General features: G+C 41.7%; 1 protein-coding gene and 1 long non-coding RNA gene across 6 annotated transcripts; both read right to left on the minus strand.

Moving 5' to 3' along the window:
• Positions 1–8,190: 8,190 nt before the first annotated feature.
• LOC120096573 (uncharacterized) lies at positions 8,191–38,001 on the minus strand. The gene is made up of 3 exons (XR_005493166.2): positions 26,413–38,001; positions 25,935–25,976; positions 8,191–9,116 (listed from the first exon to the last, which is right to left on the minus strand). It is a non-coding gene; the product is annotated as an uncharacterized LOC120096573 (long non-coding RNA).
• Positions 38,002–47,913: 9,912 nt separating this feature from the next.
• On the minus strand, positions 47,914–107,049 carry Mrpl1 (mitochondrial ribosomal protein L1). Of its 5 annotated transcripts, NM_001105997.2 has the most exon segments (9): positions 47,915–48,114; positions 50,077–50,158; positions 71,776–71,882; positions 79,000–79,111; positions 83,016–83,087; positions 84,202–84,285; positions 86,251–86,512; positions 98,633–98,747; positions 106,890–106,937. In NM_001105997.2, coding segments are annotated over 9 exon segments (972 nt in total). In that variant the 5' UTR covers positions 106,921–106,937; the 3' UTR covers positions 47,915–48,007.
• Between the last annotated feature and the right edge of the window lie 37,130 nt (positions 107,050–144,179).

Genomic DNA, 144,179 nt, shown 5'->3' on the forward strand with positions numbered 1-144,179 from the left:
GTGCATTAACAGAGAAATTAATCTTTGAAGTCCTAATGGTTCAACGTTTTCAATTATTCATTCAGCCGAGGAATTTTTTTTTTTTTTAAAGAAAAGCTCAGTGTTCTCAGTTACGATAAGCCTACGGGCAGACACCAATACCCACCCCGCGCTACCACTCCCGAGAAGCATCTTTTGCACAGAGAAATTTTCCGAGGATTTTAAAAAGAAAATCTCTTTTACTGCTTATTTCCTGTCTTAGAGTCCGAATTCATAAGCAGCCTAAAGCATAAAAATGCTTAATAAGCATCCTTAGCATTTTTCCCCCTAAAGACATTTTCAGAAGGGAAAGGGTAGGCACAAGGAGAAAGTGTGAAAAGGTAATGCCACAGTCATCACTCTGAGCGAGGCTGGTGCCCGCAAAGCCTCAGACATCAAATCCAAAGACCTCTGCCATCCAGTGTAGCATTTGATCACAGCCTGTACCTGTCCTCCTAGACTTTTCAAAATATATTTTTATTTATATTTTAAATTTATATTTTAAAATTATTTTAAAATTTTTCACTTAATTTGTTTACGAGGCCCCCATATAGCACCTCAATGCATGCATATATGTCATGATTAGATCAAGGTAATTGGCATATTTGTTACAGCAAACAGTTGCCATTTCTTTGTCCTGCATAGACTGGGAGTCCTCCCTACTAACTGGTCTAAGAAGTGCAGCTGACTTCTGTCAACTGGAGTTACTCTACTATGCTATAGAGTGCGTAATGCTAAAAACGACTCCGCCTATCCAGCTCCATCCCCACCCAGAAATCCTCCTGCCTCCGTTCCTTTCTCATGCTATATACTTTTCACTCACCTGTTCACTACTTGTAATACACGATGCAAGGTATATGCAATGCAAATGGTGATCATACTGCACTGTCCAGGAAATAACCAGACGAAAGTCTATACATGTTCTGTATAATAAAAGCAACTGCTTTTTAAGGATATTCAACCTGTTGGTTGAACATGTGTATGTGGGAGACACAGACACAGAACTCCTACTGATGGGCTCCATATCTTCTTAGGACTAGTGCCACTAGCCCTGTGACCCCACATATGCCATACTGACACACTGCCCCAAATTTTGACTGGTTACACCTTAGGGATGCATTAGGTGCTTCCAGCTGGAGAGCAAGGCTCAGGAAATCCTCGCTCCTACCAGCTCCTTCCCTGGACCGGTCTGAGCCTTCTTTGTTGTATTGAATAACTCCTGCTAATTATCATCCTACTTTGATGAGAGGATAAGGTCCTGTTATCCCATTAGCCCTTATTGGCGTCCTTTAACAAAAGGACTGTCGATGTGTAAATAAAGTTGTGGTGGTGGCATCCCTGATCCAACCCCGGAAGGCATCGATAGCGTTCTGCTGACTTTGGCAAGGCCGGGATGCCCTTTGGCTTCACTACACTGTATTGGCAGTTTTCGTGTTTTAAAAGATAAAGATTCGTTTACTTTTATTTTATGCATACGGATGTTTTGCCCGTGCGCGTGTCGGTGCTCCATATGCACACGTGGTTAGCCATGGAGAAAAGGACGTAAGATCCCCTGGAACTAGAAACGGTTGCAGAGTATCTTTGGGTATTCGTCGTTGTGAGCCCCTGTGTGGGTGCTGGGGATGAAACCTGGGTCCTCCGCAAGATCAGCAAGTGCGCTAGCCATTGAGCCATCTCCCCACTGGACTCCTTTAAGAGCGATTACTCAGGGAACGTTCCCTTCTGCTGTTTATTAATTCGAGACATATGTGGCTTCTAAAAGGCATGTCACTACTGCAAGACCCTTCAGAAACAACCAGCAATAAGTTTTTAAACACCTCTATGGTGATGGTTATATATGGAAGGTGTAAAACCTTCAGAATATATTAAGGAAAAGGATCCGCTAACCAGTTTGAGAGATTTCTCATTTAAAAGTCCCGTTTCTGCAATCCTGGCCAGCTTCTCACAGGCTGCAGTAATGCTAGCATAATCTTCTAGTTATAATTCATTTGAGTAGTGCACACAGTGGCAAGGACTTAAATCTCGAGGGACCTGTCTTAATTCCAGGTTGGGGGAGACTGTGAGGTGCTGGGAAGACTTTCCCTGTGGTCCAGCTTAATGCTTGCAGTAGTAAGGCCATTTCTCCTCCGGGTCCACATGAAACGACAACAATCCACACAGGCTTTCCCTACCTCTCCTCTCTAGCACCGTGTCACATTACTTTCTATTCGCCCCCCTCCCCCATCCCTTAGCGCAGAGCATTCGTCAAGACGTGTAGTTACCGCAAGGTGTTTATTGATGGTCCTAACCCATTAGACTGCAAGCTCCTGAGAGGAAGTCAATGGTCGCCTTCTCCAGTTCATTGTCCCAAGGGCCGTTTGTATGAGGATCAAATGAGTTCGTATTTGCATGTTATTGAAATGAATGAGAGAGGAAAGCATGAAAATGCCCTGCCTCCTGCTCACTTCCTTTGATCCGGATCTCTGTCGGAAACCCCGTCTTCTATCCCACAATGTCCTTCTTCTGAGATACACTGAGCACGCTTCCTTCTCCCAGAAGTTTGTCTGTTGTTTGAGGGGTTTTGCTTTCAATGTGTATTCACGTGGGGGAGTGTACCCGTTTGTGTGTGGGTGCATGTACATCTAGAAACCAGCAGTTGGCAGAGGGGGGCCTTCTTTAGTTGCTCTTCGCTCTAGATTTTTAAACAGGGTCTCCCACCGACCCTGGAGTCCCCTGGTTTGGTTAGGCTCCTCTCTGTTTTCCCAGCACCAGAATTACAGGTCTAAGCTGCTGCTGTTCCCAGCTTCTTTTTCCCCACCAACCTCCCCATCGTAATGTCAGTTCTGGGGATCCAACTCAGGCATTCATGGTCGGCAGGCATCACAAATGGAACTATCTCCCCATTATATTTTAGGTACGCAAGTTGTTCCCCTCGATTAACAGTTAGTACATGCTCATTTGGAGGAGAAGCTAGGCTATACAAAAATAAACTTGGAGCCTGGCGATACAGCTCAGTGGCAGAATGCTTGTAGACTGTATATGATACCCTAGTTCCAATCCCCAGCATTTGTACGCACACACACTCAGGTAAGGCTAGGGGCAGAGCATGTGTGACCTGCTCTGACATATGTGAGGATCTAGATTTGATACCTATTGCTTAAGAACAAGAAAAGAAAAAATGGCTTGGTGTGATCAACCACTCCAGTTTACCCAATATGGGGGAGGATTCAGGAAAAGGCCAGATGAGCTGTCTCCTGTACATTTCACCTTTGACACAATAGTTAACGTTCCAATTTAATCTACTTTCTTCCAGTATTTTATGTATATCATGCAGAGTTCAGAGTTCTGTCACACAGGTGATTTACTTTTAATTGTTGAGGTTTCCATTTATTTGAATTATTTTTTCATGTGATTATTTTATGTATGTGTTTATGTGTGCCTTGGTTGTATGTGTGCCCACAAAGGCCAGAGGAGAGCACCAAGTCCCCTGAAATGGAGTTACTGCCCGACGTGGGTACTAGGAAACAAACCCTACAAAGGCAACAAGTGCTCTTAACCACAGAGCCAGAAGATATCCCTCTTAGGAACTGGAGTTAATGATAGTTGTAAACTAACATGTGGCTGCTAGGAATCAAACCTGGGTCCTCCGAAACGTGCCCAGTGATTTAACTACTGAGCCAAGTCTCAAGCCCCAACTTGTCCCAACAAATAGATAATATTAAATTCAGTCTTTCCTCATTTTATATCATGACCATTTCCCAATAATGATAGAGAGACTGCTTCCGACCACTTTCAAACTTGCTTCACATTTTACATTATACTTCAGAAGTATTGTAATACAATATTTAAGGCCCTATGCCCTCGAGTCAGACCTCAGGGCTCAAGTTCCACTTTCCTGTGGATAGACACTTGGTCCTTTCTGTGCCTTGGTTTCCATTTCTCCAGTATAGGAGTGAAGAAGGTATGAACGTAAGTTTGATTTTTAAAATATACGTTATACAGGGCTATTGTGACAGTTAACTGGGGACTCAGCTGAACGTTATTAACACCGTCGATTGATTTTTCTTGCCAGATGGCCATGTTGTATGACAGAGAGCATCTGCAAACTATCTCCATTCTTGACAGACAGTGTTTCTTCCCTCCTTTATCTTTCGAGGCCACTGCTACGAAAAATCTTCCTACCTTTCAGGAAGAGCCAACCAATACAAAGGTTTTGCTGATTTGACATGGCAGGAGCCATTACATCATTTTAAATATAGTGATTTGCTTACAGTCGAGCATTTATTTCATGCTTTCTCTAGTGTCTGAAACAGCCTCCCTGTGAACTCTTCTTCTTTGAACGTTTTCCTACAGGGGTCTTAATCTTTTCCTTATCTATTTTTATCAGCTCTCTATAGAGAGACGCTATTAGTCCATTGGGCTTAGCTGGGTTTTCATACTCAGAAGGTTTGTCCTGTTGCATAAGCAGATAATGAACAGTTTATAATTTTCATCTCTGCTCTGGTGCCAAGGGGACACACTCTCTTCCGGCGACCAGTCACTTTCAGTCTCTGTTAAAAATTTATACGTAGTCCTTTGGAATAAATATTCACATATCATAAGCTGGAAATCTAAATTGATTTTTTTTCCTCTTACCACATCTCCCAGACCATTTAGTGGACAATCTTGACCTCTCGGATTGATTTGTCATGTCTTCCAACATTGTCCATTAAAATTGTATAGATGCTTGGTTCCCTTCCTGTTCTGTGAAGTCTGTGTTTTTGCTGTACCTTGAGCTTGCTAAATGACTGTAGTTTTATTATCTGTTTTAATCTTTGCTGTGTTGAGTCTCCATCAATAAACTTTCCAGCCTTCTGTGCTTTTTCCAAAATGCAGTTATGGTACTTTAAATTGTGCCCATGCAGGGTCACTTTATCTTTCTCTTACTGTCCCAAGATTAGAAATATGTTCTTGCTGAGGCTAGTGGAGATGGTAATACAGGGGAACTCATAAAGTCTCTCCATAAATGGGGATGAGCTAATTTTGTGAAGCAGAGCTGCTCGAAACGCCATACAAATGTGATTAGAATGACCTCCTTCGCCTGGAAAGGAGCCCGCCAGCTTTATCTGTCTGTGCGGTGCAGAGCAACCTCACAGTCTCTGGTGGAGGGTATACTAGTAGCATTCCATAACCCCGGGGAAGTGTATTCCTCATGGCTATGTGAAGCAATATTTTATGGGGAATTGTGCAGCCAGAGGCTCTGCCTGCTCTCAGTGGAAGGCAATAGTCATATGGACAGAAAGGGGTATGGGAAGAATATGATGAACAAGACTTGTTTGGTGACCTCTGTTACCTCTGAGACCATCCTTTCAATAATTCTGGCCAACATGAGTCCTGGATGGGGGCAGGGACAGAAAGTAGAAATGACAGCATGAGCTATAGGCAGTAGAGTGCCAGCCAGCAACTCCTGCAGGATTCCTCCTTGGTCTCCCTCAGCATAAATACTGCTAAGGAAGACGAGGAGGTCTAAGAGCTTGAAAGAACTTTAGAACTCCTTTCCACCAATGTCCTCTTTAGCTATCTGTGATTGTGTTTTGGTCACAATGTCACTTAGGGTGTAATTACGGCTTTGCGCTGTAATCAGGATTTTCTGCAACTGAGATTTCCTTCACATCTGTGGCAGGAGGGAATGAGTCATTCTCCACTTCACCTTTTTTGATTTTATTTATTTTTTGTTACTACTTGTTCTGTGTCTTTGAAACGAACTTAAAATAAGTAGATACCTTTAATTCACTGAGGTGGACACATAGGAAAAGGAAAAATGGGCAAGAAACTCAACAAGAAGGGGAGAAACGTGTAGCTGAGGCTTGTGTGTGTGAAGTAGATTCTAAAGACTCGCTACATTAGGGTTCTCCAGGGAAACAGGAAAATAGAATATCATGGGTGCATGAGATGAAATTTAGCATGACAATTGACCCACCCAATTATGGAAGCCAAGAACGCCTACCACCAGCTGTCCACAAGCTGGAGAACCAGGGAAACTGTTGGTGTGCTGTTGTCCAAGTCTGAAGTCTGAGGAGAGAGCAGGATAACTCTGAAGCACCAAGGCCTAATGACCCAAAGCCCCAATGTCTGAGACGGGGGATAAAATAGATATTCCAGCTCAAAAGACAAACTAAATGTGCTATTGTGTAACCAGCCTGGCCAAAATGAACATAGTCTAGGGAGACACTTCGTGTCTCCGAATCTGACAATCAGGCTGTTGGCACAACACATCCCCACCATGAGGACTTCCCTCCCAGAGTCTTATGCTGGGAGAAGGAAAAGGGGCTATTCAAAGGGGACCTTGTCTCCCCCAAGAGATGTCACACAGTCCTAACAGTTTGTCAAAGCACCTTATAGAACGAGACTGTAAATAATGATGGGTTGAAGTTTTCTATGAACTGATATATATATATATATATATATATATATATATATATATATATCATATACATATCATATACATATACACCATGTACATATAGGTACATGTATATACACATATATCCTGAGTCCTTTATCTAAATTTTAGCATCACTTCAGAGCCCCAAGGCAGAATTAGGTAAATCCCCGGATCTTTTTGTCCTTCTCCTCAATGTGGCTACATTGATCAATCTCCATATTCTTTCTACTATTCTTTTGGCTATCACCTAGCTTTCTGATGGTCAGCAACTAAGCCTGGTCTGGGGAATAGTCTGCAACCCACTGCAAGTGCAGTAGCAGTCACTCCAATGCTGTTCTGTTCTGGCCCTCAGCAGATCGGATGGTGCTCACTCATGGGCAAGAGCGATCCTTTTTATCGTTTACCTTTCCAAGGCTACCTCTTCCTGCAACACCCAGAAATGATGTCCTTACAACTACACTATCTAGGTATCCGTTAGTACGATAAAGTCAACAGAGTAATTAACCACCACACTATGTGGTTTCCTTTGAATCATTAGTTTGGTCCAGCCATAGTTTGAGAAGACAACTATGAAGAAACTCCTTTTGAGAGGATAGATGCCTGCCTTTCTGGTTAGGGGCTCTTCTAGCCCCACAGATGTTGAGTATTGGCAGGCTACCTGTAAAGCTGAGCTTCAAAGCCACCTTTCAGAATAGTCCAGGAAGTGCTGTGCTAAACGCCAAGCTAGATCAAGAATGGCGAATTCTTGTTGGGGGATAGTGTGGTCCCAGCCACCATCAACCCATCATCGTCTGGGCTTCAGTCTCATTCTATAAGGTGGTCTGACAAGCTGTTAGAAATGAGTGAAATCTCTTTTAGAGAGAAAAGTTACCCCCTCTGAATGGTGCCCTTTCCTCCTCCCAGAGTGACATTTCCAGGGATTATTGTTATAATGACATATAAAACTAGTTCAGAGATAAGAGGACAGCCCAGTTGGTAACGTGCTGCTATGCAAGCATGAGGACTAGAGTCCAACTCCACAGAACCTTAGCTTTAGAAAGATGAGTCGATGGCAAACATTTGTAGCCTCATGCTGGGGAGGAGGAGAGAGGCCAATCTCTGAGGGTTACTGGACAGAAAGCCTAGTCCCAGGCCAGTGAGAGACTCTATCTCAAAAAACTAGGAGAATAATAACTACAGAAAAATGGTACCCAAGGCTATTGTCTGGCCTTCATGCACACACACACATTGTTTACATGAACACACACACACACACACACACACACACACACACACACACACCTCTTAAAAGTCATAAAACATCATCTCACATTCAGATTAGATAATAAAATCCAGGACCAAGATTATAAATATTGCTTAGAATGGAGAAGGCATAGAAGCCCCGGGTAAAGACACTATTTTTGAAAAATGAAGCCATGTCATTCCAGGAGGTATAAATTAGCACATTAATTCAACACATGGATCCTGTGGTCACACAGGCCCAGATCTGAATTTGCTGCCTTCAAGCTCTGAGAGAAGCGGTCTCTTCATCTGTGAAGTGGAAATGTTGGTATCACTTACCTCACCAGCCTGTCACAGAAGTTTCGTGACTCATGCCCAGAAGCGCATGCCCAGAAGATGGTCCACCGCAGGTGTTCTGTAAACAGCAGCTATTCTTTGTACTGTTCTTATTGCTCAACATACCAGAAACCAGAAGATGCTGGGAAGGAGTTGCTGCTAATTGGGTCACATTTAAATACTTGTAGAAAACAGAGTATGTTCCTTTCCTATTTTCTTTTGTCTAAGATTTATTTATTTGTTTGTTTGTTTATTTATTATGTATGCAGTGTTCTGCCTGCATGTATGCCTGCACACCAGAAGAGGGCACCAGATCTCTTTATCAATGGTTGTGAGCCACCATGCGGTTGCTAGGAATTGAACTCAGGACCTCTAGAAAAGCAGGCAGAGCTCTGAACTGCTGAGCCACCTTTCTCTTCCTCCTGTCCTATTTTCCATTAAACATTGGAAAAGGAGAGAGCATTATTGCCCATACCAAGTCTGTTTTGCTCAGAAGCGTTCTCTAGATTTTCTGGAAACCCCTCATATTCAACCCAAACCTTTATGCTTTCCTTAGGGACCTGCTCGGTATCACTCTTGGCAAAGTTACAGCTGGGCTCTCTGCTCCACTTCTGCTCACGCACCCAACCCAGGTCCAAAGCTAATTTCTCTACCTCTGTCAACTCTGGGAGGGAACAAGGGAAATGATATATTTATGATTTGGATTCCGGTTTGCTGTAAGAAAAGTCAGCCATCCTAAATCCCAGAGAGTGACACCCAGATCTGTTTCCTGTACATCAAAGAACGGCTGTGGACCAAGAACAGCAGCAAAGTCGAGCATCCAAACCACAGTAATGGATCACGCACCAGAAAAATCAGACACCAGAGGAAGCTAAGGTTGTGACAGAGTGGCCAGGGCTGAGCAGAAGAAAGGTTTTGATGAAGAGCTTGATTAACTTGAGAGTCAGTGTCTAGGCTGCCCAGATGGCTGTGAAGAAACATCCGAGGGTGGTAGTTTATCAGGCTCTTCCTCACAGTTCAAGAGGCTGAGAAGTCAAACATCCAGGGCCCAGAAGATTGGGTATCTGGTAAGAGTCTGCCCCGCTTCTTCAGTGATTGTGCCTTCTTGCTGTCTACTGATGAAGGGAGAAGCCTTAGCCTAGAGAGAGAAGAGAGGGGTTACATGCCTGTAAGAACTGGTGGCTCAATGGTTGAGAGCACTGACTGCTCTTCCTAGAGGTCCTGGGTTCAACTCCCAGCAACCACGTGGTGGCTCACAACCATCTGTAATGGGATCTGATGCCCTCTTCTGGTGTGTCTGAAGATGGCTACAGTGTATTCATACACATAAAATAAATAAGTAAATCTTTAAAAAAAAAAAAAAAAAAGAACTGGGGACCAGTGGCCAGCGGCGAACTAAGGAAACGAATGATCTGAGAAATGCAGGAGGGGCACAGGGAACAGATGAACAAGGAGAACGGGGACACTGAGCAAACAGGGGACTGAAGCATGGGTCTAGGAAAGCCCCATCTCCTAGCTCTGTGTGTGTGCGTGTGTATGTGTGTGTGTGCGTGCGTGCCTGCATGCATGCATGCGTATGTGAATATGTGTTGAGGTGCACAAGTATGTGTGGTGTGCACACTTGCACACCCACATATCCACTCGTGGAAGCCAGAGGTCAATGTCCTGTATCTTCTCTCCACCTTGTTTTTGACACAGGGTTTCCAGGAATCCTTAGGCTCCGCCTGTGTCCACCACCCTGGGATTACAGGCATAAGGCTGTTACGTGGATGCTGGGGGCTGGAACACGGGTCCTCCAGTTTGCACAGCAAGTGGGTCACTCATGAGTCATGTCCACAGCCCTCTGTTTTGTTTTGATAACCTAAACTAATTGTACATACTTATGAAGTATGATGTGACACCCGTACCTACTGTACAGTGATTAAACCAGGAGAGTTAGCATGTCTGTCACTTCATACTTGTCATTTCCTTGTAGCAAAAACATTTTTAAAATTGTTCAGCTATTTTTTTCTTAGATATGTTTGGGCTATTCAATCTTTTTTGTTTCTGTATTTTGAAATATTATATTGCTGCTAACTAGAGTCACCCTTCAGAGTTATAGAACATCAGAGCTCAGCCCTACCAGTTAATCGCAGGTTTTGTAACTTTGTACCTATTAGCCAATCTGTATCCCACCTGCCCCTCCCTCTCTTCTTCCCGTGGTCTCTGGCCACCATTTTATGCTCAGCTATTGTGGTGGTTTGAACTAGACATGACTCCAGCCTTTGAACCCGTGCCTCCCAGCTCAGTTTGCACACTCTGCTTTGTGCCTGCAGTATGTGTTTGCTGCCATCCATGTCCACCGTGATGGTCTCTGAACCGGTAAGTGGAAACAACCCCTTCCTTGTACAAGGTGCCATGGTCGTGGCATTTTATCACAGCAAGAGAAAAGTAACTAATGCGCCAATTCTTTGAAGTTCACTATGTTTAGCTTCTATGAATGAGAACATGGGTTATTTCTCTTTCTGCGCCTGGCTTAATTTATGTAACATAACATCTTAAAAGGCTCACGTTGTAAAGGACAGGAATTCGTGGGTGAATAGTGTGTTCTATGCACAATCTTTTCTTTCTCATTTACCCATTGATGGGCACTTAGGCAACATCTTGGCAGCTGCAAAAGTGATGTATAAACCTGGGGGTATCTGTCTCTTCCACAAAGTTCTCTCATTTCCTTTTGACGTACAGCTAATAGTGGTTGAGTCCAGGGCCTCATGAGATATATCCTTATCGTCGACCATTCTAGACCCTTGAGACTATTTTCTGCATTGCTATCTCAACTAACTTACATCTTTTATAAGACAGGGTTTTCTACTCATATAATAAAGTTAAAGCCTTATTACAAGTATTATAATTTGAATATGAAGTGTCTCCCACAGGGTCACATGTCTGAACATTTGGCCCTTGCCTTACAGAGCTCATTTAGAATATTTTTGGAGTTTTGTGGACACAGGCAGAACCAGCTTTAGGACTGTAAAGAGAGCCTCTGGCCAAGTTCTCTGCTTCTGAATTACCACCACAGTGTAACAAACCAAACCATGTTCTTACATTACAGCCATGAGCTGCACCTGACTCTGTGCCTTCCCCCTAAAATGGATGTTATCTCCTAAAACATGGTCCAGGATAAACCCTTCTTCCTCCCCAGTTTGCATCAGGCATTCTGTTGCAGCCAGAAGAAAAGTAACAAATACAGAAAACTAGTACTTAAACATAGGGTCACTGCTGTAAAAATAAAAACTGATCGTATCATTTACACATTGTTGGAACTGGATTGCTGAGGGAGTGTGGGAAAGTCTGGAACGATAGGCTAGAGAAGGCCCTGAATTCTGAAAGAGAGATTAATGGGTCCTTCTGGTGGGTGTGGGCAGTAATGGCCATAATATATTAAAGACCGACAGTTAAAATCATGCCTGATGAAGAAAAGATGAATTATATTCCTCTAAGATTTGGAACGAATGAAGGATGACCACTTTCAACATTTCTACTTACCGTAGTACTGGAAATTCTACCCAAAGCAACTAGACAAGAAAAGGAAAAGAGATCCAAAAAGGAAAGCAGAAAGTCAAACTATTGTTGTTTGAAGAACTGATCTTAATATAGAAAACTGAGCCAGTACACACCTTTCATCACAGCATTCATCAGACAGAAACAGACAGACAGGCAGACAGACAGTCAGTCAGAGACAGAAAAAACAGACACCAAAATATGTGGGCTCACTATGTTTTCAAGATATATAGTTAGTGTACAAAAATTGCCAACATTTTCTTTGCTAATAGTGAATTATCTCTAAAAAAGAAATCAAGAAAAATTCCATTTACAATAGCTACAGAAATACCTAGGAATAGTTTAAGGAGGTGAAAGATCTCTACACCAAACACTATAAAACATGGATGAGAGAAACTGAAGACAAAACGAACGAAACAGAAATACCAGAGAGATGTCTCTGCATTGTGGGTTGGTGGAGACAATCATTTTAATTATATGACGTTTAAATAATACCGGACCTTTGCTTTTCAAGTGTTAAGTGCAGTCTGTAGACAATACATGAAAGTATGTATTTTGATTATGGGATGGACAATGAATCTTATCGATCCTGACAGTTCGAATGTGCTGTGTTTGTAAATGGAAAGGAATGGAGATGGACCAAAGGTGAGAATAGAGGCATTGATGGCCTCACCTGTTAAGATGGGCCATCAAAGATAATGCCTCTGGTTAATGAAACTAAAACTGAAGGTGTGGTAACGAGTCTTAAAATACTAATATGGTAGAGTGTCAGGAAACATCTTACTTCTCCCTATAGGAGAGCTCTAGGTAATGCCCAAAGTGACAAGGGACACAATGACTGAAGTGGCTGCAATGCCAGGAACACATGACATGTGGTTGACCAGAAAGCCATACAAGGAGGAGATGGGCAGGGGGAGGAACATTACTCCCAGTCACAGGCCCACGTCACTGATATAACAATTATATATAGGTAAGAGGGATAAGTGATCAGGAGAAAAATGGAACTTTTTTAAAGTTAGGAAATTGGAAAGAGACAAAGTCAAAGAAACAAGGGATACTATTGCTTCCAGCAATCTGGCTCTCCTGTCAAATCACAGGTCTATTCCTACAAGGTCTCATGTTGTATTCGGTGACTTATAACTGTGGCTGTTTATTGCAAAGCACAACACAAATTTCCATAAAAATCATTCCAATCAAAATACTTAAAAAAAATCACAACCACGATGAAATACCACCCTACACTGACTAAAATGGCTATGGGGATAAAGTTTATTGCATAAAACACACAAAGATCTGGGTTTGACCAGGGGAAAAAAAGAGAAAGATTGACTAGGTTAAAAAAATATTGTCTTTGGGGAAGTAAGTTTGTTTTTTATCAAATAGCATCTTCTTTCATGCAAATTCCATTGTGCAGTATATAAAATTTCAAAAAATAGGAGATGGAAAAAAAAACAGAAAGAAAAGAAAGCCAAAAGATGCTTTTCTTTTCTTAAAAAAAGAGAGGCTGTTTTTAAAAGGGACCTGGAATGTGAAACATCTCAATTTGGCACATGACGCGCTTTCTCCTCCCAAGTTCATCTCATGCCTTGATCTGTCTCTATGCCAAGGGGCTGGAAGACAGGGCAGCTCTTGGACACTTCCCAGTTTGATCTGGATTTGCACCATGAGAATTCTTGATCTTCATCACCCTTAGCCTATGTGCAATTCTCAGCACTTACTGCTTATCATTGCAACGTTAGGATAACGAGACACCAGTTGCCATAAACGTCCATTTATTTTAATCATGTTGAATGATTTAGAATAAATAATTCCTGTTTTGAAAAGTTTTGGGGAGTAAAGTTTATGTATTTATGTGTTTGAATAAGTTTCCATCTTTTTAGAATAGATGTAAACGCTACTCACTTTTTAAAAATCACTTTGTCCGTTGGATTCCCTTCTCTTTTTTATTCAGAAAATTGTACTAGGGAAGGTTGAAGTCATAGGCGATGGACAGGTTAAATTTAAAATCCAGGGTTTTCCTCCAGGTTCAACATTTTTCTTAATACTGCCCAGTTACCTCAAAGGATTTCAGGTTCTTTCTTGGGAGTCCCTGAGGTTGCCCCATGTAACACTTGCCTTTCAAAAGAAGGGAGGGGAGAAAGGAAGGGAGGGAGGGAGGGAGGGAGTGAGGGAGGGAGGGAGGGAGGGAGGGAGGGAGGAAGAAAAGAATGAAGGAAGGAGAGAGAGAAATAAAGAAACAAACAAAGAGAAAAATGTTCTTCATTGGCTAAAAAGTAGAAGAGTGGCTCCTGCTAGGCAGGAAGAGAAATGCAGCCTGTGTTAGCTCCAATGAGGAATAGATAAGGAATGAATGAATGAATAAATAAATAAACAAACTAACAAATAAAATAACTGTGTAGCTGGGCTCCTGGACAGGGACTGATATGGGACTTTTGTGAGTGATTTATTTTGCTCTTTTATTTAAAGCATTCTTTATTTTTAAACCATTTGATTTAAAGCCAAATTACAAACTTGGCAAATTTCATACTGGGCAATTTTTATATCCCCAAAAATGTCCTTCCATTCTCATCACCAGCTTCAAAAATGAAATCAACCCTTCTTCAGGACACTGGCCAAATCGAGGGCATCCAGAAGCAACCTAAGACTTCCAAATATATCCAAACCAATCCCTTCATGCTCCAAAAAAAGCAAATCTTCTCTCCATACCACTGTCCCGAGGAACTCCTCCAGTGCTCCTGAGGTCACTTCTTTTCAAACTTTGTCAGTTTCTGGGCTGGCTACTTTACAGCAATTAAAATTAGTCAACCAGCTGCCTCAGAAAATTTCCCATAGAATATTTTTAATATTTCTGTTTTGCCTAGTCATAACATATACCCTAAGGCCAGTGAAATGGAAAAAAGGAGGAAGACTGAACAAAAAGGAGAAGGAGGATGGGGAAGAGGAGTGAAAGGAGGAGGGGGAAAGGGGAGAGAGGACAGGGAGCTGGAGAAGAATGAGGAAGAGGAAGAGGAAGAGGAGAAGAGGTGGGAAAGGAAGAGGAGGAGGAAGAGGAGGGGAGAAGGAAGAGGAGGGGAGAAGGAAGAGGAGAAGTGAGGGAAGAAAGAGGAGGGGCAGTTGGAGAAGAATGAGGAAATGGAGGGGGAATAGGAGGAAGAAGAAGAATAATCAGGGAATGAAGAGGAGGAAGAGGAAGAAGATGAGGAGGAGACAGTGGTTTAACAAGCTGACACCCATGAACTTTGACAGGAGTGCATTTACAAAAAGAATCTGTATAGGGATAGAGGAAGAGCAAACAAATCCTGCTAAAAGGCAAATTTGGCAACTGAGTGAGAAACTGAATATTAAAACCTAGTGCCTTTGAGGCATGTGGCGAGCGCCACACAGACTGAGTCCAGAGTCACGAGTGGAAGACGGCCTTTCTTTATGATGATAAGGATTATGCCATCTACCTACTGAGGACCATCTTTAACTCAGTCAGCACGGATACGTTCTTCTGAGCTGACTCTCCCACCAAGTGCAAGGATTGAGGAAACACCTTAGTCCAAGCCAACCTATCCATTCTGTCCCTTGTCACCATGGCTGTTTCTGGTTGATCAATATCAGTGGTCCTGTAATCTAGACTCCCTTTGGTTGAACTTGTGAGGAACACCATGGCCACCCATAGAACAGCTCCTAGATCCTCAGGATGGGGCCATCACCTCCCTGGAGCGTACCGAACACTGAGGGAACCTCAGTTTGGCTAGCGGTCCTTGGGCTACAAATCCAAATCCAAAGGAAACTTCTGGAGTTTTCATTCATGACCTAGGTATCCTCCATCTCTGATTTTTAAAAAGTAATTAAATAAATTTAGCTTTTGTATTCCGTCGCTGACAACAGAAGGGGTCCAAACCGATACACAACACCCACTTCATTTCCACGAAAGCCTTTGTGTCAGCTGTAAGATATGAGAGCAGAATTCCGGCCTCTTCGGTTGAGAGGTAACTCGCAGATTCTGTTGAACGAGGCCTTGCTGATATGTAGTCAGGACAAATGGAAGCAATAACGTTCTCTGTAAAATACGAGAGTCGGCAACATCACTGTACTGCTTGAGGACATTATTGCGATCCGAAGCCCTTCACACGGACGTCACTGACCACCAGTGGGACCAAGAGTGTTTCCAGCAATCCGAGGTCAGCAGTGCCCACCAAGTCACATGGAGAGAGAGCAGTTTATTTATGTAGACAATCAGGATTCAGTAATTAAACTTGAGTCACGGATGGCGTTTCACTTCATATGCAGTGCGAATCAGTATGGAGTAAGTTGCCAGCGATTCGGGACTGATAATAAAACAACATGGTTGTTTTTAAAAACTGGATGGAAAAGTAACGGGCTGCTCACTGTAGATGAAATGCACCGTATCCTGTTGGCTTCACGGATCAGCTTCGTGTTTTAACTCCACCCCCACCATGATAGGAATTGAGTAATGCAAGACTTCACATGTATGAGGCTGGTGCTCTGTCACCGAGCTGGTCGTTAATGCCCTGGATTAAGTCTTGATCACTTTAAGGACAGCATTGATGGAAGGAAAAGCAAACGAGTATTTTTTTTTTCTCGGCATCTGTTAATTTATCAGCTACGAGGCTTTCGGGAGCACCTACATGATTTAAACTGAGCTGACTCAGAGACTGAGGGCATTTGCTGATTCACATGCTAGGGAGACCAGAGGGAAAACTTCAGGGTAAACCGACTCAAAGGTTTGTAATAGAACCAGGGCCATTGCTTCTGCTTAGTCAGAATTGTTTTATGTGCATGGGTAATTTGCCTGCAGGAACGTCTGTGTACTATATACATGCCTGGTATCCAGAGAAGCCAGGAAAAGGTACCAGATCCCCTGAACTGGAGTGAGCAATGGTTAATAGATGCCCTGTGGGTGCTGGGAGTTGAACCTGAGTTCTCTGGAAGAGCAGTCAATGCTCTTAACAACGGAACCATCTCCCCAGTCCTCTTGTTTCCGTTTCGGTTGTTGCTGGTTTTGTTTTCTTCTGTTTTCTTGGTGTTTCTTAGAGTAGCAAAGTGGAAAAACTAAAAGCATTCTCATTTACATGGGGTGGAGGATGGCTTCTCTTCCTTTCAACTATAAAACCAAATTATGTTTCACACTGACTAGCCTTGCCCATTTCTTTAAAAAAAAAAATTAAAAACTTTCCGTGGACAAAGACATCACCATATGAATTTTCAGCTGGGATAAACTGTCGGTGCCTGATTCAATGGCATGGAGAAGTCTAGGCTAAAGACAATCCACTTCTGGAGCTGGGGGAAAAATTGACCCTTTCATCCATAGAGTTCCTACCTAAAGCCAGGATGAAGTAGCCTATAAGAGAGCAGCTATCAGACACTTTATGACCGGGTGCCTGGCTGGAGCTGAACCACAAGCTGGGCTGGCAGCTCTGCAGATTGCCCTGAAGCCAAAGTATAGAGATTTCAGTGAAAATGTACTTTTCTCTCTAAGTACATTTGGAGAAAGTTATGCAGAGTCACCTCCTGTGAGAGCCACAATCCCGAAGCCTGGCACAGCTCCACAGTGATTTCCCCACAGGAACTAATGGAAACAAGGGAGAGATGGATTCTCCTAGGACACGCATCTATTACCATTATTGCATGATTTTATTATAATGTTATATTTTCTCAAGATTGTTTCTTATTTCATAGTATGCCCTCTCCAGAACGACTAACACAATGTTAAGGTATCTGGTCTTATTTTTTGCGTGTCTAATTGCTATTCCAAACACACTGAATTTAGGCCTATTTTCTTAGCCCTATCATTTGGACCACCTTCAAATGGGTGTCCAGACAAGATGACTTTTGGATGCTAAGAACATTTCAGATCATAACAGTGAGTGTAAAAGCAAAACAGCCGTAAATATACAGTATCTATTAAAGACACCTTTAGTGCCTTAGAATACTTTAGTCACATTCCCTAAATTCATTTCTAATTACTATTGATGAACAAAAGAAAAATACACCTTTGGTCATTGTTGCTGGCTCCCAGCCCACTCCTAAAACCTGTATAACTCCCTTGGAAGCATGGACATTAGGGTATATTTTGTTGTGCTGTTTGGTCCTTGGCCCTCGTTCCCAACCAAACCAAACCAAAACAAAACACAAAAAAGGTTCTTAATCTTTTGGAATGACCCAGGGGACAGGAGTGTTTTGTTTCAGCGAGGTGGTTCTTGGTGACTCCTTAAGTAGAGACCAGTCGTCAGAAAGACCATGGCTAGAAGCATAGGACTTTAATCCTTACCTCTCATCCTTTGGAGGGAAGAGAGGAGCTGGAAATGGAATAATCCACTGCGCCTGTGCAATGGGTCCTCGTGAAACCTCAACCCTTTGAATCCGACAGCTCCAGGGGAAGTGGGCAGAGAAGACGTGAGAGCTCACTGCCCATCCTGAGCCCCTGTCGGATGCGACTCTTCAGCGTGGCTTCCTAAACGTTACTGCGTGCATTAAGCTGTCCAGCAAGTGAACTGTTCTGTGTTCTGAGAGGCACTCGAACAAACGACAGGCCTAAGGGGAGGGTTGGGGAAGCTCAATTACATATGGCCAGTTGCTCAGAATCGCGCAGATGGCAACATGGCCTTGTGGTCATATCCGGATGGGAGAATCTTCTGATAACCGCCCCTTACTGGGGATTGACTGTGGTTAGTTTCAGAACAGAACTGAATTGTAAGCCACCTGGTTGGTGCCGACAGAGAATCCAGCAACTCTGCAGCATGGTGCACCTGGATCTATGGAAAGAGAAGGGAGGCTGAGATAAAAAGCAATGCCTTCCTATTTCCTCTGTAGACCGACTTGGCTTTTTGTGTTTCTGTGTTTGGGTCTCCTTCAAACTGTTAAGCTTACCTGAACTACTAAATTGCTCAACAAATACTTGTTGGATGAATGTATCATTGTTACACAGTAAGTGGCAAATTTGTCTGGAACCAGGATGGAGGCCCCATCACGACAATCTGAATTTCTTAGGACCTGAAAATACTGTCCAGATTTAATATGATTGCTGTGTAATCTGATAGCTACGGCCCACAGGTAGTTATTGGACACTTGAAATGTAGCTGGTGTAAAGCCACTAAATGGAGCTGTATTTTTAGCTGATTTGCATTTAAATACAAAGAAGCAGATTTGCCGGGTAACTGCCAGAGAGGACAGAGGACTGGCAATTGCTTCCAGAGGTCCTCTTGTTCTTTGCCATGTTCTACTGAAGTATCTATTCAGTAACAGACTGTAGATGCAACTAATTATTAGTCTGTCTGGGAAGCCTGGGCTAAGCGCAATCCCAACGCCAGGCACTATACCAAGTTTTTGTTTTATTTATTTAATTTCTTTTATTTATCAGAGTTAAGGCTGAGAACAACAGGCAGGTGGAACCAAAAAGTTATTCCTGGTGTGGTTTCCTTGGGGCGTGTTTTTGATGAGCGCTAAGCACAGATTTTTTTTTTTTTTTTTTTCTTCACTGCTGGTTGGTTTAGGTGAGCTGCGGGGCCTGTGATTGAAAATGCATGTGACAGTTTCTAACCCAGGCCTTTCAGGTTCATTTACATGTAAATAAGGCGAAACCTACTACTCTGAGACAATCATTCGTGTCTATGAAAGCATCTTTAAATCTTTTATTATGTGACGATTCCGTTTATAAGTAGAAAAAGAAATACGCTCTTCCGCGCCTGTCGGTGTTCAGGTTGTAAAGATGAAGCCTCTGGTTTCACATCACTAAAATTAAACCTGCTTTGCCTGCATACACCTTGTTCCGGGTGGTTTAACACTTGCGTCACCGGTGAGCAGGTGCCAGGGGTTCTATTCTCAGCTCTCCCGCTGACTCAGACTCGGACCTCAGGAAGGTTCAGGTAGATTTAGATACAGGCTCCCGAATGTGCAATCAGAAGGAAGGGCTCGCTCCAGGCTTTGCGCCTCCTCTTGAGAGTCCCACGGCGTCCAAGGAACAAGCTGGAGTTCCGCCACACGCCATGTTGACAAATTCCTGGGGCTTCCCTGGAACCACTTCCTAGCATCACTACCCCAGAGAATCGTCCTTCATTTCTTCTCTCCCACGTGTGTTCCTCTTCTCTCTCTGCTCATGCGCAGTGGTTGTTTCTCTGACATAGACCAATTAATTAATGTCAAGCATGACGGCAGTATCCTTCCAGGTCTTCATGTAAGTAAAAGCAGGTGAGAAGCCTGCTATATCATTGCTTCAACCTGATGAACGCAGCTGAGCACACTGATCTTTTCTTCGTTTGCGCAGAACTGGCGTTAACCGGAGGACACACACATATACCTGATTTGCGAGAGACACTCCCCCCACCCAGTCCCGACTTCAATTTACTGCTTTCCACTCTGCTTCCAGTGAGATCCAACTTGCGTCTACTCCTTTTTCTTTTTGTTTTTTTCATCTTTATTAACTTGGGTATTTCTTATTTACATTTCGATTGTATTCCCTTTCCGGGTTTCCGGACCAACATCCCCCTAGCCCTTCCCCCCTCTCCTTCTCTATGGGTGTTCCCCTCCCCATCATCCCCCCATTACTGCCCTCCCTCCAAAATCACGTTCACTGGGGGTTCAGTCTTATCAGGACCCAGGGCTTCCCCTTCCACTGGTGCTCTTACTAGGATATTCATTGCTACCTATGAGGTTGGAGCTCAGGGTCAGTCCCTGTATAGTCTTTGGGTAGTGGCTTAGTCCCTGGAAGCTCTGGTTGCTTGGCATTGTTGTTCATATGGGGTCTCGAGCCCCTTCAAGCTCTTCCAGTCATTTCTCTGATTCCTTCAACGGCGGTCCCGTTCTCAGTTCAGTGGATTGCTGCTGGCATTCGCCTCTGTATTTGCTGTATTCTGGGTGTGTCTCTCAGAGATCTACATCTGGTTCCTGTCGGCCTGCACTTCTTTGCTTCATCCATCTTATCTAGTTTGGTGGCTGTATATGTATGGGCCACATGTGGGGCAGGCTCTGAATGGGTGTTCCTTCTGCCTCTGTTCTAATTGCATCTATTTCTAAAGTTGACGTGTGACTGAAGCCTTCTACCTGTTCCAAGACTCTGGGTTTGTGGTCAGAGCTCTTGCGAGTCCTAGGGAGCCAATATGTCCAGTAGCATTAGCAAAAGCGCCGTCCCTGTGGACTCCAAGGATCAGACGGAAGCCAAGAACAAACTGGTCCCCATAAGCCAATTTTCAAGGGCACGTCTTTAAAAGTTAAATTTCCCAACCACAGCGTTTATGCTGTGTGAAATGAGCTGCTGCTGGCGGCTTATGAACAGAAGAACAACAAATTAGACTTAGCTTTTAAAGTCCCTCTGGGGGCTGGAGAGATGGCTCAGTTGGTAAAGTGCTTACTACACAAGCGTGAGGACCTGCACAGCATCTCTAGCACCCATGTGAAAAAGATGGGCAAGCAGTATGAGGTCGTCTGTAATGCCCGGGCTGGGAGGCACATGTTATAAGGGCTCTGGGGCTCCCTGGATAGTGAGGAAAGCCAAATCAGCAAACTCCAGGCCAACGGAAGAGCTTGTCTCAAAAACAGGCTTTTGAGGTGTGACACTGTTCTTTAGTTTCACTCTCACGGGCGCACAAACACAGACAAAACAAACAAATAAAATTCTGGTTTCTGGGGTTTCTGGAGTCTTCAAGTATTAGTTATCCCTACACTTCCTATCACTGTGTGTGTTCCTAAGAGTAAGCTTTCATTCTTCCTCTATCTGCTGACTTCCTCTTCTTCCCCATTAGCGGCAGGAGCCATCCCAACTTCCGCATCCTCCCTCCCTTTATCTACTGGCTCCGCCTGCTGACCAAGCACCTCTCTTCTTGGCTTCTTTGCAACCAATGGTCAGAGTCAAGCACAAACGACTCCTTACAACATTAAAGACGTATTGATACCTTGTCCTCTTGACTCGGTATTGAGCTCTGAATTTGTTTGATTTGACAGGGACTAGTCATTCCTTTCTCCGGGCTGAGGCTGCTCAAATCTGTGAGCCCTCCGTTCTGCACACTGGTGCCCTGACCTCTGCTGAGCCCATCGCCCTTGCTCCTCACTTGCACGTTCACGTCCTCATAAGGACTTTTCCACCGGTTTTCTGTGTGAGTTTTGGCTGTGCTAGCCTATTGTGGTTGTTTAGCTCTTCCCATAATTATAGACAGCCTGGAAAATACACATAGGTTTAAAGAGGATAAGTATTCAAAAGCATCTATGATCCGCCAATCAAATATGAACATATTTTATAAAAGTTATGAGCATAAACATATAGTTTTGTAAAATTCAGGAAAGCATAAACATTATTATCCTGCCTTTTACCTTCACATTACACGATGTGTACCTCTCTAATCTCGTTAAGTTAGTGTGATTGCGAGATTCCCCTGTGGTTCCATCACTATCGAATCAGCCTCTGATGTAAGAATATTGACTGCTCCAGGTTTTATGATATTGCAATCATATTCTAACAAGTGATTCATACATAGATGACTGAATGTTATCTCTGGCGATTTCATTTTGTTAAACTCTTGGAAGTAGACTTACTGGCTCAAAGGATAAAAATATATTAAGGGTTAAGGGTAGGATAAGAATAAAAATATATTAAGGAATATATTATATCTACACACACACACACACACACACACACACACACAAAACGGGATAAGACTCTAAATGAAAAAGTTAACTATCACAAGAGGATTGTCAGAACCCTCATGATCTCCTGAGCAAGGGCACAAATCAAGTTGAGGCGGGTTCTAGAAACCTTTTGGTAAGGCATTCAGCCCTTTAAACTAATTTCTAAAGAGACCTGCCCCTGTCAGAGTATGTTAATTGGCGATGACTTTGGCTATGAGCACAGCAGATGGAGAAGTACACCTGGCTTCACACGGTTCCTGGCTTCAAGTTCTCCTTTAAAACTAGCAGCAGACGTGGCAAAAACTATAATCATTTCCAACCTGCCTCAGTCGGGGCAGTGAGGTAGCCGTTGACCCTTGCTCTGATTCCTAATTAAATTTGAAGGTTATACTAACTCTGAAGAGTGGCTATTGAATGGACATGAGAAATCTGTAAAACATTAGCGCCGTATAGATCCCAGAAAGGGGGCGGCACAGAAAGCCCAGGCACACGCACTGTCAGCAAAACAGGGCGATTTTATGCAGACACATCACAGAGAGAACCAGAGGGGTTTTTTTCCCTTTGAATTTTCTATGCTAATCGCTTCTGTATGATCATTCTCCTACCACTGCACATTGATCCTTGGAAGATACCCAGGATATAAGTCAAAATACCTGTTATTTTTCAGAGACGGCAACACAATTTCCTGTGTCTCGACTCATCTATTTATGTGCAATTCATTCCCTTTAACTTTTACTTGAAGGCTTCCTATGAAGTAGACATTGTGCTTTATTGATTTGCAAAGGGAATACAGACAGAATCTATGACCTGGAGGGAAGGCAAAACTCTCCTCACAGAAGCAAAGGCTACGTTGCTAATGTGTCTGAGCACGCTTAGGGGGCAATGAAATCGGTAATGTATTTGGGAGGAAGTGAGCTACACAAAGCCCTGAAGCCAGCACCTAGGAGGCCAACAGGAGAAATGCACTAGAATGTTTACAGGCCGTAAACCGTAATCTGGGAAAATGGTATGAGTCTACAGTCATGTAATCTAATTCAGAGTCCTCACACTCACACCCAAACCAAAGCTTGCAAAGATGAGGACTCTTAGACCCCTCTCTCATGAAATAATCGCTCTTTGTAAAAGCTCACGGTAAACAACGGTTTTTATGTAACTACAATCAGTGACTTCGTTTGCATAATAGAATGCCATATCATGCATGAAACTAACTGGTCCAAGAAAGACAGATTTAAATGAGCAGATCTGCAAGCAGTTGTGGCTGCCTTAGGGAAACATCCATCAACACTGGGTGATTAGGTGATAGGCTAGAGGGTTTGAGGGTGATGTAGACACTTTCCCTCGTGTCTCTTCTTCGTGTACTGTTTACTTCCACCTGGATGTAAAGTAGGGATGGAGAAGTCGTAGACATCTATTCCTCACCTCTGTACAGCACTGATGAAAGCCTTTCTTGGGAGATAATGCTGGCATATGCAAGGTATGATGCTTATATATGTTACTTCCAAGTCTTTTTTTTTCTTAACCTGAAGCATGCTAATTAGATATTACTGACATTAAATACTCATAAGCTTGAGTCTCCCTAAAATGTAAACATCTAATTGCCACTCACTTTTAAGCTGCTAGTCTTATGTCTTTGTGGGTGTCCAGACAGTCTGCGAACCATTGTAACTTCAAAGACGTGAATGGATGTCCCTGTAGCCAAACATGTTTGTGTTTTAACTTTCGCCCAGCTGCTATATCACAGCTGAAGCAATCTCTCCATGCAGCAGTTAGAGACACTGGCCCTTTAACCCTCCCAATTGCCCTGACTTTGATCTATCAGGAAGTGAGTCTTAAGAAATGAATCGAGTTCACAGAATAGATACTAGTGGGATCAATAGATAGTCAGCATCATTGTACTCCTATTGCCTGCCGCCGAGAGGCTGGCGTCTAAAGCAGAATGGTGACCAACGGCACTTCTGCCGTTGAAAGGCCTTCCTTTCTAGCCGTGTCATCTATTTTTTTCGGTAGATCAATTTTTGTTTATCTTCCTTCCTAATCCCTCCCACCTGTGGTTGAAGGAGTGTGGCTCAGCAAGTTGGGATCAGCTGGTCTCTTGAAGCAGCTGCTGCTGGGTTGGTATGGGCAGCCACGTGTACACAGACACTTGACCCCTTCAAGGAGATTGTTCTCACAGTGTTTGGTGGGAGCTACTGTGGCTTACTCACTGAATAGCAACTCAAAAGGGATCATTTCCCAACCCTTGGAGCCATTCACTGCATGGTGACAGGAGGTCCAGTCAAGAAGATCAGACTCTCACCTCAGCATAATCTTGTAAGTCAAGTCCCAAGTTGTGTGGACTCCCACTTCATTTGCTTTGCAAGAAAGGAAGGTAATGTGCTTCCTTTTCTCCCTCTGGCATTGCTCAACTTGGACCTTATAGTAAACCCGCATTGTCATACTGTTTAGAATGGGGAAAACCACACAAAGATAAAAACACTCTTCGAATTGGGAGGAGGGTTGCAGGGAGAAAGATTCAAAATAACTCTGAAGGAAACTTCGTTTTCCCTGACTGAATAACTGTCCATTTCTGGGCTCCTTTGATGACTTTGATACAGTTAAGATGTCTTTTTTGGTCTCCCTTGGAGCTGGGTGAGGCACTCCTAAACTAACTGCTACCTTACTCAACTTAATGCTTACTATGCAAACAGATAAGTGAGTGTGCATTAAGGTTTTATGACTAATCCCAAGAAACAGTGATTCTTGTAGAAGCTAGGGGTGTAGCCCAGGGACAGAGGCAGAACTATTATGGCACATGTTACATGAAAATCTGCTCCAGTCCCTGCTCGGGCTCCCCACATCCCCATCCTGCACAGAAGGAAACGGATACATCCCTGAGTCCATGACAGTATGGATTCTACTTGCTTGGGTAGTAACTCTCACTTCTCTCTTGCCCACCTCTACAGCTATATGGGATGTATTATGTCCTCAATTTTTATCTTTTTTGGCTGTGTAGCTCTCAACCAGATGTAGATCTCATCTGTCATTCCCTTTAAGAGACTGGAGGCCCTGGGAAGTTTAAAGGTCTGGTGAGGTGGGTGGAGTGGGGAGGGGACATCTTTGTGGAGACCAGGGAAGGGGAAGTGTTGATGTGGGGGGAGGAGGTATGAGATGTGGAACCCTTGGGGGGGGGGGTGGACCAGGAGGGGAATACAATCTGAAGTGTAAAATATATATATATATTGAAAATTTCCTTCTAATCCAACAAATATTCATCCAAGCTGAACCCTCTGTAAACCTTGCACTAATATCTCTATTATCAACCCATGATTATGTCCATGTAAAATCCATTTCTTTGAAGGCAAAGACTGGGTATGTCTTTCTCACTTGATGCTTAGGAGTACAGAACATGATTGTTGAATCAGAACTACCGAGTCAGAGACCTGTGGGTGCCTGGGGCTCACTAGCTCCTAGCTTAGCATTTTTGGTAAGCTCTAGCTAGACCCGTGAGAGAGTCTGTCTCAGAAAACAAAGTGAAGGGCTCCTGAGTGACAGCTCCAGTTACTGGCCTCTGGGCTCCACATACATATGCACATCCATGGTCATACACACATGTACCAATTAAACACTTGAGTAGACACACTTTTAGAAATGTTTGTCTGTGGCAATTCCGTCTGTATTAGCAGCCTTTCAATTCAGTGGTGGCTAATAGTACTGATCAATTTGATCAGACTTAGTATCACCTAGGAGCAAGCCTCTGGGCACACCTGGGAAGAAATGTCCTGATTAGCTTAATTAAGGTGGGAAGACTCACCTTGAATGTAGATGGCACCACTATCTGGACCAGGATTCTGGACTGCAGGGAAAAGAGATCACAAGCTGGAGACTCCATGCTCCTTGCTCTGCCTAACTACGGACAAAGCGTGCCCAGCTCCCTCAGTTGCCTTATGCTGTCACTTTTCCACCAGGATGAACTATCCCTCAAACTGTGAGTGCAAATAAATCCCTCCTCCCTCGAGTTGCCTTCATTGTTGTGTTTTACATGTTTGTCACTGCTGGGCATGATTAGAAGGAATGACACAGAGTCTGTGTGCTGGTTGGAGTGCATCAGAAGTCACATCTCTTCCCACCCTGTGAGTTCCAGGAGAAGAAGCTCAGGTGATCGCAGTCAGAGACAAGTGTCTTTCCTCACTGGGCCATCTTGCCAGTCATTGCTAGGTATGTTGTTTTTATTTATTTAAGCTTTAGATTTATTTCACTTCTATGTTCTGCATGTTTGTATGGCTACATACCTGGTGCCCACTGAGGTCAGAAGAGGACATTAAGTCCCCTGGAGCTGGAGTGATGGACAGTTGTGAGGTGCCATGTGGGTGCTGGGATTGAACCTAAGTCCTCATTGAGAACAACAGGTGCTCTTAACAACGGAACTGTCTCTCCAACCCAAAGTGAGGCATTTTGTTTGGCAACAATGGGAAGGTCACTAAGACAACCGCTCTGACAAAGTTTCTGAAATAGACACTTTTAAAAGAAGAGATTCTTTGGGCTCATGGTTTGAATTTTCAGTCCATGGTCACTCGGGGCTGTGGTACACTGGAGAGTCATGGCAGAGAAGACATCCTGGAATAGGCCCACTTAGCTCATCACCTCCAGGAAGAAGAAACAATAGGGAGGAAGGCCAGGGAGCAGGATGTAATGACCAGTGCTATAGCCCTAGTAATCTATGTCTGCCAGCTACATTCCACCTCCTGTCCAACCACTTGCAATTACGCCATCAAGTTACAAACATGTGAGTGGATTCTTCCCCTATTGAAGGCCCAACTGTAACTTTGATTTAAAAAAAAAAAAAACAAACTTTTTTTAATGATGGTTCTTAGATGCGTTGTAGCCCACAACCCACCAGAGGTAGTGGGAAAGAAAGGATACAGGGGTTGAGAGGGAAATGGAGCTGTTTAGAAAGGTTCTTTAGAGTAACTCCCAGCTGTGTTATCTGGAAATTGACAGTTTGGTTCACAGGTCAGCAGTGGCAGCTTGATTCACTCACAAACATATCATGGACTTCATGGATACACCAGCAGTCCAGTTCAGTAGAGTTGGGTCAACAGCAGTGGCATGACCTAGCAGAGACAGTCAGGCCTCAGACTCAACAGGAGGGACCAGTAGGAACACCAGGAGAAGTTCTCGGCTGTGCCTCTCTCAGGGAAGTGAAGATCAGTGAAGACATGAGACCCACAAGAGAGGCACAGCTAGCTGGTACCCCAAGCCAAGCTCTGTCTCCATCACTCTGTGGCGGAATCCTATTTATACCCAAATATAATTGTCCTACATATGTCTTGCCAAAGCACATGCATCCAGTCAGTCTGAGTTCTCGGAAGCGGCAAGAAACTGCAGCAGACCACCAGAAGGTTTTTGGTGCGTTTCTCTCTATAGAGTCCTGACAAATGCAGCTCAACTACACAATGTAAGGCGGACCAACATGTGCGTGTTGTTAGTAAAGAACCTTTCATCCCGTGTCCTTTCACATGCTTGCTTTAACAGAACATCCTCTCTCCTGTGTCTGCATCAGTGAAATGTTCCTTCATGAGTCTGCCTTGGTCTTTCACAACTGTGTCCACGTTAACAAAACTTTCCTTCACATGTTTGCCTCAGCAAAACACCATCCAACCGACTTCCCAAAGAACTCTTATGTTTCCACTTCACCCACCCCTCAAGATCCAATCACTGAACCCTTACTTCTAAACATTGTTGTGATAGGAACCAAACCTTCAATGCCTCACCCAAAGAACTCTTATGTTTCCACTTCACCCACCCCTCAAGATCCAATCACTGAACCCTTACTTCTAAACATTGTTGTGCTAGGAACCAAACCTTCAATGCCTCACCCTTGAGCAGACAATTCCCATGCAAATCGTAATATAATCCTGTAGTGGGACAAAAGGTCAAGTAGATGTCTATCAAATGTCTGACTGGCACAACACAGCTATAAAGAGATTGCTTGGTCATTTCTGCTAACTAGATATATTTTCCATATCTGGTTTATTCTATGTGAGCCTAAACATTTACTAGGTCATTTAAGTTCTTTCTAGAAGTTGGCATGCTTAGACTAATAATCATACCTGACTTATGTTTTGTAAGTGACTTATCAGCAATGGGAAAGCGCTGTAAGTTCATAAGGTGACAACATCTACATTTGAATGTTAGGAACCTTGAGATAATAAGAAATTATCTCGCAGCAACGAAGTTCAAAGGGAAACTTCATCTCCTAAGGCATCCACTGACATTAAAAGCAAAGGATGTTTTCTCCTCATAAGATGCTCATTGGGCTAAAAGATGTGCAGATCAACATAATGTACCCGTGGCTCCCTTGGTGTGTTGACTTAGAAAGGAGCTAGGTGATAACACACCTTCCGAGAGGCAGCCGATGGCATAAGAATTCCCCTTACTCAGCAGCTAATATGTTATCCGGGACAGGTACTGTCTGGGGTGATGTGTACAGTATTTGAACATTTAACCACAGGGAGCCCAGTTCCTACAGGTTTGCCGATAAGTCAGGTATTAAATGAATGGCAAGCCAGATCTGCACAAAGCAATTCTGACTTACATGGTTTTTATAAAGGTATCTTGAAGTGGCATGATTTCAAAATCAGAAACATGCCATCAGTTTGCATTTATGCTATTAGCCTTATAGCTATTAAATAAAACAGACCTTATATTTCTTCAAAAACTTCTGACCTAACAGAGAGGAGTTAGTGGAAGCAGGATAGTACGATGGGAACATGACACAGCAGCTTCTGAGACCTGCTGGCTAGTTTCTAAGAAACACCTAGCATCACACAGGCTCTATTAGCAAATAAATTAAATATTGTTCAGCTTCCCCCAGAGAGCTGTGAAGATCAAAACCAACAAAGCATTCATGAGTACAACATAATCTCCACGAATGCAGAGACTTACTTTAAAATTGTGTATTATTATTATTATTATTATTATTATTATTATTGAGACAGTGTTTCTCTGTGTAGTCCTGGCTGTCCTGGATCACACTCTGCAAACCAGACTGGCCTGGAACTCAGAGCTGCCTGCCTCTGCCTCTGCCTCTGCCCTGAGAGCTGGGATTAAAGGCGTGGACACCACTGCCTGGCCTAGTCATTTTTATTTAAACTGAAATCCTGGGAGTTGAGAATGAACATCTTTGCACATGAGCGTCCTGGAGACACCACGAGAAGTTCTAGTCTTGTGGTCCACCATGCTTTGCTCAGCTTCATCCAGGCCTCTTCGGAGAGTTGCTACTTCTGCTCTCAATGATGTTCCTGTCCTAGGTTTCTCAGGACAGAGCCCCCGGGTGTGATTCATGGGTAGCTTTCTGAGGATTTTGAGAATTGGGTTAGGCAGAACTACCTGCTTCCCACTGGTGTGTTTCTCCAGTTAGGACTCAGAATTCCAGAATTATGGCAGCTATACCAGCTTCTGTTTCCACAGTAACCCTGTCCAGCTCCCACACATCAGCCTCCAGTGAGGTGCTGGCCTTGGGCTTCTGCTGTTAAACCTGACACCTGATGAAGCAAAGGCTTGACCTTTGCAGCTTAGGAACTGGCTTACTGTACGAGAGAGACTCTTACGGTGGCCAAGGAGAAGGATCAGAAGTAGTGATCTTTATCCTTAGGGTTCAGAGAGTCGTCTTCAGTAACCAGAGGTGGAGATGGGATACAACCACCTTTCAATGAGTCCTTTAAAGTGCTTTGACTATCACAATGAAGTGATGTATTCTAAGTAAGATGTCATTAATACCTCAATCAAGGAAGCCAACCAAGACAGAGTCTAAGGGATTTGCATTTAAACCAGATTAGAGGCACATCTCTTGACATTTCTTTGTTCGTTTGAGGGCACATACTCTATGCCAGGGATGACACTGGGTGATAGATAATACAGTGCTAAAAATACACACGGTTGTCAGAACACAGTCCACGAATGGAGTCCTGTGAGAGTTCTGAGTGCTTGTGAGAAAACACCAAGAAAGCAAGAGTCTTGGGATGACCTCAGTGTCTTCAAAACACAGGATTGTTTTGGGAATGTGGGTTCCTGCTCCTCAAGTGTAGCAGATAGGTGTGAGCTTGCTTTAAATTATTCATTACAACTGGAAATTGCTAATTGTTTATCTGCCTCAACGGAGAAACATGTTTTTGCCAGGTGCAGCTTGTCCTTGCAATTGGACACTTTACTCAGGTGACATTTTACTCAGGTGACCCTCAGAGTATAAACGGGCTGATGCTCTGTAGTGGACCTCATTTTTAGACCCTGCTCTCCCAGGTTCTCCGATCAACTAGAGCAATAAGCACATAGTGGTTGAACCTATATGTAGTGTTAAATGAACACATGAAAAATACAAATAACAGTGATGAGAATACCAAATGAGAAAACAAACCAGGAGCTGGCAGTCCTCGATTGGGGACACCTATGCCACACTCTCCTCCCAAAGATCAGGGATCATAGTGAAGAGAGGTCAGAAAGATTGTAAGACCAAAGTGGTGGACAACTACAAGGAAACTGTTTTCTGGACCCAGCGGGGTAGCTGCATATATGAGTCCACAGCAGTGTTGACAGTGTATACAGACTAAGGCCAGACAAAAGTCCTGCATGAAGAGGGAAGGTGGGCATGAAGTCCCACTGCTAACAAGAGCTCCTGGCAGTCTCTGGCTTCTAGGAGAAGGGGTGTTAGTTGACCACCCCCTCCAAGGAAGGCCATGTATACAAGAGTACATGGACAGCAAACTGTACTGGGTTTTAAAAAGGGTGGGGGACACAAAGTTGAGAAGAATGAGAGCTGGATCTGGAAGGAGTGAGACAGGGGCTACTATGAATTAAATAAGTTGTATGAAATTCTCGAAGTACTATTAAAAACAGAGAAAGATTAATACACACGTACATGCATACCAAAAAGTGATAGTTCCTTAGTTTACATCTAATGTGCAAACTAACTTTTATTTTTATTTTTTTTATACAGTCTTTTTTTTTTTTTTTTGGTTCTTTTTTTTTTTTTTTTCTGAGCTGGGAACCGAACCCAGGGCCTTGCGCTTCCTAGGCAAGCGCTCTGCCACTGAGCCAAATCCCCAACCCCCTAACTTTTATTTTTTAAAAAATCCACTCACATGATGAGGTGGGTTGAATAGGTGCCCCTGTCATGGACTCATGTGTCTGAATGCTTGGCCCATGGGGGGGTGGCACTATTAGGAGGTGTGGCCTTGTTGGAGTAGGTGTGGCCTTGTTGGAGTGGGTGTGGCCTTGTTGGAAGAAGTGTGTCACTGTGGCAGTGGGCTTTGAGTCTCCTATGTTCAAGGTCCATCCAAGGCTGACTCCAGTCTCCATTTGCTGCCTTCGGATCAAGATGTAAGACTCTCTTGTCTCCTCCAGCACCATATCTGCCTGCACGCTGCCATGCTTCCCGTTATGAAGATAATGGACTGAACCTCTGAAAGTGTAAACCAGTGAACTGTTTTCTTATAGAATTGCCTTGGTCATGGTGTCTCTTCACAGTGATGAAGCCCAAACTAAGACACATGATATGTACTTTCAGAGAATGTTCACTTATTGCTATAAATCCCCATTTCCAGCTGTCACTGTTAAGAGAAACCGTAAGACTCGGCTTGAGTTAAGCATCTGTTCTAAGTGGAATTAGAGGAAACCAAAGCAGCACTTAGTACTCTTTATTGTTACAGTTCTCACAACTGGGAGCTCAGTGTCTGTAACCTCAGTACTGAGACAGAAGCCTCAGAACACACCTTCGAAATGACACAGGATGGCGCTAGGCAAGCTGATGCACAACTGTAACCCCAGCGCCAGGAGGCTGAAGCTTATACTCTAAGTCTGAGGCCAGCCTGGGCTAAGTCGAGAGAACCTGTCTAAAAAGTTATGTATGGTGTGTGTGTGTGTGTGTGTGTGTGTGTGTGTGTGTGTGTGTGTGTGTGTGTGAGAGAGAGAGAGAGAGAGAGAGAGAGAGAGAGAGAGAGAGAAAGAGAGGTAACTGGCTTTATTCACTGTTTAACTTTTATTAAGTAAAACTCAGTGGGTTTTACTGTAGTGAATTTCATTCTTTTAAAATTTGAAGGTTATGACTACGATATATGTAAACACTGTTTCCCCAAAGCAACACACATTTATTAAATGATTATCTTTCTCATTGAAAGTAAATTCTGTTTCGAAGCTACAGAAACATAGTAAAAGCTATGATTTATTAATTTTTTTCAGTTCTGAATGAAGTCACATGACAAGCTCATCTGCTTTCAACGGCTGAGTAAGGCGTCAAGTCTATGCAGAATTGCTTTCTACCTTGCAGGCAATATTGAAAACAAACAAACTGGGAGTTGAAACCAAATCCTCTCTTTTCAAATCAGCATAAAATAAGAGAACACTGTCTTTTAGGCTTTGAAACAATGTTGGTAAACATGGTCTTTTAGTCTGATGTAGCCAACGGGTCAGGTTTGTCTAATCAATAGCTCTTTAAAACTTAAAAAGCCAATGGTAGAAGAGTACCACTAAGGCATTAGCACTGGGAAGATTGCTCAATGGATAAATCACTTGCTATGCTAGCCTGAAGACCAGAGTTCAGATTTCCAGTACTCTTGCAAGAAGCCAGGTGGATGGCCCATCCATAACCCCAAAACTCAGGTGAATCTGGGATCCATGTGTAAGCTGACTAGCTGGACAAGTGGCATGAACAAGCTCCAGGCTCAGCTCCTGCCTCTGTGAATAAAGAGGAGAATGGCAAGGGAAGATGCTTGCCATCAACATCTGGCCTCTACATGCACTTGTGAGTATGTGCACACACAACCACATGCATATGAACATCCACATACGTGCAAACACACGTGCATGCATGCACAAACACAGAATTAACAATATTCACATAACAAGCAGAACTGAAATAGGAACATGAACTTATACATGTTAGAAAAACGTGATGTGAGGCTTCAGATGTGTTAGTTCATTATCTAATTTACTTCTTAACTTCCCCCAGAATCCTTTTCTACTTTATGTTTTTTTTAAAAATTTTATAGTGTATGTGTGTGTGTGTTTGTGTGTCTACATATGTATGTGCATGTGTGCAAAATCAGAGGGCAACCTGTAGGAGCTGAATCTTTTCTTCTAATATATAGGTTCCATGGATTAAACTCGAGTCATCAGCTTTAGCTCCTGCTGAGCCATCTTGCCAGTCCCCAAATCATTAATTTTATAAGGGAAAAAAACATTTGAGGCTGCATTTGTACTTCAGTGCACTGCACACACACACACACACACACACACACACACACACACACACACACACACACACAGAGAGAGAGAGAGAGAGAGAGAGAGAGAGAATAAGTGTCTACTCAAAGAAATTCAAAGAATACATGAATTTCTACAATTTGTATATGTATTTCTAAAAGCCACAGCACTTGTAAATCCTCTCAATAAAAAAATGTAAGAGAAATATGGGATAAGGGGAGTAATATTTATTTCATTGATACATTAAAAACCCTATTTCCTTGTATTATCTACTGAAAGATTGGCACACTAGGACATGTAGAATGGGCTTCTAGCACTCTGGCCACCAATAGCAGCACATAGGTTCTCCTCAAATGTACATGGGGCACTCTTTAGAACAGACCACACGGTTGACAAAGCTTGGGCACATAATTAGAAAGGACTAAATTCACACACAGTATGTTCTCCAGAAGTCACAGTTAAGTGACTTACAAGCCATTAGCTAGCATTTTGAATTTTAACACAAACGAAATGATGGGCAATTAAATAAATAATGGACCAAAGAAATTGGGGAACATTTTAAGATGAATGAGAAGAAAGATATTTCTATAGCAAAATACATGAGATTCTATCAAGTAGTGTTTAAAGGAAAATTTTTAGTCCTAAGTGCTCACATTATAAAGAAAATAGGAAATTAATAAGCTCTTCCCTTAGACACAGACTACTTAAGTTCAATAAAGAATTTAAAAATAGCCAGAAAAAAAGAGCATAGGCTACAATGATTTTTCTACAAAATTTTTACCAAAAATGTTAGACAGAATTAATAGTAATTCTTTGTTAGTTCTTCTAAAATAGGACTGAGTTTCATAACCCAGCCTATCTGTTCAGTATTGCCCAAATACCAAAATTACAGAAAAATATTTCAAGAATGTTTGTATATTCTCTACACACAATATTTTATCAATTATTTATATTCCAAATCATGCCCCCCTTCCTGGCTCCTCCTCCACGAGTTCTTCACCCTACCCCTTCCTCTTTGCTTCTGAAAGTTTGCTTCTCTATTTACCCACCCACTCCTACCACATTCCACTATCATACCCCTTCCCTGAAGCATTAAGTTTCTACAGGATTAAGCATTTCCTTTCCAACTGAGGCCAGACAAGGCAGTCCTTTGCTACATCTGTAGTCTGTGGGGGTGGGGGCATGAACCAGCCCATATATGCTCTTTGGTTGGTGGCTTAGCCTCTGGGAGCTCTGAGGGGTCCTGGTTAGTTGATAGTGTCTCAACATACAATATTAACAAAGTGAATTAACCCATGTGCAAAAAAAGGGGTTATGTAATGTAACTATGTGGAATTTGTCACAGAAATACAAGGTTGGTTTAACATACAAAAATTAATTAATGCATTTTATGTCAATAAAATAAACAACAAAGTCTATAGTACACAAGATGTGTAGAATAAGCATTCCTAAACAATTGAAAATTAGGTCACAATAAACACATGAACATACATACTTAGCAAACTAAGACTAATACAAAACACCCTCAACAGAGCAAAGAAAATCGTGCCTTATGGTAGAAAATGTGAGTTGCTTATTCCAAAGAGTAGAAATACAAGGTTGTCCACTCTGGCACTTTGTTCAACATTGTACTAGCAGTACCATGGAGAGCAATTAGGAAAGAAAATAGAATAAAAGACACAGATTTAGCAAAGTGGTGGTTTGTAGCTTCTCCCCCAAGATCCACAATAGACCTGGATAGTTGGCTAAGTTTCCAGTACCAGACATGGTCTCCTTGTTAAGTGGGTCTTAAATCCAATTAGAGAGCTACTGGTTACCACCAAGGTATGTGGGCCACTACTGCACCCTTGGGGTTGTCAAACTGTGCTGGTCGTTGCTATTGTTCACAGGTATCATAGTCGCGTAGGCGTACTGCTTGCTTTGCATCTTTGGAAGCTTGCATGCACACACTCCCATGTAGTAAACTATTAAAGTTCGAGCAACTACACTATCAATCTATACACTATCAATGAACAAAATTTTTAAAATTAAATTGAAAAACCACTCCATTTAAAACATCCCAAGAGCATCCCCGGGGAACTAAGTAGGTCCTCTCCTACAGCATTCCTTCCTTACTTCACCTCCCTTCATCTCACCTCCATCATCCAATGCAGTCTCTCCCTGACCAGGGAATCAGATCCTCCTAGAAGACCCACCTTTTCTTCTTCCTGTAGACCCTCTCAGACCCTGCCCTTCTAATCTATACCCAGTTCTGTGGCTCTGCTCCCAATACCTAGAAACAAGTTATACTTAGGATCCTCATTGGTCACACCTGACAGGGACTCAGAAGCATTCCCTACCATGAAATCTGCAGCCACCTCAAGCTTGTAAAGGACAGACAGGTAAGCAAAACCAAGGAGTGGAAAACCCATCCAAAAAGACTTTAATACAAGGAATTACAATCATCAAAAACATAGATACCCAGACAGCGGGATAAAAACACAATCAATAACAGCCAGAACGATGTGTCTTCACGAGAGTCAAGCAACCCTACAACAATAGGCCCTGAGAAATGCAATATAGCTGAAGCACAAGACAAGTACTTCAAAAAAGCTATTATGGATATGATCAAGAATATTATAAAAGATATACATAAATCCATTAATTAAATCAACAAAAACATAAACAGTAGAATGAAGAAAATTGCTCAAGACATGAAATGGAAATAGAATTAATAAAAAAAAACTCAAACTGAGGGAAAACTGGGAATTAAAAACTTAGGAACTTGAACAGGAATATCAGAGGGAAGCCTCGCCAACAGGATACAAGATATGTAAAAAAAGGCATTGAAGTCAGGAGAGAAGAAATGATGATATATTAGACAAATAAAATGTTAAATGTAAAAAAAAACAAACCAGGAAATCTGGGACTCTGAAAAAAAAACCAAATCTGCAAATGGTAGTAATAGAGGAAGGAGAAGGAACCCAGAGATCAAAGGCACAGAAAATATTTCCAACCAAATCATGGAAGACAATTTCCCTAACCTAAAGAAGTGTGTGTCTATCAAGGTACAAGAAGCGCTCTCTGCCCCCAGACCCTGTGAGAGAGAGACCCAACCGCCTGGTCAGGTGGGCACTCCTGAGGCTGCAGAGCGGAAGAGACCACCAACACTGCTCACCCCTGCCCACATCCCTGGCCCAAGAGGAAACTGTATAAGGCCTCTGGGCTCCCGTGGAGGAGGGCCCAGGAGCGGCAGGACCCCTGCCTGAGACACCGCCGGAACCTGAGGGAAACAGACCGGATAAACAGTTCTCTGCACCCAAATCCCGTGGGAGGGAGAGCTGAACCTTCAGAGAGGCAGACAAGCCTGGGAAACCAGAAGAGACTGCTCTCTGCACACACATCTCGGACGCCAGAGGAAAAAGCCAAAGACCATCTGGAACCCTGGTGCACTGAAGATCCCGGAAACGGCGGCACAGGTCTTCCTGGTTGCTGCCGCTGCAGAGAGCCCGTGGGTAGCACCCCACGAGCGAACTTGAGCCTTGGGACCACAGGTAAGACCAACTTTTCTGCTGCAAGAAAGCTGCCTAGTGAACTCAAGACACAGGCCCACAGGAACAGCTGAAGACCTGTAGAGAGGAAAAACCACACGCCGGAAAGCAGAACAATCTGTCCCCATAACTGACTGAAAGAGAGGAAAACAGGTCTACAGCACTCCTGACACACAGGCTTATAGGACAGTCTAGCCACTGTCAGAAATAGCAGAACAAAGTAACACTAGAGATAATCTGATGGCGAGAGGCAAGCGCAGGAACCCAAGCAACAGAAACCAAGACTACATGGCACCATCGGAGCCCAATTCTCCCATCAAAACAAACATGGAATATCCAAACACACCAGAAAAGCAAGATCTACTTCCAAAATCATTTTTGATCATGATGCTGGAGGACTTCAAGAAAGACGTGAAGAACTCCCTTAGAGAACAAGTAGAAGCCTACAGAGAGGAATCGCAAAAATGCCTGAAAGAATCGCAAAAATCCCTGAAAGAATTCCAGGAAAACATAAATAAACAAGTAGAAGCCCATAGAGAGGAGACACAAAAATCCCTGAAAGAATTCCAGGAAAACATAAATAAACAAGTAGAAACTCATAGAGAGGAGACACAAAAATCCCTGAAAGAATTCCAGGAAAACACAATCAAACAGTTGAAGGAATTAAAAATGGAAATAGAAGCAATCAAGAAAGAACACATGGAGACAACCCTGGATATAGAAAACCAAAAGAAGAGACAAGGAGCTGTAGATACAAGCTTCACCAACAGAATACAAGAGATGGAAGAGAGAATCTCAGGAGCAGAAGATTCCATAGAAATCATTGACTCAACTGTCAAAGATAATGTAAAGCGGAAAAAGCTACTGGTCCAAAACATACAGGAAATCCAGGACTCAATGAGAAGATCAAACCTAAGCATAATAGGTATAGAAGAGAGTGAAGACTCCCAGCTCAAAGGACCAGTAAATATCTTCAACAAAATCATACAAGAAAACTTCCCTAACCTAAAAAAAGAGATACCCATAGACATACAAGAAGCCTACAGAACTCCAAATAGATTGGACCAGAAAAGAAACACCTCCCGTCACATAATTGTCAAAACACCAAACGCACAAAATAAAGAAAGAATATTAAAAGCAGTAAGGGAAAAAGGTCAAGTAACATATAAAGGGAGACCTATCAGAATCACACCAGACTTCTCGCCAGAAACTATGAAGGCCAGAAGATCCTGGACTGATGTCATACAGACCCTAAGAGAACACAAATGCCAGCCCAGGTTACTGTATCCAGCAAAACTCTCAATTAACATTGATGGAGAAACCAAGATACTCCATGACAAAACCAAATTTACACAATATCTTTCCACAAATCCAGCACTACAAAGGATAATAAATGGTAAAGCCCAACATAAGGAGGCAAGCTATACCCTAGAAGAAGCAAGAAACTAATCGTCTTGGCAACAAAACAAAGAGAATGAAAGCACACAAACATAACCTCACATCCAAATATGAATATAACGGGAAGCAATAATCACTATTCCTTAATATCACTCAATATCAATGGCCTCAACTCCCCAATAAAAAGACATAGATTAACAAACTGGATACACAACGAGGACCCTGCATTCTGCTGCCTACAGGAAACACACCTCAGAGACAAAGACAGACACTACCTCAGAGTGAAAGGCTGGAAAACAACTTTCCAAGCAAATGGTCAGAAGAAGCAAGCTGGAGTAGCCATTCTAATATCAAATAAAATCAATTTCCAACTAAAAGTCATCAAAAAAGATAAGGAAGGACACTTCATATTCATCAAAGGAAAAATCCACCAAGATGAACTCTCAATCCTAAATATCTATGCCCCAAATACAAGGGCACCTACATACGTAAAAGAAACCTTACTAAAGCTCAAAGCACACATTGCACCTCACACAATAATAGTGGGAGATTTCAACACACCACTCTCATCAATGGACAGATCATGGAAACAGAAATTAAACAGTGATGTCAACAGACTAAGAGAAGTCATGAGCCAAATGGACTTAACGGATATTTATAGAACATTCTATCCTAAAGCAAAAGGATATACCTTCTTCTCAGCTCCTCATGGTACTTTCTCCAAAATTGACCATATAATTGGTCAAAAAACGGGCCTCAACAGGTACAGAAAGATAGAAATAATCCCATGCGTGCAATGGGGGGAGGGTTGGGAGGGGGACACCCATAAGGAAGGGGAGGGGGGAGGGGGATGTTTGCCCGGAAACCGGGAAAGGGAATAACACTTGAAATGTATATAAGAAATACTCAAGTTAATAAAAAAAAAAAAAGGTACAAGAAGCATATCAAATAGACTGTACCAGAAAAAATATTCTTCACAACATAATAACTAGCTAAATGTACAGAACAAAGAAAGACTATCAAAAGCCTCGAGGGAAAAGAGGAAGTAACATATAAAGACGACCTACGAAAAGCCAAAGGGGCCTGGGTAGATGCTCTACAAACTCTAAGAGAACATGGATACCAGCCAGCCCAGACTAGTATACCTTCAAAACTCTACATCATAATATATGGAGAAAGAAAGCCATTCCATGAAAAAGCAAATTTAATAAGTGCCTATCTACGAATACAGCCTCTACAGAAGATACCTGAAGGAGAACTTCAACCTGAGAGGTTAACCACACCCAAGTACAAAGAATAAAAACATACAAGACCAGAAAATCAAAAGGAGTGGAAACCCACACAACAACAACATAACAGAAACCACAAACAGTTCTCATTTAGAAATCTCAACATTAATTGTCTCCATAATTAATTTCTCCTCAATCAAAAGACACTGGTTAATTAGATAAAAAAAAAAAGGATCCATCCTTTTGCTGTATCCAATAAATATACCTAATATCACGGGTAGACATCATCTTAGGGTAAAAGAATGGAAAAAGATATTCCAAGCCAATAAACCCAAGAAAAGAAGCCAGTATAGCCATGTTAATATCTGACAATACAGACTTCAAACCAAAACTAACTGAATAGAGAAGAATACTATACACACATCAAAAAATGGCTAAGAGGACATTGTAATTCTAAACATCTATGTACTAAACACATGGTTAACAAAATCCCACTCCTATAGGTAAAATCACATACTGATACTGTGCGATAGTGGGTGACTTCAGCACACTACGCTCACCAATAGACAGGTCATCCATACAAAAACTAGACAGAGAGCTGCTGGAGCTAACTGATGTCACAAACCAAGTGGTCCTAACTGACACTACAGAACACTCTACTCAAAGGTACAACAATACACTTCCTTCTCAGTAGCTCATGGAAATTTCTCCAAAATTGTGCACAAAGCAAGTCTCGACAGGTACAAGAAAACTGAAATAACACCTTCTGTCCTATTTGATCACCAGGAATTAAATCTGGATATCATCATCATCAACAACAACAACAACAGCAGCAGTAGCAGCAACAACAACAAAACCCAGAAAGCTTGGAAGCTGAACAACTAAATGAAAAATGGGTGAAGACAGAAATTAAAAGCTTTCTAGAATTAAGTGAGAATGAAAGCACCATGTACCCAACGTTAGGAGACAAAGTGAAGGTGGTTTTAAGAGGCTTTAAGAGGTTTTAAGTTCATAGTGCTAAGTGTCTACATGAGAGCAAAAACAAAAGACTGAAGAGAGGTAGTAATTTAACAGCGCACCTGAAAGCAACAGAACAAAAGGAAGAAACAATGCCTCAAAGAGTAGATAGCAAGAAAGAGAAAAACAAAACAAAACACAACACAACACCCAAACTGAACAAACAAACAAACAAACAAACAAACAAACCAGAAAAACAAAACAAAGCAGAACTAAATCAAAAACCAACCCAGGGCTGAAAATAGATAGAATAGAAACAAACAGCAACAAAGCTGTTTTTCATTAGAAAAATCAATGAAACAAAGAGTTAGCTCTTTGAGTAAATGAGTAAGATTGGTAAACCCTTGAATTAAAGGAAAGGTAGATGGAGAAGATCAAAATTGAAGAGATCTTGGAGAGAGTCCTGGACTTCCTGTGACTTGCTTTGTTGGTTTCCATTCATAAAGATAACACAATGCCTCTTTTTCAAAATTAGAAAAGAGTTGGGAGACACATTTTGTCATCCCTAATCACTCAACAAGTAGAGGTCAAGTCCTCTGTATTATGGGCAGAAGTAGTTAGGATAATTTTGCTTTTACTCCAGTTTGAGTTTTTACACACCAAGGTTCACAATTACCTAGTATTTATGAAATTTATAAAATTCTTTCATTTTACATTACCCTATATCTTCAAAATACCCAGCCCTCAACCTGCCGGCACAAGGAGCAGGAGTTTAGTGTCAGCCTGGGGTTTTTTTTGAGACCTTGTCTCAAAAGTAAAATCAGGACGACATACAATAAATAACAAAATAAGCAGTACACCCCAATAAAAGGGGGATTTTGTATGACTTTCCCCCACAAGAACTAAAGTCTACAGAGGCAGGTGGATTCAAGGTACTCAACGTCCCCCACTCCCTTTATCCCTTTCAGGTTTTTATAACCTTTTAGGAGCTAATCATCAGCTTATTTTTAATATGAACCGACCTTTTAAATGAAATTTATTCTTGTTTTCACTTTGACAAACACCCTTTTTAATTACTCGTGGATTCTGTCAGTCTGAATTTTAACCGACAAGCTGTTATCCATCTGAAGCATGTCATAGCCAAGACACACTTCAGCGCATCAGAGCCCTCTGAAAGTTCCACCCTACCTAGCCTTGAACCTACCATATCATCTCTCCTCCTCTATCAAGTCACTTCCGCTAAGCTATTTTGAGCAAAGTTCTGAGCATTTGGCTGAATCTAAATTTTAAAAAGTGATTATGAATTAAAAATACAAAGAGGTTAAAAATAAGCTAAAACATAACCGAAAGGCAGCCAGCCAGCTCCTTGGTGTGAGTAAGCAATAGACTGAAATTACAGCATCCTAAGAATGAGTCATCTTCCGGTCAGTCTAATTTGGAAACCACCAACAAAGACAATTCTCGAGAACATTACAAGACTCGGCAGATTACCCTGCACTTTAAAGCACAGGATGAAGAAGTGTTTCAATCTCCCATCCTGCTTCTAATCAACGGCGTGACCGCTTGGAGCTGGCAGAAATAATGACCCTGCATAGCAACTGCCGAGTGATAAGCTGTCATGCTGTGCCTTATGAATTTGTGAGAATGAGTCACTTACAAACCAGCGCTAAAAGAGCCACGACGTCATGGAAATCCGTGGGAAGAGGTGTTAGTTAGTGTGCTGCGGGGTGAAGGGACATCTGGTGACAGGCAGCTGAAGGAAGCGTTTGTTTTGCGCCCCAGGTACATTCTGTGACGGCAGAGAAAGCCTGTGGTGGAGCAGCTCTAGTTGTGGGGAAACATGAGGCAGAGGGTAACTGGCTATCTATGACCCAACAGGTCTTCTCTTGGTGTATATTGAACAGTAAGGCATATATACTCACCAAAAGGGCTGGAGAGGAATGTTAATAAGTGTCATGGTTAGATTATGTGGCAATAACAGATATTTGTGACACATTCATATGAGATTCTTTACAAGAACAAACTGTAACCGCCCACAGCATGGATGAACTCCACGAAGATAAATATTCAATGAGTGAACGCCGTCAATCTCCAGTGGTATTTTTAGCAAGGTTCGGAAACAGGCAAGGCGGAAATCACAATGGTATTAATTGGGGAACAGACTCTACAGGATCAACAAAGGGGTTTCTGGGCACTGGCAAGACCCTCCTTTCGGACCTGTATGGTAGGCGTGTATTCATTCTGGGGAACTCATCGTGCTATCCACTTACCATTTGATCATACTTACAAATTTGTAACCTACATCAATAAAACAGTTCATTCCTGGGTAGCATTAAGAATGTACAGCTGAGGGGTTGAGGATTTAGCTCAGTGGTGGAGCGCTTGCCTAGCAAGCGCAAGGCCCTGGGTTCGGTCCTCAGCTCCGGAAAAAAAAAAAAAAAAAAAGAATGTATAGCTGCATACAGTTGGTCTACAGCATGTATGTTCACACCACCGCGTGCTCATGCTCTAGTAATCCACTGGAGAGAGGCAGCTACTCACAGAGCCGTAACAACGACGCTCAGCAAAACGACGTATGGGGAAAACCATAAACGTTTCCCGAAGGACTAGTAACATATATATGAGGCAACGCAGCCGGTGTTTTGAGTTAGGATTAATATAGGTATTAATTCCGTTTACTTACAGGAGACATTTCACTCACAGAATAGGTGGGTCTGCGTTTTGCTCTCTTTGGCTGATCTTCTGTTGGGAGTCACTGTAATATTATTCCTTTTGAGGAATTTCTTCTGCACGGTGTGTTTTGCGTGAGAATATCAATTCTGCCCTCTCCTAGCCTGCAAAGTAAACTGGACCAAATGGACGCTCTCTTCTTAGACTTGATCCTGGTGGATTGAGACAATCAACCTTGCCAGCTGCAATCTGAGGTGACACTCCACTCATTTGTGCAACTTAGATTTTAGTGGAGGTTTGTTCTGCGTTTTGGACGTTCCCAGTAGCAGTCTGTGTTTCTTCTCTCTCTGCGACTTAAAGACTCCCCTATCCTTATCACACACCCTTCCTCTGGTGAAGTCCCCCAATTTCTGTTGACTGGAGCTAAAGAGAAACCACAATGCAGCTCTGTTCACCCAGACAGACTCAGCCTCCCTAGACTCCAAATTAGTTTGGCCAAGCTCTGCTTCCAAAGCCTCAGAGTAGAAGTTCTCTCTCTTCTCCCACTGATACGTGCTGAGAAGTTTCTCAGTGAAATCACTTGTTTTCTCAAAACATATGACTACTGTACACGCCTACTAGCAGGGCTCAAAGGGAAAAGGCACGCAGAACCAAAGATGTGAAGAGAGTACAGCATTCACAGATGGGGCAGGAATGTAAATGCTAAACAAAGAAACAAACAAACATTCTGGAAGTTCAGTAGTTCACGTAATTTATATAGCAATACTTTAATTTTTAAAATAAGCATAATTACCTACTACAATGCCCATTTTAGGTAATAATAACAACAACCACTAAGTTGTCTTTCTGTTCTAGCCTTCCTGCAGGATATTACAGATGTGCCTATTTCTTTCTTATTTTGTTGCAGTAGAGATGGAAACAGAACCACAGTCATGCTAGGCAAGTACTCCACCAGTGTGTTGTTCTCCCGGCCCCATATTTACATAAAATATGATAAAATCATTTATCATTTTTTTATACCACCAAAGATTACTCTTTGGCAATTTGGCACCATCACTAGACTTTTCTTTTAACACATAAACCTCTTCTTGTTTATCAAAGTGACTGAAGCACTGCATATGTGGGCCAAGGTGTCTCCTGTCTTATGCCAGGTGATTTAGTGTAGGAATATTTAACCACACTAGAATTCGGAGAAAGGTTTCCAGGCAACAACCGTACCAATTCCAGGTGCGAATTAAGCTTAAGGTGTGACTACATAGAAACTCCTTTACAAACTACATGTGACCCTGAGGAGATGGTTCTGTAGTGTAAGGCCCTAGGATCTGGTGTGGTCTCTGACCAACAAAGAATAGAGGTCAGCAGGCTATGAAGTACACAGGACATCTCCCCTAAGGATGAATTCTAGGAGCTAAAGACAAAGGGCTGGGAAGGGAGAGTCTGAGATAAGCGTTCTGGGGAATTTGGGTGAGGTCCGCCTCCACAGATAGCAAAAGGTCACCAGGTTAATAACAATATCCATTCTGGCCCCTGGGCAGAAAGCAGATTATTTCATCCTCTGAGGAAACACCCCCAAGTGATTAACATTCCTGGTTTCCCCGGTGATCTGTGGACATAAGGACCTTTGTGCACCCAACAAGGGAAATGGGAAAAAAGAAAGTACAACCAATTTAAGTTGCCTTAGGATTTCCAGGACATTAAATCTTTCTTTGAACGTTTATGTCCCTTTATTATTTGACATAATCTGAAGCACTTCCATTTGTTACAATGTATTTTTCCTTCGTCAAGCCCTGTGTGTGTGTTTGTGTGTGCGTGTGCCTGCCCTGTTGAGAGGACAACTCAGTGGAGTTGATTCTCTCCTTCCACCTTTATGAGGGTTCCGAGGATTGAGCAATGGTTGCCAGGCGTGTTCCTCTATCCACTGAGCATCTTGCAACCCGCCACCCCCAAATTATTTTCTCTTCCTTTGCAAACGTTTAAAGATATTCAAACATATTTTCTATTCCTTATGAGAATAAATTACAACTTTATATCTAAGAAAAATTAAGTGGAAATACCAACTTCTTATTTAAGCGTGACTACTTACACTTTTCTTTTGTGTGGCCAATTATGTTTTTATACTCAGAATTCTCCAAGTACAGACTATTTTGTCCATTATTACATTTAAAAAAAAAAACCCTATAATTACTAAAGAAATAATAAGGATTCTCAATGTTAAATTAGAACATAAATATAATGGGTTTTGAAAAATAAACCTAACGCCTTGTTGTAACTATTCTCTGGCTACTTTTTAAACTCCTTAGGCTGTACGAAAAATGGGATTTGTCATGAGAGGTGAGTAGGAAGAAGGCAGAGACGATGGACACCTGCAGAATGTTTGAGCTGCTAAATCTGGCCAACGTGCCGAGTGTATTCATGGTTTTCTCATTTTCTTCATGCTTGAAATTGTCTATAATAACAAACACTCGCACTTCAAAATAGGGGCTGGACAGACAGACAGCTCTGTGGCTAAGGGGGCTTCTTGCTCTTCTAGAGGAGCCGAGTTCAGTTCCAAGGACCCATGATGGACAGCTCACAACCAGCTGTTAACTGGATGTACAAAGGTTCTGATGGAGTCTTCTGGCTCCTGGGTGCCTGTACACACAGTACACCAGCACATGCAAAACATACATGTCCAGACATACAAACATACACATAAACTTCTAAATATCCATTAGACATCCAAAGAAACCTCTATAGCATGATACAAATAGAATACAAACAGACCATTCTCTCTAAAACAAAGCTCCCCCTGGCGTGCTCAGGACTGTTGTTGCTATTTCACCTGCAGTCCGGTGAGAAATCTGATCACCAATCTACAACCATTTAAAAGCCATAGGAAAGGCTGTTGTCGCCACCTGCTGGACAGCGAGTTTGGGTGCTTTGATGTAAAAGGTAGTGTCTAGTTTTAGCACGTAAGGAAATCCGTCTCTCTTGTGTATTACATTAGTATGCTACTTAACATTATACTGCTCCACCCCCAACTACATGCTGCTTGCCGAGAGGCATGTGGCAAAAGGCTTTCCATGAGGTGGTCATCTTGTCATGTTCTAGTTTGTCTTACGGGACAACTTGCTTTCCACAGGGCTAGCACAGGTTTAAATTATTTATAGACAGGGATAGACCAGAAAGTAGAAACTTGTCCCATATCTAGGTTCAGGGACAAAATCTTGGATCTGGAGAGATGGACCAGGAATTAGGAGCACTTGTTCTTTCTAAGGACCTAGGTTCAATTCCCAGCACCCACAGGATGGCTCATAACTATTTGCAACCCCAATTCCAAGGGCTTCAGCACCTCTTCTGACAGGCCCGTATATGATATACACACAATATACTCATACACATACAATAAAGATAATTTTTAAAATATTTAAAAAATTTTAATATTTAAAAATATTTAATATTTGTAATTACACATAAATTAAAATTGCAAATTAATATTTGTAATTTGTTGTATTTAAAATATTACAAACTTTGAGATCTTTTGTAAATTGGGTAGTGAGATACACGGTGACTTTCAACCTGGTACTTTAGATCACTTGTGGAATTTTAGAATAAACTGATGTTGGTCTGTAAATCGGTTTTTCTATTACAATCAGGGTTGACAGCATTAGTGTCCACTAGTGTCCCCAACGTTCCACTACCTGATAAGGCATGCGGAATTCCAAGATCAATCTCCCATTACTAGGTGAAGACTAGCTATTTGTTCTATGCAAAGCTTCTAAGTAATTCATATGTAAACCAACGCTTGGCAAAAATTCTGTGAGTGTAGTTGTCGTTCCTGGTTATTTGAGCTTCCTAGGCCACTGTGAGGACTTGCAAGTTGGGGACAGATGGGTCTAGTCAACCTGGGGAAGCCCATATTTAGTGTCCAAAATTCAAAGTGGAGAGTAACTGAGGAAGATCTCCAACTTCAACATGTCCCCCAACCACAGCACCACACACGCAGAACCCTGCTGGTGATGCAGCCTGGTGGGAATGAGGATGCTGCTGTTACTTCCGATGGCCATGGCCCCCGAAGGAATGTCAGAAAACAAGAAAGCACTTCGAGATCTGGATTCTACCAAAATACAGAACACTGACGCTAAGGAAGGATTGAGGGAGCTAGAGTGGGTCAGAGACATCACAAGAAGACCTACAGAGTTAACTAACATGTATCTCTGGGGCTCACAGAGACTGAACCACCACCACATGCATGGGCTGGGTCCAGGCCACCTCCACCTCTGAAGCAGATGTGCGGTAAGTCACCATGTGGGTCCCCAAGTGGAGCGGGGGCTGACTCTGACTCTTATGCCTCCCTCTGGATCCCCTTCCCCCAACTGGGCTGCTGTATCTGGCCTCAGAGGGAGAGGATGTATGCAGTCCTGCTTCAGCCTGACTTGCCAGGGCAGGTTGGTACCCATGGGGAGGGGGAAACGGGGGAGTGTGAGGGTGGGATGTGGAGGAGAGGAGGAAGCGAGGGCTGTGATCCGAATGTAAAGTGAATAAATAAATAAAATTAATGAAAAACAATAAAAAAATAAAGAGGGATGGGTGTGTGAGTGTGTATTTGACAGGATCCATGTCCAGAAAAATGTAAACAATAAAAAAAATTAAAAAAAAAGGAACAGGACTTTTAGAAACTGATATTTTTTCCTCATTTTTGAAACTGTAAAAAAAAAATGTGAAAATTTACTTCTAAATGTACTAATTAAGAAAACATGATGAGCCAAAAGAGAAATTAAACAGTTTTATAGATGTCTTTGTTGTTTCTTGACACACAACATTGGGGGTCTACACACCCCCAATAATATCACAGTACAACACTTCTAGGCAGCTTCTGCGTTTCCAGCCTCTTTGGGTAAGAGCGAGTCAGTCTTCAGTAGCAAACCTTCACTGGTGGAACTACGAAGGAAGGCACGGACCACAAATGGACCTAGAACAAAGATCAGAGCCAGCCGTGACTTTCTCACTCAGAGCCCTGCGGATCAGAGCTAGGCACAGGAAAGCTGACTGACGGACTCCAGGGCTGCTGTCCTGGACAGCTCACTGCCCTAGATAGTGGTCCAGGAAACGCAGTCGCCAGAGAGCCTCAGCTTTCCTCCAGAAGGCGGTCAACACTGAAGGGAGTAGGCAGTGTTTATATCAGATGGAAATACTCTGAATATTTCTCTGAAGCAGTCAGCTCAGACAACAATGTTGAGTTACCGAACAGTTGATAAAATTCTCCACAATTTAAGACTCTTCCTAACAACAGTTAAAGGGCTTCCTCTCAAATGGCAGAAAGAGAAAAATAGTTTTTAGAGAATTTATAGTCTATTACTCTTCTCTAGCTATCTCAGAAGAGCAAAGTTCCCTGTGGAATAAAAGAATCTATGTATACACCATGTCTGTGGTGGTATTTTGGATGAAAGAATTAACAGGATATTCAATCACCAATGTGCTTAATTCTCCAGGATGGCTACAGTGGTTTGCATCTGCTTGGTCATGGGGAGTGGCACTATTTGGAGGCATGGCCTTGTTGGAGGAAGTTCATACTGTGGGAATGGGCTTTAAGGTCCTGTGCTCAAACTCCACCCAATGTAGAAGAGGGCCTGCTCATGTCTGCCTTTGATCAAGATGTAGAACTCTCAGCTCCTCCTGCACCATGCCTGCCTGGATGCTGCCATGTTTCCTACCATGATGATAATGGACTGAGCCTATGTAAGCCAGCCCCAGTTAAATGTGTGTCTTCAGCTCTGTGCCCCATTTTTTAATTGGGTTGTTTGGGTTGTTGGTGTTTAACTTCTTGAGTTCTTTATACATTTTGGATTAGTCCTCTACCAGCTACAGGGTTGGTAAAGATCCTTTCCCAATCTGTAGGCTGCAGTTTCATCCTATTGACAGTGTCCTTTGCCCTACAGAAGCTTTGCGGTTTCATGGGGCCCCATTTATCAACTGTTGACCTTAGAGCCTGAGCCATTGGTCTGGCCTCCGTATTAGAGGATGCACTTAGACTTGCAGAGACTTGATGCACCAGGGTGGGGGACACCTAGGGGTCCCCCTCCACTCAGAAGAGAAGGGGAGGGGAATAGAAGGAAGGTTTGTGGGAGAGCGTAACCGGAAGAGGGGAATGAGTGGGATGTAAAGTGAATACGTTAAAAAAATAATTAAAAATAAATAAATAAAAAGGAGGAAAAATTCATACAATACACAAAAAAGTTTGCCTTTATAATAGTGCCTTGGTCATGGTCTCCTCACAGCAATGACAAAAGTAGTTCAAACACGTGTTGTAATTAACTTGATTATTAACTAAATCCTGTAAACGCCCAGCACGGCAACTATATGGGCAGGGGGTGGAGCCTGGCACCACAGTTGTAGTTCGTGTGAGGAGCACGGCATGCTAAGGGCACGGAAGTAGGCTGTGTCCCAGCTACTACAGTACCCACGTTCTTCTCCCCAGGGCAAAAGAATCGGCCAGTTACAATGATGGCTCTCTTCCCATGAAAAAATACCTCCTTTCTTTTAAAAAGTAAAGATTAAGAAGGCCAACTGGCTTCAAACCACCATTTAATAAATGGTGTTCTTTCCTATTTAACCCATTGTAACTTTAAAGCAATTAGTTTTCTTTTAAACCTTAACACAGTTAACAGTAGAATATGCAAAGGTACAGAGCTTTGGGGGTATATTCTTTGCTACTAATAAAGACATTTTTATTTAAAACCTTATTTAAGGCTCTCAAACCTCATGATTCACGAATACAGTAATTAAGAATCCTTTGGAAAAAATAAATTGTACTTATTTAATCCCTGGAAGGACTGCAGCTATAGAACTTGTACGTTAATGCTTTGTCTCAGTATTTCATAGTTTTGAAGCATCACCGGGGTTTAAGGATGTCCTACCTCACCCAGCTACTCACCCAGATTCAGTGGTCTGTGCCTGCAGACCTCATTTATGACAGCTTGAAGATTGGCAGCTAACTGGTCACTTGGCATATCCAACTGCAAGAACCAGACACAGACATCACAATCCGGGAACTGTCCATATGTATTCTAGATGCTGTTTTCTGTGTTTACCTAATGCAATGGCATATTAAAAACTCTACTATAAAAGCAAACAAGAGCTCTACCTATGTATCTTTATATACTTATAAGTCGACAGTTACATTATACAATATATCATAGTGGGCTGTTTGTACGTTTTTCCACTTTAGGATCTGCAGTTTCCAAGTAATTTCCTGAAAGCACATCCCAAACACACACACCATGCGTTCACCCCAAACTAGGAACGTTCTCTTTAACTTCTGTGTGTATGGGGGGTGGGGCTAGCGCATCTGTGCACGCGTGGGCTGAAGCCAGCAGCCAACATTGGATGCCTCCCTTTACTGCTCCACGTTATGGAGTTCCTCGATGAAGCTGAAGCTCACCCGTCTGGTGAGGCTGGCTGGCCACTGGGCTGCAGGAGTCCTCCTGTCTCTGTCTTCCCAGGGCCAGTGTTAGACATGTGACACCAGGCTTGAGAAGTAATGCTATATTTCATATCAGCAAAGTATACTCAGGAACATGTCTTAAACGTTTTAGGTCATGCAAACTTGTTCAGGAAAAATGCCTACCAGCACGCAAAAATGAAACCTCTGCTTTAGGGTCTTCAGAGATGTCTGACTAAGAAAGGTAAAGAGAGAAGAAAGACTCCTGAAGAAACAGCACTCCTGGGCCAGTGTGAGAGCCACTGTACTAAGTTTGAATATTTTGTGGGACTATGGATTACAGTGGCAAAAATTATTTCAACCTTTGCAGAGAATAAAAATTTAAAAAGCAAGACACATATAAATTAACTTTAAATAATGCACACTCCTTCTGAAACAGCTAGTTTCTGTATGTTAAGTGTAACATGAGCAAACCACAGACAGGCTGTTATTCACAGCTTTGACATTTGCACTGCTATAGGAACCACTCTCTGAGACGGCTTGTCCGTCTGTTTCTAGTGTCTGAGGTGAATCACTAGAAAACAGAAACTCTGACACCCCATTTGCTCATCAGGTTTCAGTCTTTCTACATTTGAGTATATAAAGCAAAGTCTCAGGGCTAAAAATTATCACGGAAAAAAAAAATAGCTGTTTCACTGCCACAAGACATGCATTATAAATAGTATTTATCTTTATAAGAACAAAAATAAGTAGTTTTCCCGAATTAGTTTTACACAAAACACTTAAGTCAATGTATAGTATCATACCTGATAAAGTGATTTACATGTATCGTTAAGTTTAAAGTAATTTATATGAAAATTCTACAGCAAAGATGGTATAATTTTTAAACTAATTTCCCATTTAAAAGTATTACAATCAGTTATTTATTGTCAGATTATTTCATGGTATGTCATATCCATATATCCATGTACTTTCTCCTCCCCCCTCTCTCCCCTCTCCCTCTCCCCCCTCTCTCCATGTATATTATAAATCAGGGTTAGAGAGGGGCTTGGCAGGCAGACACTCAACTACAAATCTGATGGCCTGAGTCCAGCCCACACGGTGGAGGAGAATTGACTTCTGCAGACTGTTCTTTGACCTCCACGAGTGTGCTGTGGCATGTTTGTATATGTACACATACACATAATGCATAAATAAATGTATTAAAATTTATAGATTTTTATTGCACCAGAAGAAAGGAAATATTAAGTCTGACTGATGTTGACTTGACAGCTGCTCACCAGAGGGCCCAGCTCCAGGTCACGGCTCCCATCCATCTGTGACTCCACTTCCAGGGGATCTGATGCCCGTCTGACCTCTATGAGCACTGCATTCATGCCCACCCACATATAAAGTAGAAATAAGTGTTTTTAGAGTGGCCAGCTCCTGTGACTATGAGTCCTAACATGATTCTGATAACATTCTATAATCTTCAGGTGACTAGGACTGCAGAGGATGCCACCTTGGGTAAGCACTACTAACCATCTGACTCCAAACCCACTCCAAATGCAATATTCTAGAATTAAATCAAGTGTGGTTTAACAGAGAGCATCTACTTCCCATGACCCACAACAGTGTAAACTGAGACCACACATCTTTACAGGACATTAACTAAAGTTGTAAGAACAAGAATTGATTGCATAACTCCATTTAATGGGATCTTACTTTGGGTTAAGTGTTTAAGCATCTACACAGATTCATTCATTTCTCCAAGAACTCAGTGAAGCAAATATTATTATTATTACCCCTCACTTAATATTAAAAGTTGAGAAGCAGAAAACAAAACCAGTTTATGCAAGAGCACGTGCAAGTCAGGACTGGAGGCACATTATGTAACCCTGCACTGGGGAGGCTGAGGCAACAGGATCATTAATTTGAGGCCAGCTTGTTCTACACAGCAAATTCTAGGCCATCCTAGACTGCATAGAGGGGCCCTGTTTCGAAACGAAAACAAACGCAAACACCAAAGCACAGGCACGTGAAAAGCAGCCCCGAAGCCCCGTGTCTAAGGAAAATGGCCTCCACTCCCACTACTCAGTGGCTTGTGATCCCAACAGTTACAATGTGCAAGTGCTCTGAAAAGCAGATGGGTCTGCTGTGAGACAAAAGGAGGAGAGGGACTGTAAAGGACTTGCAGTCTAGCCACCATGTGCCTCTCTAATTAATGAGTAGGCACCAGAAGGGACGAGAGGAAGAGGTGAGGACACACTTCAGGACAAACCAGAATCTTAAAGGAGGAAGAATTTCCAAGGACAGGAGGGATGCTCTAGTCCGAAGAACCAACAGGAGGTGGATCAGGTGACAAGGTTAGAGAACGGCGTGACTGTGGAGGAGAGTGTGTGTGCTGATGTCCCCACAGAGGTGGAAGACTTCCACTCCAAAGTGTTAACTAGCTCTTAACACACTGGCTGCAGAACCCGTGCAATTCCAAGTCCTCATCTGTCAACAAGTCGCAAACCAGACTTCCATGTCATACCTTCCAGCTTCAAAACCCTAATTTCAGTAAAACCAAACCACTATTTGGGCTCAACAAAATAAATCCGAGAACCAAAATCTTAAAGCCAGCCTTTGCATTTTACCATGAAAGGGTTAGGAAATAGAGAATTGGAGATTGATTCTAGTGAGAATTAAAAGCAAAGACTTCAGGATTTATGTTACCAACAGTAAGGGATGACTTAATGTTGCCAAGCAGATGAACCACATTTCTTATCTGCTTTAGAAAGGATTCTGGAGGAAGTGCATAAAGGCAGGACTTGGCACACTTTCTTTGTAAATGGTGACATAGTAAATATGTATGGCTTTGCAAGCCAAATGGGCTCTGTTACAACTGCTCAAGGCGACTGCTGGAACAAAACAGAAGTTAAAACAATATATAAAAGAGTGCAGCTGTGTTCCAACAAACCTTTCCTTACAAACCAGGTGGACAGCTGGGCTCTGCCCAGAGTCAAGCTTGCTGGTCTTTGGCACTGAAAACAGAACTAAGAGATATTTACAAAGTGATTGAGCAAAAACAACCATTGCTGTCTTCCAGAGCATGTCTGTGCCATGTTACTATCTTTTTTAATTTTTTATAACACTATGTTTTTTTTATTCAATAGACTTTTAGTTTTTAGGCTTTTTGAGACTTTTTTTTCCTGTCTACTATGCAGATGAGGCAAAATATGTTTTATTTGGCTAAGAATTGCATTGCAATTTAAAAATAATGGTAGGAAAAATTCCTAGCAACAGCTGTTATAAATTTATACGTGCATTTAAAACAAGCTCTTTAGGGTTGATGACAGGGCCCAAATCTAGAAAATAGAAAAAAATAGAAAATGTAGTGTCCTATACTCTACATATAAGAAAATACCAATAGTTGAGGCCACCCTACTGCCTTCTCTACCAATTCAAGTAGAATCAAAAGTTAGGAGAGATGGCTCCAGATACCTCACTTGTAGAAAAAGAGACTCTCAGGAAGATGAGGCTGCTGGTAGAATGTGGTATGTGGAGTTCAAGCCATCAGGAGACGGCTAGAAAACACCGACAAACCAGTGACTCCCAGATAAGCAGAAGCACCCACCTTCCCCTCCACACACTCTGCCGAGCCAGTCTATACCGGAGCCTGGCGAGATCAGGCCTGGAAGAGGTGCTGGAGGCAAAGGCAGCTTAGGCCCATGGACTCCAAGGTCTAGGGCAAGAGAAGGCTGAGAACCTAGTAACCCTCTCTATTCAGGTCACTAAGGTATAAAAGCCGCCTCTAAATTGGGCAAAGGAAGTCTCTAGATATGAGACTACTATTAGAAACCAGACAAACTACTCTTCAAATCACTAACAGCCTAAATAAGGGCCATGATGTCTGCCTAATGGACAGGGGAAGTTGTACTGGGCACAGCTGGAAGCAGTGAATGGGAAAAAATATTCCACATTTTAATTTCAATAAATGCAGATTTCTTTTCAATAAACTACTCATTTATACACAGGCAAAGGACATATTCTGCATGTACTAGAAATGAAAATTTATATTCATTGAAGCAATTTAATAGCAATGAGATATTAGCAGCAATCTAATGCCCAACAAAAGAAATAAGGTTGAATAAATTATTATATATCTATCACAAGAGACTATAAAACAGCCATTAAAATTCTTTGCAAGAGTTTTTATGAGTAGGAAGGAGTTTAAGACACAGTGTTTAGGACATCAAACTCAGTATGTAATAGGAATACAGAAACCAAAATAGTAGATGCTTGGGTAAAGGCAGTAATGAGGAGCCTGACGCTACTACCAGGGATTACAGGCTTTCAGTCATCCTTGTATTCTTCCCTATGCTGTTTCTCAAATACCCTTTATGTACACAGATTCCCCCAATAAACATGGCCTTTTATTCAGTATTTAAAGTTACAGAACCCAGGGGCTGAGCAGTTGAGAGCATTTGTCTTCCTGAGACCCTGGTTCTGTTCCAAGCGTCCACACAGCAGCTTGCATCCTCCAGGGTACTCATGCGGACACACTTCCTGTCTGCTCTTCTGACCACACACGTGCAAAGAGAACTGCAAATGGATATCCGACATATCGTTTGGTAGTGACTGAAGTATTTCATTCTCACTAGCAATTTGTAAGAGCTCGTTTCTCCACATTTTCACCAACACTTACTTTACACACTTACACACACATTGACGACAGCTATCCTAAAAGGTGTAAATCAGTGTCCCACTGTGATTTTAACCAGTACTCTCCTGAAGGCTGCTGCTGCTTCTGTCTTCTTTGTTTTTGGTCATTTATGTCTCCTTTGAAGGCAGATGTGTCTGAAGCTGGGGTCACTTTAAAACTTAGCGGCTATATTTTTTTATAACAGTATAGTATTTAAAAGTATATATAGTATGTAAGAAGTAGAGAGGGCAAAATCCCCTCCATCCTTTTTAAAAGCAAACACTGTGTACACGGAGATGGCAAATACTCTCCCTGTGCACTGACATGTCAAGTTTAATCTTTATGAATCCAATTTGTCTTTTTTGTTGACTGCATTTTTTATGTCTGTATGAAACCTTTTAAATGTTATCTGAGCTTTTGTGTCTATCAAGAGTTTATAGTTTTTACCACTGAGTCCTGTCACACGGTATGAAAGTACCAGAGATGGATTTAGTCCATCTAAACAGGACATGCATGGGTTCACTTTGCAGTTACAGGCTGAGCGCCACACAACGTAAAACGTGGAGCTGCGTTTGTGGTGTAGTTGGTCCAGGGCTGGTACCACACACAAGGTGTAAGTGTGACCGGAAGCCCTTCCTTCCTAAACCAGGCATGGCAGCCCATTCCTGCAGCCCAGCACGCAGACAGTGGAGGCAGGGGACAGAAACAGCAACTCATACACAATTTCAGATGAAAAGGTCTTTTGAGGTCACTCTGGGCTACATACAAAAGAGCCCGTCTCAAAAACAGTAAAATAAAATAAATTCTGAAATGTCCCCAAATCGTTTTTCTTTGAGACAGATGGACACTCTTGAGGGGGCACTGACTCATCATGTGGCCTAGGCTGGTCTTAACCTCTCAAAGGCTCTTTTACCGCAGTGTCTCCTGAGTGCTAGGATTATAGATCGTACACAATCACACCCAACTAAAAATATCTGAGAATTTGGACCAACAAAGTGAAGATTCTTTAAATACTGCATTTTGGAACACGCTAGATTTTCTGGTGATGAAACTCACCTAGTAAAGTCTTCAAATATACCAAAGAAACAAAACAAGCAAAAACTGCAGGTCCCTAAGTATTTCCAGTAGGGTATACTTGACTGACAAGTAAGCACCTATGTTCAGATATCTGTGAATCTGAGATTTCATTTACTTTAGAAGGTTTGTCTGTAGGGTAAACTCCTGGGTACAACAGCTGGCCAACACCAGACAGGCCAGTGTATGGTTAGCTCTCTAACACAGCAGCGAGCTGTTCTCCACAGCGGCTGCCCTCTGTGTGAGCCTAGGCACAGTTTTTAGCCCTCCACAGTCCCACGTTAACTTCCATGCGGTGCTCCTTCCAGGCTCCACTGACAGGGACCTCTGATCTCTGCCACTGTACCTGAGCTGTCCTTCCCTTTGTCTTTTCTAGGGGGGGGGCTGTCTTCAGACTGACTGATCTCTATGATCTATAGACTGACTGATTTCTATGATCTATAGACTGACTGATTCCTATGATCTGTACTCAAGTTCTTTGACTCCTCCATCTGTAGTCCCCACTTTTATCCTCAGGAATTTCTCGTTCATTCTAGGGCCGCACTCATGTGCACTGCTGAACGCAGGCCTGATACCAATGACAGGAGACACGGAGGACGCACCGACACGGAGGACACACCGACAGCCTGGTGTTCTCCTCCAAACTGCTACTGCATACGCACCAACACCGTCCAGGTTTTCCCACAGCTACATTCAGTGGGAATGACAAAGTGTACAGGACAATTACACCATCCCACCTGGACCGAGAACCTCTCAGGCTTATATGTATGTATCTAATATTTTAGGGTTGGCAAATGTGTTTGGTAAAGGGCTGGATCCTATTTCAGTATTCAGGTCTTCAATTTTAAGGGTCATATATGATTATTGCTATTAAATTTGTTAAAAGACCACTTTTTAAAGTTTTTTTTATAATTATGTGTCAATTTATGTGTTCATGTGGCTATATGCATGTGAGTAGGGATGCCCCTGGCCACCAGAGCCCCTGGACCTGGAGTTACTGGAGTTGTAAGTAGCCAAAGTGGGTGCTGGGATCTTGGGTGAATACAGTTTCTCCTGTTGTAGCACCACACCCTTGAGATTTCAATTTTACTTCCGACAAGCTTTATCTCCTGTATTTTACATTCTGTGGTGAATTTTCTTATCTTTGTAATCTCTTCATTTATCATACATATACCATACTGTACAAAAAATAATACAAGGAGACGTTAGTTGGCTGGAAAGAAAGAGGGAAAAAAGAAGATGTGATGATGAGTCATGAGCCAATGGCTGGCTCCCTTTCACAGAGGTATTTGATGGTATCTGACAATCGATATTCTTTCCTACCACTAATTTAATTTATGGACCTAGTTACTGTAAAACAAACCTTCACATTCCAAATCCTACCACATTCACACCTTGTTTAGGTGAATTCCATCCAGCACGCTCACTTTTCCTGTTGTGACGTGCTCCTTCCCTGTCCTGAGAGCTCACGTTCCGACAGAAGACCTGACTGTGTTCACGGCCCTGTCTTGCACTTGTTGGTTTTGCTACCTTACAGTTCAGCTTTGATCAGATGCCAGGCTGAAAACATTCTCGCCTCAGGACATCTCACCATTATATAAACACGCGGAGTGATGCCCATGAACAGACCATGTCTACAACGTCAAACATGTCTTTTACTTTAAAAAGAAGGCAAAAATAGCACATCAAAGGTGCTACTGCTATACTACACAGTTCAAAGCTCCAAATATATCTGAAACCCAGACAAGACATGCTAGTTAAATTAGGGCTTGACATCCTCTGTGTAATCAGATTTTAGTTGTCTGCCCTCTTTCTTCTTTCACAGCAAACAAGATTAGGTTTGATTATTTATGAACACATTAAAAGCATATTCTTCATAATTTCACCCATTTCTATTAAAGTTTTTTGCAATTTATTCTTAAATATTCTGGAGCTTATGTACTAATTATATATTAATATAAATTAAATAAATGTAACTTTTAGAATAAAAACAGTTGTATTCATATTTTTAAAATATGCGCTTTCTTTTTGTTCTTTTTTGTCTTTTGAGACCAAGTTTCAATTCTGTAGCCTTGGCTGTGCAGAAGCTTGTGATTCTCCTCCATCAACCACTTAAGCTCTGGGGTCACAGGCAGGCACTAGCATGCCCAGCTCAGGTAACTTCTGAATACTACTTTGTTTTGTGTCATAGACTTGAGTTCATGTGTGCATGTATGCATATGTGCAGGATGTGTGTACATATGGGCCTCTGTGTGGATGCAGGCAATGTTGGGTGTTTCTTTTAATCATACTCCACCTCATTTGTTGAAATAGTTTCTTACTGAACCTGGAGCTCAACAATTTGGCAAGACCAAAGTAGCCAGAGCCCCAAGGATCCTCCAGTCTCTAGCTCCCGGCAAGTGCTACTATGTCAGGATTTTCAAGGGGGAGTGGGATCTGGACTCAGGACTTTATGCTTGTACAGAAAACACTTACCAAGTGAGTCATCTTCCAGACCCCCGACTTACGTTATTTTTCTAGTCCACTAGTAGGAATCTGTCTAGCGATGTAAGAAAGCTGTGGGAAAAGAGAGACTCGCTACAAGAGGAAACATGCATGGTGTTGCTGTAATCAAAGCTGGTTAAACTGCATGTCACCAAGAAGGCCAAGATCTACTGCCAACTATGAAGTGATAAAAACTTTATACTAGTTCACATGCATTTCCCACCAAACTAATTCTTTTACGTCTTTCTGACATGCTGTTAGAAAACCAAAAAAGAGAAGATAGGAAAAGGGGTGGGGGTGGAGTAGAGAAATAGAAAGAAAACAAAAAATTCAAAAGGTTTATTAACCTTGGGAAAAAAGATTGAAAGCTAAATCTGAAAATAAATATAAAAATTGATAAATTGTAAATTATATTTGATGTCTCATAACTCTCAGAGCATCAGAGATGAGCAACTAGCTCTTGAGTCCAAATACAAATGTCCAAAATACAGAGAGAACCAGTATGAAGCTGGTCTGGATGCTTTACCACACACTATTAACTTTGAGCCAAGCCTCTGTCTCCTCTGAGCCAGAGGATGAGGCTTCCTTATCTATCCTGGGAACCAAAGACAAGAAACAGGGATAGAGGGAAAAGGAAGAGGGACCTCTTAGCATTCCATATATGGGATATGTGCTTGAGAGTTATGGTCAGGGGTCATACATTCCAAATGTATGGAATATGCATGTGATGATTATGGTTAGGACTCACACATTCCATAAAGACAGATTTTTATCTATTTTGTTGACAAATTTGCCTCTACAATAGTCATGCAATATGCAGTAAATTAAGAAATGAGTCATGAGTCTCTGAGTCACGACTAATACACAGCCATTTAGTCAAAAGAAATGTGCAAATATATATACGAATGCTCTGCATGCCATGGAAAGTCCGCTGTTGATCCCAAAAGGGATTCCTGAGGTCCGGAGCATCTGAACAAAAGGCTTTCCTATTAAGAATGACGGCCTTTACAATGTATAAACGATTTGGGGACATATTCTAAATATATTCACAATTCTATGCACTGCTACATCAAAATAGTTTCTTACTTGTGTTTGGACATCTCAGAGTGTTTGAGCACATCCTCCTTTATGGGTTCTGTCTTTTAACTTGTTCTAACACCCAGAAGAAACACTGTTTCTGTAACATCCCAAGCCTTTTCTTCCTCAGAGCCTTCACACCTCCTGGTCCCTCTCCCAAGAACACCTTCTTCTCTCCTACCTTCTAAAAATCAGTTTCCATGTAAATGTCACTTCTTATGGATGCCCTCCCTAACCAAAGCCATCTAAATAACATCCCATGCACACACACATATCACCACAACCATCACCTTCTCCTCTTCCTCCTCGTCTTCCTCCTCTGCTGCTGCTTAAGCATATACATACGTACATACATACATACATACATACACACATATATACATTTTTATGTAATATCTATAGCCTCTGAAGGCAAGCACTTTTGTGTTTATTCACAGTAGTATACTCCAGTTAAGAAGTTGTTAAAACTCAGGAGATGTCAAGGATAGGTGTGTATGCTTTGTGATAGAGAGAATAGTAAGGAAGGAGCAAACACTGAAGTGGCAAAGTATCACATCGTGTCAGCCCGTGACAGGACACTAAAGAGATCCTTAGATGTGTACTAGCATTGCTGTGTTAGTTGCCTAAGTCACTCACCACAAGACGAATGGGAGGACACAAGACACAACAGAGAGAGTGAGAGCAAAACAACATGGAGGAAACAGAGCGTGGTTTGGACATATCTGTTACTAAAAAAGCCACACTTTTCGTGTTTACATATCAACTTCTTGCTCAGTGGAACCCCAGGTAAAGAATTCTCTTTGCTCAGCATTTTCCTTTTGAGGAGGAAAGACATTAACTGCTGTTAAGGTTTTATAAAGCAACAGAGTCCAAGAAATGTATAGAGTTTTACTCTACTTTGTCATCTGAAATGCTGTGAGCAGGAGTTAATTTCAAAGAACACAAGGAGTCCCTAGTAGTCTAAGATAAATGAATAGCACGAGTATTTCTGATCTTATATGTCAGGAAACAGTACAGTGAAAAAAACTTATTAAAAATTCTGTTTGGGTGGAAATACACATTTGTAAAGAATTTAGAGGCTCACTGTAATAAAAACAATATGGCCTTGGCATGTAAACAGAGTAATAATTCAAAATTGAAGACCAAACCATGAGTATATATAACTTCTGCCATTTAACACTGCACAAAGATGCCAAATACATACATTCAACAAGTGGTGCTGGGGAAACTGGACGTCCGCATGCAGAAGGATTAAATTAGACCTGCATCTATCACCTTGTCCAAGACTAATTCTACATGGAGCGCAGGCCTGACGCCTGAGACACTGAAGTTAACAGAAGGTACCGTAGGCAATGCCGACATGACATAGGCAGAGGAAAGGGCTTTCTGAACAGGACCATTTGTCAGAGAACTGAGGCCTAATGAGTGACAAGCTGGACTTCACGGAACAAAAAAGCTTCTGAAACAACTCTGAACAGTTTGAGAAACAATCAACCAGCTAACAAGAAACAACAGAATAGAAGAGAATTTTTGCCAGCTATACATCTGACAGAATTAATATTCAGACTATATAAAAAACTTTTAAAAGTCAAAAAATCAAATTATAGATTTAAGGAGGGGGGGCGGTGGCGCTGGGGCCTGAACAGAGAGTTCTCAGATGAAGGGAAAGAATGGCTAAGAAATATCTACAAAGACGTTCATCCTTAGAAATCAGAGCAAAACCTTGGAGATTTCACCTTATCCCAATCCAAAGAGCAGAGATCAACAACAGCAGCCAGCAGTGCTGAAGGGGTGTGGGGAAAGGGAACTCTCATTCAGTACTGGCGAAACTGAAAACTGGTAGTGACTCTGGGTGAGCGTGGAAAATCCTCAAAAGCTAAACATAAATCTACTGTGTGGTCGAGGCACACCACTCCTTGGCACATACCCCCAAAGGACACACATCCTGCTCTACACACTGCTCAGCCATGCTTACTGTTTCTCTCTTCACAACAGCTAGAAAATGGAAGGAACCTAAATGTACTTCAACTAACAGACAGTGAAAATATGGTACCCACGCACCTATTCAGATGTGACCTTTGCAGTGGGTATGGAACTAGAAAAGATCATACTGAGAGGAAACCCAGACCCAGAAAGACAGACGCCACAGGCTCTCATCTGATGCTCCTACCTCCAAATCGTCTGATGTGAACATGTGAGTAGCTGCAGAAAGGGCCACTGGGGTGGGGAGAGCAACACAGAAGGTAAATGCTGTGCACAAGCAAGCTGGGTGGAGACATGGGGAGAAGGAAGGGAGGTAAACACAGAAGACTTCTAATAACAGGAAGAATGACTGACGATATCTTAATGAGTCATAGTATTGACAATGCCTACATTTCCTATACTACATGTAAGTCAGTACATACACACATATATATAAGTTAAATGGAAACATTCCATCTGGGCTGACAATGCTCCCTGTAAGAACCACAGGGCATCTACCAAAGTCCTAACACTGGGTGTGAAAAGCCCTCTTTTGAGTTGTCGGTCAGAATTGTCCAAGAGACTCTAAAACAAATCCGCTATTGCTATTGCCCTTCTTTGGCCCCTGCCCAGATGTGAAAGGTAAGTCCCTATGGCTGAAGACCACACACTTCATACACAGGGCCGAAGGGTCGGAATGATCTGGATGCCTACTCCCTGAGGACTGGTTTTCACCATACCAGAAGGTACCACGCAAGCATCCACGGGATGGATACAACCAATAGCCTTACCTAGGCTACTACAACCCTAAGAGGGCAATAGTGGTACACGTACTGTGGCAGTAACCAACAGCTCTCTAATTAACTGGTCCACTCAGCAAGAGAAAACCTAGTCAAGTACCCAGTGCTGGCAAAGTCATGGATCTTGGAAGAGAACATACAGACCAATTTACTTAAGTAAGCACATTGCCTAACTATAGTCTATATATTTGTTCTTATACCAGGCAAGCATAGTCTTCACCCCCTATCAAGAGAACTTCTCTTTGCAACAAATGGAGACAATTACAGAAAACCAAAGCTGACCACTATTACCTTTTTTTTTTTTTTTCTTTAGAAACAAAGTCTTGCTACACAGCCCAGACTGGCCTTAAATACACAATCCTACTACCTTGGTGTCTCTACTGCTAAGATTTTAGTAAAGTCCACTGTGTTCAGATTCAACAGGATTACTGGTAGTTGTGTGGTGGGGGCAGGGTGAGGGAGCAGCTGTGTGCACACCGCAGCAGACTTGTGGGCTTAGAGGACAACTCTGCGGAGTCAGTTCTCTCGTTCCACTTCCGGGTCTAAAGACTAAACTCAGGTGCCAGGCTTGTGTGTCAAGCGCCATTAGCCCGAGTCAGCTCACTAGCTCCAAATGGGTTTTTTAAGCTATTAAAAGTACACATGGGACTCAGTAAGTTATTTAAAATGAAAAAAAAAAAAAAAAGAACAAAGCATGAAGGTGAGAGAAGACGGTCTGGGGTGGGGGTGGGGGGAGGATATAATTAGCATGTCAAAGAATAAAGCACATTTTTAAAGTACATGTGAATATTTTACGTCTGTAACCGAATCTGGTATCTTCTAAAACAGCAAAGGACCAGTAACTATCAATGATAGACCGTCTGCCCATCATAAACGCAGGCGTAACAGGTAAGTAATGGACGGGGCATTCACTCAGATGTCTCCCTGTTACTTGTGACAATACTGAATGCCTAGCCTCTTTTCTACAATGATGTGTATTAACTCTTTAAGTAAATTTGAACTTTAATTATGTAGCAAATTAACACTTGAGTATGACTGACCTCTATCTGACTGGGGAAACAAAAGCATGTTAATTTATTAAAAACATCTTTCTACAAGCTCTAGTATATATATATATAAATAAATAAATAAAATACAGTGTCATTTATTCTAGAGAGGCTAGAAAACTGCTTTTTTGCTCTTGTAAGTTTGTGGGGGTTTTGTGGTTTTATTTTTATTTTTTAAGATCTATGATGTCATTCCTTGCATTCTTAAGAGAAAGGTACCCATGAATTTACACCTACATCAATCATGCATAACCTACCAAACCAACAAAAAAGGCCAAGTTTGGGGATTTTGGGGGTTGGGGATTTAGCTCAGTGGTAGAGCGTTTGCCTAGCAAGCGCAAGGCCCTGGGTTCAGTCCCCAGCTCCGAAAAAAAGAAAAGGGGAAAAAAAAAAAAAAGTCAAGTTTGTTAATATCCAGCAGCAGTGAGAATAAGAACTGTAGATTCATTCTTGTATGGATTATATATTAGTGTGCTCACTCCAGAATGAATACTATCTGGAATTACATTTTTATGCACATTTGTTATACTTCAAGAAATTTACTTAAAGGTAAACTTGGAAAATGTAGACAACATTTGTTTGCAAGAATTTCATAGTATCATCTGTCTAGCAAAAACTGGATACATACAAAAGGCCCACCAACAGGAACTGGTTATGATACCTAATGGAATAAAACAATACTGGCGTTGAGAGGTCTACGGTAAGGGTTGATACCAGCACCACTAAGAATGTGGCAAGTGTTATTTTCATCCATACCAAGAAACTTACCGGGCTGTGTTGTCTGGTAGAGTAGCATATATAAGTTAATTTTAAAGGGGTATTTATGTTTATAGTTTAATATTTCTAGAAGGAAAAAATACATACATGTGTCTGTGGTGTGGGTCAGATATTCCTATTGTTTCCCCTACAGCACACTGTCTAGTGTTATGCTTTAGAGCTTCCCCTGAAATCTGATACTTTCATTTCCAGCCAATTACACTTCATGCTAAGACAGAAATAGATGATGATCACAGGATAGCAATGGACGTGATTAAAAGAAAATATTCCAACAATAGCTTGTTTTATCTTCATTATATTCAATAAATAAGTTGAGTGATATTTTTGCTGATAAGAGGGCTTGAGTTGATCCCATATACACATATCTAAATACATGAATATGTAAGAGGAAAGATTCAAATAGAAACTGGCTGGCCACAAAACCATTCACATAGTTCAGGGAATAAAGGTTGAGTTTATGACACTAATCTGTAAGAAAATAAAGACACAGAATTCAGCTGTTTATAATTATCACTTTGATACAGAAGAAAAATTAGTTTAAACTACTCAAACTACGCTCTGCACTAAAGTTCTAAATCTAGTATTTGGTTCATAAAACTCGCCAGCACAGACTGAGGAGCTGGGGGAGCAGCCGGGGGAAGTTACTGCTCGCTCGCTCGCTCGCTCGCTCGCTCGTGTAGAGGATCTATCTGAATATGTTCCCACATAGTGGGTCATATGCCTGAACTCCAGTTCAGGGCATCTGCCATCGTTCTGGATCCCTGCAGGTTCTCTCACGAACACAGTAAATACACTCAGGCACATGCATATACACATACAAGGTTTTGAAAAGATGTATTTATTGATTTATTTATGTGGATGTGTGCAAGTGGGTGTACGGGCAGATGCCCAAGGTGTCCAGAAGGGGGCAATCCATGGAGGTGGAGGCAGTTGTGAGCTACCCTACATGGATACTGGGCATCAAACTTAAACCCTTGGGAAGGGCAGCAGGTGGTCTCAACCACCAAGCCACCTCTCCAGCCCCATGGCACACATTCTTAAGCACACATTGTAGTTTTGACATATTTACACTCATAGAAACAGCACTAGTTGGGATAATTAATCACATCTAAAATTCACTATGTTGCTTTGTAATTCCTACTTCCTGCCCCTCTCCGCCTTTGTCTAGCCAAGGTAACCACTATTTGTCTTACTACCAATATAAATTAGCCAGCATTTGCTAGAACTTTATATAAACAGAATAGTACAGTATACACCCCCTTGCTGGCTTCTTTCACTCAGCATACATTAGCATATATGGAGTTCATTTATATGGGTCCTGCCATGGAGATGTACAATGTTTCCCACTAGGGATTGTTATAAGTATCAAAACCTCGGTTTGAACATGTGTTTCCATTTCTCCTAAACACATGGCTAAAACTGGAATAGCAGAACTGGGCAGAAAGAGGACATTCAGCTTCTTTATAAATCACCAAATTGCTTGTCGAGGACATTGCATCATTTAAAACACTGAATTTTCCCACGAACAGTGTGCACATGGTCCAGTGTGCTGTGTCATCACCAACGTTCAGTACAGGCATGGGAGGAGTAGTTTACCCTTCCAGTAGATATGTAATGATAATTCTGTTTTAATCTACATCGTCCCAATGGCTAAAGATGCTGATCATCACCTCAGACTGTTTATCATCTGTCTATCTCTTAAGTGCTCAAATTCTGCCAATGCAAAAACACTGGGTAGTTCACCGAGCTTGGAAAGCTTTTTTATGCATTCAGGATTTACCAGACATGATTTGCACATAATTTTTTACAATCCATAATCTTTGCATGGTCTTTGCACTGTCTTCTAAGGATCAAGAGCTCTCCTATACAGACCCCCTACTCAATCCTTCTGTAAAGATTTTGTTGTCATATCTTAAAAAGAATAATTCCATAACCCAACTCTTTCTTCTTTTTTTTTTGATTACCTAATGCTTTATTAACCTTAAAATTATTAAATGCCAATGAACAAAAAACTATGGCTCCTAAAATACATTAGATGAGAAAACTGCTAAACTAAAGCAGCCTGTTTATTTTAAAGATGTTAGAACACTGGAATAAAAAAATAAAACAGGTAATATAATACAATGGGAGAAAGGTTCAGCCTGTATTTCCACATAAAAAGAAAAGCTATGGATTCCTTCCAAGTTGATAAAAATTAGACATGGCAAAGAGACATAACCGCTGAAGACCTTGACTAAGAACAAAAAGTAAGAGATTGACAAGATCAACAAAAGAGGTGATACACACACACACACACACACACACACACACACACACACACACACACACACACACACGTCTCTGTACACAGAGACAGCTCTGGAACAGGCTGAGACTTAAATGTCTATATACCGCCAATAATTCTTATTGGGTATAAAATTATCCTGACTTATTCTTACCAACTCTTTCTTCTAAAGCAATCAACTTTAGGACTCCTATTTAAGGCTTTGCATATGGCTTTTTACATATTGAGGCATTATATGTGCTTTGACATGAGAGTTGGTGTTGATTTGCTGCAGTCAAATACCAAACTGTCTTGGTGACTTTTCTTGGGGAAAGTGTGGTTTATCCACTCAGTGTTCTTAAGTGACGGAAGTCAGTTCTCCACACACCTCTATCTGTTAGGGCTCTCTATTCTTTCCATTGCTTCATTTCTTGACATTATTATCATAATGTCAAAAGAACTTTTATACATATATTATTTGTTTATCATTTCAGACATTATCATTCTGCAGTCTGGCTGGTCTGAAATTCAGAGATCCACTGGCCTCTACCTCCTGGGCACTGGGATTAAAGACATGCACCATCATGACCTGCAAGTTTTGTAAATGTTAACTTTGTTCCTATTCCAAGTTGTTCTATTTTTGGTCCTTTGTATTTCTTCGTGTGCATGTGTGTAGCATGTGATATGTAGGCACATGTGATATAAGCAGCATGCATGCACATGGAGGACAGAAGTCAATGTTGGGTGGCTTCCTCAATCATTCTCCATCTTTCTGTTACAAGAGCTCTCACTGAAACCAGAGCTCACTCATTTGACTCGATCTTCCTATCTCTGCACTGGGAGAACAGATGCATGCCCCCATGCCCAACTTTCTATATAAATGCCAGGGACCCAAGCTCAGGTCCTGTGCTATGCGTACGTACTCTAACAGCTGAGCCACCTCTCCTCTCTCAGTCTTTTGTGTGTCTATATGAGTTTTGTACTTAGTTAGTTTTATGAACTAACTTTCATAAAAGGTGACTGGAACTTTGAGAGTGCAATCAGTCAAGCAAGCTTCACTTCAGTAGAAGCAAGTTCATTCTACAATTTCACAAAGTACAGCTCACCATTTATTTCATCCTCAATTTCTCTCAACTATGTTTTGACGTTTTCAGTATATGAACTGCTCACATCTTTAGATTTCTTCCTAAATATTCCTTTTGAAATTATAAGTCAAATTCTACATTACATTTTAAAAATTTAGAATGTTACTGTTTTATAGAAACACAATTGAGTTTTATACCTTGATCTGGCATTTCCAATCATATATAACTGCTTCCTTTGTTTTACTGGCTGGATCATATCATCTGTAAATAATGAAGTCACACTTTCTATCTAGATGCCGTTAAGTCCGTTCCTTGCCTTACTGTACTGCCTACAACTAGCGATGTTCAACACTGGCGAATGCTGAACAGAAGCACAAAGCAGGAGTCAGTTGTTTACTACAAAGCACGACGTCAGCTTTTGGTTTTCCTGATTCTCTTTATTAAATTAGGAAGACTGGACTCAGCATAGGACTGAGTTTGGCTCTCAGCACTCGCACTGAGCAGCTTACAACTGTCTGTAACAGCAACTCCACAGGGATCTGATGCCTCTAGATCCTGTTGGCACCTGAATTCATGTGCACATACCCCTTCACACAGATACATATAATTAAAAGTAAAATCATTTTAAAAACTTAAAGAAAACTAAGGGCACTGACATTTTAGTGGAGAGGTTGTGAGACTGAACCCAGGATCTTGTGGATGGTAAGCATGTATTCTACCACTAACCAGCACACTGCACTCTAGGGGGTTTCTATCCACAGTGGGCTGAGACTACTTAACCAGCATTTTCATTCTAGAGTCTATGAAAATGACTTTCAGGTTCCAGCTCATTAATATAGTCAAGTATAACAACTATTAAATATTAATCCAACCTTGAATCCCTAAAATAACTATTTGGTCACTGCCAAATAGTTTAAACAGGGTTAGTCCCCTCCAAGACTCTCGCTGAAATCTGACTGCCCTGTGGCAGGGTTGGATGCTGGGTCCCATGAAGTTCCTAGGTTAAGAGAGAGAACTGTTTTACAGGAGTGGGTTCATCCTGCAGACAAGGTGTAGTCAGGCAAGGCCCCTCCCTCCTTTCGGCTCTCTCTTCGGCACAGCTTGCAGACCCTCCCGTTCTTCTGATGGGACATGATAAAGCATGGAGTTCTCGCCTATACCAACACCATGCACTTGCACTGTGGCACGTCCAGAAGAATCACACACTGACAAAAATCTCCACTTCTTGTATATCACCCAGTCCCAGGCATTCTTAGCAATAAGAAAGCGGATTTAAGGAGCCAAAATAGTTGTTAAAAGTAGGTTAAGTTTTGCAACTACAGGCAGAGATGATATTACACTGTCTAGTTTTCTGTGTGCAGTTTTGACTTCAAGGTACTTTTCACTGTTTGGATGGGACGGTAAACCATGTCTCTGTTACTCTATCTTAGCCAGAATATCTGCTAGAGAACTGTTGTCATTGTCACATCTGCTCCCATTATGATCGTTCCGCAGATGGAGAAGCAGTTAACAGGGAAACAGAAGCCCAGGATGCAACAGAATCAGTTGTTATTGTTTCCAAAGCATGAAATTAAATCCGAACCACAACAACAGGCATCTAAAATCCACTTCACTAATCTTCCACTGTAGGCAAGCACTTCAGTAGTATTTAGCAGATTTCCTTTAAACACATAAACATCTTTTTAAAAATGGTGACGAAAAGTCTACAGACGAGTCATACAGTGTGACAGGGGCCTGTCGCTATCACTGCACTGTCTGTTAAAGAAAAAGACGCTGTGCTTTCTTACACTCTAGAACACGCTGAAAATATACCTTAAGAAAAAGAAAATTCAATCCACCTAGGAAGAGTTTCTTAAGGATATTCTATGATCCTCAAAGACAAAATAATAACAGTGAAAACAGATACTGCCGTTTTTAAATTGCATCTTACCCGCAGAAACACACTATGAAAGAGGCATTACTGTTCTATACAGACACTGACGTTTATATAGACACGCGCCTCCCCTTACGCAGACTAGCCAGTATCAGACGAGCCTCTGCAGCCCCAGAGCAAGCTCTGCAGTTCCGTATTTGGGCTTTTGTTTGTTTGTGTTTGATTACAACACTGTCTGCCTTAAGAAGCGAAACTCTGCCAACTCTGTTTGGAAACAAGGAAATTTCAACATTGGAGTCTAGCAGAGCTCAGGCCAAGCAAATGAAGCTGATCCTTGAGGATAATGTGACAAGTGGGACCTGCCAATGAGATCTGCTCTGCTTCCTTTCTAAGGCAAGGGTTCCCATCGGTAACCTAGCACAGTGCCTAGATTTCTAATAATCTACAGTGGATGTGGTTCAGTTAGTTTAGGCTACCAACTATTGGTGATGGTGTGAAACTCCTCTTGAGAGTAAAACAAGAGGAGAGAAAGAAATCCTAACAGTTATTCCAATTATTTTAACTATGTAAGCAGAATAACTGAGCCTACCCATTTAAGGTTACCCTAATGGTCAAATGGTCAAATTTCCCCTCATTTTAGCTATAGGACCTTGAAAGTTTGCAACCCTGTAGCCTTGTCTACTTTCACCTATAAAATAGAGATGATGGTTTCACCTCTTCTGTGCTCAATACACAGACAACACGGTTCCTGTGCCTGAGGCTCAGGAGTCACCGTGGAAGACGGGGTGGGAAGATTGTAAGAGGCTGAGGAACAGGAAGTTTGCTGTAGAAACATGTCTCCGCGAAATGTCAAAAGCCACACCCAGGAAATCTCACTAACATAGCTACCCAGCCATGACCTGAAAAAGGATGACATCATCAGACATGCTAGTGAGGAACGGGAAAAGCTCAGGAGGCTTCAACACTACACAGAGAAGTGTAGACGATTCATGTTGACGGGGAGAGAAATAGCCTTCCCCAGAGAAGAGCATTCCACTGCTTAGTCAATAACCAAATATTCAGCCCTGAAAACACACATACAAGTAACACTATATGACCCAAGAAGATTGGATTTATATATTTAGGAATATATATACACACTCATGTGCACCTCTAACACACACACCCATTAAGGAAAAAGAGGACATGACTTTGGAAGAGAGCAGGGGGTTGGGGAGCAATAGGGGTTGAAGGAGAAAAAAGAAGGGGAAAATAATGTAATGATAAAATAACTTTAAAAAATTGAAAAATTATTAGAAATAAAATACAACATAAGAGATTTAACAAACAAAATCATTTAGAATAGCACCAGACACTTGGACAGCATTGTTTAAATTTTGTTATCAATAAGTTAGTACCATTCCTATAATTATAAATAAGGAAAAATTACATAAATAATTTTTGGAGATTCTTCAATATAAAGAATAGTTGCAAATAATATAAAAATAACTTTAATGTTCTCCAATGCTTACTGAGTTAAAAACATGGTTCTATACTTCTAACACACCTATATTAATGTCTTAAAAATTGTATTAGAAACTGACATCAAGCATTTTCTATAGGTATGCAAGTAACTGTAAAACACCAACAGAAACAATCAGACACAATTAATTGAAATAAAGCAAACTAATCCATTATATAATTCCAAGTATATACTATGTGCTCAGCGATACACAATGTTCTTCTCAGGATTCAAGCCTTACAGCTCTTTACAAACTTAAAACATTATATGATTTAATGGAAGTATATGCCAGTATATATAACACAGGAAGAAATTAAAAAACTTTTTACATTGTGTGTGTTTGTGTGTATACACATGAGCACATCTGTGCATGCATGCACCTGTGCTAGCATGCCCGGAGGTCTGAGGTGCTTACAGTTGATTCTCCCTGGCAGGAAGGAACTCTCGAGTACCACCAAACTTGGCAAGTTCCACTGATGGAGTAAGACTCTTTGTATGGAGATTTGATGCTGGCTTCAAAGGAAAGTTCAAATGTCTGGTATGCACTTACAGGGCACCCACACAGACATGCAGCCGTAACTCACCGTTGCTATTTTGGTGCTGAGGAAGTTCTGCCTTTCTTCATCTACCATAATTTCATGTGCAGTTTTAAATAATTCAAGCATTTTGGGGATGTCACGGCCAATAGAATCTGGTTAGAAAAAAATCAGAAAAATCCAAAATTACATTATCTAAACAAGTAGCAAAAATTAATGACTGAAATAAACATGAATCCTGTGTGAAGAAACAGCGAATAAGCCGTGGCAGGCAGATGTTAGAATGGCCACTATGGCCCCCACTTCTAGTTCATAACCTTGGTTGCTCTTCTCCCATTGGGTGTGGATGAGGCCTGCAACTTGCCCTCTATCCAAGAGTCAGTGATATGGATATGCACATAAGTTTGCATTATATAACCCTATAATGCCTGTCTTGGAGGAGACTCTTATTGGCTTTGAAGAAGCTATAAGGTTGTGTGCTAACATATGGAGTGGACAGCAGACCAAGGAACTCCAAGTCCAGCAAGAATAACTGAGGCGTCAGCCCAGCCTGCGAAGAACAGACCTCTGGCAATAAGCACGTGAGTCTAGAAGTAGATTCTCAGTCAGACTGGAAGGAGAGAGCCAAGTCCAGGGTTCCCTCTGACCTTTACACATACACGTGTGTCTCCCTTCTATCACGCACACATACACACAGACACAATTTACAAAAAAAGTTTTAGTATGAAATGTTAATGTAAATGCATACTGTATTATCTTGAAATTTTTTAATTTTCTTACTGAAAAATAGGATAATTTTCATACAACATATTTTAATCCAGGTTTCCTCTCCCTCATCTCTTCCCAGATCCTTCCCACCTCCCTACCCTTCCAACTCCACACCCTCCTCCCCTCCCTCCTCTCCTCTCTCAATATCTCTTAATATATCTCTCAATCTCCACCCGCCGCCTCTCCCTCTCTCGGAAGAAAACAAACAGGTAAATAAAAAAGATCAACAAGGACTAAAAACAAAAATAACAACTAACAAATACGCGTAAAAAAAGAGACACACTGGCATGCGCATGTGCACACGGGGTCCCATCTGGTTTGGAGTTAGACAAGCCCTGTGCATGATGCCACAGTGTCTGTGAGCTATGTGTCCACCCTTTCATGTCTGGAAAACACTGTTTTCTTGGAACCATCCACCCCCTATGGCTCTTAAAATCTTTCTGCCCCCTCGTCTGTATAATTCCTAAACCCTGGGTGGGGCATTTCACAGACATCCCAATTAGGACTGAGTGTTCCAAGGCCTCTCTCTCTCTACACATTGTCCAGTTGTGGGTCTCTGTGTTAGTCTTCATCTCCTGCTGGAGAAACCTTCTCTAATGATGGCTGAACGAGACACTCATGTGTGGGAGAACAGAATATTGTTAAGAGTCATTTATTTCTCTTTTTCTTTCTGATACTCTTTCATACATTATGGGGTTCTGTCTGCAAATAAGTATGTCCTTTTATTATTATAGATAATCAATCTTTTCTCCAGTGTCTGTTCTCATTTTAATGATCTATTTTGTCTGGCATTAATATAGCCAATGACATTCTCTTACTTATTTGTTTTCATGGGTTGTGATTACTTGGTGTGTTTGTGTATTTAAAGTATTTCTTCTGCAGACCTTGTACAAACAGCCTGCTCTCTCCCTATCTCACACATTGCATTTTGGTTGGAATGTGCAGTCCATTTCCAACACTGTCTCATCCTGTCTGCTCCTCTGCTTCTCCTATACAGCCATTTTTTTTTGTCTTAAACAAACAAAATCATGTCTCTTTTATCCCACTATTTAGATTTAAGCTATGTGCCTTTTAACCAGTCACCTTGTTTGAATCACAAACTACTCTGTGTTAATAATATGTGCCAGGCAATCTTCCTCTTCCGCCATCTTCACTTTGTGATGAATGTCATGCTGAACCTGGCTTACTTCCTGTATGTTTGTATTTAGAACAATATCCACTATGCTACTTATGACCGAAACTAGAGAATCAGATTCCTCTACACTTCATATTTAATCTGCAATTCTCAGATTCTACCTCTTCAAGATCCCTCAATAATCTTCTCCTTCTGTCTTCACTACCATTAGAAAGAGTATATTCTTTCCTCTTTTTATCTGGTCTACTACAATAACCTTCACGATGATCTCCATGTAAGTTTCTACATCCGTATGTCTGTCCCATGACCTACATGACCCCAGGGTATTCATTCTAAAAAGAAAACCACATCTCATGGTTCTGAACTTAATTTTCAATGGTTCTCACCTTCATGGGGGATAAAATCTAATCTCTGTGGAATGGTACAGAAAGCCCACTGTCTATCATTATCTAAGCCCAATATCTGATAAAAGTCCATGTCCAACGACAGAAAGAACTTCCGGAATACTCTCACTCTTGCTTGACTTTTCTACATTAATAAAGCCATTGCTTCTGCCTAGAATGTAGTCCACATGTTAGGAAAGCAAACACCCACTCATGATTAACCTCTCAACCAATATCTTCTTTACAGATTTGACTCTAAGAAGTAGTTACTCACCCCATAAATATGTTGTACGTTTCCAAGTTCCCACAGCACTTTAATACTTAAGTTTATTCTTCTGTCGTTTCTGCCAATATGTATTTTCTTAAAAATGTGAACTGGCTTTTAATCTTTCAATTTTCTGGACATAGTTGACAGTCAACAATTACACACTTACTTGACAAGCAGCCCATAATGAGAGAGCTGACATATTGGAAGCATGTGTAAGTTCCCTTAAAGCAATCATGCAAATGAATAACCACTTTTAGGAATCTTAGATATTGGTCTACGCATAGTATAAACTTTTTGTACCTAATTTGTTCTAAACCCTACTTAACATCATCAAAAAAATATTGGGCATTTGCCATCATGAAACACGTCTTGTAGATAAGAATTAATGGTTCTCAGTGATTGCTGCCTCCATTTCCTTGTTAGGAAGTTCACTTAAGGTCACATAAGGTACAAAGCCAAGGCTGGGTGGTGCGTGCTCTCTATTACTCCATCCTGTTTCTCAGCAGGACAAACACCAGGTTGCTGTGCCTCCAATCATCGTACCACCATCCACCTGCTCCCGCTTTCTTTTCTGTGTTTCACACTCTTCTCCTTCCCCACTGGCCTTTCTCTCCCTCCAACACTCTCTGCTGTTTCCATAGTAAGTGCACTTCAGTCTTTCATGCTAAAGCATCTTTTCTTTTTTCCTTTTACCAGAGAAAGCAAATAAACAAGGAAGCAAACAAGCAAGGAAGTCAGGAAGGAAAAACGAGGAAAGAAGGGAGGCAGAAAGGAAGCAAGTTAGAATTAAACATGCTTAAGTTTTAGGAAATTGTGGAAACCAAGAACTGACATTTGAATTTGGGGGAAACAAAGATCAGTGACTACAACCAGGGGCACTGTTTTAGGTACTGTGAGAGAGGTGGCTGGAAAAGGAATGTTTGGTAAGGAAGGGAGCAAACAAATTACTGAAGGCATCTATGTCTAAAGACTGGTGTAAAGACAAAGAACTAAGACTACATACACAGCAAGGGCAGCTCGGCCACACGAAGGCCTGAATGGCAGGTAAGTGCTCTTTGTCTAACTAGACAAATCTGGACGTGAAGACAGGCTGAAGCTAACTGCATGAAGTACAATTGCCAGTCCACAACGTCAAAGGCTTTTTCTTGGTGTTCAGAGTCATCACCAGTTAGACACACACCAGATGTTCAATTAGCAGACACAATTATTTTTTAAAATATATAAATTATACTTAATTCATGGTTCAGTCAATTTACTGACTTAGAGTTGTCTATCCTGGGCCATATGCTATGATAAAATTAATGTGTCTTTACTCTAATAGTAAGAATTGAACGCATAGTGCAGAGAGACACAAAAATGAATAAATAGTATAAATAAATCACCAAATAAATAAATCCAAAGACCCAAGAGAGTAAAGAATTCAGCATGTGCATGTGTGAAAAACGGCACAGCAGTCTCTAGGGCTGAAATAAAATGAACTTCACAGGAGTATTAGCCATGACACTCATAATTAATCCACTGTCATAACTGTACCTACTCATTCATGAATTCTTTCATGGGTGAATAGTTTTTAAACTAGTACAGGGGGAGCGTGGAGTAGAAATTTGTTTTTGCACTTTTCCTCATATAACCTAAGAATTCAACTTCAGTAACAGAAGTAATACTTGGGAGCACAAAATGTTCTTTCACGACCTGAAGAGTCCTTAAAGTTCTGTAGTTTAGCATTTATGAGTCTTCCCCATGGTACAGCCACCTCTTTACAGAGAGCAGACACAGGAGGATCCCTGGAGCTCACTGCCCCGCCAGCCTGGCCAGGCTGAGAGACAGAGCATGGCTCAAAACCTAGGGTGGAGCGTGACTGAGGAAGACACCAGACATCTATCTCCCTCTGGCTTCCCAGGCACGCACACATGTGTACTCACACGCCTCACCTCTCGTTAAAGGAACCGTGTCGACAGAGCTCTTGGAGAGGTGAAGGGCCTGCGAAAGGAGGCCAAATTCCTTTGACGCAAGTTTTAAATATTTTTCATGAAAAAAAAAAAAAAGGAGAAGTACTGAGAAACCAAGCCAAACAGGGAATCTGGAAAAGTGAAATTGCCTATAGTTATATAAGAAATTAAAATAAGGGGCTGGAGAGATGGCTAGGCTTAAGAAATTAAAATAAAACGTGCTGTGAAATATGCACACTGGATCTAGCCAAGATGGCCACACCTACTCCTGTTGGTAAAACTGAGGCACAATGGGAGTGAGCTCAGCCGCAGTGCCTGGTTCTCACTGTAGCCTCCTCATTTCTGTTTTATCTTCGTGTTTTTTTTTGGATCGAGGGGGAATCAAACATTCCGAAATGAGAATCGGAACTATCTCTAAAAATGCACAACACAAGCCCCATCTGTTCTCACGCACATCTGGTATGTTCTGTTTGAACAGTCTGACAAGCTGAGGTTGTTTTCATGCTTAAAGAACACAAACGTTTTACTGCGTCTCTTGAGCAGACCCTTTGGGGCTGAAAGAAATGTTAGAAAGGGGGCACTGTCATTCTTCTAGGTGCCTTGTTAAAGCACCGTTGTGGGAGGGGTCACACACACTAAGGACACCCACAGCAGGTGGAAGGTGTGATCCATTATGAAAGCAGAAATAAAGTAAATCTCCCTGGGGAAAAAAAACACTTTAACAGGAAACTTGCCATTTGGAATAAAGAAGTCATTTGAACACCTTCTTAGACTTAACAACAGGAGAGCTAATGTAAAGAGTAACAGAAATGGAACCCAGTGGGTTCTAGAAGCCGAGCACTACAGCAATTAGTGCCTGACAGACAGCTGAGCCGGACGGACAGCAACAGCAGTGATCACGTGGGTGCAGGTGGGCGCAGGTGGGCACACGTGGGCGCAGGCGGACACAGGCAGACACCATGAGCCTCATCTCTCACTGTCTCCATTAGGGCCACTGGCTGCAACTTGAGCTTACTTAGAAATCAAATATGTTTCTGGGAAATATTTCCTCTAAGTTGGATGGAAAATCTCCTTTCCCCCCCCCAATAATATTCAATTTCAGGCCTCACTTAAGAAAAATGTAAATCTGATTCCATAACAACAAAGGCAGCTGTGACATAAGTCTATCAAAAATGACGAGTCCCACCCACATCTAATACCAGTGCGACTTAATGCAGGCTACAAAAATAACAAAACCATAGGGCAATAAAAGAACTTGAGTCCATTTGAATCGTTCATAGTGAGACCATGAGTAGATGATATCTTAATAGCTAATATGTATGAAGAATTTTAATTAACATTTTTTCTTTATCTCTACTAGAGTTGAAATTTGAAAAAAAAATAACTAAAACAGATTTTTAAATACTTGTTTTTTTCTGTAGTACCTAATAGAAAACATACCAGACATCCAGGAACCTCTACAACACACACCCCGTTCTGTGCGTGTGCTTGTACATGTACTCCGGCCTCATTACTGACATCACTTGTCAGGGGAATGCACAGGGCACAGAGCAAGCCTTTCCCTCCCTCTCAGTCGCCCTCTTCCTATTCAGTCATAAGTCCTGTCTTTAACACTGTCTCTCCCGGTACTCACCACACAGAACTGACTCTGAACACTGTCCCTATACATCCCCTGTCCTTGTGGCCTAACTGGGCTCCCTACTCCAGTTCCAGTCCAAACCAGTATGTCTCCTGCCACTCTAAAGAACAGATGATGCCACATCACACCTTACAGCACCTGAATGATTCATGCTGAATAGACAGTAAGCCCATGCTCACTAACTCCTAATTCAAAGACTTCCTCAAAACGACTGCAATCCACCCCAACACTGATTCCCATTATTCACTTACGGAATCAGTGTGAGCCAAAAGGACCTAACTGACACTTCTTGGAGCCAGTCCATCATTTTAGCCTACTTCAGGGCCTGTGGTTAATATATTCTTTCTACTTAGGTCTCAGTCAGTTCATCCAATTATACTAGAATACCTTCATTCATGATACACTGCTGAGGTCCCCACCTAGATTATAAACAAACCCCAGATAATATCCACAGTACCTTAAGAACTGATCAGTTTGTATCTCTCATTTTATAACACTTATCACATTAACATAACAACATTACTTCTCTCACTATACTTCTTTTTTGTTGTTGGGTGTTGGTTTTTTAGAGACAGGGTTTCTCTCTGTAACAGCTCTGGCTGTCCTGGAACACACTTTGTAGACCAGGGTGACCTCAAACTCACAGAGATCTACCTGCCCCTGCCCCTGCCCCTGCCCCTGCCCCTGCCCCTGCCCCTGCCCCTGCCCCTGCCCTGCCTCCTAAGTGCCGGGATTAAAGGTGTATGTCACCATCTCCCGGCCTCTCTTACTGTATTTATTAAGAAGGAAGTACTCATAAAGAAAAGTTCTACTAGTTGGAAACATTTATAGAGCCAAGCACTCATGTATATGTATTTATGTACAAGCTGACATGTACATGTACATGACATGTACAGAATGTCATGACGATGATGTTCTCAGCAGCTATTACATTCCAGTAAGGTACAGCTGAATTACACTCCAGCAACATCAATGCCAAAGAGGAAAATAAAACCTACATATTCTTACAACAGCAATTTCAAATATCAGACATAATATTTAGTCTACAAACATATTAGCAACTTTGATTTTTACAAACAAAAGTATAAAGAGTTGCTGATAAGATTGAAAAAAGAAAAATTCCCTCTTACTTCTAGTAGCCTTTGGAAATCTTTTTTTCAGTTTCTTCCTTAACGGGTTAAGTTCGCCCATTATTTCTGGAACAGCTACATAAAAGTCCACAACAACCTCATCATCCAAGATCTAAAAACCAAAGGAAGAATACATGAAATACTTTAGTTTTTTGGACATAAGCAATTTCATGATTCAAAAAAGAACTACTATGCACATTTTTCTTCAAACACATAATGATATAAACACAGTCACCAGTTTCTGAAAACATCAGAAGCAAAACACTTTGTTATATTGTAAAAATAGCTCTGTGTATTTTTAAACAAAATTAATTATTTTAATACTGCTGTGAGAGTATGCTAGGCCAATGCTGCTATAAGCTCAAGCACAACACCAGTGCGTCGGCTCACACACACCTCCCAAAGTAAGCTAGAGCACACCAATGTGTCTGCTCACACACAATGCACGTCTATTACAACTGAAGGCAGGGAGACATTTTTCATTACAAGCTAAAAGCTCCAAGTTGCCAAATTCACTACTAACCGCTAACTTTCTAAACTTAGTGCGTCAAAAGAACTGAATGTTTCAGATTTACCAGATTTGTGGATAAATCCAGCTAATGCCAAAATAATTATTATACCACCATACTATACTCCACTTAAAAATCTAATTGACAATAAAGTAAAATAACTTTTTAAAACAAAATATTGCTAAGATACAAATCTTTCATCAGTTCAACTGTCATTTTATATGAAACCTTACCTATCCAAGGCCTTGTTTGGGGTTAATGAATTCAGAAAAACTCAACTCTGGAAAAATTAGGCTATGTTCTGGGACTTTATCTTCCTCTTACTAGTGTTTCTTTGAATAACATTCTATGCCTCTCTTAAAAATATTGGCTTATTAAGTGAGAACTTGTGTGCCGTGAATTCTGCACATATTTTATACAGTTTAGCTCATCCAATCCTTCAAGGCAGGTGTTAATATTAACTAAATAATTCAGATGAGGAACACGGGGCCTTGTGAGAAGGAACCAGCATGTGTCTCCTAAGAAGCACCAGGATTCAAACATAGGCCATGGGGTTCTAGAACCAGGGTCCCATCCCAAGAACACAGAGGAAACAAAGACAACTGAAATGCCAAAGAACTGTACGTAAGGCTTTCATTAACAGGTTTCCTAAAACTAACTCTACACACGTTCCTTTAAGTTAAAAATTATCTGCGAATGCTGCACTACAATCCACCTTAGGAACACAACTTAGAATAACACAAGAAAAACCATTACATTCAAATCTCTCTGAGCCAAATATATTTGTGACATTTCAAAATGAAATGAATTTAATAACTAAATTAAGATCTTAGAAATGATTCAAAGTTCAGTAAGGATAGCCTACTTTACAGTTTCTTTCTTTTCAAAAACTATTTTATTTTTATTTTTTATGAGTGTTTTGCTTGCATGCATTCCTATGCACCACATGCATTCCTAGTGCCAATGGAGACCAGAAGAGGACATAGGATTCTCTAGAACTGGTCACAGAAGGTTATGAGCCACCATGGAGTGCTGGGAACTGAACATGGGCCCTCTACACGAGCAGCCACTGCTCTTAACTGCTGAGCCATTTCTCTAGCTAAATGCTAAGGAGGACAGAGTGCTTATATGGCAGGAATGAGGGCTTGGAGTATTATTGGTCTTACAACAGTTGCCTACCTGGGTAAGGCCCTGGATTCAACCTCCAGTATTGCAATAAATAAGTAAATAAAAATGTATAGAAATGTGCTTGAAAATCAACAGCCATGATAGTACCTGAGAACCCTATTAGAACTTCACAACCTGAATGGATACCTTCTAAAAATACCACGGAAAGCTTTCACACACATGACATAAGATAACTTACCCAAACAGAACTGTTTCTCTAACTGTTTAGGAACACTGGGTCTCCTGAAGAAAAATTATGTACCTATAATATTTATATACCAAAAGTCATCATTAGATTTTCTTATTTGGGTTTCTTTTTCCAGGGCATGCTTTACGAACAGTAGGGCTGTGTACTGCATTCTCCCCCCTTGTTTTTCCCTTGAGAAATGAGTAACCTCTGGCCAAGGCTGCAGGGCTGGCCGTGACAGCTGCTGCGCTCTCACAGGTTGGGAGAGAGGCAGCACGCGCTAGCTGAGGTTTGCTGGCTGCAGAGACCGAGCCCCACGCTCCGACTCACAAGTGCTGCAGTGTATTCACTCTTTACTAACTCAAACACTGCTAGTACTTTGTAAAGAATTAAAATGATATGCCAGGAAGAACAAGACACTACACTTGGACTCGGCCAAAGCCCTGGGTTTTTTTTGTTTGTTTGTTTGTTTTTTGGTTTTTTTCCTTCTTTTTTTCGGAGCTGGGGACCGAACCCAGGGCCTTGTGCTTGCTAGGCAAGCGCTCTACCACTGAGCTAAATCCCCAACCCCAAAGCCCTGTTTTAAAGTAAGCTCCTTAGCTACTTTCCAGCAAGCTCACGGGAAATGTTACCTACGGTCCTACAAAGGCCTACTGGCCTTTCCTCCTGCTGCTGGACTGCATCAGCAGGTTCAAGGCCAGGTCAGGACAGGCTAACATCATGACCTTAAAATAAAGGAGGAGTCTTCAAAGCACCCCTCAAGGAGAAGCTGGGCTCCAGCTTCCTGTGTTCACACCTCAGCTTTGTGGAGGGTCTTTCCCTCTGTATCATGGGTGTTTCCTCACCCCAGAAAAGCCTTTCTCCAACTGCTGACTGTGTCTGCTGCTGACTGTTGCCCTTGAGAAGTTTCCTGCCTTTTAATCCTTTATCAGGCAAAGAAAAAGAACACCTGGCTGGTAACATAACTACTTCCACATGGGAACATAAAATGGGGGGTAACCAACTCTTGTGTTTCCTGGGCCTTGGTCACTCACATCTGACTCTCAGATAAACCATCTCCAATTCCCTTTAAAAGGAAATTGAAATCACCATCAGACTTAGAACACTACTCGGCTGCCATGTTCCCTAAAGAACCAGCCCAGCAAGTCAAGCAAAAACTCTAATTATTTAACAAAGGACACATTTTCAAATCTGTTTTCCGAGCACCCTTTTGCCCACCTCTATCCATAATATAATTTAAGAAAAAGAGGGACCTTTCTTTAAAATGTGAAGAAAAACCTTTTGGGACTTTACAGATAACTGTAAGCCTCTTCCTACCTGCCTTCCTTCAACAGGGCCCCTCGGGCTCTCCCTTCCCAAGGCGGGCTTCTCACTCGCCCTCACCCCTCAGGGAGCATGCTAAGTCCACCTCAGTGAGCTAAGTCCACCTCAGTGAGCATGCTAAGTCCACCTCAAGTGGACAGGGAGTAAATGCTCACAGGAAATACCACAGTATGGAGATTAAACACCAAGTAAATGATACTTTCACTCCCAGAAAGAAAACACACTTCGTCTTAAAAACATGAATGAAACATTCATGTGTACTAATATTGGGATTTCATTTTAAATTTCACATTCAAAACCTGAATAACATCGGCCTGTATGTTTTATGCACAAACCTTTCATAACAACAGTAAACTATAAACAAATCAAAGAATGAAGTAATCAACGATTAAGAGCTTCGGTGGCTATTTTAAGATTTGAAACTGAACGAAGTACAGAACGTTTCCCCCTTTCTAAAGCCTACCAACTGTTTTGGAGACAGAGAACCTGAGTGACCATGTGCACTAGGAAACATTAGTGTAAAGGGTCGGGAGACGGCGCAGCAGCCGAGAGAACTGGTTGCTCTTCCAGGGCACCTGGATTCAACTGCAAACACCACACGGTAGCCAGTATGTGTATGCAACTGTGCTCCCAGGGACCCCCACACCTCTGCCCTCTAAGGGCACCAGGCACACATATGAGGCACAGATTTACATGCAGACAAAACCTATGAACACTAAATAAATAAATAAATAAATAAATGAAGGAAGGAAGGAAGGAAGGAAGGAAGGAAGGAAGGAAGCAGAGCTATCAGAACAATCTTCATAAGAAACCAACATAAACCACAGTACCTTCTTAACTAGATCTGCTCCTCCTGCAAACGCAGCTCCATTTTCTTCTGCTATTTTAATTTCTGATGCATTCTACCAAAACACAACAGTTTATACAATATTTTTAAACAGATTCATTATATTGATAATAGCTGTCAGAAATATCAATTAAAAATAAAAATTGTTTTTAATTTTATTTAAAAATACACCAATTTTTAAATGTATACATTATATTCAGAAAACTTCAGTTTGTATGTCCCTGGAGTATTGACTGACAGCAGAAATGCACCTTGCTGTCATATAAAGAACCTAGCAAGTGTCGGGAAAGCAGAGACAGGAGGATTGCTGTGATTCCAAGGCCAGCCTGGTCTACGCAGCAAATCCAGGATAGCCAGGGCTCTGCAGAGGGACTCTGTCTCAACAAAAGCCAAGCAAACAACCTAACAAGTACCAAGTAGCTGGTCTACCATACACACGCCTCCCAAAAGTAAAACCTTAAAGTACAGCAAATCTTATTACCTAACATTTTATAAAACTGATGGGGGTGGGGGGGAATTTGACTCAAGAAATCAAAACACAAATGTAGCCGCACCTGCCAACTTCTACAGAACAGCACATGTCCCACTTCTATCATTTTGTCTTCTGGGAACATACGTCACTCCTTTAGTTACTGCAGCACTGTGGCTCTCTGACAACTATAATCCCCACCCACTGGAAAGAACACACTGTCTTCCTCAGACGAAAGCAGAGAAAATTGGTAAAGTCTCAGTTATGAAATTCAGATAGTAAAGAAGGGAAAAACTAAGCAAACTCATTAGCACATCATAAACACATGTCAGCAACACAGAAGCCCGCCAAGTCGGACCCTATGCCTGCCATGTGGTGTCTGCTGGCACCGTGAGCAGGCATCTGTCTAAACAGCATGGAGATGCACAGCACTGGTCACTGTTGTGTGCATCAGAGGAGCCCGAGTAGGAAGTGGGAGACGCCTGACAGAGCCCACAGCTGCTGCCATAGCTGCTAAAGACCGCAGCAGTGCTTGGTGTATCTATTTCTCCCTCAGGCTGGAGGTTCGACTGCAAAAAAGTAACCTTAAAGAACTGATACGAATTCAGGATTCTCCTCTAATTACATCCCATTACTCTCTTTATTGACTAGTGTAATCTCTTATAAATTAAATTATAAAACTGTAGACAAAGTTACTTACCCCTGTAAACACAGCAACTTTGTTGACTTCTGACGAGAAAGGGTGTGGGAGAGCAATAACGCTGGCAAATGGTTCCACTTTTTTCTAAACACACACGGGGAAAATAATTACAAAATTTACCTTCTCCATTATCTTCTGCATTCTATAAAAAAACAGAACTGACTTTTTTTTTTTTGAGGTTGTTTTGGTTGGTTGATTGGCTTGCTAACTGGATAGATAGGGCTTTTCTGCTGGCCTCAAAACCAAGATCCTCCTGCCTCAGCTTCCTGAATGCTGGGACTATAGAAATGCACCACCATTCCCAACTCTGGCTTTTAAATCTTTCAATCTATGATAGGTCTGCCCCTTTATTCCTTACTATTTTCTGATCATAATTTAAAGCACAAGATTATCTATTTCCTTTTTGAAAAATAAGAATCTAACTCTCTCTTGTGCACAACATACCCCCCAACTTGTGAGGTTTCTAGCCAAACCATTTATCATAGGTTCTCAAATGCTACAAGTGTATTCACAGCTGTTCCTCCCTAGCAACTAGTACAGCAGTTTCCATTTTCTGGGTGTCAACAGATGTTTGCTACCTTGAATTAAAAATGTAAATGTAGCTTTCAGACTCAAGGAAGATGATGAAAACAGCTAGACATCTTAAACAAGGGCAACTGACCTGCTCAATAGCTCACCCTTAGTGGACCCATGGCTCTGGGCCATTATAAATAGAAACCCTAGATCTACAATGGAATGCCAAGACTGACAGTTTCTTCTCATCAGTGGTCTCCTTTAGTGTAGATCACCATCGCTTTCAGATACAATTAAGAAGTGAACTGAGAATTCCAACAGAAACAATGCATCTTTTGACACACACACAAGTACAGTCCTGTAAGTGCCCAGAATTAATATCCTCAGTCATTCTGGTGAAGAACAACAAGAAGCATAGACTGCTTGCCTGGTGCTCTAGGCCCTGGTCTCAGTTCCCAGCACAGAGGTGACAAAACAGAGCAAACTTAAGACAGAGGCCACATCTTTAGTGTCATGAGCCTGTAAGTAGATCCCTATTCAAAATGATGCCTGAGGTCCTGCAAGACACTGCCATGAGCTACATGAGTGACTGGGGACTTCCTGAGATAACGGAACATTTAAAGGAACGCTGAATGCAAAGCACTGCTAAAGAAAGTGGCTGACTGCGACGTTTCCAGTTGCTCATGGTAATTATGAGCACTACTAGGCTTTGGTATGTATTATCTAATTTCAACGTGAATGGAGCCATAAGAACTAACACTTTGCCTTTGTGATAAAGGTGAGCGTGCTGAAATAAAAATCAGCAAAGCGGTGGATCTGAGGAAGCAGGCCAACTCCCCTGCATGCTTCCAACTATCTTATACCTGGGAAGTAATATTTTCCATGCTGAAGTAGAGAGATTTTTAGAAAATCTGATGGTGGTACAGGAATTTAATCCCAGCACTTGGGAGGCAAAAGCAGGCAAAGATCTGAGTTCAAAGCTAGCCTGATCTACAGAGAGAATTTCAGGACAATCAGGGCTATGCAGAAAACTTTGTCTTGAAAAACCAAATGGAGGTGTGGAAGCGATTTTAGGGAATTCTAAAATTGTACTTGTAAGCAGCTGACAAAGTAGCTGGTCTCCCTGTGACTTTGGTACATCCTTGGTGACTCCTCTCCACTTCCCCTTCACAACCCCCATCTTTGTAAACTAGTGTTCTCAATCTTTCTAATGCTGTGACCCTTTAATACAGTTATGGTGAACCCTAACCGTAAAATTATTTAAATTATTTGTGCTGCTACTTCATAACTGTAATTTTTTTTTACTGTTACAAATCATAATGTAAATTATCTGTGTTTTCTGATGGTCTTAGGCAACCCCTGTGAAAGGGTCATTCAACCCCAAAAGGGTTTTGACCCCCAGGTTGACAACCTGGGGTAAAGTATCTGTGCTTTAACTTTCAAATCACGTGTCCTCTACCCGCTTCTCCCCGTAGAATTTTAAAAATTAAAAAGATCAGCTTATGTATCTACTTTAATAAACACGGATCTACATACCTTTTTTCCCAATGCCATATCTAATGTTAAGTCAAGATAAACACCTTGCTTTGGATTGGTAAAGTCCAGGACTTGAAACTTCTTAAGTAAGTGAATAGCTTTCTCTACTTCATAGATCCGCCGTGGGTATAAGCGTTTTAAATAGACATCGTCTTCAGGCTCACTTTCCATGTAGGTATATGACTTTATTTTCTCTATATCATCAACTGGTTTTTCATCTGATGTCTTTTCCTTAGCACCTTTTTTATTTTTTCTTGCAGACCTTAAAGCAAAATACATTAAGGTCAGTTATATCAGAATATATTCAAGAGGACCTCTTCTAAAAAGCCATTATATAAGACAGAAAGACTCAAAAGCACACATTGCTTTACAGTTTCCCTAACTCAATAATAAATACCAATGAATTTGTGCTTTTTCCAGTCAGCACAAGGTGAAGGAAGCAGGGTTGCTAATGTCCAGAAGCTTGCAAAGGGGCAAGGGGAAATACACGTGTAAAGAGATAGTTCAACCTACTGTGTTAGCATAGACGCTTAGAGACAGTTAACACACTGTGTTAGCATAGACGCTTAGAGATAGTTAACACACTGTGTTAGCATAGACGCTTAGAGATAGTTAACACACTGTGTTAGTATAGATGCTTAGAGATAGTTAACACACTGTTAGTATAGACGCTTAGAGATAGTTCAACCTACTGTGTTAGTATAGACGCTTAGAGATAGTTAACACACTGTGTTAGTATAGACACTCAGAGATAGTTAACACACTGTGTTAGCATAGACGCTTAGAGATAGTTAACACACTGTGTTAGTATAGACGCTTGAAATAGTTAACACACTGTGTTAGTATAGACGCTTAGAGATAGTTCAACACACTGTGTTAGTATCGACGCTTAGCAGGGTCTTGTGGAGACCCTTAGCTCAGCCTAGGTGTTAGGGAAGAGCTGTGAGAGACAAGATTGAAGGAGCAGGAGGAAAGACAGTCTTGATATACACCCAAAAGAACTGTTCATACAAGCTGGTTGTAGCAGTATACGTCTTTAGTCCCAGCACTCAGAAGGCAGAGGCAAGGTGATCACTGTGAGTTCAAGGCCAGCCTGGTGAACAGAGCAAGTTCCAGGACAGCAGGGGCTACACAGAGAAACCCTGTCTCACAAAACAGAAAAGCAATGTCCACAGCAGCACTATTCATAACAGCCCAGAGGCAGAAATAACTCAAACTTGTCTGCTGATGAGTGAAAACATAAAATACACCGTTTCACTACAACAGGATGCTTCTGTTCAGTTTTGAGTGTCAATGTCATTGTCACACAGATGTCACTGTTTTCTATTTAGTCATACCTTCTACACTACTCTCTTACTCCTCTTTGCCCCTTTGCTGGTCCACTCCAAGAGAGGCCATCTATTTTCTGCTTTCCCCTCAATGCGTTCCATTGTCCTCTCTTTAACACAATGATCTCTAGTTCCATCATTTTCCTGCAGACTGTCATGATACCTTTCTTTTAATGGCTGAGAAAAAAATCCATTTTGGATAAGTGTTACATTTGTTTTATCCATTCATAGACAACTAGGCTGATGCTGGGTCTTCACCACAGTGAAGTAATATACCAACACCCACAGAGAGATAGGCACAATCTCTAGAATATCTATTTAACCAACACCCACAGAGAGATAGGCACAATCTCTAGAATATCTATTTAAAATCCCTGTGGGTAAACACTCACGAACAATACAGCTTTAAATTCTGTATTACATTTTTATTCAATGTGCATGTGTTGCTATACATGCACATATATGAAGGTCAGAGGACAACTTCCAGTAGCTGGTTCTTTCCACCATGTGAATTCCAGGAACTTGAGTTGTGAGAATTCATGGCAGGAACCTTACCCACTGAACCATCATGACGGCCTGCAAAGCAGTTTTATTTGTACTTTCCTGATGGCTAAGAACATTGAACACTTCCTCAATTCATTGACTATATCATATTTTGTGATTTATTTTTTTAAATTCTTTATAGATTCTAAATATTGATTCCTGTCTGATACATAGATGAAGAAGATTTTTTTTGTCCAATTCTATAAGTTGTCTTTTCACTCTAGTGACTATTTTTTCCTTTGCAGTGTACACAGAATCCTAATCTCACATAACCCCATTTGTCAACTCTTGGATGCTACTGGAGTCCTTTCCAACAAAGTCCTTGTCTACATGTTAAAGTATATAATGGAACATTAGTCAACAACAAAAGGAATCAAGTACTTGATTCAGGCTACAACATGTATTAACCTTAAAAACAGTATACAATTGCACCAATAATGAGTCTGCTATGTAATGAGAGTAAAGTCATAAAACAACACAAGTCACTGCATTTGTACATATCAGGATGAGGAGGAAAATTGTAAAGTACTTTCTACACAAGCACGGGGACCTGAGTTCAGTGCCCAGGGCACACATTAAAAAGCCAGGTGTGGTGCCAAGCTCTTCTAATCCCAGTGCTGGGGAAGCAGGGACAAAGGCTCCCTGAGGCCCACTAGCCAGCCAGCCTAGACAGTCAGTTCACTCTAATCAGGGACCAGTGAGACATTCTGTATCCAAAAACAAGATGGAGGGCTCCTAAGGAGGGACAGCTGATGGTGATCTCTACCCTACATACACAAGCATGATCACACACATACAAACATGGTCATACACATACACATAATCATACATATGATCACATACATATAAACATGATCACACACATACAAACATGGTCATGCACATACACATGATCATACACATATACATGATCACATACATACAAACATGATCACACACATACAAACATAATCACACAAACAAACATTAACACACATACACATGATCATACACATGCAAACATGATCTCTCACAAATTAAAGTAGGTAAAATAAGACTCTCTTAGCCTCAGATAGTAAACCACCTCTGTCCCACTGACCACAGTTTATTGACTCTGGAATTCAAGGGTTAAAACAGAAAGTGGGAAGATGGAAAGTAGAGTTGGAAACTCCACATCACAATGAACAAAGGCAAAGAGAAGCCAGTGAGTGAGAATGATGTCTAAATTTCAAGTTATAGAATATTCCAGCTGTAATAGGAGACAGATCTGAAGGAAATGAGGGGAGAAGCAAAAGCATATTCCCTCTTTTTCTTTCTAAGGAGGGTGGCCAAGGCTGAACAAATACTGGTAAAGCTGAAAAGATAACAGACTAGAAAAACATTTACAAGGTAAACACAAAAGATAGGGAATAGAAAGAACCATCTGCAACACCTCCTGTGGTATAGGCTCAGGAACCAGGTGGAAGGAATAGTTTATCATTAACTAGAACCAGGAGCAAATGTGAGACAGTTCTCTGCAGAAACCAACAGTCAAAGGGATGAGTGCGTGCCCAACAGGTTAAGTGCTCTTTATCTTCCCCCTCTCTCCCAGGGTACACTGATTTGGCAATGTGACTGGTTTGGGCTGACAGAATAAGGAAGTGACAGCTTCCCTGCTCTAAGTTTAAGCCAGAGGAGGCTTCCTATGTTTCCATATTAAGGTTTTTATTACTGTCATTTTTCATAAACATAAGTCCAAGCTAAGAGCATGAAAGACACATGGACCAGAGCTGGTCCCACAGAGCCTCAGGCTAAATTAGATGATGCTCAACTGACCTGCAAACTTGGCAGAACAGCAAGTCTGGGCCACCACATTCCCAGCCTCGGTCGGAAACCACATATGTGCATGCAGTGATGAGTAATTGTGGTGAGGTCCGTTGCATACAAAAGCTAGTGAGTGCTTACAAAATACCAAAGGAAGGTCCGAAGGGGAAATGCAGATAAGGGTTTAAAGCTAAGAAAACAAAACCAGGGGTGAGATCTTGAATCACAGTTGTTCAACATTTATTCAAATCACCAAAGTCTTCAATTAGTAAAACACCATTTTAGAAAGACATCTGGGTTCTGTGGTAAGCAGAACAGTGTCCACAAATGTGGCTTGTGGGTTAAATGTCCCCAACAGGCTCACATGTTTGACTGCTTGGTCCCCAGCTGGTGGCCCTGTTTGAAGACACTGAGGAAGCTTTAGGAGATGGACCGCAGCTGGATTAAGTGATCTCCACATGACAGGTCTTCAGGTTACAACTCAGCCCTCCTTGCTCTCTGGACACTTTTTATCAATCCAGATGTGAGCGAGCAACCACATGCTCCTCCCACCACAGTCAAGGCTGCTCCTACCACCATGCCTTCCCTGACAGGCTGAACTGTACCCAAAAACCGTGAGCCAAAAGAAATGTACACACCTCCTTAGGCCGCCTGCCATTGTAAGGTATTTTATAATTGATATGAGAAAAATAACAGACCCCCAAGACAACCATGTCATGATATGTGACAAAAGAGAGTCATGTGACCACGGTTAAAAATCTTGAGGTGGAGAGATTATCCTAGCCTAGCCGATCATGTGAGTCCAATGACATAGGCCGTTAAGAGTGACCCACCCCCTCCTTTCCCAGCTAGAGCAGATGGAGCTGAGATGCCGACGATGTTCAAGTGTGCAGGGGCAGCCTACCACTAAATAAATAAATAAATAAATAAAATCTACATTAAATAAAATCTAAGATGGGGAGAGGCACACTGGTAAAGAAGGTCAGTATTGTCTCAAACATGGGAGTAACTAGCAAACTGATTCTCCTTACAGTCTCCAAAAAATAACCAACAACAGCCTCATTCTGGTCCAAGGTGCTCCATGTCAGACTCTGAATCTAGACAACTATAAAACAGAGGGTTGCATTATTTTGAGCCTCAAAGTTTGTGCTAATCTTCTAGGGAATTAACAAAATAAATATAAAGCCCCATTAAACAGATGTGAAAGAAATAAGTTTTTACAATCTCAAACACAATCTAATATAAAATTCCATTCTTGTTCTTAACTAGCCCAATTATCACCACTAATAATAGTATCCTCCAAGCTAATAAGCAGCTGAACGCACTAGCAGACAGTGATAATCTTCATCACAGTGTGCAGCCAGCCTTTCGAACTGCGGACAGCAAGCTTCAGCAAGTGCCCAAGTGGAAGGATGTGGTCTCCTGGCACCCACAGAATTCTTAAACCTCCCAAACTGGAGAAACCACATTTTAATCTTATATTTACTCATGGAGTAACAAAGCCAACAGAAGACCAGACAGCCTGTTTAGGAAGAGAGTGCTCTATTTAAAATTAAACAAAAGCTCTAGCTATAGCCATCAAACTTACATTAAATAAAATCTTGATTTCACAGCTAATTTTTCAATCTTTTAATATGCAATTAATATGAAATCTCGAGATTTCATTTATATTTTATTATATTTGTAATTATAAATATTTGTGGTTTGATGATAAAGAGCAATGTACTCACATATGGTTGGGGCTTAGCTTCATAAATATTTGAGTTGTTCAATGAAAACATTTTTAGGTTTCAAATGGAACAGGCTTCAAATGGTGCTTTAGGAGACGCTAAAGTCTAGAATGACATCATCAGAGCCCAGAACACATGGGACTCTCAGGAAAGTGCACTGACATATAAGCTTACAAGCCCAGCCCTTGGGAGGGAGACAGGAAGATCTTGAGTCCAAAGCTACCTGAAGCTACAGCCAGTCCAGTCCAGCCTAAGCCACTCATTTGTTCTGGGGATAAAGTACTTAGTTGCCCAAGGTCCTAAGTTTCACCTCTACCACCACAAAGGGAGGTGTTAGTGAAATTCATCAATCAAAGAAAGTAAAACTGCAATTCAACCAATTCCTGCAGTAACACAGTACAAACTAATCTGACAACCCACTGCTCTCCTTCCATAGCCTCCAAAACCAACTGCCTTTACTCAGAGCCACATTAAGATGTTTTGTTGCTCCTGCAACTAGGCAAGACCATCAGAAGAGCTTAAGAGCTGTGATTTTCAGATCAGTATGAATCATATTCAAAAGATTTGGGGAGGGGGAGGGGGAAGGGAAGGACACCTGGCAGGCTGCACCAAGAAAACAGAACTATCTACAGTTACCTGGGTAACTAAACCACACAGATTAAATGAGTAACAGGAGACTGTATTCAGCTAACAGCTCTCACCCAGCCACATCTGTCCTCTCACTACAAAATCATGAAAGGAAAAGTAATCCACAGTCAGATGCAATAAAACTAGATAAGAAATACAATGATAATGAAGTTCACTTCAGTACTCAAAGACCCGTGACCCCAAGAGACCAATCCAAGTATTTAAAAAGCAAAGAATCTTTTACATTGAGGTGAGAGTTTTTTGTTTTGTGAAACTGAGCTGAACTAAACAATAACCCTTAAGGCTCATACGAGAGAAACTCAGTAACATCTCTGGCGGTGCTTTACTCCTTCCTTTTCAACCTAGGTGCAGTTCTGCTCCACGTGAAACCGGAGAGCTAAACGAGCGCTGTGCAAGGGGGGGAAAGGGGGTGTCAGCCTGCCAGCCTGTCACAAACACCGGAGCTCAGAACTCCACAGGGCTGAGAACACCGCAGGGCTGAGAACGCAGGTGCCCAAACGCCAAGGAGAACCGGCCGCTCCTTACTCTCATCATGTCTCCCAGGGACAGAAGAAAAGAAAGGCAAGCAGGTAAGGAAACTGTGAGGCTAGTGTGTCGATGTCACTCCTCTGGAACACATGGAGTTCACACCTTCACAGGCCTTTCCACACACCTTCTCCACCAGGTGATCCCAGGAAAGACTCCAGCAGGCTGGGGACTGGAGAGCCTCCTTAGATGGTACAAGAGGAAGAAAAGGCCCAAGCGAGCACCCATAGTTTCTGGTAGACGGGAAGAAAACTATCACTAAAAGTTCTACCACCAGAGTCAAGGCAGGAAACAGTACTGGGCCCAGCCTACTATCTATCCAGAGGGAGGACCAGAACTTCCCCAAAACCTGCAGCAGATGTAGAACAGGGAGAAAAGACAGGTGTGCTCAAAAAACCCTGTCTCCAAAGCCTAGCGGCCTACCGAACCCTAAGTGGAATCCAGGCTTCAGAGACTGCCTCTTGTCACCCATTTCTACAATGCAGTCACTGGGTAATAAGCAGACAGTCTATGTAGGGGAGAGCAAACCCCGCTGATGACAGCCTATGTAAAGGAGGGCAAACCCCGCTGATGACAGTCTATGTAGGGAGAGCAAACCCCGCTGATGACAGCCTATGTAAGGGAGGGCAAACCCCGCTGAGATGCAGCTGCACAGCAGGAAACAGCACCAAGCACAGCACTAAGAAAAACCCAGCAACTCAGCCCCTGTACTGAGCATGAAGAACAGAAGTCTGCTGGTAACCATGGAAACCATAAAATCAAACCTACGTCAGCCCCTGATTACACTGGCTCAACAGGACACATTAAAAGACAAGCCTATTTACTACTTACTTTCTTTCATCTTGTCTATTCTACACAGAACATTTTAGCATTTAATTTAATACCAACAACAATAATAAAGATATGTGAAGAAGCAAGAAAAAGACTACATTGTCAAGACAGAAACGGAACCAGACTCAAATGAGCAAGTGGCAGAAAAAGAAGCAGCAGCAGGAGGATCTGCTATAGGAAATAGAAGATGGGTCCTTGCACATCGGTGAGGTGGCGAGGTTCAGAACAAGGCAGCCCATGGTACTTCAAACAAGTTAATCCCAGCATTCAGAAAACAAGCAGGCAGGCCTCTGTGAAGTCAAGGCCAGGTCTACATGGTATATTCCAGACCATCGAGGACTACTTAGAGAGACCCTGTCTCAAGCCAAAACAAGCCAAGGAACTACAAAGAGGTAGTGGGGGGTGCAGCTGGAACAGGAGGGAACAGGAGGGAACAGGAGGGAACAGGAGGGATCAGGGAGCATCGGGCATGACGAGGATGGAGGGAGAGTACTGGGACAGACAACTGGAATGAGGGGCATCTGGGATAAGATAGAAACTTAGGGCAATGAAACCTCCCAGGGATCAGTGAGGTGGCCCTAGCTAAGACTCCTAACAATGGGAGAGAGAGTCTGAACGAGACATCTTCTGTAACCAGGTAAGACTTCCACTAGAGGGACTGAGACACCAACCCAGCCACAAAACCTTCAACCTACAATTTGTCCTGCCTACAAGATGTGCTGGGTAAAGGTGGCACAGAAATCGTGAGGGTGGCCAGCCAATGACTGGTCCAGATTACGACCCATGCCATAAGAGGGAGCCCACCCCTGATTAAGTTAAACAGAAAAATATGGAAAAAACTGACAAACAGAAGCAGGCACTACCAGGCCTCAGATCTTGACTCCATGAACAATTTTTAGTAGATTCTGATGTCAATGCATTTAAAAATAAAGATTACAACTAAAATTATGAACGCATCTCATTTAGTTACAAAATAATCTTATGACAGATTTTCATAACTTTCTGAAGAGGGCATATTTCCTATGTTATGATTTTTTTTTTTAGGCAGTAAAAAGTACCAAACTGTACTACAGTACAATCTGGGGATGATGTAATAGGAAATTTTAGGGGACAGATGAAAATGTTTTTAAATGTTCTTAAAAATTAATAAGCCTAATAAATAAATACTTGCACACAGCAAAAATAAAAAGGCAAATAGCCCAAAACTAAAATGGGCAAAAGAGGAAAATAAGAAATACAATACAGAAACATAAAAATTGGTAACTTCTAATGTGGAGAACTGCCACTCGTCTGGTAAGATGTAAAGAATAAAAACCAACCTGCACTCCTCCACCTTCTCCACAACCAGTCAGAATGGGCACCATTCACACCCAAAACAGGGTGCCGGGCCAAGCTTGGTGACAGGGAAGTTGCCTAGCCTGTGTAAGGCCCTAGGTTCCATCTCTGGCTGCTCCTCGTCTGTCACACCCAAAGAAAGCCTCTATTCTAACAACGCGTGTGCTAGCTCTGAGTGTGTCCACACGGAGCTGTAACACACCATTAAAGTGCAGTAGTATTCGTGGCATTTGCTTCTAGGCCTTGGCACCGCTGACATACATTTTCTCTAATTCTCCTGTAAAACTCCAACTTTAAAGACCCAGTCAAACACTGCTGGCCCTGCTGGCCTCAGGTCACCTTAATTCCCACCAGCAATCCCATCACACTTGAGCCATTTCTCAAATAAGATAGTCACAACATTTAAGGGAAGTTAGAGCACAAACCTAATTTATGATATAGTAAAAAATCTTACTCATCAACAAAAAAACAATAAATAAAAAAGTACTCAGTTAAAGAAAGAAAATAGAAATGGCCCATAACCATGTTAAAAATCACAATTCTATTTATTACCCTTGAAACTAAAAAAGATAATAGTTACCTATGCTAAATATAAAGAAATACATTCTAACAACACTTGCTAGTAAGGATATAAACTGACAAGTTGTTTCTTTTCTTTTTGCTTTTGGTACTGGGGGTTGAACCCAGGGCCTTACAAAGGCTAAGCAAGAGCTCTAGCTGATATAAACTAACAAGGTAAGTTTGGATTATCTATCAAAATTCTACTTATTAGAACCTACAGTTCAAATACCTCCAATATATATGACAAATACACGGTTATTCAGTACAGGGTCAATTATATTAATGAGATATTAGAAAGTTAAATTACATAAATTACAGCTAACTATTATATAGTTAAAATAACTGAACAGCGCCATCAGAATCAATTTCCAAAACATAGATGCTTACTCTATGCACTACCACGTATACAAACAACAAGAAACACACAGATTAAAATGCATATAAAGGGTACAACTAAATGGCTAAAGAACGGATACAGAAAAGCCACCAATGTCTCACCAGCTAACCTTCATGCACTTTTAACTGCTTATCATGAACTAATTCATTTAAAATAACTACTTTTAAAGATTAAAAACTGACTATTTGTGTCACTTCCCATTTATTTTAAAATGCTCAAGGACAGAGGAACAAAACAAGTAGCTTGCTCATCCTCACATGACCAGCATCTTGCATAGTGCCCCACATATAGAGAGGACGGAGACTACGCCTGCCTCACAGAGAGAGGACGGAGACCACACAGTGCCTCACAGAGAGAGGGCGGAGACCACACAGTGCCTCACATAGAGAGGAAGGAGACTACGCCTGCCCCACATATAGAGAGGACAGAGACTACCTACGCCTGCCCCACATATAGAGAGGACAGAGACTACGCCGTGCCTCACAGAGAGAGGACAGAGACTACGCCTGCCTCACAGAGAGAGGACAGAGACTACGCCGTGCCCCACATATGGAGGACAGAGACCACACCATGCCTCACAGAGAGAGGACAGAGACTACGCCATGCCTCACATAGAGAGGACAGAGACCACACCATGCCTCACAGAGAGAGGACAGAGACTACGCCGTGCCCCACATATGGAGGACAGAGACTGTGCTGTGCCTCACAGAGAGAGGATGGAGACTGTGCCATGCCTCACAGAGAGAGGACAGAGACTATGTGGGCTAAGTTTATAAAAGTGAGAATAAGTTAAACAACTAGGAATTTAAAAATTCCCCTAAAATTTCCCAATTTTTATTTTGGATATCCCATAATCTAAGGATTGTACTCCATGATTCTGCAGCTTGAACTATGATAAATCCCACCTCCAAAGCCATTGACACAACTCTTTGAGACTAGATAATAGTCCTGACAGCAAACAGTAAGTCTTTCCACCAACACATCCACGCCGCCTAACCCTGAGCTACATGGTACTGTTATTCCTAGATTATGTTGTTCATGAGTACTGAAATTTAGATTCCAAACACCCACATAAAATTTAATCTTTGGGGTTGGGGATTTAGCTCAGTGGTAGAGCGCTTGCCTAGGAAGCGCAAGGCCCTGGGTTCGGTCCCCAGCTCCAAAAAAAAGAAAAAAAAAAATTTAATCTTTGGCTTTCCATTCCTCTATCTGAAAAATGTTCACCAGAGTATCCATTCTTCATAATTGTTACAAAGATTGAATGGACAAGCACCTGAAGTGTGCTCAGTTAATTATTACTAATTATTATTATGTGACACATAAGGATCCTGTAAATTTTAACTGTTAATGTTCTATAGCTTTTTGGCATTTAATTATTACTCCCTCAGCCATTTCTTCTAACTATGGAAATGGTAACATTAGGGGAAAAGGCACTCAGAAAACAATGATAGTCCTTGGGACTATTAACATCAATGTCCTTGGGAAAAATCCAATTAGGGTCATGTCGGACACCCAGATGGCATAAGCCTCAAGTCCGAGAGCCAACATTTGCATTTCAGTCCCTTCCCTCACTCACTTCAATGGCGGCAGCATCTATGGATAAAAACGCTGAGCTCTAACTCCATACAAAGCCAGCTTTTAACAAATTTCATCACTTTATATTTCCATATGCTGAAACACTACATAAAAATTATAAATATGTGTGTATATTTCTGCATACCACAACGAACACTGGAAATCTGGCTATTTTATTTCATTAATGATTTATTTATATGAGAATATAAGTACACTGTTGCTGTCTTCAGACACACCAGAAGAGGGCATCGGATCCCATTACGGATGGTTGTGAACCACCATGTGGTTGCTGGGAATTGAACTCAGGACCTCTGGAAGAGCAGCCAGTGCTCTTAACCGCTGACCCATCTCTCCAGTCTGAAAACTGGAAATCTGAAATTCCAATATATAATTCTAGTCCTGGTAATCCTTTAACATCTAATTATAAGGAGCACCTTGAAGAAAAGAATATAATTTAAAGAGCAGAACAAATAGTTTCAGAGCTAAACTCCTTGAGATCAACTCCTCATCCTGACATTACCAGTCCTCTGATCTGGGCTGGTTCTGTGACCTCATCTTGATGGTTAGTTTTACTTGTCATCTGCGAAGCACTGAAGATCACCTGGCAGTCTGCGTGAGGAGTGTTGTGCTGTGCAGTCTCTCCAGAGGGTTAAGTGTGTGACAGGCTCCCGTACTTCATGGCTGGGAGCCTGACTGAGTGAAAAGAGGCAGCAGGTAGGCACAGGAAGGAAGAGCACACTCGCTCTCTGCTCTAGTCAGAGGATGTGACTGGCTTCAAGTTCCTACCACCTCCATTGCCCCACAAGGATAGGCTGTAGCTTGGAACAGTCAGCCAAATAAACCCTTTCCTCCTGAGTTGCTCCTACCCGGATGTTTTATTATAGCAATGAGAAAGAAACCTTGATTTCCTTCTCCTAAAGTGAACATAATACAGCAGCTGTGAAGGGCGGGAGTGAGTGATTTGCTCCAGGTACTGTTAGTACGGCTGTTACTAAGTCTCACCTTTCCTTCAGACCTCTGCAGTCAAAGGAGCACAGATAACCAGCTTCTCTAACTATGACCTTTCCAGAACCATGCTTCTGAATCACAGCTTTAAGGGGGAATGAAGTAACTAACAAAACACTTACTTTGCAGCAGCAGCAGCAAAATGTCTGTTGGGCAAGAGACTGTTTAGAGAACAGGGGTAAAAAGCTGCCTGGTGAGCCATCTTGCAGAGACTATGCCTTTGATGATGTATCAAGACTAGGAAAGAAACAAAATAATAACATCAAATAATCATCACGTTCACACACTTTTACATTCTAAAAACCAGTATTTTTTTTTAAAGCAACTAATTTTGTGATTATGTAAAAATAGGGGCTAGGGATTTTTTTCCCATATAATAATCAGGGCTGCCGCAAAAGCAAGCGGATCTCCAATTGGATCTTCCCAGAATGCACAGGAAAGGCTGGGTGTGGTGGCACATGCCTGTAATCCCGGGAACACTGAGATCCAGGTGGAGACCAGCAGATCCTGGAAGCTGATGGACTAGATACCCTGACCCACACAGTAACGTTCCAGGCCAATCCGAGATCAAAGGAAAGAGGACAGGTGTCTGAGGAGCAACCCCAGGTTGTCCTCTGACCTCTACACATGCAATGCACACATGTGACCATCCCCCACCTGAATGCGAACACAGGGACACACACATGCAAACATACAAGTATCTAAGAATAGGAACAGGGCGCAGTAGGTTAATGATGGAGTTCCTCGCCTAACGCATGTGTTCCAGGGCAGCATCACTAAAAAGGAAAGGTAAAATACAGAAGTCCCACTTAGAGATTCTAAAAGCAAGGAGAGGCATCTAATACCTAACTCCTTTCTCCTTCACTTGTTCTGGACTTTGAGACAGGAACTCACTATAGATTAGCCTGACCTGGAACTCACTAAGTAGCCCAGGCTAGACTGAACCACAGGCAACCTGTGATTACAGGCATGAGCCATTACACCCTCTCCACCTATTTTTACATGAATCTCATTTCAGCTCAACAGACTATTTTATGTTTATTAATAGGGAATATGTACATATGTACCCCTAGAATTTTAAAAATAATTTCTTTTCATTACTTATTTTTAAAGATACATTTACGGAGTTGTCTGAGATCTTCTAAAAGCAGAAATAGTGAGAAATTTACCCTACCAGATCAAGACTTGTTATTAGAAGGAGCAGGGGGAAGAAAAGGTAGAATAGAGGGTGAAAAGAGTAGGCCGATTATAACTGTATATGCATGGAAATAGCTCAATGAAGTCCATTTCATTGAAGCCAGGTGTGCGACACGGGAAGCAGAGGCAGGCAGATCTCTGTGAGTTCAAGCCCAACCTGATACACAGAGCGAGTTCCAGCACAGCTACGGCTGTTACGGGGAGAAACTCTGTCTGGAAACAAAAACTTTAAAATTCCACTTTTTAAAAGGCATAAAGTTATGATGGTTCTTTATGGTGGTAGTGGCACAAATCAGAAAGACAGGCTAGTAAAACAAAAAATGGCTTGGCAATAAGATCATCCAAAGCTCCCACTACAGAGGGGGAAATCCCACTCACAGTGAATGATAACAATTAAAAGCCTTGCAGGATAAAGGAAAATGTCCTTACAGCTTTAGGGGAGGGACAGTTTCACAAACAAGGCCCTAAGGCCCTAGATAAAAAGTGGTTTACTAAGTGTTAAAAACTTCTGCTTAAATGAATATCCTAGTAAGAGCACCAGTGGAAGGGGAAGCCCTGGGTCCTGCTAAGACTGAACCCCCAGTGAACTAGACTGGTGGGGGGAGGGCGGCAATGGGGGGAGGGTTGGGAGGGGAACACCCATAAAGAAGGGGAGGGGGGAGGGGGATGTTTGCCCAGAAACCGGGAAAAGGAATAACACTCGAAATGTAAATAAGAAATACTCAAGTTAATAAAAAAAAAAAAAAAAAAACCTTCTGCTTATCAAATATACTTTTTAGCAATTAAGAATTGAGGCTGTGACTAAAATCAGGGACTAGACAAGGCTGCCCACTCTCTCCCTACTTATTCAATATAGTTCTTGAAGTTCTAGCCAGAGCAATCAGACAACAAAAGGATGTCAAGGGGATACAGATCGGAAAAGAAGAAGTCAAAATATCACTATTTGCAGATGACATGATAGTATATTTAAGTGATCCCAAAAGTTCCACCAGAGAACTACTAAAGCTGATAAACAACTTCAGCAAAGTGGCTGGGTATAAAATTAACTCAAATAAATCAGTTGCCTTCCTCTATACAAAAGAGAAACAAGCCGAGAAAGAAATTAGGGAAACGACACCCTTCATAATAGACCCAAATAATATAAAGTACCTCGGTGTGACTTTAACAAAGCAAGTAAAAGATCTGTACAATAAGAACTTCAAGACACTGAAGAAGGAAATTGAAGAAGACCTCAGAAGATGGAAAGATCTCCCATGCTCATGGATTGGCAGGATTAATATAGTAAAAATGGCCATTTTACCAAAAGCGATCTACAGATTCAATGCAATCCCCATCAAAATACCAATCCAATTCTTCAAAGAGTTAGACAGAACAATTTGCAAATTCATCTGGAATAACAAAAAACCCAGGATAGCTAAAGCTATCCTCAACAATGAAAGGACTTCAGGGGGAATCACTATCCCTGAACTCAAGCAGTATTACAGAGCAATAGTGATAAAAACTGCATGGTATTGGTACAGAGACAGACAGATAGACCAATGGAATAGAATTGAAGACCCAGAAATGAACCCACACACCTATGGTCACTTGATTTTTGACAAAGGAGCCAAAACCATCCAATGGAAAAAAGATAGCATTTTCAGCAAATGGTGCTGGTTCAACTGGAGGTCAACATGTAGAAGAATGCAGATCGATCCATGCTTATCACCCTGTACAAAGCTTAAGTCCAAGTGGATCAAGGACCTCCACATCAAAGCAGACACACTCAAAATAATAGAAGAAAAACTAGGGAAGCATCTGGAACACATGGGCACTGGAAAAAATTTCCTGAACAAAACACCAATGGCTTACGCTCTAAGATAAAGAATTGACAAATGGGATCTCATAAAACTGCAAAGTTTCTGTAAGGCAAAGGACACTGTGGTTAGGACAAAACGGCAACCAACAGATTGGGAAAAGATCTTTACCAATCCTACAACAGATAGAGGCCTTATATCCAAAATATACAAAGAACTCAAGAAGTTAGACCACAGGGAAACAAATAACCCTATTAAAAAATGGGGCTCAGAGCTAAACAAAGAATTCACAGCTGAGGAATGCTGAATGGCGGAGAAACACCTAAAGAAATGTTCAACATCTTTAGTCATAAGGGAAATGCAAATCAAAACAACCCTGAGATTTCACCTCACACCAGTGAGAATGGCTAAGATCAAAAACTCAGGGGACAACAGATGCTGGCGAGGATGTGGAGAAAGAGGAACACTCCTCCATTGTTGGTGGGATTGCAAACTGGTACAACCATTCTGGAAATCAGTCTGGAGGATCCTCAGAAAATTGGACATTGAACTGCCTGAGGATCCAGCTATACCTCTCTTGGGCATATACCCAAAAGATGCCTCAACATATAAAAGAGACACGTGCTCCACTATGTTCATCGCAGCCTTATTTATAATAGCCAGAAACTGGAAAGAACCCAGATGCCCTTCAACAGAGGAATGGATACAGAAAATGTGGTACATCTACACAATGGAATATTACTCAGCTATCAAAAACAACGACTTTATGAAATTCGTAGGCAAATGGCTGGAACTGGAAAATATCATCCTGAGTGAGCTAACCCAAACACAGAAAGACATACATGGTATGCACTCACTGATAAGTGGCTATTAGCCCAAATGCTTGAATTACCCTAAATGCCTAGAACAAATGAAACTCAAGACAGATGATCAAAATGTGAATGCTTCACTCCTTCTTTAAAAGGGGAACAAGAATACCCTTGGCAGGGAAGAGAGAGGCAAAGATTAAAACAGAGACTGAAGGAACACCCATTCAGAGTCTGCCCCACATGTGGCCCATGCATATACAGCCATCCAATTAGACAAGATAGATGAAGCAAAGAAGTGCAGACCGACAGGAGCCGGATGTAGATCGCTCCTGAGAGACACAGCCAGAATACAGCAAATACAGAGGCGAATACCAGCAGCAAACCACTGAACTGAGAATAGGACCCCCGTTGAAGGAATCAGAGAAAGAACTGGAAGAGCTTGAAGGGGCTCGAGACCCCATATGTACAACAATGCCAAGCAACCAGAGCTTCCAGGGACTAAGCCACTACCTAAAGACTATACATGGACTGACCCTGGACTCTGACCTCATAGGTAGCAATGAATATCCTAGTAAGAGCACCAGTGGAAGGGGAAGCCCTGGGTCCTGCTAAGACTGAACCCCCAGTGAACTAGACTGTTGGGGGGAGGGGGACAATGGGGGGAGGGTGGGGAGGGGAACACCGATAAGAAAGGGGAGGGGGGAGGGGGATGTTTGCCCGGAAACTGGGAAAGGGAATAACACTCGAAATGTATATAAGAAATACTCAAGTTAATAATAAAAAAAAATAAAAAATAAAATAAAATATATTTTTATATATAAAAAAAAGAAAAGAAAAAAAAAAAGGAATTGAGGCTGTGGAGACGGCTCACCATCAGCAACGTGCTTGTCATGCAAGCATGTCGACCTGCTTTCACCCCCAACACATGTGAAACGCTGAGTGCAGTGACTCTTCCCTGTAATTCCAAAAACAGGAGGCTGATCGCTGGGACTCACTTGCCAGCCAGTCTAGACTAATCAACACACCCAGGTCCTAGTGAGACACCCTGTTTCAGAAAAATGAGATGAGTAACTCATGAGAAATAACACGCTACATGCATGCACACACATGTGCATTCCTTCCCACATGCACATACACTGAAAGGATGAACCCAAAATGGGTAGAATATATTTGCAACATGTTCAGTTAACAAGAGTAGTATTACCTCATTAGTAAGCAGGGAAAGGCCAATTTAAAACAGTATAGAATCTCACATCAGCACTACTTAAAGGGTGCTCAGCAGACCTATTATAGTCTGGAACCATATAAAGGTTACACTAGCATGTGAAACAAATAAACCACTAAATTATATTGTTCAATGCAACTGACAATACTTTTAATAATGGGCATGTTAGAGACTCCCATCCCTCAACATGTGGGAGCCTGGCCTTGTCTCAAATTATTTTTTTAATAAAACTTAATCAAGAAAGCTGAAGATGACCTTGTCTGGCTGGCATCAATGGGAGGGGAAGCCCTGGGTCCTGTGAAGGCTTGATGCCCCAGTGTAGGGGAATGATAGGGCAATGGGGCAGGGGTGGGTGGGTGGGGGAGCACCCTTGTGGAGGCAGGAAGAGAGGAGTGGAGTGGGGGCTTTTGGGGGGCTACCAGGAAGGGGGATAACATTTCAAATGTAAATAAAATAACCAATTTAAAAAAAAAGAAAGCAGTGTCTGGTTTTATTGTGGAGATAGAGTTTATTAACCGGGTAACCTAAGTTTGTTTTACAAACACCAGAATAAGAAGCCTCTAGGTTATAGAGCTTATAGAGCTGGTTGGTGGGGAGACAAGAACAATAATACAGGAAGGAGAAGGATTACAGGATAAAAGAAGGGAGAAGGTTGTTTGCATTTTAAAAGTAAAAACAGATTTCATAAAAAAGGTGATAGAGTTCTTGCTATGCAAGCATGAGGGGTGAAATTCAGATTCCTGGCACACACACAAAAACTGGATAAGCACAGTGCCACGCCTCCACCTCCAGGGCCTTCTCTGGACACAGTGGGAATCACAAGCTCCAGGTCTAGGGACAAACTCTGCCTCTGGAAACAGACTGGACAGTAGTTGTCAGAAGAGAGTCAACATCAATCTCTGGCCTCCGTGTGCACACACACATATACACTCACACACATGTGAACACACACGTATACCAAGTACACATACACATGAAAAAAATCTTAGAGTGTATATGACACTCTGAATTCGTATTTAAAGTACTCAGACATGAGTACACAAAATTGACAGTGCAGTTATAGGTTATTGAAAAGACATGGGTGGGGTGGGGAGGTTTTTCAGAGTTCTGAGCATAGGAGTACCGTGATTAAGTTGTTTTGTAAATATTCCTTTATTTACTTAGAGCCTGGTGACAGGGTCTCAGGCTGTAGTCCTATATGGCCTAGAACTCACTGTGAGTCCAGGCTGATCTCAAACTTCCATCATTCCTCCTGACTTTGCCTCCCAAGTGCTGGAATTAGAAACATGTGCCACCACGATCAGCTAAAGGTCTTTTTTATTATCTTTTTTTAATTCATTAAGTTTTTATTTTATGTGTATGGGTATTTTTGCCCTTAGAGGTCAGAAGAGGGTGTCATATCAGGTGGAACTAGAACAGTTATGAGCCATCATGTGGGTGCTAGGAATCAAACCCAACTCCTCTGGAAAAGCAGCAAATCCTCTTAACCGCTGAGCTACCGCGATACACTCATACTCCAGCTTAAGTTCTTAAAGAACCAATTCAGTACGTATTTAGAGTATGCTACAGAAGAATTCAGGTGAGAAATGCTGTTGATTTAGAATAAGACAGCTGCAGTCTTACCACGAGAAGTCAAGAGTTTGGGTTAACAGCATTCAGAAGGCTGAGGCAAAAGGACTTGCTCAAGTTCAAAGCCAGCCTGGGCTTGTTAGTGAATACAAGACCAAGCCAGTCAGAACCACAAAGCAAGACCTTGTCTCCAAAAATCCTCAACACACACACACACACACACACACACACACACACACACACACACACACAAAACAAATAGTCTGGATCAATTTAAAAGTAAAGCAAACAGGATTTGTCAACTATTTAATAAAAGTGAGGAAGAAAAGAGTCAAAGATACTGAGGTTGTGGCCTGGACAACTAAAAGTATATAACTTTTATCAAATGAGATGAAGGCGCAGCCTATGATTATAAACTTCGTTTTAAACCTGTGTGATGTACCAGAAAGTTATACACATACAGTTCTAGAATTCGTATAAGGCTGAACTTCAGGAAAGAAGTCCCAACTGCATTTAAATATTTGATAGCCATTAAAATATCTGAGTTAACAACAGATGAGGCCACTAAAGGGATGAATTCACACACACACACACACACACACACACACACACACACACACACAAATTTGATGTTAAGATACAGAAGAAATGAGAAGGAAGAAGGTGATCCTGGGACACTTCAGGGAAACTGGCTGGGGAGAAGATAAGCTGACTAATTAATGTGAGAAGTAACAGGCAGACTAATGAGAAAACTAGTATGTAACCTGGACTCTAAGAGGACAAGTGACAGAAATGTAAAATCTTCAGTTCTCTTCTTGGCTTCTTCAATTTTGTCTCATGTGCTTTCTATCACATATGAAGGTAATAACCCTCAATTTCTTTTCAGTAACAACATATTCTGGTTTGCTTTAGTAGTCATGGGGATGTGTTGTGACCTCTTGTCATCCCTAACGTTGGAAGAATGATTCTAAATAAGGATGCTGATCTTGACAGTGAACTTTCCTGAGAAAAGTTAAAAGAGAAAATGGATACAGCGTTTGTTAGGAAGAGTGGAGAGCTCCTAAGGTGTGTAGTTCACGGGTAGCGATTTACCTAGCATGTTTGGCGTCCTAGATTCCATACTCGACACAACGAAATAAATCACAACCTTCACTTCTTCCCTGCCATTTAATAGGTGAATTTAGCCACGTGCCAAGTGGGATTGGTTTCTTCCTCTTAAAATGGAATGGTGCAGGCTGTTTCGTCCATTTAAAGCCCTGACTCCATTGGATTTATTTAAAAAATAAAAGGGCATGGTACTAAAGGGCCTGTCATACTAACCAATCAGACCTGACTTGTTACTGAAAAAAGAAACACTAGAGAATTAATGTCCAAATAGTAAACATGATAACCTCTGTAAATATAAGATCTGGAATCGCCTTTATTCAAAAAGCAACAATAAACAAGGTTCAGATGTTTTACAGATGTAAACCACTTCACATACCACCTTTCCCTTCACACACCCAGTATCCCACACACAGGACAGAATCTTGCCTTATGTTCCTCGTCCCTGACTGAAAGGACTGCCAATGTATTTTTCCTCCCATTTCATCCTCAGAGTGACAAGCTCCAAAAGAGAAACCTTGCGTTAAGGGTCACTTTTAAGCAGTGATGGCCCTCTGGGTTGTGGAGCCCAGAAGTACCTAGAGCTGACAGGTGCCTACGAGAGTCTGGCGTGTACACCGCGGCAACAAGAGAATCGGCCCTAAATTTACTTTCCCTGTAAGAGCACCGCTTGTCTTACCTCTACCGAGGTACCTTGCGGCCGCCGCCATGTTGACTGTTCCGGATTGTGCTGACGAAATTGGTCCCGGGTTTCAACTGCACCGCAACATGAAAAAGGTTCCTCTCGGAAACTGGCAAAGGGGGGAAGGTGTTGAAAGGAGCAGAGAAGCAGGGCGGGACGACTTAGCTTCTGTGCCCTCGTGGCGCGGTTCACCTAGGACTGCCCTTCGTGGTTCCGGTTCAAAGGCTTATCAACCTGCAGGGGGAAAAAATGGCTTTGTTAAAAACGCCGTAATTATTCGTTCCTTCTTATTTTTAATTTTTGGCCCTGCAAATATGCTCAGAACAATCATTTAAATAGAGGGAACCTAGTACACTGCTTAAAGTCTTGAAAAACCTGGAGTATCCCTGCCTCCTTCGCTACATTCTCAGCCCTGATATTAGTTTTGTTTTGTTTTGTTTTGTTTTGTTTTGTTTTGTTTTGTTTTGTTTTGTTTTGTTTTGTTTTGTTTTGTTTTCTTTAAATGAACATTGCTAGGCCACCGTACTCCAAGCTAGCATAAGCGAGCCTCTGAGATAGATCTTCTTGATAGCAAACAGAAAACAGAATCCGTCAAACTTCGCTACCACCCAGGGCTGGCCAGAAGGTCCTGCTCACTCCCACCCTTTCAACAACACCAGGCAAACCTTAATCTTTCATAGGTCTGCTCTTCAGTTTCCAGCTGCTGGTAAGCCGTGCAGGACCTAACAAGCAGTACACTACTTGGCGTTTTGGAAGCACGTCTAGAGTTTTGTTTTGCTTCTTGGTGTTTGTTCCAGTGATTGGCCATTTCCAAAGGCTCACTTATGGCCTCTGCCTACCTCCTCAACTAACAACCTTCCTAACACACATGCGAGTGTACACGCACGCGCGTACACACACACGTACACACACACATACACACACACACACGGAGGGAGGGAGGGGTGAGGAGGAGAAGACACACATTTCTCACTTCTGAGACATTTTTCCTCTGTGGCTTCTGCTTGAATTATCATGTATCGCATTAACAGTATTTTTTTCCTTGAGATTTAAATCCCGACTTAGGTCAATGTTGTCAGTCTCCTCTCATACTTCCAAGACTGAGTTACGGCCACTTCTTCCTGTAAACAGAAGTTGTAATTTTTTTATTTGAAACAATTCTGAGACCTCTTTTTCCATATAATACAATTTACCAACCTAAGTGTACAATGTAGTGGGTTTTAGAGGACTCAGAGTTGTGCAGTTCTCACAATGTATCTCCCTACCTCTGTGAGCTCTTTGTGGGTAGCAACCATGTCACTACTTTGTAACCTCAGCACATACTACACACAGCATCAGGTGGGAAGGAAGGTCTGCAGTAAAAGTTTGTTGAAAAAACTGAATATGTGCATACATGAATTAGTGACTTGATAAGAGTTTCAGGTCTTCAAAACTTTACTTTGGTTCATGAAACTACCCACAGAAGATGGGCCAGATCAAAGTTAGAATTTTCCAGAAGCTTTACTTTATATTTATACCTAGTAACCATCTAAATGAATAAGATTGTTACTTATTGACTGTTCTGGTTAACTTCTAAGCAGTTACTTCAAAAGCCCTGTGACTGTTAAAAAAAATAAATCAAAACAAAAACTTAGAAGAACTTGAATCTACTGTGATAACTTTGTTCCTGCTTGCCCTCTTTTCCTTCTATGCTCTATTCACACATATGTGAGCAACTGCTACTACCATGTGTTGTACTTACATGCATAAATAAGGGAGAGCAGGTAAACTGTCAGTCACCACATGATACTTAAAGATAATTCAGTCTAAGGATCTATGCAAGTTCACCTGTTGCTGGCTCTTAGATTCATCTCATCTCCACAGCTGGCCCTCACCTGAAAATGCCTACCATGAGAACACAACCATTCAGTCAGAACTCACAAAATGTAATAAGCTTACAGACAGCAGTATTATTATTAAAACGATGTCCTGTATAAGTTCAATGTGCCACATTGTCTTCTTTAGTCACCAGAATCTGATGACATGAATCAAGTGAGATCCAGATAAGAGAGATAGATAGATGATATTCATTAGCTTAAGACTTTAAAAAACTATAACTGAAGTAAGCAGTCCATTATAATGATTTTAACTTCTATCTGGATTTAGAATTATGAAGGAGATTGAGGCATACCTCAGGGTATTTCTGTGAAGATATTTCTAGGGAGAATTAATTGGTGGGGAAAAACCATCCTGGATGTGGGTAGCCCTATCCTGTAGGCTGTGAGCCCTGTGAGCTCCGACAGAACAAAGGGGAGAGGGGAGAAAGGCAGCTGGCAGCTGAGTGCTGGCTTCTTTCTGCTTGCTTTTGGTCATGGCACAAACCACTCTGCTATGTGTTCTCCAACTATGATGGTCCGAATCCTGTAAAACTATAAGTCGAACTAAATCTGTGTTTTAAGATATTTCTGCCACAGTATTTTGGTCACAGTAATGAAAAAAATAGCATATACCAAGCCTCTGAATATTTGATACATAAAAATTTCTTTTTGTTGAAGAAAACCATTTTGGTTAAGTGGGGATATTCTGGAATCAAGCTTCCTGCCTTTAAATTCCAATATTACCACTGTGAGTGTGTACAATATGGAGCAAGTAGCTATAACCCTCTGGCCCTGATTCCTTATTTGTGCCATGGGGCTAATAATGAGATAATTTTCATAGACCCATACTATAGTTCCTGAGTCAACAGAGTCAACCCTGAATGAACACTAAATGTCATTATTAAAGAACCAGATAAAATTCTTAGTCAGAACGACAAAATGAAGCATCTGCTTATTAAAACCATGCATACTATTCTTGTTCCCACACATGCTAGGAGAGTGCTTTTATTAGTATTTTCAAAGTCGCTTGTCTACATAGTTCGTCTTAAAAAGCAAGGTTTGCCAGTTGGTTTCTAGGAAGGCTTAGCCACTCCAGGAGCCATGGCAATATGCCAGCAGCCTCCCTACTTGGCTGATTTCCCTGGAGGGAAAATATTTAAATATGTCCTTAAGCCTGATGTTGTTTTGATCTATGTCCTCGGACTTCTTCAAGCATTTCCCAGTTGATCAGGACATTCGTATTTGAGGGAAAGTTACTTTCTGTTCAAGGTTAGAGTTGAAAAAGAATGATTTCTTTCATCTTACAAAAATAAGGAAATCTAATTCTCTCTCTTTCACTCCTGTGTAAGAGTCACTAAGGAGGCCTCATTGAACTCAGACTGGCCGCTCTCCACCTCATGAGCCTCTGACCCACCAAGTCTGGAGTAGGAACCTGAGCATTTGCATTCACAATGGGTTCTGGGGTGACACTGATATAGTGACCTAGGGACCACACTTACAAAAACTCCCTAAGTAACTAAGAAACATTCGCACATGTTTGACATTAACTTGGAAAGGAGGAGTGGTTATTCTGTATAAAAATATAAAATCACCCCATGGACTGTTATCTTCTCTAACTTTACACACCAACTTCTATGTTTCAGCATCAAAATTCTGTCGCCAGTAGGCATAGTTTCCAAAGCTTTCCTTCCTACCTTGATTTTAAGAATTACCAATCCTCCTGTTCCCTCTCCACATTACGGTCATTTCGGAATCAGGTTGTGGTTAACATTTTTACTACCCAGAACAGTAGCATCTCAGTATAAAGTTGAAAGTTCTGTAAATGACAGAGTAGAATTCATATTATCTTGTTTCTCAAAGGCAGGAGCTTCTATGTTTCTCTAGGAGACTAGCTTGAATGGAGATTGAATTAGGAGATTCAGAACTGTGCAGTGATATGACAGGGAAAGCTTAACAATTGACTCTACAATACAAAGGAATTTGTAACACTTGCACACTTCCATGCTGGAAATTCTCTCACAATAATTAATTTCAAGCTGTTAATCTTAAAGTCAACCAGCTCACCAAACCCTTGATAATTTATAACTTGGTTCTCATATAGCCAACACTAAGCTATTGAAAGTTTCCTAGTAAAATAAAAGCTTTTAAAGACCTCTAAACCAAACCAATTCTTTCTTGGTCCACATTTCTCAAAATGTATGAATACAAGTCACCAGGAAGTCTGATTAAAGGGTAGGTTGTGATTTGATAAATCTTGAACAAGATCAGAGAGGCTGATTCTGGGAACTGACAATGTGGCTAGTCCATGGGTTCTACTTTAAGTACAAAGGTCCCAGAATACAGCAAACAACAAAGTTGTTATTTCTTTGCCTTTATTTGCTTGTCCATCTTTGTTTTTCACACTGTACATCAGGCTTGCCCGAAACTCACTACATCACCCAGACTGACCTCTATCTTGCAGAAGTGTTCCTGCCACAGCCTCCCAATTACTGGACAAAAATCTACATTGATATCATTAATGCTAAACCATATTGTTGTGCACCGACTCTCTCTCTCCTCATAAGGAATAAGCTTAAGTAGATTCCTGCATTTCTGAGTCTGTACCTCATGGCTCCCATCTTCAGTGGAGAGAGAAGCCTTCCTGTCCCACCCACCTACATCTGCTTCTGGTCTAAACTTCCTCTCTCACTTAGATAAAACTTCCCAGGCCCAGTTCTTTGAAACTTGTTTTAATTCATGTTGAGGCTTAATTCTTCAATGATGCAACGTTGGGAGGGAGGGCCTAGTGGGGGTGTTTAGATATTCAAGAGAGTAGACTCTTGCAGTGGGTTGAAGGTTTCCTTCTGGGAAGGGTTAAATGTGTCAGGAGTTTAGTCCCTCTGTGTCTTACATGTGCCTGGTCTTCCCTTTTCCTTTTCTTTAGGGTCCCACTTGGTTTACTGGCACGAGACTTTCATCAGAAGCCAAGCAGATGCCATTCCTATGTCCTTGAACTTCCTGGTCTTCTTCAGAACTGAAACAAATAAAGGCCTATTTTTTTTATAAGTTGCACAGTCTCCAACATTCTTCTATAAGAAAGGAAAACAAATTAAGGTGCCATTTGACAAGGTCTGTTCATGCTTGATCCTAATTTGGCTTGAAGAAAACAAACAGCAAAGACAAAAGCCCTGAACTAACCATTCCTCTCTTGAAGCAGAGATTGAGAGATTGAGAGACTGAAATATGTAGGTGGGTGGATTTAAGCTGGTAATGCCACAAAGGAGATTCAGAGCAAGGGAACCTTGAAAGACAGACGGAACGTGCCAGGGACTAAGCGAGCCTGGTTACATGAATCATTCACTTGCAAGAATAGAGATGGTGTGGGAACGGTGCAAAAAGAAAGCAGAGACCGATAATGGGTGGAGGAAAGGGATCTCGGGCCACAGCTGCCTCAGCTCCTATTACAGTGCCTGTCAAGATGCCGCATCCCTATTCTTCCCCTCTGTTCTCGTGAGATCCTTTGTCTACCCTGTTCGTGTCTACAATAACTCTTTATCCCCTCAAAATAGTACCCGTGAATTTTATATTTTCTAAAAATAAAAAAAAGGCAGAAAACCTACAGGAGTCCACAGGATATGAAGGTTCATGCCTGGCACTTAGGTGGTGGAGGAAAGACAATGGTTGCAGCTTGAATACCAGGGAATTCCTTACGCAGCCTGAGCTACAGAGTAAATCTACCCTAACCCTTCATTAAAACAAAAGGAAAGAAGGAAGGAAGGAAGGAAGGAAGGAAGGAAGGAAGAAGGATAGGGGAGAAGCACATTAACACTCACACACACACACACACACACACACACACACACACACACACCCTGTAGGAATCATCTCTTTATTCTAGTATAAAAAAAAAAAAGTGTGAATGACAGCTCTACTCCAGATCTAGAATTAGGATTGAACCTTAACCTCGCAATCTCAGAATTTGAAAAGCTTTGGATGTCTTCCAACTACTTCATTCACTGGAACACTCAGACGAATTCTCGTGAGAAAGATAAGAATTCTGAGATGTAGTTTGTCACATTTGTAGTCAATTCTAATTGCTTATACTAAACCTGAAATCTCTCCATAACTTAAGCCTGTTGGAATGTTTTTAGCGAGTTCCGTTTCCACCTGGGGAACCTTCTGGAACATTAGAAGATCTATGTGCCCTCTTTTAAATCTGTCCTCACTTGACTGAATACGCTCCTAACTCTAGTTATCCAGTTTCTCCTTTCTTTAGGGGACAGCAGGAAACTCTCGCTCTCCTAGGACCTTACCAAGGACTCCAGTTTGCCTATGGCACAAAGTATTCCTTAAAGAATAGTCACGAACTGAGCAAAAACACCCCAAGGCAATAACACTGATTCGGGAAATATTGCTGTAATCTAAAATTTCATTAACTTTGCTGCAGTTCTAACAGCTTCACTCACCACTTTGTAATTATCTTGTTTCTCTTCAGCATTTCTTCTTTTATGATGAAAACATACCACAGATATCTTGCGTTTTAAATTAAACTGAGTGGACGCTTTTGGATGAACGTTTTGCTTTGCTAGTTCTGTATTCTAAAAGAGCACTACCAACACATTTAGAGAGTAAAGAGGAATGTAAGGGCCAGTCAGATGGCTGAAGGGCTAAAAGCACTTGCTACAAAGTTTAATAGCCTGCATTTAATCCCTGACCCAATCATGGGAGGAGAGAACTGACTCCTGGAAGGTGTTCTCTGACTTCCCCTCAACACATATCATGGCAACAGGCTTGTACCATAGATGTGTGTGCCCACCCATGCAAATAAATACATGTTTTAAAAAAGAAAACTGAATTTAATAACTTAACGAAACATGCCCATAAGTCTAACATATACTCAACACAAAAATTGCCACATTTTGCATTCTTTTTACAGTAAGTAATTGTAATGTATTTTTCACTTGAAAGTAATTTTCACTTGAAATACAGGCTACATCTCGAATATTTATCTGTGCCTGCTTTATTGACCAGGACAACTTTGAAATCATAGTAAGCATTGCGATAGCTGGGCCTTACTAAATACTTATTTACTGTATTACAGGCACTGTTCCAAGTGAGTTGCATCATTTAACTCCTTAGATCCTCACAACACCCTTCTGGGATGGGCACCGTAATTATTCTCACTTTACAGATGAGGGGAAGAGTCACTGAGAAGTTAAGTAACTGGTCTAGCTAGTTAAGGTAGGACTTGAATCTATAATGACTGGCTCAGGACTCACTTCCCTACCATGTATGTATCATACATATATCTCACACGGGTCCCTGTGCTAAGCACTATACATAAAGCATTATGGGTAATCACCTTTTACAGAGGAAGAAATAAGACCTCAAGATGTTAATTCCTTGCGCAGGATGACAAGCTGTTACTAGACCCGGACATCAGAGCCAATATATCTAACCTTTGAACTTTCCACCTCCACTTCACTGCTACCCCCAAAACTCTGGTGTTTACACATATTTATACCCATGAGTCAATGTTTGTTGCTGGTATTTTAAATAAAAGAATGATGGGATAACATCAGTGTGTGGGGGAGAAAGCAAGCAAGGCATGAGGACACCAGCACTGTGTTTTGATCTTCAAAGCTAAGTATGTTAAGTCACAGGCAGCAGCAAAACACTAATTAGAGTCAACCATTTATCTCAAGCACGTGAAGAACACTCGAATGGGGCAAAAGTTGTTTTAAACATTTATCTAAAATATGGAAACATGCATTTAAAAGAAGCTTTACGCAACAAGAAAAATAACAATACCAACAAAGCAATTCTCAGGAAGACATCTTATTTTTATGGAAGTTGCTGGAACTCACAGAAGGAAGGAGACAGCACAGGTTGGAAGAATGTTATGGTCCTCCCTTTTGTCCCCTGTGGTGTTATTCTTTTGCAAGCCTGCCGTTCTGTTGTTCCATTGTTATACTCCATCTAGACCTTGCTTTTTCTTTTAACTGTTAGGTGTTTTGAGGTTGAGTCCCTCTCCAAATTCCAGCATTAGGGGTTAATAAGATCTTCCCAGTCTCTAGGCATCTCTTTCTTCACTGCTTTGGAAATTAGTCTGAGGTTTTTAGTGGAACTTGGGAAATATTTTTAGTCATTTTTGTTTGTTTGTTTGTTTTAATGACAGAGTCATTAAAAAGTCAGGCTGACTTTGAACTTTATGTCTTTCTGTCTCAGGGTTCCTAGGTGATAGAATTATAGGGTTGTGCCACCATGTCTTCCCACGGTGGGCAAGTGGTCATAGGGGGCATAAAGGGGGAGCTGAGCAAGCCAGTAAACTGCCTTCCTCTGTGGTCTCTGGTTCAGTTCCTTTCTCCAGCTTCCTGTTTTGGAATCTTGCTCTAACTTCCCTCTGTTATGAACCTGGACATGTAAGATGAAATAAACCTTTTTTCCCTCAAGTTGGTTTTGGTCAGCATTTTATCATAGCAACAGAAAGCACAGAAGGATTCTGCCTATTATTATTATTAATTATTATTATTATTATTATTATTATCTCAGAACACTGATTTCATATACTTTAGCTCTACCTGAGCACAGTAGTAACACATTTTTGTGATTCCTCTGATTTTTCTGTTGCTGCTCCTGGGATTCCCCCCAAGGTATACCTTAGGTATAGAATATTTCCCCAAAGACTTATGTGCTAAAAAGGCTTGCTGTCCTATTTGTGGATTAAATAATTGGGTGTTGACTGGGTCATAAGAACTCTGACCTAATAAATAGGTTAATCCATTCATGGATTTAAACTTTGATAGCATAGTCAAAAATAGTGGGAGATGGGATGTGGCTTAAGGAAGTAGGTCATAGGTGATAAGTCTTCAAAGGCTGTTCGGTCCCAGCCAATCCCTGTCTTCCTCTTTTCTATCCTAGTTGCCAAGAGATAAGCATCTGTTTCACCACACCCTTTTCCATGGTATTCTCTCTCTAGATCCAGGAATATGAGGCAAAACTCACATTGACTTCCTGAAACTATGCCAAAACAAGTCTCCCTTCCCTGAAGTTGTTATCTTAGGTGTTTACCACAGTGACAAAATGTCTGATAACCATACCCTGGTTATTACGCGATAAAGGCTGAGGAATGGTAGAAAGCAATAGAAGAAAGAGGGTCTGGCAATTAGTTCTCTCATTTCAGTGATCACAAACCCAACCAGAAACAACTAAAGTGAAGGTGGTTTGTTTTGGCTCTCAGTTCAGAGGGACACAGTCCATCATCTCTGATAATATGGCGAGTGAGTGCTTTGGTCCGTGGTGCCCATGAGAAAGTGGAAAAGGAGGATGCCAGTGCCCAGCTGGACCCCAGAGCATGGACTGGCGACGCTCACAATCGAGGTGGGCCATCCATTTCTCCTTCGTTTACTCTGGAAACTCCCTCAAAGAAGTGCTCAGAGGTGTGTCTCCCAGGTGAGTCTAAGTCTGGCCAAGTTGGGCAATGGAAACTAACAATCACAAGAAAGAAATGGACTAGGGAGGTTCAACAGTCAAGGAGACAGTGGTTCAAGCTAAGCTTTCCTAGCATGATGAGCTAAAAGGGCATGCCCCAACGCAAGGCTTGGTTTCTCCACCAGAAAACAGAAACAGAAACATTTTGTAACATGAGCGACTATCCTGAATGACTGTGTACTTTGCTAAATGCTTTTTTTTTTCTTTTCTTTTTTTTTCGGAGCTGGGGACGGAACCCAGGGCCTTGCACTTGCTAGGCAAGCGCTCTACCACTGAGCTAAATCCCCAACCGCGCTAAATGCTTATTTTTAAAGTATAAACAAAATGATCTTTGCTAGGAGCTGGAGAGATGGCTCTGTGATTAAGAGCATTAACTGTTCTTCTAAAGGATATGGGTATGATTCTCACTACCTGAATGGCAGCTAACGACTGTCTGTATCTCTAGTTCCAAGAGATTCAACTCCCTCTTTTGGCCTCTAAGTTCACAAAGACACAAATGCAGGCAAAATACCCATACACATACAATAATTTTAAAGAAAAAATATTTTTCTATCTTTTCTGGAAGACAGAGCAAGCCCTAGCAAACAAGGACCAACGGGAAACACAAATGACCAGGAATGTTCAGTGTTCAGCATTCTAAGTCATCAGAAAACTAGGTTTATTTAGAAAAAAATAATATTCAATGGCCAAAAGAAAACAATCATCACTGGGACAGGTATATAAATAGAATATAATTTTTGTAAAAACTTTAATAACGCTGTAAGCCCGTAAGTTATACAACTTCTTAGTTTGTACCAGTACAGGTTCAAAGCATGTGACTCTTTACGATAACATCCAAATACACTTCCCTGAAGACTACCTACAGTAGACGAGAGAGAACAAGACGCCTTGGTTCTCAAGACTCCACCATAGGTAAAGGCCCAATACCTTTATGGTTGATAATACGAGTGGGGAGTTTCCAGTGTTGCCATAACTCACCATGGAAAGCACACAGTGGACTCAGGAATCAATGGCTGAACAATAGGAGCACACCACTCAGTACAAGCCTTACACATCCTGACACCCGGTGGCCTGAGAATCAGATACACAAATGACCACCTGGCGTCTTCCAGGGCTCTTTGCATGGCTCTGGTAAGGAGCAGTGGCTCCTGAGGTGAGCAAGAGCATTTGAAAGGCAAAAGACCAGTAGACAAGGGAAGGGGATTCTGGGTGTGTAGCTCAGGGCTCTGCTCTGCCCAGTGCCTCCCGAGGACCAGAATCAGAACTCAGGAAGGAGAGACAATACAAATATGTGTAGGGCTGAACGTGGCGGTACACACCTTTAATCCCAGCACTGACAATCTCCATGGCTCTGGTTCTTTCTCTTCAGAAGGTAACAAAATGCATGCTTTGGAGAGAAGCAAAAAGACCGATGCCATGCAGGAGCAACTTGAGGAACAGGGCATGTCTTCCCTTGGATAGGCATCAGGAGCTAAGGAGCCTTTGAAGGTGTGGAATACGGAGCCAATAATGACTGTGGGGTTGCCAAGGCAGGGGACCAGTTTAGAAAACACCAGCTGCAAGAGTATAGCCATCCGGTAATCTAAGCAGGCACAATTATTACAGTCACGTGACCTTCGGCAGGCTTTAATCACTGTTTCCTTTTCCTAAAATTTCTCCTATCGGGGGTAAGCAGTTTGTGTCCTTGTTATCTTTTTAAAAGAGATTTTAATTTTAGGTTAGGAATTGAAATGACAGATTGTACCCCGTACCTTAACTAATTATTAACCGAGTTAACCGTGAAAACCTTTCCTGCCGTGTTAAATTGCATCAAGTCATCCACAGCGGTTGACTGTTTACCTAGCCTTCGCTGCAGGAGAATTAAATGTGGTGTTTGCTTGCTTTTCACCGTTCCAGACGGGGGTTCACATTGGCCTGGAACTTAGTCCATTTTAGGTTCATCCCCATCAGCTTCCCAAACACTCAGATTAGAGGGCCAAGCCACCAAACCTGGCTAGCATTGTGTAATTCTCATAGGCTACGAGAGGACATTATCAGGTTCATTGTAAACTCTGAATTATATTCATGGAATAAGTCTCCTTTGCCATGTATGCTACCTCTTTTTTTTTCATTTAGAGAATACTTTATTAGTTATTGTAATCAAACCCACGTAGATAAGACCTTACATATTTAATACAGTGCGTTACCCCAGTACAAATGGAAAAAACTTAAGTTCAACATTTCTAGACCAATATGGCTGTTAATTTCTGTACAGTGCCAACTCAACACAGTAAACAGGGATACTTTTTTCCAAAGTTGACAGCACAGCTAAAGCTTCCAAAAATTCAAATTATATATCTGTATATATTTATATTTATATTTATATAAAAAGACCAATAATAGCAGTGTGTTATGCATCAGCAGCAGCAACAGCTTTTCCAGGTTCTGCAGTCATCTGAACAAAACTGTAGAGACATCCAGCACACTCCATTAAAAAAAAAAAAGTAAAAAAACAAAACCCGAGAAAACAGCACAGTTCTGTTACTCTTGTGGTACCTGGCACCATTTTTTTTTTAAATTAGCTTCTCAATCATCATCTGGAAAGAAAACATTCTGAGCAACATCATTAAAAACAGCTCTGATAAAGCACGGTCACTACTACGTATCATAAAGCAGGTACAAGCTATTTTATATCCACAGAGGTATGATACAGTACTGTCCTACATCTATAATACTAGAGGATACAATTTAAAAGGCATTATTTGAGACTTGATTCTACTTTTCCAGCAGAGGGCCCAAAGGATGGTGTGACACAGCTTTGTAAAGAAACATACTCTAGACAGGATTTCCTTTCACTAGTGGCACACTTCTAAGGATTCATTCTCTCCATGAATGTCAGCTAAAACCGTTATTAAAAAAATGAAATATCCCTAAAACAAAACCGTATAACCACCGGATTCACATGAAGATGACCTAGTGGAGACAAGCTGGACCTCACCTTACCAACAAGCTATCAAATCTGTTATGTTTAAACAGTGAGACCTCCAAGGAAGGAGATGCCAAGTAGTGCATCAAAGTTTCGGACCACAATCAAACACAGCATCATTTTCAACAGAAGCAGAAGCTCATCTGAATATGCTCAAGGATGCTGACATCAACATTTAATCATCTGCTCACTCATCCAGGAAGAAGGGGAGATCAGTTACTACTGTACTTTATTGTGTTCAACCAAATCACCATGTTACAAAAATAGCAAGCTGCCATAATAAAAAATAAGGCTCCTCTATCCAGCACCAGATAGCATCATTTTACTTTCAAGCCTAGAAATTGCACACTTGTATATAAACCAACCGAAGATGAGGATTGAGAGTTCATCTTGGTGGATTTTTCCTTTGATGAATATGAAGTGTCCTTCCTTATCTTTTTTGATGACTTTTAATTGAAAATTGATTTTATTTGATATTAGAATGGCTACTCCAGCTTGCTTCTTCCGTCCATTTCCTTGGAAGGTTGATTTCCAGGCAGCAGAATGCAGGGTCCTCATTGCGTATCCAGTTTGTTAATCTATGTCTTTTTATTGGGGAGTTGAGGCCATTGATGTTGAGAGATATTAAGGAATAGTGATTATTGCTTCCTGTTATATTCATATTTGGATGTGAGGTTATGTTTGTGTGCTTTTCTTCTCTTTGTTTTGTTGCCAAGACGATTAGTTTCTTGCTTCTTCTAGGGTATAGCTTGCCTCCTTATGTTGGGCTTTACCCTTTATTATCCTTTGTAGTGCTGGATTTGTAGAAAGATATTGTGTAAATTTGGTTTTGTCATGGAATATCTTGGTTTCTCCATCTATGTTAATTGAGAGTTTTGCAGGATACAGTAACCTGGGCTGGCATTTGTGTTCTCTTAGGGTCTGTATGACATCTGTCCAGGATCTTCTGGCCTTCATAGTTTCTGGCGAAAAGTCTGGTGTGATTCTGATAGGTCTGCCTTTATATGTTACTTGACCTTTTTCCCTTACTGCTTTTAATATTCTTTCTTTATTTTGTGTGTTTGGTGTTTTGACAATTATGTGTGATGGGAGGTGTTTCTTTTCTGGTCCAATCTATTTGGAGTTCTGTAGGCTTCTTGTATGCCTATGGGTATCTCTTTTTTTAGGTTAGGGAAGTTTTCTTCTATGATTTTGTTGAAGATATTTACTGGGCCTTTGAGCTGGGAGTCTTCACTCTCTTCTATACCTATTATCCTTAGGTTTGATCTTCTCATTGAGTCCTGGATTTCCTGTATGTTTTGGACCAGTAGCTTTTTCTGCTTTACATTATCTTTGACAGTTGAGTCAATGATTTCTATGGAATCTTCTGCTCCCGAGATTCTCTCTTCCATCTCTTGTATTCTGTTGGTGAAGCTTGTATCTACAGCTCCTTGTCTTTTCTTTTGATTTTCTATGTCCAGGGTTGTTTCCATGTGTTCTTTCTTGATTGCTTCTATTTCCATTTTTAATTCCTTCAACTGTTTGATTGTGTTTTCCTGGAATTCTTTCAGGGATTTTTGTGTCTCCTCTCTATGAGTTTCTACTTGTTTATTTATGTTTTCCTGGAATTCTTTCAGGCATTTTTGCGATTCCTCTCTGTAGGCTTCTACTTGTTCTCTAAGGGAGTTCTCCACGTTTTTCTTGAAGTCCTCCAGCATCATGATCAAATACGATTTTGAAACTAGATCTTGCTTTTCTGGTGTGTTTGGATATTCCATGTTTATTTTGGTGGGAGAATTGGGCTCCGATGATGCCATGTAGTCTTGGTTTCTGTTGCTTGGGTTCCTGTGCTTGCCTCTCGCCATCAGATTATCTCTAGTGTTACTTTGTTCTGCTATTTCTGACAGTGGCTAGACTGTCCTATAAGCCTGTGTGTTAGGAGTGCTGTAGACCTGTTTTCCTGTTTTCTTTCAGCCAGTTATGGGGACAGAGTGTTCTGCGTTCGGGCGTGTAGTTTTTCCTCTCTACAGGTCTTCAGCTGTTCCTGTGGGTCTGTGTCTTGAGTTCAGCTCTCCCTCTCACGGGATTTGGGTGCAGAGAACTGTTTATCCGGTCTGTTTCCTTCAGGTTCCGGCGGTGTCTCAGGCGCAGGGATCCTGCCGCTCCTGGGCCCTCCCCTACGGGAACCCAGAAGCCTTATACAGTTGCCTCTTGGGCCAGGGATGTGGGCAGGGGTGGGCAGTGTTGGTGGTCTCCTCCGCTCTGCAGCCTCAGGAGTGCCTACCTGACCAGGCGGTGAGGTCTCTCTCCCGTGGGGTTTGGGAGCAGAGAGCTGCTGCGGGCCGGGATCCGAGGGTGTGGGACTTCCGGTAAACACAGGAAGTGCCCGGTCCTAGAGGAATTTTGCCTCTGTGTGTCCTGAGTTCACTAGGCAGGTTTCTTGCAGGGGAAAAGTTGGTCCTACCTGTGGTTCCAAGGCTCAAGTTTGCTCGTGGGGTACTGCCTAAGTCCTCTCCGCTGTGGCAGCAACCGGGAAAATCTGCGCTGCTCTTTCCGGGAGCCTCCGTGCACCAGGGTTCCAAATGGCGTTTGGTGTTTTCCTCTGGCGTCTGGACGTGCGCAGAGTGCAGTCTCTTCTGGCCTCCCAGGCACGCCCGCCTCTCTGAAGGTTCAGCTCTCCCTCCCACGGGATTTGGGTGCAGAGAACTGTTTATCCGGTCTGTTTCCTTCAGGTTCTGGCGGTGTCTCAGGTGCAGGGGTCCTGCCGCTCCTGGGCCCTCCCCTACGGGAACCCAGAGGCCTTATACAGTTGCCTCTTGGGCCAGGGATGTGGGCAGGGGTGGGCAGTGTTGGTGGTCTCCTCCGCTCTGCAGTATGCTACCTCTTTAAGATAATTTAATAGGTCAAAAGTGCCAATTTACTTTGTGCATTCTGTCCTCATAGACAGCTGTAAATTTCTCTGCTTCACTGTCTTTAATCATTTTTTTCTAATAGATTTTCCCATTCTTTCCATATTCCAGTGAGTTACTAGTAATTTCTCAGTTTGAAAAACACTGTAGGACTGGGATACAGCTCGAGAGTAGAGTGCACATTTAGTACAGATGGTGTCCTTGGATCACTTCCTAGCATAAATGGAAAACAATGCAAGCAACCGGCACAAACAAAATCCAAAGAGTATTGTGCTGCACCCCTACAGCATCCAGTCTTCACCCTTGCCACCTTGCGTGGTACCCATGATGACATCCATTCAAGTGGATAGCCTAGAATTGTGTACCGGATGACTTCTCTTTGAGCTTGGCCACAGAGAGAATACCTGAAGTAAATACAATGCAGGAAGAACCGGGTTGCTGAGCGGCTCCCTCCCCTCTAGTTAGCCATGGAGATGTCCACAGCTACAGCACTCACCTAATTCCAGTGACATGATACAGCTCTCCTTGATCATGTGACCTCTGTTTTACAGGAGCTCCAACAGGTGGAGTCAGCATTTATTTTCAATGTTAACTTCAACATCCTTTTGTAACTGTCCTTAATCCTTCCCACACCTCTGTGAATATTCTATCCTATTAAACCCTGCCGAGTTAAATTCTTTGAATTTTCCTACTGGTTCAGTGGCCAAAAGACACATAGTCAATACAGCTAAATTAAGGTTAAACTGAGGGATAGGATAAACAAATGGAATTACTTATGTTGAGAAAAATAACTAAACCTTATACTGCTACTAATAATTTATCTAATTCAGAAGAGATATCAGAGAGAAGTTAAATTATTTTTGAGGTCTTGTTAAAATGGGCGTTACTTCTTAAATATGTGTTGAAGTCTGTGCCTTGCAGTAAGAACTTGCTGCGTTCAGTGATCCATGTGTAGGTCTTTGCTAAAAACCCTTATATAGTGAACAGCCTTGGCCCATGATTCATTTCCCTCTATCATAGTACCTGTCAAGGAAAATGTCCTGAGAACTTCTAACAAAACTTCTTTATGACCACCAGCACCTCCATACACACACACATTCAATCAGAGCAAGTGTTTGCCTCCCTTGCCTGAGACAACTGTATTAGCTTTCTCTTTAGCCCAAATCCTGGAGAAAAGCAAGTGGAGGGAACAAGGATTTATTTTGCTGAAAGGTTCCAAGATCTCAGTCCACCAGAGCAGGGACGTAGGTACAGCAGATCAGAACTGCTCAACTCCTGGCAGCCAAGAAGCAGAATAAAGACAAGAAGGGGACCAGGACAAGGTGTGTCCTTTAAGGACAGGCTACCAGTCACCTGCTTTTGTTGATTAAGTTCAATCTTCTGCAGTTCCACCATGTTCAAGTATAGAAAACATCCTTTAGGTCAGAGCTCTCATGGTCTAACTGTTGAAGTAGTTTCTGAATCTAATTGTGGACAAGATTTTCACAGTGATAAAGAACCTATTCCAAACATGGTCCTCCTGTCCAGTGCTCCCTCTACTTCATCTTCCTCCCTAGGGACGTCCTTTCTTATATGTTAGTTCCCTAAGAAGGTTGGTTTGGCATGGGCTGTTCTAGCTCCTCTCTTCCCTGTATGATGCCATACCTTGGATAAGTCTAATTTGACTTCCAGCCACTTTCATTTCCCCCAAATTAGTTTCCAAGTGGCAAGTGCATAGACTCAAGTTTAGGAGCACAAGACTCACAGAATAACACCGGGAGAAATACGCCCATTGCTTCAAAATAAACCTCATAATGGTCATTGCATTAGCCCAAACCAATGAATCAAAGCTTGAAATCACCACTTGTAAGGATCTTGTGAAACAAATAAAAGAGGAAAGGTATACCTGTTTTTATATTTTAAGCAAGTCTAAGGGTTCTAGCATCTGAATGGTATATGTTCAATTGTATTGGTGCAATTTGATTCTGTTGTAACTACGGGATAACTTTGATATCTCAATGAAAGCCTTCCCTACATTGTCCTAATCAAACTGCTTCAGACAAAGGTTTTAGAAAACTGGTCAGAACTCACTAACATCATGCTGTTTAATGGAATAAGTTATTTGAACCCTAGAGCATTGGATCCATTTTGAGTTAGTTTTATATTCTGTAGAATGTAGTGTAGTTCCAGCTGATACATCCTTTGTCTGAAGTTAAGGATTTTGTTTAAAACCTATTTCCTCCTCCTCCTCCTCCTCCTCCTCCTCTTCCTCTTCCTTCTCCTCCTCTTCCTCATCTTCTTCCTCCTTCTCCTCTTCTTCCTTCTCCTCCTCCTCCTCTTATTATTACTATTATTTTTAGAAACATATTTTCATCTGACATATTATTTAAACAATTCAGTACTATATATAAAGATATATAATGCAATGGTACCAGTATACTATACTGTGGAAATGTCTAACTGGATTTTTGCTATTGGTAAAGAATTCTTTCTTTTGAAAGTGCTATCTTTTAAGACAATACCCATTTAAACTTAGCCATGTTCTAGTCTCCACTGAGTTCAAAAGAAAAAGAAAAATATCCCTCCTAATCAACTGGCTACACTCTCCAGTGTAAATTCATGGATGCACTCAACGCCATGGAAATTTACCTGCCATCTCTCTTTGGCCTGTCCATCATTTCTCCAAGGAGCAGTTTTATGTGGGAGAGTTTATTTTTATTGCAAATTTGTCTATGGTTATTGCTGAAGCATGTAACACAAAAATGCTTTTTTAAAAATATATATATATAAAAACTAATTTGAGCGCTTTGGAAAGCCATGATACAGATAAGCTACTACATCGCCACCATGGCTGCCAGATTTCACAGAAGAGGACAACTGAGGTCATAACTGATAAAGGACTTGCCTAATATGTGTAAGGCTTTGGGGTCCATCTCTGGCAACACCCATGCCTGAATCACAGCCCCTGCAAAACTACCAGCTATCTGGGGGATTCATCTTTCTATTGCCTCACAAGCACACGGTCTACTTCAATACCAACGTTTGTGTATTGACTAGATGTTAGACAAACGCTCCAGGTGCTTCACAGAAGTCAGCTCATTTGTAATTATCTTATCAGAGGAACAGTGTTGCTGCTCTCATTTTATAGATGAGGGAATTAAAGCCTGAAGAGGTTGGGTAGAAAGCTCTTGAGTTTGTGGTTTGGAGCCTGGTTTTGAATCTGAGAGTTCCATGTTGTCGAGGAAAAGGTAACAGTTCATCGCACCATTCGACAGAGCCATGTTAGAAGGAAGGTTTAGTAAGGCGCATTCCTCAGACATTTTCCTATCTCCTGAACTGGGTAAAAGTCGTTCATTTCCAAAACCATGGCTTCTAACTGAACTAAGCTTCCTTTAATCAAAAGAAGCGTATAACATTGACTCAGACTCCAAAGAAGCTGTGACTTCTTACAGCATAAAATACAGAATTTGATATTAAAATTATGACCTTTCAGCAAATAGTGCTGGGATAATTGCACACCTACAGTATTGGAAATGAACTCTCACGCACACCTCACACTTTAAAAATTAATTTAAAAAGGATCATAGGAAGAGAAAAGAAAGCATAATGGCCAGGGCAGGAGGAACTGCAGAGCTACTCTGCTGGGCTACTCTGTCACAATGAAACAAAGAGGGCATGGGGTTTCTCTGTGCTAGCCCTGGCTGTCCTGGAACTTCCACTGTAGACCAGGCTGCCCTCAAACTTGGAGATCTATATCCTGAGAGCTGGGATTAAAGGTGTGGGTCATCACTCACTGTTCAACCAGGATCTCGGCACTTATGTATTCATTTATTTAATGTATGTGAGCACACTGTCACTGTCTGCAGACACACCAGAAGAGAGCATCAGACCCCATCCCAGATGGTTGTGGTTGCTGGGATTTGAACTCGGGACCACTGAAAGAGCAGTCAGTGCTCTTAACCACTAAGCCGTCTCTCCAGCCCCCCAAAAATGTGTGTGTGTGTATGTATTGAGCTGAGTGATTTTTGTTGTCGCTGAGTGATTGGCATGCATTTTGCTATCTCCCCAGCCCAAAGGATCTTAACTTAGAATTTTTGTATTGCATAGGGTATGTGCGAAGGTCAAAGGACAGATGGAAGTTTGTTTTCTCCTTTTATCGCATAGGTGATTTGAACTCAGGTTGTTCGGCATGGCAGCAAATAAAACTACCTGTGGAGCCTCTCACTGGACATTGGGTGAGTCACAGAAGAAAAAGGAATATTTGGCTTACAAGAGACTTAATGCCTTTGCTGGGTGAGTCATCTTTTCAGCGCCCACCTTGTTTTTCGAGATAGGGTTTCTCCTTGTGTGGAATGCCCTGATTAATCTTGGTTTGCTAGCCAGGGACCTGGAGGATTTGCCCATCTTTACCTGCCCAAATGTGGAATCACAAGGGTGTGCCACATGGCCAGAAACGTTTTGTATGGGTTGCAGGCCTTCAACCTTGCATGGCAAGTACATCACCAACTGAGCTATCTCCCCAGCTCTCAGCAGATTTTCAGCACTTTTAAGAATGTGTGTAAATCCAAAGAGTAAGATTTTCACTACTTAGATTTACTCTCAGTAAATTGAATGTCAGGTCTGTATAATGTTATCCAGAAGAATTTGTTCCGTGGATTAAAAGAACACCACAAAAGGATGTCTGTAACGCCTCAGATATATTCGTGTTTTTGTATGGAATTAAAGTAATAATAATAATAATAATAATAATAATAATAACAACAACAACAACAATAGGCATTTATCAGTGCTTTTATTGAAACACAATGCCAGCATGAAGGACTAAATAAAGCTAAGAATAAGAGTTAAGAATAGAAAAGCAAACCAGAAATAATTCAAAGAACATTCACTGCTACACACAACTGTGAAACAAAAGAGATCCTGTGCCTTTCAGTCTAAAGCTATAATTCAACGTCGATGACAGCCATACTGCTCTATGAGAGCTAGGGGAGGCACCAGGGTAAGTGGCAATCACTAGGAGTAGATTTTGTTCTAACAATTATAGACTACAAAAGAAATTTGTAGTTTTGAGAACAGTTTGTAACGCAAGAACCCAATTCATGTGAAGGAAAACTGCTTTTTAAACCTCAAAGAAAGTAAATATCTAGAGCCAAATAAATGTAATAAGGTCTTGAGTGAACATCGCATAAACTGTGCATTGTGGTGGGCGTACGGGCTCATTTCAGCTTGAGTGACAGGTTTCTCCCATAGCAACTAGCTTAGTTCTAACAACAAAAACAAGACAAAAGAGAAAAACAAACAAACAAATAACCAGGGGGAGCACCAAACTTATGATAAGACAAAGAAGAAAAAAAAAAAAAAAAAACAGGCTTTGGCGAATTGCCAAAAACTTAGTTTTCATTTTTTTCAAAGTATGTATCAACTTAAAAAATGTGAAATTCTATAAAATATTTAAGCTGTATCTGAGTGTTCTAGCTCCATTTAAACTTTATTTTCTCTTTCTCGATTTTTTTTTTTTCCGGAGCTGGGGACCGAACCCAGGGCCTTGGGCTTGCTAGGCAAGCGCTCTACCACTGAGCTAAATCCCCAACCCCTTTCTCGATCTTTTTAATCTCTCTCTTTTCCTCTTGCTCTTTCCTGATACGGAAATGAGTGAAGGTGAAATTACCTCTCGGTATTAGAAAATAAAGGTCAACTTCTGCTTTTAAGGTCTAGGAAGCCACATTCACAGTAATCAAAACATTTTACTACAGACAGCTGTAGACTAAGATACTAACCCACCCCTTCAGTCTGCACCCACACCACCACCTCTCTTTGAGGAGAAGGCTGTCTAGCATCGTGTAGCACTGGCTGGCAGGGACTCACTATGTTGACCAGGCTGGCCTTGAACTGATGCCAAGGCTCCTAACCTGCAGCCCGAGTGTGCACTACCACACTGGACTCCCAAGCAGGCATTTATCCGACTTGCTCTTGTCATTTTTTTTTCTTGCCCAATTGTTACCAGAAGCAAAACTTAGTCATTTATTCCTTTAAGGAAACAAATATTTGAAGAAGAAAAGATGAAGATTCCAGGGCTGTCTTTTTTGTTCTGAAAAACATCAGGTTAGAGCTCAGGGAACCAAACAGAACTCGGGGAGATGTATTCAGTGTATATAAAACCTACCTTTGTCATTCCTTGCCGCTGGGATCTTAAACAAAGCACTTATTCATCCATACATTCGCTGAGGTATTCTGTTTGAATTCACATGCTCACACCAGAGATGTTATGAAAAATAGCTAATTAAATAATATCAAAGAGCTTTATCAGGCTGAGGTATCACTCTGTAGTAGAGTACTTGCCTAGCACTCATAAGACCCAGGATTTGTCAACATAAAACCCCGTGTTTAATCATTTCTTTGGAAACTGAAATACTCTATTTAACTTGTCTTATCATTTTATTATATAAACTGATCCTTGAATATATGTGTGCTGGCTAGTTTTCTGTCAACGATTGAGAAAAACGCCTTCCTGAGATCAGGCTGTAGGTAAGCCTGTAAGCCTTTAGTGCATTTTCTTAATTACTGATTGATGAGGGAGGGCCCAGTCCATTGTGAGTGAGGCCATCCCTGAGCTGGTGGTCCTGGGTTCTGAAGGAAGTAGGCTAAGCAAGTCATGAGGAGGAAGCCAGTAAGCAACACTCCTCTACGGCCCTGCATCATGCCCCTGCCCCCAGGTTCCTGCCCTGTTTTGTGTTCCTGCCTTAGCTTCCCTTGATGGACTGTGATGTGTAAGCCAAACAAACCCTTTCTTCCTCAAGTTGCTTTGGTCGTGGTGTTTCCTCACAGCAGTAGAACCCCTAACTAAAACAATGAGTAAGGGATTTTTTTCTTTTTTTACATATATAAGATACTTCTTTGGAGGTACCAATCAAGAAGAAAAATAAAAATTATTTTCTCCCTAATCCTTATAAACACGAATCAAGATGGAAAAACAACTTTAGAAAATGGGGGATTTTTTTTTCCCATGTCACTGGGGATGGGGTCTTGCATACGCTGAGCATGAGCTCTACCAGTGAGCTACATTCCTAGGCCCCAAGAGAATTTTCTTTCTTTCTTTCTTTCTTTTCAGAGCTGGGGACTGAACCCAGGGCCTTGCGCTTGCTAGGCAAGCGCTCTACCACTGAGCTAAATCCCCAACCCTCCAAGAGAATTTTCTTGCTGCAGTCTGAGGATCACATCCATTGTCCAAATTATCTGGATAACAAGCTTATTTTCAATTTTGAAGTTTATATATAGCATAACAAAAGTAACACGAAGAACCCCAAAGAAAAGTGGATATATTTTCTCCCAATAACCTCCCTCTGCACAGAAACAACCCTGTCGCTGTACTTATGTGTCCAGACTTTTCCCTCCGTGCACTCAATTACAGTAAATGATCCAAGAAAGTGCAATCTTCCAAAGTCCTCCTAATTGTGACAGTCTGTCTCTTCTGTAGCTGATGAGAGCCTAGGAGAGCTGTAGTGAGCTAATGAAGTCCCGAGTGAGCATTGTCTGGCAGGGGCCCAGTGGGACAGCAAAGCCTTCCTCCGGTCTGAAGGCAGATGTTGATAGTGTGTGCCCATGTGCACTTCCCTAACACACACACCCATGTTTAACGACTGCTCCCCAACAGAGCATGCTCCTACTGAGATTAGCTGAACCTGACTCCTTGTTCAGCTGTATATATATTAACCCAACCTTCCTGGTCAGCTGTATCATTAACTCTGCCTCCCTCTTCAGCTCTAGAGCAAACATGCTGTGCTTTCAAGTGCCGCAGCTTCTCCATCAGAAAATCCAGATTACCAGACCGCAGCTTCTGTGGGTCTGTGTGTCTTTTACCACCCTAATTATGTCAAACCCTGGAGCCAGACAAGGACACAGCAGAGAACCTTAAGCTAATCGAAGATTGTCACCGGTTTGTGCCTTTTCCAAGTGATCTATAATCTGTTGCTCTTCTCTACCTTACTGGTAGATACATCCATAAAAGAAGAGTTGAGAACTTCGAAAGTTCTCACAGGTGAAGTTTGGTCACTCTTGGTAGTGCGTTGTATCTACCTGTTAATGATTCCTAGACTTGAACTTCACGATACCATATTAGATCTTTCCAGTAGGATGGCCTTCAACATGTCCCCATTCCTGGCCAGTCTAGTAATGCTACCGATGTGAGAGGCTACTAAAAAGTCTGGCCTGGTGTGCATATCAATAAATGCTAATACATATTTCATTGGAGAGTTTGCTTTGTAGAGATAATCACTTATAAGCAACACCTGTCAATAAAAAAGACTGTGGCCAATGAGCTGAGGCAGAATACAGGAGGTGGGACACCATCCTCTCTCTTCCTGCCAGTGTCCCACCCCCTATTTCCGGTCTCAGTTCATTGGTCATAGGTTTTTTTTATTGACAGGTGTTGCTTGTAACATCCTCGCTACGTTGCTTTATACTAAAATCAAATGCCATAAGAGGACACTGAAGTTAAACTCCATTTTAGGCGTAGGGGCAGAGACAGTCAACCAGGATCCTGTGGATCTGTGTTCAGGAGAGAACATATCTAGAAAAAAAATGTTCTAAGAACAAGTATAATCTCTCCAAGAAAAAGTAAGAAGTTTTAAGAAAAGTATATTAAAGGTAGTATGATTGGATGCTTAATCATCTTGTGTGGCTTTCAGGAAATTACTCCTGGGAGCAGAAAAATGGAGGAAACATCAAAAGCAAAATGAGCAATTACTCTCTTTTCTGAGAAAAACATTCTAAATTCTCCATGAAAACTACTCCTAAGAGGTTTTGTTTTGTTTTTTTCCTCAAAAGACTTTCTAACGACCAGAAAGAAAACAGTAATAACACAGAATTCTAGTAGCTTGGACATCTTGGACATTACAACCTGTTCTGTAAAGGGGACTGACCTGTCTTTGTTATGGCCACACCACTCTGCAAATGGATGCTGTAGAAATACAACTGGATATAAATGGAAGCACAGTGGAATTTTAACCCATGTCTTTTGAAAAACATTGTTTGGTGCAGGTGCCTGTGGAAGCCAGAGGCCTTGGATTCCCCTGAAGTTGGAGTGCTAGGGTCTTATAAACCATGTCGCTTGGATGCCAGGGATCTAACTCGGGTCCTCGGGAAGAGAAGCAACTGTTCTGAATCAGGAAACTATCTCTTCCAGTCCCTGATCCGCATCTGAAGAGACTTGCTGACTTTTTAAACCTGACTTCGACAATTTCATACTCTCGGGAGGACAAACAGTTCACAAGCACCTAAGACACAAAAACGAACAGTTATGCAACCATATTAGAATACAGTCTAGAATGTCTGGGAAGATGGCTCCAGGGATAAAGAGTTTGTCCTGCAGATGTGAGGGCTGTGGTTCAGGTCCTGGATCTCATGAGAAAGCTGGAGAGATGTGATGGCCACTCGTTATTCTACCACTCAGGAGGCAGAGACAGGATCCCTGGAGCAAACTGGCTAGGTGAACTAGCCAAGTACCGAGGGTGAGCTCTAGGTTCAACTTGAGAGATCACACCAATAAATCAAGTGGAAAATAATCCAGGAAAACACCAATGTCAACTTCAGGCCTTTACGTGTACTCATGCACACATGCCTGCACATACTTAGAACACTCATGCACTCGCATGTGCACACAGGCCCTTAACTTTGGGCTTCCATTTGCACACGTGTATATATGCATACCCATGTGACCACACACATGCGAACACGCCCTCACACACGCACATGCCAAAAGGATCGAAACAGGCATGGTGGTGCATGCCAATAATCCAAGCACTTGTGAAACTAAGATACAGGGGTTATGAGTTAATTAATGGCAGACTATGGTAAATAGTGAGACCCTGCCTAAGAAAACCAAACAAGTAATGAACTGTCGCTAAAAATGTTTCTGGCTGGAGGCTGCTCTTATGTGAAAGTTATATAGTCAAGAAAAGATGTTATTTTTTTTCTTTGCCTTTATCTGGTTTTCAGTTTGTCCATACAGCAAAGCAGCAAGACCTATCTGAGCATCGGCCATCTATAACATACGCATGCGTGCAGCTGCTGGAGACATTTGGAAACAATGCGCCATAAGCCTTCCACCTTTATTTCGCTTGTGTACTGTAATTTCCATCTAATACTTCAGTTTGAAAACTAATGATTCATAGTCACTTAGAGTTCAAGGAAGTTGTGAGGAATGGGATTGAAGCTCAGTGGGAGAGACGTGTGTGTGTGTGTGTGTGTGTGTGTGTGTGTGTGTGTGTGGTCCTGGGACATGAGCAGTACATACATCAACAGAAGAAGGAAGGAAGGAAAGACAGAAGAGAGGAAGGGAGGAAGGGAGGAAGGAAGGAAGGAAGGAAGGAAGGAAGGAAGGAGAAAGAATCAGAAAATAGTCAAACTATCTGTCATATGTTATTCTTTGAGACAAATACTGTATGTCACAAAATGATGACTGAATGAAAAATCAGGTCAGCCAGGAATGGTAGCACATACTTGTAATCCCAGGTACTTGGGAGGCTGAGGCAGGAGGATCCTACTCAGATACTTTAGTGAGGCCTGACTCAAAATTGGAAAGCTTAAAGATTTTAGGTATGTATTGTGGTGGTGGAGTATTTGCCTAGCATGTACAGGGTCCTGGGTACAGTGTTTGTGTGCGTATGTATGCATGTGCATACACATTGCTGGCATATTCCCTTTTCCCTCTAAGCTTTTATTTTGAAATTGGCATTGGCATAGACAATCTGAATGCTCACTAATCCAGCCTTTGAAGCTAATGCCTTTGGATCTAATCCCATTATTTAGATATAGACGTCAGTTTTCGGTTTTCTCCAGTTCCTGGGCTTCACGTAGCACTGTCCGCAGTAGTAGTAAGGTTTGAGCTCTACAGGATGAAAAGTTTAGGCCTCCTGATTATCATAGAAATAATTAGTATTATTTTTCCTATACCCAGGTTTAGTGAAAAGTGTATCTACAGTAGAAATTTTGGTTCAAATATTTCAAGTAGGTGCCTCTCTATTTTAGAGTGCTGTCCCTCAGTTGCAGAGGGTGTCTTGTAACATGTTGGGAACTCGGTGTGGAGCTGAGACTGCTCTTGGACTCATCGAAGTCTCGCTGTCTTGGCTCCCCAAGTGATGAGACTTTAGACATATGTCACCACTCCCATTTAAAAGCACATTTGAACGTTAATATAAATGACTTGGTGGAATAACGTACCACATGAGAAAACAGAAGGCTTATGTCCTAAAAAATCAGAATGCATGAATTTGGAATGAGAGATGCCATATACAGAGCTTTTTATGCCTTGGGAGACCTCCTTTGACCTCTACTCAACGGGGAGGGGCACTGAAGCTTGAACCCCGGGACTCACACTTCCCAATTGCACACTGTACTATTCGGCTCCTCTCCCAGCCACCTCTCTCTCTCTCTCTCTCTCTCTCTCTCTCTCTCTATCTATCTATATATATATATATATATATATATATATATATATATATATATTGCCCAAAATGATAGATAAGGTCAGGATGCAATCTTGTTATGAGTATCAGCTGAGCTGATTGAACATAAAAGCATTTCAAAAATTGTAAAGCAGCAGATGAAATCAGAAGGATAGTAATTGAATATGTTAAAATTCAAAGTACTATTTCATTTGTTCTTATACCAGAATAACTGGAGAGATTTGGAATGACATTTCCCTTTTTGCCTTAATCCATTCTATTGAACCGTTGCTATATAGTTCAGGTTTGAAGTAACTATCGTCCCTGTGGTTTTAGTTAGAAAATTCAATGTAGATTGCCTGTAAGACACATGCATATCTATCCTTAACCAGTTTCTGTAGTATGTTCCAGAGCCCCAAATCCACCAGCGTGTTGGGACAGACTTTCATCTTCGTTTATAAATGGTTTACTATTGGTATCTTAAAGGAGTTGGCCAGGCACATAATTCAGTGGTCAAGCTCAGGCTTAGCATGTGACATATCCTGGCCTCAATACCTAGCAACATATAAGAGGCTAGGGGAGAAGAGGAAAGGAGAAGAGAGGAAAAGGAGGAGAAGAAGGGGAGGAAGAAGAAGAGGAGGAGAGAAGAGAGGAAGAAAAGGCGAAAAGAAAAAGTATCTTCTAGGGAAAACATAAAGCTCTAAAAGATTATTCTACCAAAAGTTAAGAATAGTCAACTTGAAAAACAGAGAAACTTGAAAGAAAATGGGGGGGGGGAGATAATCAAAGAGAAATCTCCCAGGAAGACTTCTCTTGCCAAGAAGGATGTTCTCAAAGCTTATTTAAAAGATAGAGAAAAGAGCTATTACTGTAATAAGAAGAGCTGATAAAATAGAATGTAAGAAGAGTGTCAAGGGAAGGAATCAGGCAGGGAGGACCAGGGACCAAAAGCACAAATGTTCTTAGGGGAGAGAAAATCTGAAAGATGCTGCAAAGGAAGAGAAAGGCAGTAAGTCCAGAACACCCAGAGGTGACATAGGAAAGAGTTCTCTCTCTCTCTCTCTCTCTCTCTCTCTCTCTCTCTCTCTCTCTCTCTCTCTCTCTCTTTCTGTGTGTGTGTGTGTGTGTGCCTGTGTGTATGCCCGTGCCTGCGTCTGTCTGTGTCTCTCTGTGTGTATGTGCCTGTGTATGTGCCTGTATCTGTGTATGTGCCTGTGTCTGTGTGCCTGTCTCTGTCTGTCTGTCTGTCTGTCTGTCTGTCTGTCTCTCTCTCTCTCTCTCTGTCTGTCTGTCTGTGTCTGCCTTTCTGTGTGTGTCTGTGTCTGTGTGTGCCTGTGTCTGTCTGTCTGTGTCTGTGTGTGCCTGTGTCTGTTTCTGCGCCTATCTGTGTGTGTGTCTGTCTGTGTGTGTGTCTGTGTGTGTGTTTGTGTCTGTGTGTGTGTTTGTCTGTGTGTGTGTTTGTCTGTGTGTGTGTTTGTGTCTGTGTGTGTTTGTGTCTGTGTGTGTTTGTGTCTGTGTGTGTGTTTGTGTCTGTGTGTGTGTTTGTGTCTGTGTGTGTCTGTGCCTTTGTCTGTGTGTGTGTCTGTTTGTGTCTCTGTGTCTCTGTGTGTGTCTGTGTGTGTCTGTATCTCTGTGTGTGTGTGTTTGTGCCTGTCTGTGTCTGTCTGTGGCTGTGTGTGCTTGTGAGTGTCTGTGACTGTGCCTATGCCTGTGTCTGTGCCTGTGACTGTGTCTGTGCCTGTGTCTGTCTGTCTGTCTGTGTCTGTGTGTGTCTGTGTCTGTGCCTTTGTCACTGTTTGTGTCTGTGCCTATGCTTGTGCCTGTATCTGTGTGTCTATGTCTGTATCTGTGTCTATTTCTGTGTCTGTGTCTGTGAACTAGTCATTTGGCTCCCTCAAGTCAGCTGCCACATGGTAATAACCTTTGTGTCCTCCAGAGCTGCTAACTCTTCTTAACTCACAGAAGTACTCTGTGGGTGTTGAGCTGAACATGAATAAAAGTGACCTGCACTGAAGTTCATACCACAAAAAGACCAGAGACAAAGCTTTATAATTATACACTGGCTCCTTTATTCATCCCACACACTTTTCCAGAGTACCCTGAGCTTCGAAGTCTCTGAGGACATAGCAACAAATCTGTTTTCTTTTATAAAACTGTAACTCACACATTCCAAGTACAGTGTTAGAATTTCCTGATGTTTGGGAAACAGCTGTACCACATAGGCATGTCATTTCCCCTGCTTTCCTTTCCATTAAGAGCTCTAAATGAAATGATATTGGAACAAACATAGAGGAGAGAAAGAAATTCTGACCCAAGCATTCTGGGTAAATGACTTTCTCCTGTTTTCCCAAATTACAGCTAGACTAGTTTACTAAAGACAGGGGTGGGAGGTGGGGTATTAGGGTGATGGTGTATTAGGAGGTGGGGTAGTAGTGGGGTGGGTAATAGGGGGTGGGGAGGGGAGGTGGATGATGCTCAGTGTTAACTGTCAACATGACGGGACGTAGAGCATCTGGGATACAGGCCTCTGCAAGTGCCTGTGGGGAGGTATTGCAATAACCTAGGTAGAAAGACCCACCCACCCTGAGTGGTAGCACTCTCTGGCGGGGATTCTGGACTGTTTAACTTGAGAATGGTTACTAAGCATCAGCCTGCACTCATGGTTCTCTGCATCCAGACTGCAGAAGCCCTCGGCCTTGAACTCCCTGCCATCCTGAACTGTACTCTTGAAATGTGAGCCCAGAGGAGCAAACCCCATCTCCTTTAAGTTGTTTTTGTTAGGGCATTTTATCCCAGCAACGGGACCAGAAACCAAGACAGTGGGTAAGTCCCTATGATGCCAGTACCTGTTCGGTTGAAGCAGGAGGATTGGTTGAACTTAGAAATTTGAGACTGGCCTGGGCCACATAGTGAGATCCTATCTGGAAACTAACTAACTAACTAACTAACTAACTAACTAACTACTAACGAACTAACTAACTAACTAACTACTTAAAAGATTGAGCCAAGAGAGTTGCTTGAGCCCAGGAATTTGAGGTTAGTTTGAGCAATTCGATGAGACTTAAAAACACAAACAAAAGATCCTCTGAGTGTGGTATGTACTGGTTCATACCTGAAATCCTGGCTTGAATGAAACAGTAAGGTCATAAATTTAAGGCCAACTTGGGCTATACTGGGCTTCGTGTTGAGCTCTCTCTCTCTCTCTCTCTCTCTCTCTCTCTCTCTCTCTCTCTCCATCTCTCTCTCTCTCTCTCTCTCAAATAAGCCTAAATAATAACATCCCAGAGTCGGTGTTGAAGTTATACAATTTTGCAGAGTTCATGTACTACTCCAGTATAAGATTATAAGGGATGGGGAAAGGAGCAGTTGGGAAATACAAACAGATATTATCTGTATCCTTACTCTTTGACTCTCTGTTTCCTGTTTAGTATCATATTGTGAATGACGGGGATCTTTTGTTTTTAAATTTTAAAAAACTTTTTATTGATTCTTTGTGAGTTTCATGTCATGCACCCCAGTCCCGCTCAATCATCCTGTCCCCTCATCTCCACTCTTCACTCTTGCAATCCCCTCCCAATAAACACACACAAACACACACACACACACCATAGAAAAACCATCCCATCATCATGGAAGCTGGAGCATGTCACGGTGTGTCCACACATCTCCACTTGCGAATGTTCATTGCGATGAGTCATTGGTCTGTTTCCAGATTGAATCTTCACCGTGACTCCTGGTTATCCAGTTGTTGCCCTGTGCCATGGGGATCCTGCAGATTTCAATCAGCAGGACCAGCTTTTACATGCTCCAACAGTCCATTGTTGATTTTGGGGTGGGACAACTCAGAGCCCTGGATCTCGACCTAGGTGGTAACTTAGCTGCTCAGCACACTGGCTCTCCCTAATCCTCATCACCAAATCGAGCTCTCCAAGTACTGCTCTGGCTAGGCCACCGGAAGCTGCGGTAGGCAGGAGGCAGGGTCAGCTGTCCAGCTCTCATGCCCTCAGAGCCGACTCACCCACTCCCATGCCTCCAGAGCCAGCTCTACTGTGCTCACCAGTCAAGGCATGGGGCCCAACCTCCCTGTGAGGGGCGGAGCCAGCTCTCCCGCTCTCGCCAACCCCACTGTTGCCAGGTGAGGTGTAGGGCAGCTCTCCAGAGTGCTACAGCCAGTTGGGGGAGTCAGGGCTAGCTCTAAAGCTCTCCTGCCTGTTGTAACTACAGCGGGTTGGGGGTGGGGAGAGGGAAACGCATCACCAGAGGGGAAGGGAATGAATGAGCTTTAACAACGATGATTTAATGGTATATTTCCAAGCATTTGGATTCCTTGACCTTTGGATATCATATCTGATGCCTTATTGGTTTGGGTTCACTCAGTAGTTAGTCTGTTAGAAGACTAACAACCCTTTTTTCCCTTGGAAACTATCAACAAGAAAAATACAGTTCCTCAGACAAAACTCTACTTGCTGGTTGCCGGTACTTGATAATCGCATCACTACACAGTGAGCCGAACATCCCTTCAAAGACATGCACATGCACGTGCAGCAGTAGAAATGGGAAATTAGCTCTCTACCAGGAAGCACAGTTCTTTAATTTCTTCTTCCACTCTTCATCAGATAAATTCTTTATTCCAAAAATAATAATTATAAAACCTAAAAACAGTTGATTATCTCTGGGAGCCCCTCCATATTCCATATTCATATAGTCCAGGAAAAAAATGTATGTACATAGCTTCAAAACTGAATCCCCATGCTCCAGTTGAAAAAAAAAATGTGTCCTTTTTGTCTAATAGGAATAGTTAGTTAAAACAAGATACCCGAAGTAGGGTAATTTTATTAAGAAATGTTTTAGCTCACAGTTTGGGAAGTCAGAAGTCCTAAAAGCTCTGAGCAGGGTCTGTCTGATAAGTGTTAGGGCTGACTCTGTCTTTCTCATTTGAGTGTGTGTGTGTGTGTGTGTGTGTGTGTGTGTGTGTGTGTGTGTGTGCATGTGCAAATTCAAGTATGTTTTCTACTTATAAAATCAGAGTTCAATTATAATGGCTCCACCCTTATAGCCAAATATAACTTACTCACTTTCTGATCGTTCCACCTCTAAACACTATAGTCAAGTCAAGTTTTCACCATCTTAAAAACATTGCCATGAATGCCTGAGGATCAACTTGGCATGGCTGAGAAGGACAAACCATGTTCAAACCACAGTTGCACTCCTAGAGGTTAGAGGGTTACATGGGAAGGATACCAGGAAAGAAACTCCTCTGCCTTCTGACGTGGCTCTTGTGTGTCATTGTAATCCGAGGAATGCTTACAAATGCCACCTTTTTTAATCCTTACAGCTCCATAAAGTAGAACTTATTTTGCTCTTTTCTGTAGGTTTGAAATGAAAACTCCAAGACGTAAGGGAGCCCCCTAGTCACCTTCCGCTGCTGGTCCAAGACAACGGGTTTAGAAAGAGCAAACGATTTTTTAGGCTCATCATCTTGAAAGTTTCAGCCCGTGATTGGTTTGGGCGTGTGACAGCATAGGATTGCAGGAACATGTGGCGGAATTAAAGTGCTTACTCATAGCCCAAGCTTAAAGGAGGGAAGAGGAAGAAGCTGGTGTCCCACAGCCCCTGCCGTCCTCTTCCTTCTCCTAGTGTTCCTCCCACCCACTCTTCCTCTTCTGTATGTTGTTTGGTTGTTCTTGTTTATTGGGCTTTTGTATTTGTATTGGAATGGTGTGCTGGAGACTGCTGGAGTCAGGACCTCCCTCCCACAAGCTATGCAGGCCTTCTACCCGTGAACTTCACTCCTCCCACATCCTCTTTGAGAGTATGTGCTCAGCGGCCTGCTTTTTACATGCCCCACCTCTTAAATTGTCCAACAGATCCTAAGTGGGAGTAAGCTGGAGCCAAGCTTTTACACACAAGCCTTTGGAGAAGTTATCGGTCCAAACCATAGCGAAGACAGTGGTGTAAACGTGACTAGAACTTTTGTGGCAGTTACATTGAACCTTTGAACTCACGGTCATGTCAATCTGTCAGTACTTACTATGAATTTGTTATGTACAAGGACTACAAGGAATTACAGAAGAAATAAAGTAGTAAATACTACCTGCCCCTCAAATTGGTTCCCCTTCTGGTAGCACACACACAAGAGATGGTGGTCCGGTGAGATTGATTCTAACGATGAGGTCACTCATAATGACAGAAAAATATTTTGAGTTGCAGGATTCTCATATCTCAAAAAGCAAGCAACTGACAAAGTCCAGGAGAGGGTGACTAGGAAACCGTGTTCTCCCTAGGCATGTTGGTGCAGGTTTTAAAATTCCCAAGCTCCTTTAAAAATTGAATTTGCTCAGTTATATTGAGTCATTTATTCAGAGACAGCCTTAGGGCAGGGACATTAATTAGAACCAACTGTAGCAGATCCAAATACAGCACAGAGCACTTAAAAGGCTGGAGGAAGAAGGGGTGGGGAGCCACCTCCTGTGCTTACCGAGGAGAATTGTTCTACAGAGATCATAAAAGGAAAGGCGTCCACAGGGAGAAGTTTTATCAGAGGGTAAACAGTAGAACCAAGGAGTCTGGCCACTCTGAGACTATATTTGGCAGCATATTGTGGTGGCTAAGCATGTGAATTCTAACAGCAGAATCACCAGGTTTGGATGCTGGGTCCCCTGAAGAAAGTTACTTGACAACTTTGAGGAGAAATAATGATAATACTCACCGTGCTTGTAAAATGTATACAAAGTGAACAGGATCTATTGTTATCATTCCATGATCTTAAGGAAATGGTGTTGAACTCCTCAACTATTTAATTATTTGGTAACTCCTAATGTCGTATTAAACAAAAGGAATGCTATTAGGTGATCTTTAAAATATTTTCTGTAATGACGGCTTGTAACTGGTGTGTCCCTGCTTATGAGGAGAACACGGAGAAATGATAAGGTAGGGTTTTAGATACCGCAATCAGGAGAGAGGTTTATCTCTCTCCTGATAAGGAAATAATATTTGAGATGGGTGAAGATCCAAAAATTCTCAGGAAAGTTCTACACATGGTAGGATGCATCCTACAAGACTTTTAACTATCACAGTGAAAAGGGACAAGCCCTTGCCACCAAAAGTTACCCATGAAGGCTGTTAGATCACTTACCCAGTATATCCAAGGCCATGGGTTTCATCCTCAGCACTGTGGAAAAATCCCTCTGGACAAACAGGAAAGGCATGCTTTCAATGCTCTGAACCTAGAGTAAACTCTATCTCACTTATAAAAGACTTGACATTAAAAAAAAAAGTTAATACAATTTTTTATAGATATGCAGCTATTATGTAATTTTAAAAAAAGAATATAATTGTTTTGCCTGGAATTTTCCCAAAGTAATTCACCATTTTAGAAATATGTCATTTTTATGACCTACCACACCTATATATCTGTTGGTCTGCTGCTCTAGTCAGGGGAGTCGCATTCAAGCTGCACGTAGATACAAGCTTCTAACATCTTTATTTTGGCATGCGTTGTAGTCAAGTCTGAGCACTGCATTGTAGTGTTTAATAATAAATTACTTTCGCTTTTAATTACCCTATAGCTTATAACTAAGGCAATATGTTATTTTTAAAGAAATCATTTATGTACATAAAACATATTATTTATGCATACCAGGTCAGAACAGGTCAGGATAATAAGGGAAGATTACAAAATATTTTGCTATTCAATGAGAACCCTGGACCTGAAGGGATTGAGCGTTATACTTAATGGCATTCCATCCCATTAACACTGTCACAATGGGTAGAAAACATAAATTTCACGGGATTAGCTATGGTTCATTCTCAAACACGCACACACAGAGATGTCTAAACACATACACACACACACACACACACACACACACACACACACACACACACACACACAAACCTGCACTCCTTTGATAACGTCTTACAGGTTATAAGAGAGCGAGCCAGTAACTCTACTAAAGAGGCCCCTTCTCTGTACTCCTGTAGCATTTTAACTCATGTTCTTCGCTCCAAGCAGTGAGTGATGGCAGCGTATTGTTTGGATTTCCAGGAGTCAGATGGGAAACAAAATTTGTGTTCTAATCCTGGCCAACCCATTTATTCTGCCCCCACCGTTTTTCTTTCTTCTTTTTTTTTAATTATTTGATTTTCATATATGACATATGTAATATATGCATACTTTTCATCTTCCATTATTACCTTCTCTCATCTCTCTCCTCCCACTGAAACCCTTCTTCTTCCCAAACGCCACTCCTGGTTTCATTGCCTTGGTGTGTGTGTGTGTGTGTGTGTGTGTGGCCACTTACTGAAGAATGGATAAACTTATCAGTGGCTACACCATTGAAGCAAATGGCACATACATCATGGTCCCACCCTCCTACCCCATTTTCCTCCCACCCGTCTCCTGGCAACCATTAGCTTCCAGTAGTTCCCCTGTGTGCAAAGCCAGGAGATTTATACTGTAGATTCGTTATTTTTGTTCTTTTTTTTTTTTTTTCCCGGAGCCGGGGACCGAACCCAGGGCCTTGCGTTTGCTAGGCAAGCGCTCTACCACTGAGCTAAATCCCCAACCCCTGATTCGTTACTTTTGAATCACTGTTACCTTGACCACATAAACAAAGGAGGAAAGCTTTATTCTGGTTTGTGGTTTCTGAAAGATTCCAGCCCATTTATAGATGTCATGGTGATGGAGGCATGGGTTCACATCATGGTAGACCAGGAGGTAGAGGTCCTAGATCTGAGCAGGTATACCCTTCAAAAGACCCACCCCGAGTGGTCTAATTCTAATGGCTCAATACCCTTCAAAATTGTGCTGTGCTACAAGTTGGGGACCCATTGCTCAAAGCATGACTTCGTAGGTAGCATTCCTGATTCATACTATGACAATAACATGTGACTCTAAAGGGTTACCAAGATGGGAGGGAAGGAGGGAAGGAACTGCGAGGGAGGAGGGGGAAGAGGAAAAAGAAGAGAAGGAAGGGAAACCATAATCAGGATATATTGTATGAAAAAAATTTATTTTCAATAGAAGAAAAAAATCTACAAATAAACTTATAACTGTCCTAAGTAAGCAAGTAAACAACAAAACGAAAACAAAAAACAAACAAAAGCATCAATGCTGAGTGTAAGCTTACATTGTGTTTCCTAACAATGTGCCAATAAATATCAGTATGACAGTACATATGGGCGTTAGTAGTTATCTATGCTCAGTATACATGCCAGTTACTTTTCTAGTTGTTGTTGTTAATTACCTAACCAGAAAAGGCACCTTGAGGAAGGAAGGAGGGAATATTCGGGCTCACAGAGATTGCTTGGAGGGGAAGGCACCGCAGAAGCTCACAGTTAAGCAAACCACTGAAGAAAAGGAATGTAGGCGTTTCACTGGTTCTCTCCTTCCCATTGAGTCCAGGATTGGAGCCCGTTACACAGGTGAATCAAAATCCAGTCTAGATGACAATGGAAATTAGCCAAGACAATATATTTAGGAAAACATCAGGATACACAAAATAAACCATATTATTTCAATTAAAACTTTATTAAACTTAATTGAAACACTGTGCGTGTGCGTATGTGTAGTTGTTAGGATTAAACCTGGGGCCTCGTGCATTTGGGGCAAATACTAAGTCACTAAGCTTAAGCCAGAGACCCAAGACTTCTTAATTTTATTTCATTGGAATATTATCGGTTTCTGAGAGTAAAAATAAATGCAGTTGATAGCATGTCAGGATTATTTTTGCACATAATCTCCCCTCTCCCTACACACTGAGAATCTCTGGGAAAATGACCGTTAGCACAGCAGGTGTGGGAGCTGACTAATTAAGGTAATGTGGGGGCATTTCAGAAGTTTTTATCTTCAAATGACAGTTCCCAGGGTACTTTTTTCTTCTTCCAGGCATTGTAACATGCAAAGGGGAAAGGGTTTTGTGTAGTGATTCTCTTAATTCATGTCATAAGAAGGTATTCAGACTTCTAACTTCATCTTGATAAAAAGAAGGAACCGAGAAGGTCAACCAGAGAACAGAAATTAGAATGTGTGAGGAACATGAGTCATTTTAGAACTCAAGTAAAATACAGGCTCCCTTTTCATAGCAAAATCAACTACATTGGATAAATGTAAGAATAAAGTGTGCGCTTGGTTCGTTCAGTTCAAATATTGAGATTTGGAACAGCAAATGTAGATACAGAAAGAATGTGTGGAAGAGTAGCAGCAAGGCATTGGAACATTTGTAATATGGGCTGGAGAGATGGCTCAGTGGTTACAGCACTGGCTGCTCTTCCAGAGGTCCTGAGTTCAATTCCCAGCAACCACATGGTGGCTCGCCAACCATCTGTAATGGGATCTGATGCCCTCTTCTGGTGTGTCTGGAGAGATGGACAGTGTACTCGTATAAATAAAATAAATATATCTTTTTTAAAAAAGAAAAGAAAAAAATGTTGTGATATTAGAAATACTGTTCTTTCCTGGATCTCTTGGGGGAAATGGGCCAGCAATAGACACAGGCTACAGCAAGAAGTGGTATACAGTTCTGAAAGAACATAACGACAAGATTATCTATACACAGGAAGAGCGGGGTCCTTTGATTAAAGTCACTGTAAAGGTCAGCTGTTAGAAGGTTTCCTGATTCGTTTGACCTGGGTGTGTTAGCACTTGGTTCCGTCCTCCCTCTTCTCCTTTCCATGTTCCTCCCCCG

This window comes from Rattus norvegicus, chromosome 14 (genome assembly GCF_036323735.1).
Source record: "Rattus norvegicus strain BN/NHsdMcwi chromosome 14, GRCr8, whole genome shotgun sequence".
NCBI lineage: Eukaryota > Metazoa > Chordata > Mammalia > Rodentia > Muridae > Rattus > Rattus norvegicus.

Coding starts and splice junctions, on each gene's coding strand:
- Mrpl1 (XM_039091670.2), bottom strand. CDS start 90,022: ATGCAACGGACCTCACCACAATTACTCATCACTGCATGCACATATGTG. Junction 83,088..84,201: donor AAGTTGCTGTGTTTACAGGG/GTAAGTAACTTT, acceptor GTGTTTTGGTAG/AATGCATCAGAAATTAAAAT. Junction 50,159..71,775: donor TCAGCACCAAAATAGCAACG/GTGAGTTACGGC, acceptor TGGTTCTTGCAG/TTGGATATGCCAAGTGACCA.